Source organism: Leptidea sinapis, chromosome 2, assembly GCF_905404315.1.
Source record: "Leptidea sinapis chromosome 2, ilLepSina1.1, whole genome shotgun sequence".
NCBI classification, from domain to species: Eukaryota; Metazoa; Arthropoda; class Insecta; order Lepidoptera; family Pieridae; genus Leptidea; species Leptidea sinapis.
This window is the reverse complement of record NC_066266.1, coordinates 8,725,452-8,863,267: the sequence shown is the minus strand read 5'-3', so window position 1 is coordinate 8,863,267 and position 137,816 is coordinate 8,725,452. Positions and strand designations below refer to the sequence as shown.

General features: G+C 35.8%; 1 protein-coding gene across 2 annotated transcripts; it reads right to left on the bottom strand.

Annotated features, from left to right (window-relative positions):
• Window positions 1–24,390: 24,390 nt before the first annotated feature.
• On the bottom strand, window positions 24,391–111,762 carry LOC126975936 (facilitated trehalose transporter Tret1-like). Of its 2 annotated transcripts, none has more exons than XM_050824066.1 (8): window positions 111,628–111,762; window positions 71,771–71,905; window positions 46,888–47,023; window positions 39,059–39,287; window positions 34,103–34,259; window positions 30,894–31,286; window positions 29,129–29,415; window positions 24,391–26,360 (listed from the first exon to the last, which is right to left on the bottom strand). In XM_050824066.1, exons 2-8 carry the CDS (start codon window positions 71,831–71,833, stop codon window positions 26,048–26,050), a joined length of 1,578 nt encoding a protein of 525 aa, XP_050680023.1. In that variant the 5' UTR covers window positions 71,834–71,905; window positions 111,628–111,762; the 3' UTR covers window positions 24,391–26,047. The 2 variants fall into 2 exon arrangements, with proteins under 2 accessions (XP_050680023.1, XP_050680014.1); XM_050824057.1 differs by having other exon boundaries at window positions 71,771–72,054; window positions 111,628–111,751.
• Window positions 111,763–137,816: the final 26,054 nt, after the last annotated feature.

Here is a 137,816-nt window from a genome sequence, read left to right as displayed (position 1 = left end):
GCGTCTTTCATTTGTTTACTTCTTTTTCTATTTTATATTTTGACTGAAAACGGGATTAACCAGCTACAATCCATATAACCAAATGGGATTGCTTTAAAAATATTTTTAAAACTTTTAGAACAGCCTTCAATCAAATTGATGCTGACAATTTATTTACGACTAGCTGATATCCCGCGACTTCGCGTACACAGGACTGACACGTAGTAGCGGAATTTCAATTAAAATTTTAAAATAAAAGAAGACCTATGACATTGTAGGTAAATGATGATATTGTGTTAGATGTGATGTACAAAGAGGCAGTAGGTACATTATTTTATTCTATCATCAATAGTTTTCGCAGCGCACGCGATGTAATAAATGTTTTAGGTATTTTTTTACACACTGGGTGACATTATTAGAGTTAAAGTAATTTTCCATAATTTTTAAAAAATATGATATAGCCTATATCGGCCGGGGATTGTGTGGCTTCCCAACAGTGAAAGAATTTTTCAAATCGGTTACTAAACGATCTATTCAATGCAAACAAACAATCAATCAAATCTTTCCTCTTTATAACATTAAGTATTAATTGAAATAATTTGCTTGATTGGTTTATTCGGACCTATAACCTTTCCCGCGTTTATTTACAAGGCATTGGAAAACTTTAGAATAATAATCATTGTATTGATAGTGTTGTCAGCGATATAGTCAACAGTTTATATCTGACCTGTTTGTCTTTACAAACGGGCTTACAAATAAACGGTAGTTATCCCTGTCATGTAATTAAGTGGCATAGGTAAGATCTTTATCTTAGAATCAGATATTTAGAAGTAATTTTAAGCTTGGAGTAACTTTACACTGCGTTTATTAAAAGTCTGCCTCGTCTAAAATCGCATTAATATACACGCTCGCCTCAAAACAAGTATTTTCTAATTAAAATTTATTCGTGGCATAGAGTATTGTAATACTCTTCATGTATGAAGAAAATAATTCTAGGGATTTGCTTGGAAACCCAAACTACGATAGACTATGACAGCTGTGAGCACGTCAAAAAAAATTAATTTAGAGCTAATCTCTATTTAGGTCAATTCGCGCACACTGACACAAAGTGTCATACAAATCGCGAGTGTAAGACGTAGCTTGTTACGCACACTATAAAAATATTCCTGGCCTGTTTTTATCGGTTGTCTAACAGCAAGAGACTCTAGACGTGTAAATTATCTATGAATAAAACTTTGTTAAAACTAAAGATATGGAAGAAGAAAAAAGGGCGTCTTTTAACGGAGATAAGCCTCGAGAATTTGTTTTAGATTAAACAAGTCCGACAACAATAAGCGGTAAAAAAGCGGCCAAGTGCGAGTCGGACTCGCCATTGAAGGGTCCTGTTGCAGCAAATAACATAAGTAATATAAAAGTTATATAGAAATTAAATGATATTAATTTATTTAATTGGAAAAGGCAAAGAATCTTTTCTCAAAATCATACAGAGCAAATGAGCTATCATAATTTATACGTATTAAAAAAAAATCTCGTTCAAACCAATTTTCGGTAGAAGTTTGCATGGTAATTTACAACATATTGTTTTTTTAGTTTTATAATTCTCTTATTTTAGAAGTTACAGGGGGGATAGGAGGGGGTGGGGGCAGACACTAATTTTACCATACTGGAACTGTCTCTCGCGTAACCTGTTCAGTTTAGATGATACGAGAATAAAGTTACAAGGAACTACAAGAAATTTTATATTATGTTACTTGCTGCTACGGAACCCTTCATGGGCGACTCTAACTCGCACTTGACCGCTTTTTTTTTATTGACAGAACATCATCTGATAAGCTAATCTATCTATATATATAAAAATGAATTGCTGTTCGTTAGTCTCGCTAAAACTCGAGAACGGCTGGACCGATTTGGCTAATTTTGGTCTTGACTTATTTGTGGAAGTCCAGGGAAGGTTTAAAAGGTGAATAAATATGAATTAGAATAAACGGAATTAGATAAAACAACAATTTTGTTTTCCTTTGATGTGTCCCCCGTCGTCCGACATTTGTTTTGTATGGACATATTTTCTATGAGAGAATTTATTGACGCACGGTTTGACAGTTCTGCTGTAAAACAATTAAATTGGGGTTCTTGTTGGGCCGCTTAAATTTAAATACAAGCCCATTTTCATCGTCAGGGGAGTTCATGGCATCTTTAATGCAATCGTTTTGATTAATAATTATGGATTTTAAGTCATCGGTAGAAATTTCTGTGCTGATTCCCTTGATGACGAACATGGGTTTTAGTTTTTTGGAAACTTCGGCTGCAACCGGCTGCATATCACGAAATTTCTTCTAAATTGTAACAATGTCTACAACTGCATTATGTTAGATTTATTTATTAACTGGTTGTTTGCTACTAAGTGTAATTAAAATTAATAAGTGTAATTTAAGTGTAAATATTACACTGCAGTAGTTATATTTAAATAATATTAAATGTACTAAGTGAAACTGTTTAAGGAGACATCCTTGTGTCCATATTTCTATTTTTACTGTATCTACTTTATGTTTAAGGATGTATCTGTATTTCTTTCCAAATAAATAAACCACAACGGCGCCTATTTCTGCCGTGAAGCAGTAATGTGTAAGCATTACTGTGTTTCGGTCTGAAGGGCGCCGTAGCTAGTGAAATTACTGGGCAAATGAGGCTTAGCATCTTATGTCTCAAGGTGACGAGTGCAATTGTAGTGCCGCTCAGAATTTTTGGGTTTTTTGAGAATCCTGAGCGGCACTGCATTGTAATGGGCATGGCGTTTCAATTACCATCAGCTGAACGACTTGCTCGTTTCGTCCCTTATTATCATAAAAAAAAACTTATATATATTACATAAGTCGGCTATTTGAAATTATTTCGTAAAAGATCCGATAAATATAATATTTATTCTACAAAATTCGTTTCCTACATCGATAAGTAAGTAATTAAAAACCAACGAGTGACTGCTTTCTTCATAGTGTAAGAATTTACGGCAGCTTGTAAAAAGAATAATAATTGGGGATCAATATATGATGGATCCACTATAATTGATACGGAGGCAATCATCGTTAACTATTATTAATCTATTGTCAACACTATTTAGCGTGGTATAAGGTTGAAAATTGAAAATAATGCTTGTGTTGGTATTTATTTTACGTATTTAATTAAGATCATCCTGAACATACTCATTGAATTTAATAGTTGTTTTTTAGGTCTCACGTAAAACGCAAACTCTTTGAAATGATTATAAAAAATGATGTTATCTCTGAAAAGTTTGAGATATTCGACGCCATAGTTTATTTTGTAAAATTACCTCCAAATTTTCTGTATTATAAAAATACTCAAGTTTTTTTTAGCCAAATGGTAAAAAGTCAGCACCTTTCTACGTTTTTGGTTTAAATTTTTACATTCCGTAACATCATATTCAACTCTCTAAGGAACCAGTTTTTATTTTATTTAGGTAGGTACGATCGCGCCGTAATATTTGGTATGCTCTCTCTCATAAAAGTGACTTTAAATATTGTTCCATGTCATCATGGGTTTTAATATAGTAGAATTTAAAAAAATAACGTAAAATAAATGCTGAAATATAAAAAAAAATCTTTGACAATAGATCTAAGACAATCGTAGATAGAAGATGAACAATAGATGCGACACTAAAATAATAATGTGACAGAGACACAGTAGATACACTATATCTGCAATCCCTTTGATGCGATCTTCCGTTGGGACCCAACTAATCAGGCTCAGCTCCCTACGGCGAAAATTCGGCCTCACTTGGAGTTATTGTTCTCACCTCTGGGCGGGTGCTCCCCAGTACCAGTTTTTTCCATTTGACCGCATACAAGGAATAGCGGCTCGAATTATCGACGATCAAATAATCTCCGGTCGTCTTGAATGTTTGGCGTTGCGTAGACATGTGGGTTCTCTCTGCATCTTCTACCGCATTTATCACGGGTACTGTTCTGAGCAGCTGTTCGAGTTCATTCTAGTGGCCGAATTCCACCACCTGGTCATTACGCCAAATGCTAAATACCACCCGCATCACGTTGACGTCTGGCATTACACAACCGCGCGTTTTACAAGAAATTTCTTGCCTCGCACAGCTACTGACTGGAATCAATTACCGGCTGGTGTTTTCCCGAACCGATACGACTTAGGGACCTTCAAGAAAAGAGCATACGCATTTTGTGCCTTTCATTTACCTTTTAAGGTCGGCAACACATCTCTTGACCTGTTGTTGACGATGACCAAGGGCGGTTACCTCACCATTACCCATGTGCCTCGTGCCCGTGTGCCTCATGCCCGTTTGCCCACTCATGTACAAATAAATACTATTAAATACAATTAACAATACTATTAATATTTATACGAATTTGATTTGGTGTGAATTTCTGAATTTTGTTATTATAAATTGGGACATTGTTGTCTATTTCGTTCTACAATTCGTACGGAAGATAGCCCGCGAAACCAAAATATGAAAACATAACGCACGTCACCGACTATTCCTATCTCATTTACACATACGCTGACAGCGAATATAGTGTCCATCTTCTAACTACGAATACAACCAACTATAGGTAAAACTAAACATGTAACTATACGAACTAAATATTATTAAACAAACAAACGGTACCGAAAAAAAATATATGGGAAAAATGTACACCTAAATTTTATACACTTAGACAAACCTTACGAGCATAAAATATTTCTTCGCATGTTTCTATTTGTTCAGGTGTTCTCCACGTATGTAAAACAATGTGTCATTGAAATATAAACTTATTTTGTCAAATGAGTCAAAGGCTTGACGAATTTCTTTAATATCACACCATATTTATGGTAACTAGTGGTCGTATAGCGCTCGAGATTCAACCATTATGCTCGGTTCACATTATTCCAGTCATTATCATCGCTGGAAGACGTCCACTGCTGGACAAAGGCCTCCCCCAAAGATTTCCACGACGATCGTATCCAGACCAACTGGAATAATGTGAACCTGTACTGGAATGTACCATTCCAATGATCAATCCAGTCCAGTTAAATGGATTGACGGTCTATATATCAGATGGAGCGATCGAGTGAAAGTCCTGTTCTCAACTAAGTTCGGTTGTCAGAGAGACAGTGGACGGAAAAAATTCGCGAAAGAGGTCACTCGTCGAATCCAACTCGGATCTCCGGACTCTCCAAGCCGTAAAACGTCCACTGTTGGACAAACAAAGGCCTCCCCCAAAGATCGCCATGACAATCGGTCCTGCGCTGCCCTCATCCAACGTGACCTTCACCAGATCATCGTGTGGGGGGCCTACCACCACTACGTCTTCCGGTACGTGGTCGTCATTCGAAGACATTACTGCCCCAACGGCCATCTGTCCGTCGAACTTTTTGCCCTGCCCACTGCCACTTCAGTTTCGCAATCATTTGGACTATGTCGATAACTTTGGTTCTCCTACGGATCTCCTCATTTCTGATTCGATTCAGCAGGGAATCTCCGAGCATAGCCCTCTACATTGCCATCTGAGCGGCAACGAGCTTCCTCATAAGGCCTCCCGAACGCTGCCCTATAGATCGATCCTGATATAGGTCTAGACATAGGTCAAGCTAAAATTAAGTTATTAAAAATATGCTGCTTTAAAAGTCCATACTGATAGTTTGGTACATTTGTACAATTCATTGTGTAAACTGAGGACTAAATTCGTAATTCTATGACTTTTAAAATTACTAAATACCTTACCTAGGGGTCACCATTTGGTAATTTGAAAAGTCCTGACATAAAGCCTGACATTTCGATAAAAGTCCAGAATTCTTAATTGATTTCTTTATATTTCGTTTCTGGTACTGATTAAAGACTTCATCATCACCATCATTATCATCAGCCGGAAGACATCTACTGCTGGACAAAGATTTCCGCGACGATCAGTCCTACGCTGCCCTCATCCAACAAAATCTTGACAAAATCGTCGGTCTATCTTGTGGGGGGCCTACTTAAAGGCTTATTTGGTATAAATTAATATGCAGTTTTATTGCTATGTACAAAATCTGGACTAAAGTATAAAAGTTCGAATATATCCGGATTAATCCAAACGAATGGTAACCCTAAATCGCATTTGACCGCATTTTATAGTTCACTAAATTATTGCACGTGCCATAAAACTTCACTTCTACAATGCTGTAAAGAGATTTCGAATACATGCTATATAAAAATCATTCTAACACAAAAAGCGATAAAATGCTTTATCTTTATTGTATATGTTGTAAAATAAAATGTTAGTGAAAAATGGTTGCGTACTTAATGCTAGGTGAGTTTCAGCCTGTATTCATCATTCTTATTTGTAAAGCTAAATGTGTTTATTGAGGCTTTTTATCTGATTTGAACTGGATTACTCAAGTGACACAGATTTGCTGTTTTTATCTTAAGAGATAATTCACAATTCACAGTAACAGAAGTGTTATGATAATGAATAACAAAAGATGAGTAAATGCTTTAGAGTTTAGAAACAAATGATTACTCCAGTCCAGCTTGAGTCCGATTCATATGCTATATCTGTTATATGCAAGGGCATGTTTTATATTATATTTCTCTTTATATAAGAGGGGGCAAACGGGCAAGAGGCTCACGGGATTTGAAGTGAGACAACCGCCCATGGACATCCGCAACAAAAGTTGCCCGGAAACGTTGCCGACATTTAAGGTCACACTAAAAGTTTTGCGTAACTTAAAAAAACAATATGTTATAACCAAAATATTATGTTTATTGCCTTTCAAAATACTCTCCTTTATTTTATTATTTTAAACATTTTTTCATGCGATCGAACCATTTTTAAAACAGGAGGACCACAGTTCTGATGATGATCAGATTGAACGCTATCACTGCCTCTTCGGAATAGGTAAAAGTGAAACCTCTCATCATCTCGGGGCTATGTGCAGGATAGCTGACGAGTTGTACTTTTTCGTAAGCTAAAAATGACTTAGTTTTGTTGGCCGTGTGTGAAGAAGCGTTGTCATGTTGTAGGACAACGCGGCTTTATGGTCGTCTTTAGCGAAATCTTTTTAACACCCTGGGTAACCAAATGGTAGAATACCACTCGGCATTAATACTCTTTTTATCTTTAGGTGGAATTGAGCAGATAGGCCCGTAGCTTAGAAGAAAATGCAATCATCTTTTTACAAACGTTTCTCGCCTGTTTCACTTTTGTTGGCCTGTTCTCATTTTTAAACACCCATTCACAAGATTAGTGTTATTTTATGGGGTTCAAAATCTCTCTCTCTCTCCTGTCTAGAGAGTCTCCTGAGACAATGTCATAAACAGTATTAGAATATCCGTGGTCGTACTGCATAAGCATCTGTGAGCATCATTCCGCGGAGCCCGCTTCTGCTCCGCGGTCAGTTCATGAGGGATCCAACGACAACAAAGTTTCCGAACTTTCAATTCTTAGTGTAAAATTTTCTGAATTTGGTTCATAACAATCTCCAATAGTCCTCTAATTGTCTCATAGGCAATGATATTATATACAATAATTGCTCATAGGTAATCCTCGGGTTTTCTTCAATAAGCCGTTTAACAGTAGCCACACAGTTTTTATGTTGAGAGCAGTTGAAGGCCGCCCCGAATTCACGAAAATTCAGCAAACCATCGCCTAACGGTGCTCAAGCAAGGTGCTTCTCTCCCACAAGCATTTTGAAGACGAACAGCACAGTCTTGCGGAGAGAGAACTTTTAAAATCATAAAAAATCATCGCTCTTAAATCTTTTCGATTTAATTCCATTTTCATTGCGTACGGTAGAACTTTGATATGTGATAAAACACAATTGACAAATGATTTCCCGCCAATTGTTTTTTTTTTATTACTAAAGAAGGTTGCAACGTTTCAAAAAATATAACATTCGAAATTCAAATCGTTCCGATTAGCTATAAGTGCAAAACTTTTAGGGTGCCCCATGTATGCTTTTTTCTTGAAGGTCCAATTACTCTTTTCTATTTTTGATCACCAATAAATAAATTATGACCTGAGCAGCGATGATTCGAGTACGTTACGTACGTTCGTTAGTTCGTCCAAGGACCCAAAATTAAAAGTAGTTCCCGAAAAGGCCTCCACACGATCATGCTCGTGTGTAATCGCCTTTAATCGCCGATCGTGAAGAGGCACCATTACATGTAAATTAAACATTAAATTTATTATTTTTTCAGCGATCCTAATCCCCTGTTCGGAGCAGCACTTAACCTATGTAACTATTAATTTTATTTATTACAAACTTTAGTGTAACTTTGACTATAGACAATAATTTCAAATATATTCCAATAATATTATTAAGCTTAGATAATAATGTATACGTCTAGACAAAGAATCTTTTTGCTAGACAAACGATGACAACAGGCCAGGCTTTTTTGCTACATTAGTGTGCGTGCAATGGTCAAAATAGAAGTTAACTGATAACTACAATTTTTTCCACGTTTTGACAGCTATGACAGTCTATAGTGACATACGTATAAATGATCTTGAGGTTTTTTCGCTTCGCCTTTTAACTTTTTCTTTAAAATCCGGAAGGCGTAACTCTATTCATACACATATAGATTAATCGTTATTGATTTAGGTTTTTTACAAACTTATCCCATATTGGATGTTTTTTATCTATAATGTTAAAAAAATTGTTGTTATTTTTTTATCTGACTGCGCGATGAAGAGAAGGAATCGTTTATCATTCTTATAGGTATGTTCTTATGTTAGTTGCTTAGATTAAGGATTGGGGTCCGCTGCGCTCCAACTAGATACCGCAGACGTAGTCGCAAAGTGCGGCATCTAACGCCTAAGTGGGCGGACTCGAGCCAGTCTCGACCAATGTGATGAACATGACGTTGAAGTGCCACATTTCGAGAAATAAGAAAGCCACTGGGATCACATATCATAAGTAATTATTTTGTACCTTATCAATGTAAAATAACATGAAGCGTATGTTACAAAATTTGAAAGATGCCATTGAGTGTCAAGATGGCACGCACACAAGAATCTAATAGTCGCCGTAATAAAAAAGCTGTTATTCTTTGGTAGTGCGGTATCTAGTTAAAGCGCAGCGGAGACTAGTCCTTAATATCAATTTTGTTCTTAGTTCTTATAAACAAAATGGTTTTCCCGATTTTTCACCCTAATTTTGTTCTTTATCTTCCACCGACTTCAAAAAAGGAAGTTCTCAACTCTATCTATGTTTTTTCGTGTTTCTGTTATCTCGAATCTCCGGCGTTGCTGGAGTGATTAGATTTTTTTGATTGGATTTCCCAGTCTTCAGATTAGGCTCACTGTGGAAAAATAAGATAATATGATAATAGAATCTATGAATGTTTGAGGAAACTCCCGAAAATTTATGTGTATAAAGCATTTGCATACGGAAGGTATCATTTGGTTAAGTTTTAATTCTGTGATGTTGTCATTAGATAATTAAAACTTAACAATAAATAAAAATAATGGTATATTGTTCTATATATATAGAGATTTCCACCGATAATTGCCTCATCACGATATCTCTGGAAACATAAGGCGTAGAGACTTGAAATTTGGGAGGAATATTCCTTTCGCCTTTCATACTTATAGCTCGTTTACTAGCCGCAGTATCTTCTCGATGCGAGTATTACAAACAGCATCTGGGAATACTGTGTAGGCTTGTGTTACTCTTATGCATTAGTGGGCCGCGATCGCAGAGAAGATGAAGAGGCGTGGATAATAGTTACTTAGGAAATGTATGTTCATGCAAATTTCGAATATCAGTTGGGAACTGTTCTGTTACCTATAGGCCACATATATAGGATAGCCAAAGTTACCTACATAGTCCAAATGATTGCGTAACTGAAGTAGCAGTGGGTAGGGCATTTATTTCGATGAACAGATGACCGTTGGGGCAGTAAAGTCCTCCAATGGTGATCACTTACCAGAAGACGCAGTGTTGGTAGGCCCCCACAAGATGGACTGACAGTCTGATCAAGATCGCCGGAATACATTGGGGGAGGCCTTTGTCCAACAGTGTATGTCTTCCGGCTAATATGATGATTAGGATTGTTCATAAAATCCACTTAAAATAAATAACAAATTTAATTTGCTTTCCACAAGGCATTGTCATTCACATAATATAATATGTCAGACATATTATTTGAGACAATATGCCTACTGTATCATAATATCTAACAGAAACATGTTTTACTTATCATGAGTTAGATATCTAACACAAAAACGTCTGTTCTGTCATTATTATCAAAGGTATTTTAGATCGTTATGATACTATACGATTCAATGTGGGTTTGTGTAGATTTAAAATATGAAAAAGTGTGTGCGTGTAATCTTTACGCGCGATTGAAATAAAACATAATAATTAGTATATTTTAAATAAATCTGTTGTTACGAACTAAACATTTAACTGATTATTATTTCATTTAATCTATATATATAAAAATGAATAGCTGTTCGTTAGTCTCGCTAAAACTCGAGAACGGCTGGACCGATTTGGCTAATTTTGGTCTTGAATTATTTATGGAAGTCCAGAGAAGCTTTAAAATGTGAATAAATATAAAAATGTTCGGAATTTAAAAAAAAACACAACAATTTTGTTTTTCCTTTGATGTGTCCCCTGTCGTTCAGAAAACAAATTGAAAGAATAGTTTAAAATGAATAACTAATTAGAATCTTCGTATCTGTCTAACTTTATCAGGAGTTAAAAAAACAAACTTAATTTTAGCTACCTATAGTTCATAGATTAACTACAGTTGATGATGATACTATGATGGCAATCCAACGTTAACTGGGTCAGCTAGTCTTATATATAAAATTCTCGTGTCCCGGTGTTTGTTACCAAACTGCTCCGAAACGGCAAAACCAATTTATTCCAAAATTTGTGTGTATATCGGATAGGTCTGAGAATCGGCCAACACATATTTTTCATGCCCCTAAATAATAAAAGCCTTATTATGATTCAGCATTGAAAAATCATCATTATTATGAATCTATTTTTGTATCGCGATTTTTATATTATTCCATTCCATCCACAAAACCGCTAAAGGGTTGCAAGACTGCAATCGAATACAATGATTGTAGTACGATATATTAAGAAGGTCTGAGAATCGGTAGCAACCACAGAACAGGTAAAAGACATAAACTGCTCTGTGGTTGCAACTATTTTGTATACCCCAAAAATATTAATTATTATATTTCCTTAAATTACTTTATATGGCAATACAACGTTTGCTGGGTCAGCTAGTATTCTATATAAAATTCATTGACATTTTATAATTTTCACTAATAAAATAAAATAATTTAGAAAAACAAGTTAGGGTTAGAGTCGCACATGTCAATATAACGCTGAAGAGTGTCGCAAACGTCAGAATAATTCTGGAAAGTCTCTAATAGCTAAGAGGATGTAAATTCTACGTAATAAGAGGTGGGACTGCCTAAGTAAAAACTGATATTTAGTTTATTATGAAACATGCAGTGATTTGACATAAGTTTGAAATAGTAGTAATTACAGTATGGCGATTGGCGACGAACTAAAATCCGGCTAAGTTTGAAAGCGAACAGTTGCTTGAAACGTAGTGGATTTGTGTGAACGTGGACAGTGAAAGTTAATACACGCCTAAGGAGAAAAGTGTGCTTACATTGTCTTTAAGCACGCTTTTGCCGTTCTGCTATCAGACGGCGAATGATATGTCCATAAATATGTATCGAATTTCATCCATTGCATAAGAAAATCGTATCAATTTTGGTATTGGTAAGAGGCTCCTGTTTCCGCAATTAAACCCCTCGGTTGGATCCATTTTGCGTGCAGTGATGGCCAGTCATTCCAACCAGCCCAGCTCGTTCGAAAAGTTCAGAACACCCCTGGGACTTCCTGGAGCGACCTTGTATTTACTAAAGTTTTTGCCCGTTGGTTGGTCACCTCAGCACATTTCAGGATTACATAAGTCACCGTTTCATCCTCGGCTAGACAGCCCCTGTACCTAGGACTGTCTGTCACGCCGATTGTAAATAGGTGTTTGTTCAGTGATGTGTGACCCGTTAGGTTGCCGACCATGATTCGGATGTCATGTCTATTTAGGCTAATAAGTCGACGCGATTGGGCGATAGTGAAGGAATCGCCTTATAAATTTTGGTATGCGCAGGTGTCAGAAAATATCTATTAATGTTATTTATTTTAAACATGTCACGTTTAGTACATGAGGAGCTCAAATGTCACTACATTATTTTGATATCCATTTCTATTTAAATTAGAGTTCATGTATTTTTATTCCGAAAAGTAATTTAAATAAGATTTAAATTATTTTTTCTTTCCTTTATGGAACATAATAATACAGCCTTAAATTAGACCTAAAATAATTGTACTTTAAGTTAAACTGCTAGATAGATTAAACTAAGAATGTGTCCATTAACACATTTCTTAATGTCTCTATTAAGAGGAGGTCACTTTGTTCATGTGTCTTTTATAGTATCACTATTTTGATATTGTATCACAGTAATTCACCAGCACTACACTAACTCAAAAGGTTTTTTTTCGTTTTAGTCTACTTACTATATCAGTATTGTCAAGGCTGGATTGCCTCGACGTGGTGGTGAAGTCTATGTTGATGAACTTCAGCGTATTTTTGGATAACTTTGTCAATAAACTCAATGTTTATATTTAAAATTAATTGAACGCAAATTATCTACAAATTGATCGAAATATCGAATATGCCTCAGACTTGAGAAGAACGGGCGCAAAGACTCAATGGGTATATTTAAATCCCTATGCACAAATCAGCGATGTCAATTAATAATTAATAATTAATTTTAACCGCATTTAAACGACGCTGATCATGATAAATAATTTTAATAGAAGTCATTATTTTTAATAAAATATCGGATACATTACGATCTCTATAAGTCAGTTGTTGCATATAATGATGATAAGCTAATTAATATTGAAAGAGATGGACTGTAGTTTAATTAAAGAAGTTTGGTCACAAATTATTTTTGTATTTCAATCGAAAGTAATTTTTGTTATATCTTACGTTGGTGGAGACTAATAATTTATCTATATAAATTTATAGAAATCATAGGAAACGTTAATATATATTTAATCAAAACAAATCTTATGACTATATTTACAATAATACGACTACATAAAATTAAAACTATCATTACGTGGAAGCGTACCAAGAATACTGGCAGCATTACTGCGTTGGATAGCAAGGCTGATCCGTTGACCGAAATAGCTGCCAGCGCTTGGGTTTCCAGTAGCCTTATTGAGGCGCGAAGATAGTATTTTGAACATTCTCCGCGCCTCTGGGCCCCACGGGCCAAGTGTCTCGACACCAAACGGCACAAAGATGTATGACTCACTGAGACCAACATATTTGCGACATATATAGAAATTATTATATTCAATATTGTTATAATTAACTACCATTACCTTATAACTCCAGGATAACTGCCGTTAAGGCGCGGTCATGCCTTACTATCAACAAAAATTAGTTTCTTAGGGAGTCGATTCCAACAATGAATATTCCGACGCAAAAAATACAGTGCACAAAGAAGGATTTAATGATAATTTTTAACCAAATAGAATATTTATATATAATTTGAAATATCCAATAAAAAATTTGGAAGTTGCTTCCCAAGAATAAGCTTTGGAATCAAAAATCTCCGAATTTTAACGATAACAATATTCTTTTTTTAAAGAATTGAATAGAATTAGGTCTTTTCTAAAACTTAAACCGAACAATTTTTCAATTTATTATGTAAATTTTGAATAAACTAAAGAAAACCAGTAAAATAAATGCCCATTTGCTTAGCTTAGCCACATGACCAACACAAATAATGTAGGGTTGGTTGTAGCGTTTACAATCCTAGTCAGTCCGCGCCTTAAGCAGTAATTTGCAAGCATTGGTGTTAAATTTTACAATAAAATACCAGACAGTATACAAGGACTCAATGAGCACAAATTCAAGAAATATATTAAAGCTTCTTTGACAAAGAAGGCTTAATATAGTACAGTAGATTATATACGGCCGTTTTCAATAACATATCTATCCTTAGCTTAACTTACTAGAGGTAGACTAATATATCCTTTTACTTGTCATTAAACGGTGACAGCAATGTATCTGTAACTAGAGATACGATATTGGAAACCCATATATTGGTTTCCAATATTCAGTCTTACTTGAGATAAAAATCGTAACTATTGTAGACTTTTCTGTGCCAATTAACTTATCGACGGTAACTCACTGTATCCGTATACGCTGTCTGTCAATGGAACGACGTATAGATTACCAGCGATAGAAGTTTGTATGGAAATTCCAATTCACGCGTCCCAATATAAGGCGATAAGAATGACTTATCGGGTATATTGGGACAGCTTCAGATTATTGACAGCTAATTACTGACAGTAGAAAGTAGTAATTTATCTCTATCTGTAGATAGTATATTGGGAACGGCCGTAAGTCGTTATATGCTTTAAAAGATGGGACTTCGATATGGGGAGAGGAACTGATAAGATCAGTTCTTATGAAGCTCATTAACGAAGTAGTGTTGCTACATGACGTTTGCCAAATGTTATTGCAATATGCTATTTTGTAATATATTATGTTTTACCAATTGGTAAATATATTTCTATTTCATTATTGCGTGTACCGTGTGAAGTAGTGATATAATTGGACTTATGTCTCAAAGCGACGAGCGCGATTTCTATATCTCTTTTTTTTTTATGGAATAGGAGGACAAACGAGCGTACGAACACGGGTCACCTGGTGTTAAGTGATCACCGCCGCCCACATTCTCTTGGAATCACAAGAGCGTTGCCGGCCTTTAAGGAAGGTGTACGCGCTTTTTTTGAAGGTACCCATGTCGTATCGTCCCGGAACCACCGCACAAGGAAGCTCATTCCACAGCTTTGTAGTACGAGAGAGAAAGCTCCTTGAAAACCGCACTGTGGAGGACCGCCACACATCCAGATGGTGGGATGATAACCTAACTTGTGGCGTGTCGTGCGAAGGTGGAATTCGGCGGCAGGAATCAGGTTAAACAGCTCTTCGGAACACTCCCCGTGATAAATGCGGTAGAAGACACACAATGAAGCAACGTCTCTACGCAACGCCAAGAGATCCAGCCGTTCACAGAGCACTGAGTCCCCGACAATTCGAGCTTCTTTACGTTGCACGCGGTCAAATGGATCGAGCAGATACTGAGGTGCGCCAGACCAGAGATGACAGCAATACTCCATGTGTGGTCAGGTCCGACACCTGCGCTTTGAAGAGCGCTAGAATGTGGGCCGGCTTGAAGTATTGCCGTGCTCTATTGATGACGCCCAGCTTCTTCGAAGCCAATTTGGCTTTTCCCTCGAGATAGCCACGGAATTGGCAATCGCTCGAGATTTCGAGGCCCAGTATTCCGATACTAGGCGCGGCTTTAAGAGAAGTGTTCTCGAAGAGCGGTGATACGACAAATGGGGTTTTTTTAGTGGTAAACGCGCAAACTTGAGTCTTCTGGGGGTTAAATTGGACAAGGTTCAATTTCGGCATGACCCCTGCATCTCTCAGAATTTTTAATTTTCTAGAATAATGAGCAGCACTGCATTATAATGGGCAGCTTACTCATAAAAAATAAAAGTAAATTTATAATGCTTCACTTCTTTCAGGCGTCCCTAGATGGCGCTGTTTTTTTTCCATAACCAATTGATTCATGTTTTGTTAGAACCAGCGATCCGAAACAAAAACGCAATCCAACACACATAATGCATAATTAAACGGTTCAGATTACAAGATAATTAGCAAAGTGATCAATTTCGTAAATACACACTTAATTATATTGATAATACGCCTATTTCCTAAGGCCTAATTTAATGGTAATTTATTACTAATATTGTTTAATTATTACGCTCATTATGTCGGGTTTGTTTAGCCAAGTCAGTAAATTTGTGTTAATAATTTCGTAATCGAAATGATTTATGAGCTGGAAACTTACGCGGGCTTAACAGACAAGCAAATAACGAATTAGGAATCATTTTTGAAATCCAAGATGGCCACCGCGTAAATTTCACAGACTTGAGGCCTGTATTCACTTTGATTAGTGCGAGTGCAAGTGATTAGTTATTGAGGATGATTAGTGCAGGTGTATAGTGCAAGTAGTGTCCAAATCTTGTTTAGTGGCTCTGTTTAGTTAATTCAGTTGTTAGGTGTCGATCAGTATGTATGGACGAACATAGAGAAGCACTCTTGCAGTTGCAAGAAGTACTTAAGGAATTATTAAACGCTGGGTGTTGGTATCTGAAACCGAAGAACTTTTGGAAGCTGAACATGCAAGACGACAAAAATGGATTAATAGAAGACCCATTCATGGCGCAAGCTACCAACTCTTTAAAGAATTGGCTGCTGAAGATACGACGGAATATTACTTTGCTCTCGTGTTTATTGGCACGCTGCGAGTGAGAGCGTGGGACATGGCTATTCGCACTTCACTCGCAAAAAAAATAGAACACGCTTCTAATCACGTTACTAAGCAGCCAACTAATCACCTGCACTAATCAGGCGCTGTCCATACTTGTTTTCTCGTAATCACTAATCACCTACACTAATCACCTGCACTAATCACTAATCAAAGTGAATCCAGGCCTTTAGGCTGAGATCTATAGAGCGTACTTAGGTCTATTAGACTTTATTTACGTTAAACTTAACTGAGTGTAAGCTAAGCATAATCTTTGATTTCCTTTTATGTTTATTTGACAGTTGAAATTGTACTGAGTTCTAAGCTATGACAGCTCAATGCAAAAGTGAAGTTTGTGTTTTATCACACATTTTATCAGCTAAGTTTTAATGTTAAGTAAGTAAATTAATGTAAAAATAATCTTATATATAGAATTCTCGTGTCACAATGTTAGTTACCTTACTTCTCCGAAACGGCTTTACTGATTTTTACCAAATTTTATATGCATATTGGATAGGTATGAGAATCGGACAATATCTATTTTTCATCCCCCTAAATGTTAAGGGTGGTCCACGCCAATTTTTTTTGACATTTTTTTTTAATTTCTTTGATTATGAGTCAGCATTAAAAAATACATACAACTTCAAATTTTCACCCATCTACGATCAACAGTTACTTTTGCATCGCGATTTGAATATCGGCAATACAACGTTTGCTGGGTCAGCTAGTCTTATATATAAAATTCTCGTGTCCAAGGTGTGTAAGGGTCCACCCCTAAATTTATTTTTTTGGACGTACAACCATGCGTGCGGGACGGTGTTCTCGATTCATATGCATGCTAACCATGCAAGATCTACAGAAGTCTCTCTGTGTGACAGTAGTCTTGGAAAAGGATCAACTTGTTTGCAGTTGTACGACATTTGTACATAATTCCACCTACGCACGACACGCCACAAATTATTATATCATCGCCACCATCTGGATGTGTGGCGGTCCTCCACAGTGCGGTTTTCAAGGAGCTTTCTTTCTCGTACTACTAAGCTGTGGAATGAGCTACCTTGTGCGGTATTTCCGGGACGATACGACATGGGTACCTTCAAAAAAAGCGCGTACACCTTCCTTTAAGGCCGGCAACGCTCTTGTGATTCCTCTGGTGTTGCAAGAGAATGTGGGCGGCGGTGATCACTTAACACCAAGTGACCCGTACGCTCGTTTGTCATCCTATTCCTAAAAAAAAGACCCTATAAATTCTAAGCAAAGCATAAGAACGCTCGATAGATTCCGATATTGCTTAACTAATTTTGGTTTAACAATGTGTGCGGTAACTAGTTTAATATTCACTAATACTTTTTAGTGTCAGTTAATAATAATAATCATCATTTGGTTGGTGGTTGAATAAATATATATATAATTTTTAGCCCAAAATCTTCAAGTAAGACATCGTAATCTTCTTATTATGGTTGGCATCTGCGTCTCCCTTTCTAGGGCTAGCTTATATTATACTTCTAATATTTATATATACATAGTTACGTTACATCATCATCAGCCGGAATACGTTCATTCCTGGACAAAGGCCTCCCTCAAAAATCTCCACGACGATCGATCCTGCGCTGCCCTCATCCAACGTATTATTGACCAGATCGTCGGTCCATCTTGTGGGGGCCTACCATCACTACGTCTTCCGGTACGTGGTCACCATTTGGGGACTTTACTGTTACGTTACATATAGAAACATTATAGATTACTTAGACCCTTCGGCGTCTTCACTCAATCAATACTCCCGCTAACCAACCAACGATGAAACTGTCTAAAATATTGCTTTGTAAGCTTATTCAATACGCCATTAGTGATCAACTCTTTTTCGTGATAAAATTAATATTATGGTATTTCATATATGCAGCCCATTAACCACTGCAACATGGCAAGCACGTGTATTCACGATAACAGAGAAGTTTGTGCTTCGTCTTCCGATGGTTGCACTCGCCGATCCTTCATCGACCAGTGCGATATGTATGAATACAATTGTGACTTCAACACACGTATGTATATCTTTTTTTACGAGAAAAATTGATAGACGAGCAAGAGTTTCAGCTCATGGTAAGTGATACGCCTTGCCTATTATAATTACGTGCCGATCAGGATTCATGAAAAGCTCACAATTCTAGCGGCATCGCAACGTCGCTCGTTAGTTTGAGACATAAAGGTCGGACCGCATGAGAGCGGCGCTGCGCGGCGAGTCGCTTTACCTCGCTCTACGGTACCTATCGCATTACGACTGCAATTAGCGGCAGCTCGCGTCATTTCTTTACCAGTTCGCGTACGAGCAACGTTATAAGAAAGAATATTTAGATGCTTTGTACCGTGCTGTGCAGTGCTGCGCAGTGCCGTTGTAATGCGTTCCGGCCCTAAGATGTTAAGTCTTATTAGCTCAGTAATTTCAGACACTGCTGAAATCCGGCGAGTCAGACTCGCATAATGGGTTCCGCACCATTATCTATAAAAATATCATCTATATAAAAACACGTTTGTTAAATGGGATTAAATATTAGTTATATAGTATTTGCTGTTGTAGCGGCAACAGAAATACATCATCTGTGAAAATTTCAACTGTCTAAGTATCAGACGGACAGCGGAGTTTTTGTAATAGTACCGTTTTTTCAAATGAATTGTTGACATATACATAATATCATTAGCTAAATGAAATTTATATGGAAATGTGATATGTAGTAAAATTTTCCAGTTTTTGATAAAAATCTAAACATTAATGTAGATCTTGAATTTTAACCAACTATGGGGTTCCATTTTTATAACATTATGGTGCCAAATCTGGCTACAAGTGTTTTGGCTACTAATTAAACTCGCGAAAGTCGGGATTCGAAAAAAACACAAAATTCGAAAAGTATCACAAAATATTATAATATGGCGGGCGGGGCTAAAGAATGGTCTAATTCTATACATCCACTTGATACTTTTTTGGGACAACTGTATATTCACGGTTTTTCTGAGCGTATGACATTTGAAATTTTACACAAACATATCTGGCATCAATACAAAAGTGATGTTAAAACGTCAAGTTGGCATTAAATAGAGTTTCATCTAAAAATTTATACGTAATATATTTAAATCATTTAGAATACCGGTATAATATTATTTATTCATTGTATTATCAAATATATATAATTATATTGGTTTTACACTTCAGAAAATTTTTTGCTAAATTCAGAATATATTCTTCGTTATAAAATATCAAAAGATATTGTTACATTATATTGTTTTCAGAGTACACGACAAATGCCCGCAGCCAATGTACCTCGAGTGTATCAAACTATTCCTGTTAAATATTTCACCAAGTGAAATATAATAAAAAATAATAAAATAAAGTTTTTATTTTAGAATTTGACTTTCATCTTGTGTTTCATCATAAAAGTCATTCAGAAGTTATTTTTAAAAGAAACATGATTAGAAATGATTAAATTATTCTTATACATGACTGGATATCTGAGGTTTGAGAAAAGATTCCTCTTTCAGGGTATCAGGAAACTGATATGGAATGCTGCATAGGCCACACGACGGAGACTACAACTGTACAGGAAAAACCAAACGATTGTGGTAATGTTAATTATATATCTTCAACTTTACATGTACCGACAACTCTAGTTTTAGATCAACCGGAAATAAATGAATGTTGCGATGTAACATTAGAAACATATTCCACTACGATAAAAACCTCGATTGAGACTAGAGAATCTACAACATTGAGTCCAGATATAACTGAAAGTTTTTGTTGTAATAGACCCAAAACTTGGGAGACCACCACTGAATATATCACGATTCTTTCAATTCTGACAGATCAGATGACACCTGAAACTACCGATACTGTAACTTTTATGAATATGACGGATACGGTTATTGAAAAAACAACAGCGGCAACAACTTTTGCTTACAATGTTTCGTCAACGACTAGCGATACAACACAGCATAGAAAAACTACTGAATTTTATATAAATTCCACAGAAAGTGAGGTAGAATCATCGGGTGAATTTCATTCGCCTGTTACATGTGAATTTCCTAAGACATGGGAAACGACAACAGAAAATATCCAAACACGGACAATGTCAAGTAAAGAAGATCAGACACTAACATTGGATCCACCAACTAGAAGTAGTACAGCTAGAACAATTACTGCTAATGTACATACAACTAAACCTGAATTAACCACCGAATACAGTAAATCTTCTAGTAGGATGACTAGATCAACATACACCATGCCTGACAAAGAAACAACAGCTCGAACCACTATATCAACGACACTATCTACAACTGAGACCACAGAAATGACAACTCAGACTATAAAAACGAACACACCTTCTTCATCAGAATCAAACCCATCGTTTGAAGTGATATCTACACCCAGTAAAGTTATATTGACAAAGAAGACACGATCAACCACTTCTGGAATGCGCTGCAAAAATACAAATTGTCAAAGACCAATCACCTGGATTACAACCACACGAAGGAATAGAAATCGTAGAAGGATGTTGAACCTTATCTAATGTGATTCATGTAGGTATTCTTTGATATCATAGAAATGAATAAAACAGCCTGTGCTCGTAAGTAGCAGAGACTACGAGGTTACTATGTAGTCAACAGACTTATTATGGTGACTCTTAAAACAAGCTAGTATAAGGCTACAGTGTCTAAAATAAATTATACTTAAACATACCACATAACGACTAATGATTCTATCAATTATATGGACATTTTTCATCGTTTCCTCTTTATATACGAGGTGGGGTTGGAAGTAAATCAGTGAAAAAGATAATCTCACTCTCATTCTCTCAGTCTCATTCCACTTCAATAGATTTCTTTAAATGTTGTTAAAAGTTTACTTTAGTAAGATATAATCCAACAATCTAAAGTAATCCACTCGCTTCCGCAAAATTCTCTTCTTCAGAAGCTTACCTTAATTCAGCACCTGTAATCCGAAGAACTGTAAGGTTTGAGATCTTTGAAATATTTCAAATAATTTAGCTCTTGATTTTAACTATAACAACTATTGGTTTTCATTCAACAGTGCAGCTAATATCATTTAGCAACTAATTATCATTTAAATTTCTGAGAAAGATTAAGAAATAATTCAAGTATTCCTTTTTTAGATTGCGACGAAGATAAAAGTTCTGAAAATACGTCGGCTGATGAAAAATTATATAGCAAAGTGACATTGAAAAAACCCACAAAATATTATGATTCAAATTGCAATAGACCTAATTCATGGATCACTACAGAAATGGGTGAAACTAGAGATCTCTTTCAAATAATAAATTATTAATTAAAAATATTTTTTATAATATAATATTAATATAGTAATAGTAATTTATAACAAATACACACACACTTTCAATATTAGCTTTGCGATAAGTATTTCTCAATTGAAGATTGAAAATTAAATACATACTTACTAATAACTTGAAGATTTGTTAGATAAACTTCACAACACATACCTAGACTGGTCTGGCATTCATTGTTTATGTCGTAATGCAATCTTAATAACACTTCTTCACTTCAGCTGCAAGACGACCACTACTGGTCAAGGGCCTCCCCGAAAGATTTTCACGACGATCAGTCCTGCGATGCTCTCTTCCATCTTATTCCGGCAATCTTGATCGATCCATATTGTCCTACCAAAACTGCGTCTTCCAATGAAACTTATATGCATTTTTTTATTGATAATAAGGGACGAGACGCCCATTACAATTCAGTGCCGCTTAGAATTATTGAAGAACCTAAATGTTCTGAGCCTCATGATGTTAAGTCTCATTTGCCCAGTAATTTCACTAGCTACGGCGTCCTTCAGACTGAAACACAATAATGCTTACACATTACTGCTTCACGACAGAAAAAGGCGCTGTTGGAAAATTAAAGGTACCCATAATCTAGCTGGCGTCCTGTGCAAAGGAGTCTCCCACTGGTATTGAAATCTCAGAAATAAATAAGGAAGATTTCTACTTTTGGCTTTAATGCAGCCCTTTAATATGTGCCCACAAATCTATGGATTAACACACTATTTCCATGGGAAGTTGACTTCTTTTTCTAGACATTTAAGTATAACGTAAGCGGCCATTCCTCAGCCCTTGTAAAGTTCGGAACTTTGACTTCCAACCATGCTTGAGTAGTTCGTGCCTTGTGACTAGGTCCAGAGACTTGCTGAAAAGTCTAAGATTTTATTTTATTACGGAAAAGGAGAACAAACGAACGTACGGGCCACTTGGTGTTAAGTTATCACCGCCGCCCACATTCTCTTGCAACACCAGAGAAATCACAAGAGCGTTGCCGGCCCTTTAGAAAAATATACGCACTTTTTTGAAGGTACCCATGTCGTATCGTCTCAGAAACACTGCACAAGGAAGCTCATTCCACAGTTTTGTTGTACATTGAAGAAAGCCCCTTGAAAACCGAACTGTGGAAGAACGCGACACATCGAGATGGTGGGGATCAGGTGAAACAGCTCTTCGGAACGCCCCCTGTGATGAATGCGATAGAAGACACTCAATGAATCGACGAGTCTATGCGAGTGATCGAGGCGTTTGTGAACCACAAAAATACAAGTAAGCAGTGCATTGCTGGGAGGTTTCACAACAAGATCAAGAAAGTCTCTTTATTTTAGCTGTGACTCCTTGACACTCCACACAAAACCATGACTGAAGTAGATTGATGACTACGTTGTACTTTTCCGACTTAAAGTCGGAACGCACGTCAAATTATTATTTCCATCTTTTTCTACGGTGCATGTCGCACTGGAGCAGCACTGCACTGCGCGTCGCTGCATAAATGCCTCCGAGAGAAGATTTTGACTATAACTCGTTTTTCTTGAGCACACAATAAAGAAATAATGACCGAATTATAGTCACTATCTCGTTATCTTGTAATGTTGCTCGCACGCAAACTGGTATAGAAATGACGCGAGCTGCCATTTACTGCAGTTGTAATGCGTTAGGTACCGTAGAACTACATGAAGCGCAGCGCCGCTCCAGTGCGGTCCGGCCTTTAATGTAAATTTTTTTGGAGCTATGAGCGTAAACTTTGTAATTTTTCTTGTTGTAATGTAATTTAGTTAGTTTACTTTGTATAATATGTAGTTGTCATGCGCAGGTATATTTTTTGCTCGCCTCTACCTGGCCATATTTTTCTTATTGTGCAACTATTTGTAGCAGCGTCTAAGAGAAGACGATAACCAAGATATATACATTGATAAATTGGTGTTGTCATAATTGACAATTCATAAGATATGAAATAATACAATAATTTAATAAAAATAGTGTAATCTCAGTTAACAATTACTCATGAACACAATTAAATTCGTTACATTATTATCGTTGGTCCTAAATTATCAATTAAGTATTTACCTACTTAAATAAAAAAAAAACTAAAGTGAAGAGAAACAAAAACCATCAAAACACATTATCTGTGTATAACATACTTTTGAAATTTAAAAATTTAATTATAAGATGGCGTAAAGGACATGTGTCTAAAGCCGTAAATTAAAAAAATAATTACAAGGAATTTTGAGGATTGTATTAATACAATTATCTGTTGTCTGTGCCTCGCCGCCAGATTATACTTACGGTGGCTACTTTATTTATTCACAAAACTTTTTAGTTTTGAAGTTACACTTTTTAGGCGCGTTATGAGAAAATTATGAGGGTGAAATTTTAAGATGCGCGCGCAACACTATAACACAAAAGTAAGGTGAAGTTTGCGACATTCGTTGTTTTTGGTTTCTTCGTCCATTATTATGATAGGCAAAGTGTTCAAGCCCGTACAGCCGTATTGTCAAAGCCATCATTGCAAGATTTTTACAATATTGTTGTTTCTACAAATGTAGAGTAGCACGAGGAATAAACAATTTTAAGGATTTTTGCTTTGTTAGGCCAAATAAGTATAACTTCTTGCGGGCATACATAAGTACACACACATTTAATCAGATTGACTGAATTTATAATACATATCTAGACTTCCTATTACCATTAATCACTATAGTATATATGCCTAAATGGAGCATATTATGATATAAAAAGGCTTAATATCTATATTATGTAAAACTTGGCTAATATTCTTTTATATATATTTATATTATGTGTATTTGAGTTGCCAAAACCCGAATATTTATCCAATTTGATATGATGATTTGATGATGACACACGGACGGAATAAAAGACGTAAAAGCCTTTTATCTTTTGTTATTTTTTGTGTTTTATATTGGATTACAAGCCAATGGACGATTTTATCAAATATTTCCTAGCAATCGAGTTGTAAATTTTAAGATTTTGTACAATCGTTTCTAATTTAATGCCCGTTTAATTATTAAACTAAGGTGCAAATTATATAATGCCCAAATGTGCGGATTTTAAAGATCGTAAGTATGACCTATACTTACGATCTTTAAAATCCGGACGACTAAAAAAAGAAGGACTCCGTGTCACCTTACATAACAGTGAGGCACCAAAACAAAACGTGTAAATATATAGCCCCACGCATACACTTACACTAATACAAGCCGATCGGCCGCCATTATGAGATTTGCCATCGTCTGTGACAGATCAGTTAGCGTCGCCGTTGTGCGTTGTGAAAAAGTGTAAAAACAATATTATAAAAGTATTTGTGGATATATGATTATTGAAGGGAGAAAAAATTGTGTATCTGATATACCCCGTAACCGCACACACACTAGTATAACGGTGCCTCACTTGCTAATATCATGGCGCGGAGTCCTTCTTTTTTAATTAGTCCGTGGTATAGGTATATTTGTTGTATAATATCAGATGAATAAAATTATAAACTCAGATAATTTATACGTCTAGATAGAGTCTCTTGCTGTTAGACAACCGATAAAAACAGGCCAGGAATATTAGTTTAGACACTTTGTGTTAGTGTGCGTGAATTGCTCAAAATAGAGGTTAATTCTAAACTTAATTTTTTTCGACGTATTTACAGCTGTCACAGTCTATCTAGACGTATAAATGATGAATGATTAAATCACCAGCTAACACCAACATTGATATTCAAAATTTCTCAAGCTTTACCGGGCTGTCAAGTCGTTTCTACTGTAGTATATTGTAAGTCTATCGCTACTCGTTCATTTAAATCTCTCTTACATTCGCGCCCGAATAGAGATTGGATAGCGATACTACTACCATTCATCTAATATATAAAATTCTAGTGTCATGGTGTTAAACTTTGAACTCCTCCGAAACGGCTTGACCGATTCTCATGAAATTTTGAGTGCATATTGGGTAGGTCTAAGAATCGGACAACATCTATTTTTCATCCCCTTAAATGTTAAGGGTGGTCCACACGAATTTAATTTTTTTAATTTTTTTGACATTTTTTTTTTCAAATTTGAGTATGAACCAGCATTAAAAAATACATACAACTTCAAATTTTCACCCATCTACGATCAACAGTTACTTTTGTATCGCGAGTTTAATATCGGCAATACAACGTTTGCTGGGACAGCTAGTTATGTATATTATCGCATATAAAATTATATTTAAACTATACATTAAGTATACTTAGATACATTAGTACCAAAATTAAAAAAAAACAAGAACATTTTCATAGACATGAGGTAGTTATCTGACTAGCATTGGTTTATCAACATCATTACTGGCACAGCGTTTCTTTCTAAACGCATTTATTAAGAAATCATCAGCAAATATTCTTTGATTACCTTTATAGTATCCTTCTATTTCTATAAGAGTCTTATTTTCTGTTTCTGGCAAGAAAAAGTAGAGGTAAAATGTACCGACTATACCTAAAATACCGTAGAAAGAGAATGTACCGCTTAAATGGAAGTTTGCTTCTAAATTATAATTAGTCTTGGTAGCTATAAAGAATATGACGTAGCCGCCGGCAGCTGCTAGGGACGTAGCCATTCCTCGACTCCTGAAAAAGAAATAAATCATTTTATATTAGAATAAACAATACAAGATTTTTATGTTAGGTTATGTCTACTCTCTTACGGCCGTTCCCAATACTATCTACAGATAGAGATAAATTCTACCTTCTACTGTCAGTGATTAGCTGTCAATAATCTGAAGCTAACCCAATATAGCCGATAAGTCATTCTTTGATTGCCTTACGGTTGTTCCCAATATTCAGTCTATCTCTTACTTGAGATAAAAATCGTAATTATCGTTGACTTTTCTGTCCCAATAAACTTATCGACGGTAACTCACCTTATCCGTACACGCTGTCTGTCAATGGGACGATGTATAGCTTACCAGCGATATAAGTTTGTATGGAAATTGCAATTCACGCGTCCCAATATAAGGTGATAAGAATTACTTATCGGGTATATTGGGACAGCTTCAGATTATTGACAGCTAATTACTGACAGTAGCTAAGGTAGTAATTTATCTCTATCTGTGGATAGTATATTGGGAACGGCCGTTATTGGGACACGTGAATTACAATTTCCATACAAACTTCTATCGCTGGTAAGCTATACGTCGTCCCATTGACATACAGCGTGTACGGATAAGGTGAATTACCGTCGATAAGTTTATTGGGACAGAGAAGTCAACGATAGTTAAGATTTTTATCTCAAGTAAGAGATAGACTGAATATTGGGAGCGGCCGTTAAGGAATGCAGACTTGGTCTATGAAGAGAGCTATGCTCGTAGTTCCCTTCGAGGTCGAATAAGAAATGATGAGAGATTCGCAGGAGAACCAAACCACCGATATACCCCACATGATTGCGAAACCGAAGTGGCAGTGGATAGGGCACATAGTTCGACGGACAGATAGGAGCAATTAATTCCTATAATTCCCACGTACTGGAAGACGCTGTGTGGATAGGCCCCCCACAAGATGGACCGATGATCTGGTCAAGATCGGCGCATTACGTTGGTTGAGGACAGCGAAGGACCGATCATAATGAAGATCTGTAGGGGAGGCCTTCCTTAAGTAGTGGATTTTTTCGGTTGAAGTGAGGTCTACTATCAGTCTTATTAATATGTAAAGTTACTCCATGCTTAAAATTACTTCTCCCTGTCATGTAATTCTGTAGTGACAAAGGTAAGATAAAGACAAACGGACTAACAAATAAACTTGTGTTAAAGTCATACCTGAGAATAAACCAAAAATATGCAAAATGTTGACTATATCGCTGACAACACTGTCAATACAATGATAATTTTGTAATTTTCCGAATGTCAAGCAGCCTTACAAATATACTTGCCGAATTAACCAATAAATATCCGGACGACCGAGCCTTGCTCGGATTTTTAAGAATGTACAAAACTTGAACAAAAAAAAAACTAATAGGACATCTGGATTCGAACCGGGGTCTTCTGCTATCCGGATCACCCAATGTCCCATCTGAGCTATAATAGTCTTGTATATAATGGCGAAATTTACCTTTGTATTCTAATGTTATTGTAGCTGTTTCTCATTCAAACATGGATAAAACTTTTTTTTTTACATTGAAACCTAGCTAGATCGATTTATCACCCCCGAAATCCCTTGCATACTTAATTTTATGAAAATCGTTGGAGCCGTTTCCGAGATTCAGATTATATATATACAAGAATTGCTCGTTTAATGATATAAGATAAGCAAAATGTCTCCCCCAAAGATCTCTACGACCATCGGTCCTGCACTGCCCACATCCAAACTATTCCGGCGATCTTGACTAGATCGTCGGTCCATCTTGTGGGGTGCCTACCAACACTACGTCTTCCGCTACGTGGTAACCATTCCAGTAATTTACTGTTCCAATAGCTATCTATCCGTCGAGCTGTGTGGAAATCTTTAGGGGAAGCCTTTGTCCAGTATTGGACGTCTTACAGCTGATGATGAAGAAAAATGTCTACTTGTAAGCATTTTGTATATTCTTAGTTTATTCTCAAGAATAGCTTTATGCCAATTTTATTTGGAAGGACTAGGATATAGATTTATGCTTTTTTTTTACAAATAAGCGTTATGTTGCTGGACACCAACTTCTATATGAAACATGTGTAGTGTAGATACGTACCCGCTAAAATCATAAGTGTCGACGGAGCTATCTATTAACGTTAACCTAATAACTTTAAGAGATTTGTTTTACAAAATTCCAAAAATCATTATGATCCTGTACATAAACTAAAAGTAAAATAATCTAAGTAAACAAACTAAACAATAATTTTGATAACATAGCTTCATATCTTTCAGTTGTTGAGACTTTGTATTCAGTAAGTGGCTTCTACGTGATAAAGGAACAAAATTCTCCAAAAGATAAAAATACGTACTAGAAATTTTTCCTCAAGGCCATCGGCTCGATCCCCAGACTTAATACTATTTGTCGGTGTGTTTGGTACACTCTAATATCAGAAACGGCTAAGCCGATTAGTGTTTGTTTTATTCCAATGGGATCGCAATATAACACACACCTTCACGGAAGAAATAGCGAGCGCAACTTCATACTTAGATAATTTATATGCATACAACCTCTTGCTGAAAGGCAACACAAAATAACAGGCCATGTTTATTACTTTAGTGAGCTATGTCTTACACTCGTGATACACGTCGAGTGTATGTCATTTTGTTTTAGTGTGCGTTTTGCGTTTGCTGACAATAGAGGCTAACTTTTCAACGCTATTTTTTACAACATATTCACAGCTGTCACGGTATATCTATCTAAGATTTATTAAGAGAATATAATATTCATTCACCTGAATGGGAAAACTTCTGATAGAAGCACCCATGGTATCCCCAAACTACTGAATGATACCATCATTATGAACAGGACTACTGGTAGGATATCTCTCTGGTTCGGGAATGTGCTTGATTCGTAGGAGAACACATCGACGGGAAGACTTGTGTGGGCGTAGACACTAATAGCCAGACTACTGAAGGCAGTAGCCAGTAATGAGACAAGTACTAATTTACGTTTCCCGATTAGTTTGACGATCGCAGCGGAGAGAATATTCATGATGATGAACACTACGCCGACAACAACCTGCAAAAAACAATTAAAGATTATATTTGTCAACAGTGACGACGTGCTCGTCCCTTGCGAGTCTCCTGCCCGTGTATGCAGGCCTGGTTAAGCATATGCAATGGTTCGCGGGGAAAATCATCCTGTGCTTCCTCGGGGTATAAAATGAATAGGGAGTAACGTAAGAGGCGACTAAGGGCATTTAACAGTGGGAGGCTTCTTTGCGCAGAATGCCGGTTAGATTATGGGTACAACCATGGTTGTACCATAAAGCAATAATGTGAGTTTTGGTCCGAAGGGCGCCGTAGCTAGTGAAATTACTGGGCAAATGAGACTTAACATCTTATGTCTCAAGGTGACGAGCGCAATTGTACTGCCGCTCAGAATTTTTGGATTTTTCAAGAATCCAAAGTGACACTGCATTGTAATGGCCACGGCGTATCAATTACCATCAACTGAACATCCTCCTCGTCTCGTCCCTTATTGTCAGTCAGTCCTTATTAAGAAAAAAATAGTTGCTTAAACTAAAATAATGCTGAAATTAGTTCATGTAGTACGCAATGTAAACAAAGCAATTTCTTCAAAATGCCCATTGTATGCACGTTCTAGAGAACAAACCATATTTTGAATGTAACTCTATGGCAAATTTTTTATTAGAAAACTTGCTACTATGCCATAAATGATTTTTTAAACGAGCCCAACCTAAAATGAATAAAAATATGGGTCTCCCTACTACGGTCTGCTGTTCATACCAAATTGCGACACCAAATCTGGGTATCCATAACATACTGCCTTGTATAATAATTATAGTATTAACTCCAAATGTTATGTTTAAGAACTATATTTATGGAATTGCAATAATTTGAAATTGAAATGTTTGAACTTGAATATCTTTTGATCCCCATTACCTAGAAACCCAAACTATAAATGAACGTTGGATGAGAGCACTGCAGGACCGATCGTCATGGAGAGCTTTTGGGGAGTCCTTTGTCCAGAAGCAGCATCGTCAAGCTGAAATTATGGTGATGATTTGCAACACTGCAACTCCCTTAACGGCCTCAACGAGTGAGTGATATTTTGGTCGTGAACGTGTTTCTATGAACTATGCGGTCATACGATATTAATTATTGTCTGAATGCGAGCACACCGTCAGCTAATCGTCGCGCGCCTGTCGCTAACGGGGTGTTCTGTGTTAGCGAAGAATACGACGCGATGCGACGTTGCCAACGAGACGAACGTGACGGCAACAATAGCTGGGCGGAGCACTAGGGTTAGTACATACGAAAAGATTGGCGACGCGGACGGCGCGGCGTAGCTAATGTTTTGTCCTCCCAAGATTGCTTAGCGGCTGTGTAAATCGTGTAGGTAGGTATTGTTCTATTACCGATATTGGGATGCGCCAGACCAAAGATGACAGTACACACCAGATGGCTGGACTTCCACTTAATGGAGCGCTAGAATCTTATATTATATATCTAATTAATATAATTGCAACTTACAGTAATGATTTTAGGGTCGTATTTCATTCCTAGAGCTCGGCAGACATTAACCATATTTGGACGAACTGGAAGCAGTCCACTCATCGTATGGAAAAAGAAATATGCCATCACAAGTGAAAATGGTCTCATAGTTTCCTTTACGAAGAACACATGCCTGAATTTCTGGATGATTCTCTTGAAAATATTGCATTCGTTGTGCTCGCACGGTTCGATATCTGACTTTCCTTCTTTAACACAAATTACGCACTGTTGAATGACGTCATTGTACTGCATTAGTTGGTCGAATTCTTCTTTGACGTCTTCTGGCTGCGCCCATCCCCTTAGACGGCACAGCGAGTGTAGAGCTTCTTTTTGACGGCCTTTTGATAACAGCCAGATTGGCGATTCTGGTACCTGAAAAAAATAAGGATTTTCTTCTAGAGTCTGTAAAATTATCTTCCTGTTTATGCAAAACTATTACCCCCAAATAATTAATATGAGATGCAAACATTTTTTGCTAACAAACGGTACAAAGGAAATTTGTAGTTAATAATTCAATTTTAATTTTCGCCAAGGCGTCATTGCATGGAATTTATTGTGTTTCTGGGACTAAATAAATTGTTTTTTTTTTTTTTAAGTTATAGCCTCACTTCAGGGATTAATTACACAAATAAAATTTGAAAACGAAAAATTTATGAACGATGCGGGACTCGCACCCGCGACCTCTCGCGTTTCGTGCGAGCGCTCTTCCAACTGAGTTCCGTTCGAGTGATGTATCATTGATAGATTTTTGCCTTGTTCAACTCTCAGGTTGTGGCTTCATCTACAGGATCTACTTTACAGTTGAAAGCCTGCTCAACCCCAATATTTGCATATTAGGAAATTAACTTTATATGTCAGTCGTTCAAATCTAAGCAATTTGTTATATTTTGACCGAACCTTCAACAAATAACATCGAGCAACCACCATATTCACCAAATATGGCTCCAGCCAACGTCATTCTTTTTCCTAAACTCAAATTACCACTTCCTGTCACACCCGTTTTAAATCAGTGGGAGACATAAAGGAGATTTCGCAGCGAGAACTGAACTCGATTCCGGAAACAGCGTTTAAAAAATGTTTTGATGATTGGATTATTCGTTGGCGTAATTGTATCGTTTCTGAAGGAACATCCTTTGAAGGTGATAAAATAAATTTGGATGAATAACAAACATCCATCCAATATAAATCTTATAATAAGTTTTATTTATAGAAAAGGAGGACAAACGAGAGTACGGGTAACCTGGTGTTAAGTGATCACATCCGCCCATATTATCTTGTAATACCAGAGGAATCACAAGAGCGTTGCTGGCCTGCAAGGAAGGTGTTCGCGCATTTTTTGAAGGTACCCATGACGGATCAACCCAGAAACACCGCACAAGGAAGATCATTCCACAGCTTTGTAGTAGTGGAGGAAAGCTCCTTGAAAACCGCACTGTGGAGGACCGCTACACATCCAGATGGTGGCGATGTTATCCTAATTTCTGGCGTTTCGTGCGAAGGTTGAATTCGGCGGCAGGAATCAAATTAAACAGCTCTTCGGAACACTCCTCGTGATAAATGCGGTAGAAGACACACAATGAAGCGACGTCTCTACGCAACGCCGATTGATCCAGCTGTTCACAGAGCATTGGCTCTTCGACAATTCGAGCTCTGCGTTGCACGCGGTCAAATGGATCGAGCTGATACTGGGGTGCATCAGATCAGAGATGACAGCAATACTTATAAGTTTATAAAGTATTGCAGTTTACGAAATTTATATTTGTATGTTATTATCGTTTATTGCTGAGATATAAATAGCAGGATCAGTCGGAAATGACAATAGATTACTTTATACGCTTTTTATTAGCTTCACCTGTATGTATGTTTGTTTGTAACCGACTCATTTGGGCGCGATTTTGACCCACTTGTAAAGGCTTCACAAATTTCGTTCAAACTCCGTAGAATTATCGAGGACCGATGACAATACATTAATTTGATAAAATTATTCCATTTTTCAATTTGCTTAAATTTCATTTTTCTTAAGTTATATACGCACTTAATTTTATCATCTATTATATCAACCATCATCTTTTCAACCAAAGCGAGTCTTTAAGTTTTTTCAAACTGTTTTTTAGTAGTATTAACATTTGACAGACAGACAAGTCTGTCCGGGCAGCTAGTTCAATTATTATAAATCTCAATATCTACCTGCCATACTTAAATCATGACGAATGAAAGATCGAGCTTTCAAAACTTCAATTGATTTATTCACTTAAAGACACATAGTAATGTCTTTTGAATATAATAAATTGATTATTCAATAGATTAATTATTATTTTATGTAAATATCCCTTTAATGCCATACAATTTTCAGATAACGATAAACATAATTCTTTTACGGTTATCCGACGCAATCATGTCTATTAATTATGTGATATTTCGAAACATTAACAATGATATCAAGGTGTATTAAAACCTTTTGAAGGTTGACATGTTTCTAAACATTTATTTGTCCTTATCTTTGACCATCGGATAATTAGATACAAATTATTATTGATTATAGACACTATATATATACTAGCCACTGCCTGCGACTTCGCGCGACTATAACGCAGCTGAAAAAACTACCCGCCTTATTCATAATAACACGCTTACGGTATTTTTTATGACAGTAACGGACGAGACGAGCAGGACGTTCAGCTGATGGTAATTGATACTCCGTGCCATTACTGCTTCACGGCAGAAACAGGAGCCGTTGTGGTACCCAAAATCTAGTTTGCATCTTGTGCAAAGGAGCCTCGCGCTGGTCCTCCCACTACTATAACTCATGTCAGGTTTATCGAAGAGATAATGAGCTCTTTCGCTCTAATATGTAAATATGAATACCATTTTTAACGAGCGTCAATTAGCGATGTTTTAAACCTCCGATAAGTCATTATGAATAAGACTGATACCTATATCTAGCGTGATAATATACAGAATGTCCCACGGCAATGCCACGTAGAGGGGAAGTACCTTAAATATTATAGAGGTAACATTTAACTGAAAGAAGACCTTATATTAATTAAAAAAAAAAAAAACAATTTAAACTGTTACAATTACAGTACGTTAGTTATAATATCACGCGTTTTAATCCTTTAAAAGTGTTTTATTTAAATGTGTAACACTCGAGTTAATCAAAGAAAATACTATGTATAATATAAACTTACCAATAAAACAAGAAGCATCGTTGTCAGCGGTATGGTTAAAGAAACAAGCGCGGCTTGTCTCCAGGGTAGCACAGTTCCCAGCAGATAAGCGATGAACATTCCCGTCGAGGTGAAGCAATTGGTCAACGTGGTCAGAATACCTCTCACAGACGGGTCACTGTAATCAGAATGATTCATGATACTCCTCGTTCAAACCTTGTTTATGCCAGAATCCGTAGCCTGCGCTAACTTTGATTGTGACAAGAACGTAAAACCATCGATCAAGAAACATCTAGAATGACTAGGCTAACGAGGTAATCGGCATAATAACCAGTGGGAGGGTCCATTGCACAGGATGCCAGTTAGATTATGGGTACCACAACAGCGCTTATTTCTTCCGTGAAGTAGTAATGCATAAACATTACTGTGTTTCGGTCTGAAGGGCGCCGTAGCTTGTGAAATTACTGGGCAAATGAGACTTAACATCTTATGTCTCAAGGTGACGAGCGCAATCGTAGTGCCGCTCAGAAGTTTTGGGTTTTTCAGTAATCTTGTGCGGCACTCCATTGTAATGGCAGGGCATATCAATAACCATCATCTGCTCAAACCAACCTCCTACTCGACTCGTCCCTTATTTTCATAAAAAAATTATTAGACGTTGACTAAAGAACCTCGATCAATATATCAAGTGGTTCTCGCTAAGCGGTTGGCACAAAGACACATATTTATATAGCTTTATTTGCAGCCCTTACGTACAGTAAACAATATTCAAACCATGTTTATACAGAACTTGTAGCCTGCGCTAGCTTTAACTGGGACAAAAAAGTAAAACAATCGTTTTGGGAACATCTTGAATGGTAGTTCCTACCAAAGTTTGATTGCAAGTGGTACTTCAGTCTTGAAAATATTACAAGAATTAATTACCGTTGTATGTTAACTACAGCAACTATCTAGTCCAAATGTCACGAAGGGCTGTTGAAAACCATAATCGTGTTAGTGTCTTCTGCGAGCACTCACGCAACAATGTATTGAGTCAGCTCCTTTCAGAACAGAATTAGCGCACGGTGCTTTTCCCTTTTTTGTAATTTTTCTGAAAGTGGAGTATGTTGTCAAACTGTTGCATATCGTATTGCTGCCGGCCGCAGAGAAGGGGTGAAGTTGAATCATTAATTTCAACCACTCTTTAAAAGTCTCGGTGGCCGCATAGATTCAGGCGCCAGATATAACCTCACGTGTACGAGAGAGAGCGTGTGATCGAACCCCTACAACCCAACTTAGCATCATTATGACATTATTTTAATTTTTTATTACATTATATAAATTTGTTTTAAAAAACACAATTGTTTTTTTTCTAATTAGTCTTTTTTTGTTTTTCTTGCTTAAAAAGATATTTCTGTTCTGACGATATTGAGCCTATAAAAGTTTGTGCTAATGAGCTCCTATTTAAATCAGTGGAAAAATTCACGAACTGTATCCAATGTACAAGTTGCACATCACGGCCCATACATACATTTGTAAACGATGGATGGTTGCATTATAGGAATTAATTAATCAGAAATTCCTACAACACGGAAATAATACTCGAATAACTTCACATGCAGAAGACGTGGAAAAATACGCGATGTTGTCTAATAACTTGCCAACCGTTATTTGATATTGTCGGTGTCTTTAGAGAGGATACATTGTCCATACTAACGTTCCCGACTCTTGACACACTTTTTATTAGCTTCACCTGTATGTATGTTTGTTTGTAACCGACTCATTAAATTTTAAACGGCCAGATTTCGTTCAAACTTCGGAAATTTATCCGGACCGATGAGAATACATTAATTTGATAAAATTAATCCTTCTTTCAATTTGCAAAATAAGATTTTTGTTAATTCATACAATTTTCATCTATCATCTATAAGGCAATTTTCTATTTCGTAGTTCGATTTTCTATAAAAAGCGTGTTTTTTAGTTTTTTTTTTAACTTCTATTTACTTTCCCATCCGTAAAACTATATTTACAATACTATGCTAGTATTTTAATTAAAACTATCATTACGGGGAAGTGTGCCAAGAATACTGGCACTATTGTCGCATTGAATAGCTAGGCTAATCCGTTGATCGAAATAGGTTTTTTTTATGAAAATAAGGGATGAGACGAGCAGGACGTTCAGTTGATGGTAATCGATACGCCCTGCCCATTACAATGCAGTGCCGCTCAGATTATTTGCGCCGGATTCGCCGCGATTCTTGAAAAACTCACAAATTCAGAGCCGCAATACAATTGCGCGTAACGGTAAAGTAGACGAACCTTGAGCGTAAAGGTGACGAACCTTGAGATATAAGATGTTAAGTCTCCTTTGCCCAGTAATTTAACTAGCCACGGCGCCCTTCAGACGAAAACACAATAATGTTTTCACATTACTGCTTCACGGTAGAAATAGGCGCCGTTGTAGTAAGTACAATCTAGCTGGCATCCTGTGCAAAGGAGCCCCCCAATGGTGCCCATAGTTGCCATTGCTTGGGTACACAGTAGCCGTATTGAAGCGCGTAGATAGTATTTTGTACATTTTCCGTGCCTCCGGACCCAACGAGCCGAATATCTCGACACCAAACGAGACTAGATGTAATGTAAGACTCACTGTTCGGTCAGGCTTCTTACTTTATTGTGTGTGACAAGCTACGTCTTACACTCGCGATACGTATGTCACTTTGTTTAGGTGTGCATACTTTGCTGACAATAGAGTTTAACAGTACACCGCGATTTTTTTTGACGTGCTCACAGCTGTCACAGCCCAGCTAGACGTACGACTTATTATTCATCTAACCACCATGAGAATTTCTTGATCGTGGTGTCGCAGTTTGTAATGAAAAAAGCCGGTATTTGAACAGTAATTTTCTTTATTTAAACCTTTTTAGTAAGGAATATTACTAGGGAGTCATGGAATCTTCGTCGAGCCAAGACACGACTAGGACGAATGATAATGAAATTACGTCATTTAGGAGTTCCTATTCCTATACCTTTTGGCTTATTTTTTATATCAGTTCGATATATTCTATATTCGCGCTATTTATAATCTAGCTCGTTAGGAATCGTTAGGAATTATGAAAGTAGAAAAATAAGACTATATACAAATGATTTGAGTTTTCTTTAGTGTTAATTCCGCCAATATTTGTCTTTAAACAATTCGACACGTGTTTCGGCTCTACACGAGGCATCCTCAGGACGTGTTGTCTCGCCAAAATCTGGCACGAGACTCAAACTACTGTTACTACACTTACTTACACTTACTACTACGACTACAACTACTTTTGGCGAGACAACACGTCCTGAGGATGCCTCGTGTAGAAGCGAAACCCATGTCGAATTGTTTAAAGACAAATATAGGCGGAATTAACACTAAAGAAAACTCAAATCATTTGTATAATTATGGATTTACGCAAAGTAATGCCTACTTCAATAAATTTTCATAAAACTATATATTATATTTTTTTAATGAAGTACATAATTTAATTCGTCGTACATCCTCCTAATAAGGTATTCAAATCCATGTGATTATTACAGTTTGTGTGTTACTGTTTCACGGCTTAAGTAACTAAACAATCTAGACTTAATTTAGTTTTGAACAGTATTTGTAACAGTATGGTTATAGTGAACAGAATCTAAACAATTTGTAACGTTTTTTTTAAAGTGATAACCCTTTTCTTCTGGGATTCATTACACAAACAAAATTTGAGGCTTCGTCTGACTTCATATTCAACCTGAGAGTTGAACAAAGCTTGCAAGATTTATTAACAATACGTCACTCAAATGGTTGGCCCAGTTGAAAGAGCGCTCTGACGAAACGCAAGAGGTCGCGGCTTCGAGTCCCGTACATTCATAAATTTTGTTTTCAAATTTTATTTGTGTAAACGGAACCTAACAGTATGGTTAATGTTACAAATCATAACTATAACCATACCGTTTCACGGCGTAAATAACTAAAGAATTGAGAAGATTTCGAAATATATTTTTGTTCTTACCTAATTCAATGGAATTTACCTAATTCAAGTCAAGTAAATCAGCAGAAATTTCGTAATGTTTAATATGTTTATTGCAACAGTTAGTTATTAATTGTAAATGAAGAAATAATAATATGATAATATAACTATTTTAATATTTATGAAGCAGTTTACAGCCGTGTTTATGTACAGGAAAGCAGAAAATATGATTTGTTTGACTTACGAGCAGGCAGCTTACTAATAATTTATGCTTAACTAGCTGTTGCCTGCGACTTCGTTCGTATTTACCAGTGCCACCATATTATTAGTTATAGGCGCAAATCGCCACCTACCGGAAATAGTTCGCAACTTTTGATATTTATGTTTTAGTTTATCGTTAGAATGAATATTAATTGTTATAGATATATCTGAAATATATAAGAATTAAATACAAATAGCTATTTGTAAACATAATACCGTTAATTATTAAGTTCTGATATTTAATAGACACTGTTTTGACTGTTTGAATGTTTTGAAGATGTTCGATGTTTCATTTATTGTTAAAATACTTAACTTATTAGAATTTATATCATTATTCTGTATCAAACTTTATTATTTTATGCAATAAGTCTTTCTTAATTGTATTTCGAATCTTGCTTGCAGCGCCATCTTCTTACTTACTAATGTTTGTTAAAATTAAATGAACCACATTATATAAATCATTTGAAGTAATATAAATTCACTAAAACATTTATTATAAATGCTAAACTGTATTTAGGAATTATTTTAAAGTAGTTCGTAAGTGTAAGTAGGATGGAAATGGATGTCTTAATCTTCAATAATTGATTAGGAAAGGCCGGCGACGCTCTTGTGATTCCTTTGGTGTTGCAAGAGAATGTGGGCAGCGGTGATCACTTAACATCAAGTGATCCGTACGCTCGTTTCTCCTCCTCTTCCATAAAAAAATGCTCATCCGTTGAAAACTTCTTAAAGAAAATGTCCAACTAACCTTATCTCACCAACATAAGTAACAGACGGTGCCTCCATGATCCCAGTTCCAATCCCAAGCAATGCATTGCCGATGAACAGAGAAGGAACATTCCAGGCAAAATACATGAGCATCCAAGCGATTAGATGCGGTATGTTCACCAGGAATAGAGCCTTTTTTCGACCGAAGTGATCCATCAGGGGCCCAGAGAATATACTCCCCAATGGCTGACAGAGAAACGCCATGCTGCCTGAAATCATATTCATAATGATAATAATAAAGAATATATGCATTCACAAATTAAAAAAAAAATTAAGTGACATAGTGTTTTATTGCTTAGGCACCAATTTAGTACGCAAGTACAAGAAATAGATAATGCGCAAGGGATTCAAATACAAAAACAAAAATTACAACTTTATCACTGCGTAAGATTTTTCAACTTTTTATAATTTATATAAAATATTTTTTTTTTTTTTATGAATTTCAATATTTTTTTACTGCTTAGTACATACAAGTCTCAAGTATATTTTTATACAAAATAGGGTGTGACATTACTTATCGAAAGTCAAAAACTACCCCATTAGACCCATTTCAAAAGGAATGCCTCAGGCTTGAGAAGAATGGGCGCAACAAACTCAGTGGGCTTTTTTTTCATAGATAAAATATATTTACAATGCAATATTGTACAATTAAATTATTATTTAATAGCCTGATGGCGGTCGCTTAATTATATCTTAATGATATCTGCGGTATCATTAAGAACGTCATGTATGTTATAGTAACCTTTACCACACAAACGTTTTTTAACAATTCTTTTGAATAACGCAATACTTTTGTTTTGAACATTTTCTGAGATCTTATTGTAAAAGCTTATACATCGCCCCACAAAAGACTTGATAACTCGACTTAGCCGAGTAGTAGGCATTATAAGTTTATGTCTGTTCCTGGTGTTATTAACATTATGGCTATGACAGTTTCTAGCAAATTCACTTATGTGCCTATGAACATACATTACATTATCAAGAATATATTGAGAAGCAACAGTCGAGATTTTAATTTCTTTGAATTTTGCTCCTAATGATTCTTTAAGACCTAGGTTATAAATAGCGCGAATAGCCCTCTTCTGCAATACAAATATTGTTTTAATATAGGCTACGTTGCCCCATAGCAATATGCCATAGGACATAGTACCATGGAAATAACTGAAGCATACTAGTCGCGCCGTATCTATTTCAGCTAATTGACTAATCTTTTTAACCGTGTATGCTGCAGAACTAAGTCTGCTCGCGAATCCTTCAATATGCCCATTGTAATTAGGAATCCAGAGTAATGCCAGAAAACATAGCAGATTCCACCGGTTTCATCACCTCTCCGTTTAAATTAAAATTCTTACATTCAGTTAAGTTTCTCTTTGGTTTTTAAGTACTCGTAATGGTTTTTAATAATATAAATATTTCCGAGTCAGAACAGACAGATCAAATAATTACAGAGATAATATAGAACGTATACTGTCACACGATTTTTTTTGAATAGCTTTATAATTAAACAATAAACTCAAAAACTACTTCACCGAATGTCATGCTGTTTTCACCAATGGATAGCGTGGTTCTCAAGGAAGGTGTTAGTATATAATTTCTAAACTTTTTGAAATGAAACTTCTTTAGAATCGTTGTGATTTCTAACTCGATGAAACGACAAATTAAGTCCATAGAGACTTGTATCGTGCAGTTTTTTTTTAAATCCAAGATGGGCGCCGCGCAAAATTTGATTGCAACATTATGGATATCGTATCCGAGGTATTTTGAGGGTGCAGAGAACGAATTTGGAATCATTTTTAAAATACAAGATGGCCGCCGCGCAAATTTATGATTTCAAGAATATGGATATCGAATCCGATGTTCTCGAGGGTGCAGAGAACGAATTTGGGATCAATTTTGAAATCCAAGATGGTCGCCCCGCAAATTTTATGATTTCATTTATATATTTTTATACATAATCAATATTTGTTGGAAGTGTCGAAAATATGCCGTGTGCCGTGATATGATATATAACAAAATAATAATATAGAGCTGAGATGTAACAAAATAATGTATGGTGGAATTGTGTATCGTTTATAGGCCTCTCGGATTACATACTATATCCATTTCAAGCGGTAATGTATTAGCTGTTTACATAAATACGATATTAATCCGTATCATTTTATTACAACATATTATATATATATTCGCCGCTTCATCTCTCTCAGAGCGCCATCTGTTTCCGAAGCGGTAGTAGTTGTCAGAAATGACATCAAAAAGAATTCTAAAGGAATAAATTTTGAGAAAATAAATGCCTTTTATGCCTTTTTATAAAATCATTCAGAAATACGTTTTTCGTTTCATTTTTAACTCATTATTGATTTCACATTTCCGATGGCATTAGACCCGAATTTAGGTACATAACTATCTTTTCTATTGACAGAACAGCGTCGCAGCCTAGCGAAACTCTCTGAGAAAAAAGCGATTCACTTGATTGTATGAAACGTGCAGTTATTGATAGATTAACAGACGATGGCTGTATACTTGTAAAAAACGGAAAGCCGGTGGAGCCGGATCCACCGCCTTTAACGGCCGTTTTCAATAACGTGTCTCTAGTTACGGATACATTGCTGTCACCGTGGAATGATAAGATCTTATCTATCTATAGTTATGTCGAATATAGTTATAGTCCAATGCTTTATGTCGATAGGTTATTGAAATGTAAGTAAGCGTAAAAGGATAGATTTGTCTACCTCTCGTAAGTTAAAATAAAGATAGTTAAGCAACTGTTCGCTTTCAAACTAAGCCGGAATATACTTCCTCGCCAATCGCAATACAAATATGTCAAATCACTGTACGTTTCATACTAAACTAAAATTCGATTTTTACTTCGCCAGTCCCGCCACTTATTACGTAGTACTTACAACCTCTTTGGTCTGTCGGGTCAGCTACCAGTGGGAGCCTCCTTTGCACAGGATGCCGGGTAGATTATGGGTACCACAACGGCGCCTATTTCTACCGTGAAGCAGTAATGTGTAAAGATTAATGTGTTTCGGTCTGAAGGGTGCCGTAGCTAGTGAAATTACTGGGGAAATGAGACTTAAGATCTTATGTCTCAAGGTGACGAGCGCAATTGTAGTGCCGCTCAGAATTTTTGGGTTTTTCAAGAATCCTGAGCGGCACTGCATTGTAATGGGTAGGGCGCATCAATTACCATCAGCTGAACGTCCTGCTCGTCTCGTGCCTTATTTTCGTAAAAAAATAGCTAGTATTACAATAAATTTAACAGGCTCGTTAGTATTAATGAAATCATGTATAATGTTTCAATATTTTTAGTTATTATCATATACCGCTGATTTGTACGCAATATGAGTCCTAATTAGGACATATTCAGCGTTATTTAAAAACAGCAGACGTACAAATTTGCAACGCTTGAATGGTTTTGTACGCTTGAATTAATTCCACAGCTACAAACACAGGATATTAACCATTTAATTCATACAATAATTCAGTCATTAAATGATTGATATCTTTTTTTAATTGCTAAATAGCAATTAATTAGTGTTTTAACAAACGCAATAACTTAAACACTTCCAATTGGACGCAATTCCAGAAAAACGTCCCAAACCACAATCATGTTGAAATTGAGTTAAGAAAACAAAACTGGTCACGTGATTCGTACGAGTATTAACGGACTGACAAAAAATGGCAGCCCTACTGCCACTATTTAAATGACATCATGACTTAATAGCCCAACCCACATGTATGGAATACACTAATATTTATGAAAATTTAAACACGGATTCCTTAAAATGTTATGTTTGGGGCTTGGAACGTTTTTGAGAAAGTACGTCTAATTGTAAATCGAGATTTGTTACATTATAATTTACTAGCTGATGCCCGCACGACTTTGTCCGCGTAGATATAGGGTTTTTAAAAATAATAAACAAGTTTAGAATTGAAGATTATCTCATGTCCTATTCGAGTTCCGGTTCCCGTTTTCGCTCCCGTTACGAACATATAATATAAATCTTATTTCGAGGAAGATTGTTATTTCAAACTAGACCTACTATTGGTATACCTATAGCTCATTGAAGTGAATTTCAGTTTTTCATAAATCCCGCGGTAACCAATGGATATCTCCGGGATAAAATATAGCCTATGTCCTTTCCCAAGGTCTAGTCTATCGCTGTACCAAATTTCATCAAAATCGGTTCAGTAACTCGGATGTATAAGCCTAACAAACAAACTGGCACTCACATTTATAGTATTAGTAGGGATTATTGTTTAATTTACCCAACATCTTTAAAATGTGGTTGAAGATTTATATCTTATTTTTCTGAGGTTTTAAATATAGATTTAATGGATTTTTTATTGAAAAAATAACTTCTTATGGGAGGGTAAACCGCTTCGTAACGTTATGAGTAACGGCGCCATTTTGTCTGGCTTCCCTTTCTCTCACGCATACGCAGCGGTAAGCAGGCTCCTCCCCTCTCACTCTAACCAATTGTTACTTTTATGGGATTAATTAATTATGTTTTCACAACAGTCATAGTCTATCAAGACGTATAAATGATCTAATTGTTAGACTATATTAAACAAAACAGTCTGATTATATTAATTATTCGATTTGTTACGATCATCGCCTTGATTTTAATATTTCGACGGTATTTAGGGCCCATTGATAAGTGTATTCAAATTCCGTGACTTAATTACAATAAGTTTTTAATAAAATTTTAACGACTTCATATATTTTAAGTTTCATGTTTTTGATAATAAAACTCTCATTATATATGAGTCTAATTTTGATCGTCCTCGGAATGTTTATGATTAATTTGCATTAATTAATGATTAAAACTTGGTACCTAAAGAAACATAATATTTTGTCATATGATAACTTAATTAAAATAATACAAATAAGTTAGCAAAATATTTACTTAAGCATGAATTAAATACAGTAAAAACCCTTTATTGCATACATATGTTTCGTAAATATGCCGGAAATACAAAAACAGTGAATAATATGGAATGGTTATTTGGGATTCAGATTCATATATTTTTATTTAATCACTTACTGAAAGTGAAAAACTACCACCCAATCCAAAAGCTATGCCTCAGACCTGAGAAGAACGGGCGCAACAAACTCAGCGGGCTTCTTTTTTTTATAAAAATAGGTTACAATGTAAAATCGTACAATAAAATTTATTATATAATAGTCTGTGGGTTTCATAATTGGTCGCTTAGTTCCCAATCTGTGGTATCATTGAGAAAGTCATTTATGTTATAGTAACCTTTACCAATATATAAGATGTGTGGCGGTCCTCCACAGTGCGGTTTACAAGGAGCTTTCTTCTACGTACTACAAAGCTGTGGAATGAACTTCCTTGTGCGGTATTTCCGGGCCGATACGACATGGGTACCTTCAAAAAAAGCGCGTAAAGGCCGGCAACGCTCCTATGGTTCCTCTGGTGTTGCAAGAGATTGTGGGCGGCGGTGATCACTTAACAACAGGTGACCCGTACGCTCGTTTGTCCTCCTATTCCATAAAAAAAACTTTTCCAACAAACGTTTTTTAACAATTCTTTTGAATTTCGTAATACATTTGTTTTGAATTATTTCTTGGGATCTTGTTTTAGACTTACTAACTTGGCTTAGGCTCTTCCTGGTGTTAACATTACGGCCATGACATTTTCTAGCAAATTCACTTATATGCGTTAATACATACATAACATTATCAAGAATATAGTGAGAGGCAACAGTCAATAGTTTTACTTCTTTACATTTTGCTCTCAAATATTCTTTAGGAGCTAGGTTATAAATAGCGCCAATTAAGAGGGGATTTTAGAATTAGAGGGGATAAATTTCAAGTAACAAAAATAATTATAAAAAAAACGATTTTGTAATTTTTTCATGCTTGCAAGTTTTCAAAGCTCCTTTAATTGGTTGTAATAAGGTTTATTTCACTTTTTTATTAGTCCATTTGACGACGCATTTACAAAGAATATTGAGACGGATACCTATTGGAATCCTTTTTATATGTATGTACCCATTAGATCCGCGAATACAGAAATCTTTAGCCACGTATAGATAATGGGTAGCTTTTTTTTGTAATCTCAAAGGCGAATACAGGAAGCGCGCCGCTGTGATTGTATTGATAAAAGGGCTAGTTCAAAATGAGAGTGCATAAATGAAAAACTTGTTTGTAACCACGGACTAGTCAAAAAAGAAGGACTCCGCGCCGTGATATAAGCACCTTTATGCTAGTGTGTGTACGGTTACGGGGTATACCAGTTACACAATTATTTTAACCCTTCATATATCCACAAATACTTTTATAGTATTGTTTTTACATTTTTTCACGGTTTTTTTAGAATATTTTATTGCGACGCAAACTGATCTGTCACAGACGATGGCAAATCTCATGCGGCCGATCGGCTTGTATTAGTGTAAGTGTGTGCGTGGGGCTATGTATTTATACGTTTACCGACTTGTTTTGGTGCCTCACTGTTACGTGAGGTTAGGAGACGGAATCCTTATTTTTTTACTCGTCCGTGTTTGTAACGAGTCAAGATGATTTATTTGATCTGTTGAATATGTAAGGCCGTGTTATATGAATATTTTGGAAGAAAGAGGCAAGGATAATCATCTCATAAGGGAGAAAAGTTGAAGAAGGGTCCAGTTTATGTAGTTAATAACAGTTCAAAAAAATTGAGAGCATTTCTACAAGATTATAGCCGTCATCTGTCAATCTGTCAATGACTGGACGTTTCATACAATGGAGTGAATCGCTTTTTTCTTACGGCCGTTCCCAATATTCAGTCTATCTCTTACTTGAGATAAAAATCGTAGCTTTCGTTGATTTTTCTGTCCTAATTAACTTATCGACGGTAAGTCACCTCATCCGTACACGCTGTCGAACGACGTATAGCTTACCAGCGATAGAAGTTTGTATGGAAATTGCAATTCACGCGTCCCAATATAAGGCGATAAGAATGACTTATCGGGTATATTGGGATAGGTTCAGATTATTGACAGCTAATTACTGACATTAGAAGATAGTAATTTATCTGTATCTGTAGATAGTATATTGGGAACGGCTGTTAGAGAGTTTCGCTAGGCTGCTAATTATCACCACTTTTCTCTGAATTAATGTAAAAAATAGTTCTAAAAAAATTTAATACATATTATAGTGTATAGCAAGCCTAGCGAGTTTCATTACCGTTAGATACATGTCGTGATATTTTCATGCTATCACTGATTTGTTTTTGAAGTTTTCATTGTTACGTTATGACTTTTGTTGTAAATAGTTCTGTAGTTTCTGTTGTTATGTGTCGCTATAATAGTACTGCCAGAAAAATAAACAGTGGAAATGAGTTTCTAGCTACTAAATCTCATTAGTTCAACCCTTTACGAAGTAGCGGTAGATTGAAAGAGAAATAAATATTTTTTTCGACATTCATAAGTGTCATTTTCGTGACCTACATGAATAACGTAATTTTGATCTGATTTGAATACTTTTTTCACTTAACCTTGATTCTTTCGTTGATTTTTCATCATTATAATAATAATAATCGGCATCACAACACAACACCTTTAGATCAATCTACAATATATATAATGTAACCATATTATTTTTATCAATTCTTTCTTACGGTACAAGAATATAAATAACTCGAGACATTTCATGCTAAGAAGTACACCGGAAGGGTTATACGTTTTTCTTCTTTTAGCGGCTTACGACTTATCGAAATTTGAGCTCTAGAGAGAGAGAAAGAGAGCTATTGAATTTAAATTTTCTGGTGTCCCTTTTTCATAAGATCGGAGGTGACTTACCGAACCATGAAGCTTGCATCTTGTTGAGGGATAGGCCTTCTTTGGCATTCAAGACATCAGGCAATACCATAGTGACGAAGCTGATGGACATCCCTAGTCCGATGAGTAGAAAGTCGAGGGCGAGACATGCCAGAACCTGCGATAAATAAATTAATGTTAATAATACTATAAGAAGATTTTATAACCTAAAATAATAACGCATTCAAGTTAGAAATCTATCGCCTACAATTCCGCTTTTTGTTATAGAAAACACCTATCCCCTAAATTATATTAATTGTATGAAGGCTCTTCATGAAGCAATTCAAAATATGTCCTATGAAGATACAGAAAAATAACTAATAGTAAGTATTAAAAAAAACATTATCTATATTTTATTTGTATTAGTTAATAGTCATTATGTTGAAGGCATTATTTACTTATATACTTAACTTGTAGATTAATTTATACCTTTTTACTTTACTAAGTTTCTCTTGTTTGTTTTAATATCAGCTCTTTACGCCTGAAACACAGGATTACCTAGTTCAGGCACAGTGAGTGTTAACTAGCTTTTAAGTAAAGACTTGTATTATTATTCCTATTTTGTAATTTAATAATCTCTTAGTAAATAAATTGAATTGAATGTCATGAATTTAGTAATTATTGTAGTAAAAACCATTCAGATGAGAGTCAGACTCGCTAATGAAGGATTCCGTCCCATCCTACAAACTTGTAAATAATTTCTCATAAAATATTTGAAACTCGGCCATTTTTCGATTTTCTATCTCAGTTTTTATTAATTGTTGATATAGCGGGAACAGTTGCAGACATACAGACTGTTGGACAGCCGATTAGCAAAATAGAATAGAATAATATACTCATTTACCATAGGGCGTGACAATAACATAACATATTGCAACAACACTTGGTAAACAACTTCAACTTACATCAGTTTTTAAAAGGGCTTTGATATGGGGAGAAGAACTGATGAGAAACTCCCAGACCGTCTTTTAAATCATTTAACAACTCAGTCCCCATAGTATGTTCTTTGATTAACGCGAGTGTTACATTTGAATAAAAGTTTAATAAACTAAAACGCTAAATCTAATGTAAAAACACAGTAACACTTACACCCTTCTAATCCTTTTAAATTTGTTTTATTTAAACTTAGTCTAATTAATATTGTATTATACAATTTAAAGAAGCCTGCGAAGAATCAGCGATATTGTTTTATATTTTATATAATTAATTATTATTTATTATTTTTATATAATCTACTGTACTATAGTAAGCCTTATTTGTCAAAGTAGCTTTAATAAATTCAAATTCAAATATTTTTATCCAAAATAGGAATCAAAATCACTCATTGAATGTCAAAAACTACCACCCATTCAAAAGAGACTGCCTCAGACCTGAGAAGAATGGGCGCAAGAAACTCAGCGGGCTTTTTTTTAATATAAAAATATGGATTACAATGTGATATCGTACAATAAACATTTATAATTAAAGAGCCTGAGGGTGTTCGCTTTATTCCCATTCCGTGGTGTCATTATGAAAATCGTTTATGCTATAGTAACCTTTCCCACACAAACGGTTTTTAACATTTTATTTTTTAAATTTCGTAACACATTTGTTTTGTACATTTTCTGGGGTCATGTTGTAGAAGCATATACATCGTCCAACAAAAGACTTACTAACTCAACTCGTATATACTTCTTAAATTTGTGCTCAGTGAATTCTGGTATACTGTCGGATATTTTATGGTAAAATTGAATACTTATGAAGGAGTCCTTAACCCCGACTTGCCTACACAATTAATTCTTTCTTCTTAGTTAGTTTCGTCGTAGTAATATGGTTTTTAGATTTGCTCTTATTTAGCACATACACGTCAAAATACAGTTAAAAAAATTGCAACCTTAATAAGGTGTTAGCTATAAGCGACCATCCACCTGCCTTAAGAGGTAGTCATAATATACAAAAAGAATGTTTATCGTAACCCAACGGTTTGGAACGCTATTTATGGTGAGCGTAAAGTGGAAGAAACCCAAAATATTTCTGACAAACTGTCTAATACTTATTTTTTTTTAAAGTTCATGTTGTTGCCATTGATGATGCGACTCACAGATGTGGTCGCCAACTATGGGCCTGATGGGAAAGATTATGGTCCCGAGAGGGCAATGGAGAGGGCTATGCTCGGAGTTTCCCTGTGAGATCGAATCAGAAATGACGAGATCCGTAGGAGAACCAAAGTCACTGAAATAGCCCAAATGATTGCGAAATTGAAGTGGTAGAGGGCAGGGTACATAGTTCATCGGACAGATGGCCGTTGTGGCAGTAAAGTCCTCGAATGGCGACCACGTACCGGAAGACGCAGTGTTGGTAGGCCCCCCACAAGATGGACCGACGCTCTGGTCAAGATAGCTGGAGAAGGTTGGATGAGAGCAGCGTAGGACTATATTTAACCTTAAGCGCCGGCAAAATATTTTATTTCTTTTTTTTATTTTTTTTTATTATGGAATAGGAGGACAAACGAGCGTACGGGTCACCTGGTGTTAAGTGATCACCGCCGCCCACATTCTCTTGCAATATCATCCAGTAACACCGCACAAGGAAGCTCATTCCACAGCTTAGTAGTACGAGGAAGAAAGCTCCTTCACATAATTTATATAATATATTATATACAAATAACAAAAACCTTATAAGTACTAAGTTTTACGTAAGTAAAGTCTGAGCAAAGTGTAAGTATTCTCTATAGAGGCTGAGTAATATTAGAAGCTACACTTTGCCAGATGTAACGTTTTCTAATTGGTTCCTATCACTTACGTTAACTAATAAAAGTTAATTTGTAATAATTATGGTGGTTGTTTAGACATAACAAAAAACAATAATATCGTTGAATCGACACCTGCGTCAAATGTATACATATAAAGGTCAGGCTTCGTAAACATTTTTTTCGTTACGCGGTGGAATTTAATTCCAATGGTATAATAGTAAAATTAATTCGTCACTTGTTTTAAAGGTTTAAAACAACAGGTGTCTGTGTGTCGGGTGTTTGTTAATTGATTGTTTTATGAGGGTTCCGTACCCAAAGGGTAAAACGCGACCGTATTACTAAGACTCCGCTGTCTGTCCGTCTGTTTTTTTTTTTTATGAAAATAAGGGCCGAGACGAGCATGGCGTTCAGCTGATGGTAATTAACACGCCCTGCCCATTAAAATACAGTGCCGCTCCGGATTCTTGCCCACCCAAAAGTTCAGAGCGGCACTACAATTGCGCTCGTCACCTTGAGACGTAAGATGTTAAGTCTCATTTGCCCAGTAATTTCACTAGCTACGGCGCCCTTCAGACCGAAATATAGTAATGTTTACACATTACTGTCCGTCTGCCTGTCTGTCACCACGCTATATCCCATGAACCGTGATATTTAGACAGTTGAAATTTTCAATTATAATAATAATAATATTGTCACACTTACACAATTAATTATCTTACTCCAAACTAAGCATAGCCACGACATATTTAATACTATATACTTACTTAAACATACATAATTAACATATAAACATCCATGTCTATACTTAATACTTAATATAATAATAATATTATAAAGCTGCAGTGTTTGTTTGTTTGTTTGTTTGTTTGAACGCGCTAATCTCTGGTACTACTGGTCCGATTTGAATGATTCTTTCAGTGTTGGGTAGTCCATTTATCGAGGAAGGCTATAGGCTATGTTTTTTTTTCAAAATTAGGGATCCGTGATAAAATTACTATTTTGTAACACAAGGTGTAAAATCGAAAACCTATTTTTGCGTGCGCTGCAAAAACTATTGACAATAGAACAAAATGATGTACAGGCTATAATATAGGCAATATTTTATTACTTATAAAACTATCGCGTGAATTATACTTTATATGGCAAAACAACGTTTGCCGGGTCAGCTAGTTCATCATATAAATGATTGCACCTACTGGGATCCGAACCCGGGACCTCTAGCTGTCTGTAGTAGTCAGGGTCACTAACCATTCGGCTATATAGGTCGTCATTATGATCATTAATACATTATCTATTATTATATATGATGTATTTCTGATGCCGATATTACAACAAATACTAAAAAACGGATTAGAATAAATCTTTAACGGGCTCACATACTACAAATGTGATTTTATATAGATGATGTTGTTATAGATAATGGTACGGAATACTTCGTGCTCGAGTCCGACTCGCTCTTGGTCGGATTTTTGTAAATTGTATCCTCAAATCGTCACGATACGAACTAGGTATTTTATTATAGGTATTAGGTAATGTTGTTTTGATCTGATTATTGGGTGGAAAATGCTGCTTCCCTCCATAGAGAGGGAAAAACTCATACAAATTACTTCCCACCTAAGGGCCGGAATGAACTTTGAAAATAGAACTGTTGTCAGCTGTGAGGAGTTTCATGTAAAAACAAACTAATTAAATAATAGCGTAAACTTCTTTGAGCGGTATAGCCGCAACAATTACGCGGTGAATTCCATATTTAAAATTTAAAAGTCGACATAAATTGTCCTAATTTAACAACTAATTTTAAATAGGTTCTACTAATCTTTATATATATAATTCTTCTGTGAGTGTGTATGTCACTGAACTCCTCCTAGACGGCTGGACCGATTTGGATGAAATTTTTTGTGTGAGTTCAAGGGGATTCGAGGATGGTTTAGATTCACAATTGAACTACCTCCTAAACGGCTGGACCGATTTTGATGATATTTTTGTGTGTTCCAGTGAATTTGAGATTGGTGTGTGTCTTCAGGTGGATTCGAGAATGGTTTAGATTCATAATTAAACTACCTCCTAAACGGCTAGACCGATTTTGATGATTTTTTTGTTTGCTTCAGTGAATTTGAGATTGGTTTAGATTCTCAATTCCGTCCATATAATATAATTCTCACCGTCCATATAAATAAGAACTCGTCTTAACGGCTGGACAGATTTTGCAAATTTAAGACGTGTGTACAGAACATCGTCTGTTGGGTCCACTAGTTATATATATAAAAATCAATTGCTGTTCGTTAGTCTCCCTAAAACTCGAGAACGGCTGGACCGAAAGGGTAATTTTGGTCTTGAATTATTTATGGAAGTCCAGAGAAGGTTTAAAAGGTAAATAAATAGGAAAATGCTGCTAAATAAAATAAAAACAACAAATTTGTTTTTCCTTTGATGTCCATACATAATTTCTATGAGCGAATTTATTGACGCACGTTTTGACAGTTCTGCTGTGAAACAATTTCATTACGACAGCAGGGTGCATATTTTACGAAGTAATTTTTGATGTTATGATATATTATTGACAAATTCATATAAAAACATTATTTTATTTATTATATACAGAACAACGTCTGTCGGGTCAGCTAGTATTATTATATATTACCAATAAATAGTTTAGATAAACTATAGCCGATAGAGATATAAAATAGGTACCTCGGGAATTGATTCTTTCGACCCCAGGTTAACAATCTACTATGTTGCAACTCTGTGCTTTTACCACTAATATCGCTGAACATATAATATATTATATGCTTGATAATGTTATGTATGTACATAGTAAGACACATAAGTGAATTTGCTAGAAACTGTCATAAGCATTATGTTAACACCAGGAACAAACATAAACTTATAATGCCTATTACTCGGCTAAGTCGAGTTAGTAAGACTTTTTTTGTGGGGCGATACTTTTACAACAAGATCCCAGAAAATGTTCAAAACAAAAGTAATACGTTATTCAAAAAAATTGTTAAAAAACTTTTGTGTGGTAAAGGTTACTATAACATAAATGACTTTCTTAATGATACCACAGATTGGGAATGGAGCGACCGCCCTCAGGGTATTTAATTCATTTCATTCATTTATTCACGCCAAATAGACAATTTTTAACCAAACCTATTTTTTTTTAAATCTATAATTTTTTTTAAATTAATACGTTTTTATTAGCTTCTGCTGTATGTATGTTTGTAACCGACTTGATTTTGCTTAGTACCTGTTCAAAGACAATCGTTCTTGAGCAGTAAACTCCAGTCGTGCGTCGGAGCTGACACACACACTTTTTATATTATTATGTTCCATGCACAGATCCGCAATAGGTTGACAAGACAATAATTGTAGTACGATAAATTTTATGTATCTACGATATCAGTCGAGAACCGGTCGTCATCTATTTTTTATATCTCAAAATTTTCAATGATTGAATTTTTACTTTATATGGCAATGCAACGATTGCTAGATCAGCTAGTATTCATATATATAGTATACTAGTGGACCCGACAGACGTTGTCCTGTAGACACGTCTTAAATTTGTAAAAACGGTCCAGCCGTTAGGAGGAGTTCACTAACATACAGGGGGAGAATTATATTATATGGACGGAATTGAAAATCTAAACCAATCTCAAGTTCAATGGAACACACAAAAAATCATCAAAATCGGTACAGCCGTTTAGGTAGTAGTTCAATTGTGAATCTAAACCATTCTCAAATCCACATGAAGACACACAGAAAGTTTCATTTAAATCGGTCCAGCGGTTTAGGAGGAGTTCAGTTACAAGAGACGCACAAAAGAAATATATATATTAGAACTAGCTGAGCCAGCAAACGTTGTATTGCCGATACTAAAATCGCGTTACAAAAGTAACTGTTGATCGAAGATGGGTGAAAATTTGAAGTTGTATGTATTTTTTAAAGTTGACTCATAATCAAACAAATTTAAAAAAAAATGTCAAAAACATAAATAAATATTTGGCGTGGACCACCCTTAACATTTAGTAGGATGAAAAATAGATGTTGTCCGATTCTCAGGCCTGCCCAATATGCACTCCAAATTTCATGAGAATCAGTCAAGCGGTTTCGAAGGTGTTTAACTACAAACACCGCGACATGAGTATTTTATATATTAGAAGATTGTGACGGATGGGTTAGGATGGATAAACGTAATCCCTACCTATCGTATCCTACTGTTAGACATACGCGTATATATTCTATGTATGAACCGAGCAATTTCCATAACCAATTAGGTCTTATTTACCCACCAAAGCAACAATTAGTTACAACACGAATTATAACAACGAATTGATTGATAGCTTGCATGACTTGTAATAATATTTTACCTGTAATTGCAACTTGCATGTTATAGGCGATTTGAACCGCCTGCGTATAGATTTCACCGAAGCAATCGATTTCATTGGCCAGCAATACTCCCCGTTTCATTCAGTGAACCGATAAGTAATGGCGGATAGAGTTAGTTTTTGCATTATCTTTACTATGAAGTATTACTTAAGTAACTGGAATTTATTGGTGCGTGTGTGAATAACAAAACAAGATCGGTTATAATCTAATAAATATCTTTCATTCTGTAGTCAGATAATATAACAGTACATTTTCAGAATGCTTTTTTTATTAATTTTAACTAACCAGTGTCATTACGGTCACAGTATTAAATTACCAAATAAAATTTTTGTTTTATGAAAATAAGGGACGAGACAAGCAGGACGTTCAGCTGATGCTAATTGATACGCCATGCCCAAAACAATGCAGCGCCGCTGAAGATTATTGAAAAGCCCAAAAATTATGAGCGGCACTACAACTGCGCTCGTCACCTTGAGACATAGGATGTTAAGTCTCATTTGCCCAATAATTTCACTAGCTACGGCGCCCTTCAGACCGAAACACAGGAATGCTTACACATTACTGCTGTACGGCAGAAATAGGCGTCGTTGTAGTACCCAAAATGTAGCCGGCCACCCGTGCAAAGGAGCATCGCACTGGTAAAATCAAAATATTAGGTATTTCATAATATAAATTAACATAAGTTTTTCCACCCGCTAAACTAAGGTTATATGTATACATTCCAATGATTTCCATTGAGGTATCCAGATATTCCCGCTATCGTATTTGGTAGTTAATGTGGTAAGAGTGGTCAATGGAAATATAAGTTTACCAGAGTGACGGAAAAAGAAGCTACACGCGAAAAAAACGAAAGGATAATTTTGAAAGACGTTAATTAGATAGAAAACCAAAAAAAAGGACGTTGTAAAGCAAGTTCTTAAGCTAAAATGTACATGGACAGGATACGTCCAAAGAAGGAGTGACGAGCAATGGACAAAAATAGGCACAAACTGGTACCCGACCTAACAATGCATATGTTAATAACAAAATATGCACAGTTACTATCTAGTAAATCGATTTAATTTAGTATTCAGATAATCGAACTGTCTCGAACAATGTGTGACATTGATGTGCCACATGTTCTGTTAAACTTTACAAATAATTGGAACTAAAATGCCGGCTAGCGTAGTAAGACTTTGTAAAAATAATACTACAATAAATAAGAAAGACTCTGGGATCTAATACCATCAGTAATTATTTCATTAATTTCAATGTAAAATAACACAAAGCGTATGTTGCAAAATTTGAAAGATGCCATTGAGTGTCAAGATGGCACGCACACAAGCATCTAATAGTTGCCGTAATAAAAAATCTATTGTTCTTAGGTAATGCGGTATTTTGTTGGAGCGCAGCGGAGACCAATCCTTAATCTAAGGCATACTAAGACAGCTAAGACGTACATTTTTACTATTAATTGTACCACGAGATAATGTCAAGCTGAAGTTTGTGTTAGCAAAATCTATTGAAGTATGTTTGATAGTTCTTAAAAATATTTGAAATTTTGAATATGTGTCAAGAAATACCGGCCTCTAAGGTAGGAGTATGTATGATCTTTTCTTGAAGGTCCTTAACGGCCGTTCCCAATATACTATCTACAGATATAGATACATTACTACCTTCTACTGTCAGTAATTAGCTGTCAATAATCTGAAGCTGTCCCAATATAACCGATAAGTCATTCTTATCGCCTTATATTGGGACGCGTGAATTGGAATTTCCATACAAAATTCTATCGCTAGTAAGCTATACGTCGTCCCATTGACAGACGGCGTGTACGAATAAGGTGAGCTACCATCGATAAGTTTATTTGGACAGAAAAGTCAACGATAGTTACGATTTCATCTCAAGTAAGAGATAGACTGAATATTGGGAACGGCCGTAAGTCGTATCGGCTTGGGAAAACAGCAGGCAGTTATTGATTCCAGAAAGTAGCTGTGCGAGGCTAGATATTTCTTGCAAAACGTGCGGTTGTGGAATGCCAGACGTCAACGTCATGCGGGAGGTATTTAGCATTTTGACGTAATGTGGTCAATTCAGAACAGCTCCTCTGAGCACTCCCTTGATAATCATCCCAGTGTTATAATCTTCACAATACTCAATAAGCAAACAAAAGAAAAAAACGCATTAGAAATAGTATTTCGTACATCTTTACCGCCATATGAGCTACGGTAATATGGAAACATTTTTAAGTTCGGTAAACTTGTCCCAATGATTTCCATTGCTACTAGAAGTTGGCCTGGCGTAACTCTTTTCTTTGGTGCCGCCATCGTATTTACTTCAATCACTTGCACTATTTTTACTATCAGTATCCAATAGTCTAATTCAGAAATTGCTTTATTATCCCGCTGTGTTTATTTTCTTCTCCCATTTGATAATTCTAACACAATGATTGTTCTTTCGTTATCAAAACCTTTTTTCAGTCATTCTCCAAACTATTTTATAATGTGATGATATTTATAAACGTCATGCCCATTGCCGCTCAGGATTCTTGAAAATTTCTTGAAGTTTCAATTGCCCAGTAAGTTTACTAGCTACAGCGCCCTTCAGACCGAAACACAATAATGCTTACACATTACTGCTTCTATGACAAAGCCGGCATCCTGTGTTAAGAAGAAGCCTCCCACTGATCTGGCCCTAAACTAACGATAGAAAAATCTATTGTTCGAGTTTTATCACACGGTTTATGTTTCACCAAATATTTAATTGCCACCAGGTCGTCATTTACCCAGCATTATGTGCAAAAAAGCCTACCATAAACTACAATTTTTTGTGATAAGTCCGGTTATAGATATAAAAACTGTTGAAGACAATGACCGACCACGATTCATTTACATTTCATAATATATTTTATTATTATGTAATGTTTTACGAATATCTATTTTTACATAAGAGGGTACAAACGGTCACCCATCACTTAAGGCTCTTGGCCTTATGATGGAAAGTGGTAAGCAACTGCCCATGGACATCCGCGACACTAGTGGAGTTGCCGGCTGAGTTGGCAGTATGCTCTTTTCTTGGAAACCCCTCACGCCACGAATAAGGATATTATCTATCCTCTGGATGTATGGCGGTACGCCACAGTGCGGTTTTCAAGGACTTTTCTTCCACGTACTACAAAGCTGTCGAATGAGCTTCCTTGTGCGGTGTTTACGGGATGATACGAAATGGGTAGCTTCAATAAAAGCGCGTACACCCGCCTTGAAAGCCGGCTCCTGTGTTTCCTCTGGTCTTACATGAGAGTATGAACTGCGGTGATTACATACAACAATAGTTAATAATAATATTATTGAAGTTAAAAAAATATTTAAAAATTAAATATATATGGTTAGACACATTTCATATGCGTGAAATCTCGTGAGTTCGCGTCACAGAAATGCTTATAGCAGTATATCTGTAGCTATACAGCTGACGTATTGTGCAACATTAGTGCTGTGTATATCTTATATGTGAAATGAATGAATTTAGTGAAAAGTTCAATGTGTGTATACTGTGCCTTGTTGCAATAATGTTTTTGTTTATTAATATTTTATTGTCAAACACGTCAATAAATCTATATGTATAAAAATGAATTGCTGTTGGTTAGTCTCGCTAAAACTCGAGAACGGCTGGACGGATTTGGCTAATTTTGGTCTTAAATTAATTGTGGGAGACCAGAAGGTTTAAAAGGTGAATAAATAATATGAAAATGCTCGGAATTAAATAAAAACAACGATTTTGATTCTCCTTTGATGTGTCCCCCGTTGTTCAAAAACCAAATTAAAATAATAGTTTAAAACTCTCAGGAGGTAAAAAATAAACTTAATTTTAGGTAACTGTAGTAGATAGATGAACTACAGTTGTTAACTATCTATCAGATTATTTTTATATAGTTTGATAAATCTTAAATTTTGTCACAAATTAAATTTCTGCCGCCCACAATCTCTTGCAACACCAGAGGAATCACAGGGAGGTAATAGCAATAGGCCTGTAGTTTGCAGGATCCGAACTGTCTCCTTTTTTTTGGATCGGATGGACAAGGGCAGACTTCCATGAGTCAGGGACTACGCCTTTAGAATAAGAGTACCGGAATAAACGCGTTAGCACCGGCGTCAACTCAGGGGCACACGTTCTAAGCACGATTGGAGAAATGCCATCCGGCCCGCTCGACTTCCTGACGTCCAACGAAAACAGAGCTCGCCTAACAGTTTTCTGTCTGAACTGTACTTCAGGCATAGAGCTCTGAGACCGCGCGATGGTCGGCGGTGTTTTTCCGTTGTCGTCAAGAGTCGAGTTGGAGGCGAAAAGAGTGCACAAGAGATCGGCTTTCTCTTTTGCCGTATGGGCCAGGGTGTCATTCCTCATGTGCAACGGCGGCATGGACGGCTAGCTGAAGTTACCAAGAGCAGCTTTCGACAACGACCAGAACTTGCGTGTTCCGGTCGGGTAACTGGAAAGCTGCTCGCCGATTTTGACGACGTGTTTTGACTTTGCACGGGCGATTTGCCGCTTAAAAAATCTGGAAGCACGGTTCTATTTCCTCTTAAGAACTGTGCAGTTCGGATACTTTGTGCCCAGCGCCGCAACCCAAGTTCAATACGCCTGTTTTTTGCAGTCAGATGCTGCTTTAACTGACGCATCGAACCATGGCTGTGATCTGCCACCGATGGGTACTACGGAGTTTGGTATAAAAATATCAATACCCTGTAGTATCACATCGGCTACTGCAACGGCGCAGGCACTAGGATCATCTGAAGGGAAACAAACCCTGCCCCAAGGGTAGGATGCAAAAAAGGAACGCATCCTATCCCAATCTGCTGACCTGTAGTGCCAAACGCGGCGGGTTGCTGGTGGTCTGCGACGTTGGCGTCGGATAGGCACTACACTCCTGACCAGGCAATGGTCGGACGTTCCGAGAGGGGCGTCGACAAAGACCTGGTAACCATCGGGATGTGTAGTCAGCAGAAGATCTAATAAGGACGGCATGTGGCTATCCACATCCGGGAGCCGCGTTGGCGACTCAACCAATTGGGACAGACCATACGCCAATGCAAAATTATGCACAGATCGCCCTGCGTAGTCTGTAGTACGTGATCCAAGCCATTCGGCCTTTGCCCGTTGAAATCACTCAAGACTACGATTTCAGCGGAGGGGATCTGTGCAAGTACGTCGTCAGTTGCCGCTTGAACGCAGCCCATGAGATGATCGGTTTCTGCGTTACCACTATGGGACCTGTAGACACACGCATAGATGCGGACGCGGTCCTCTAAATCTAAATAGATTTTTTTAGAGGCAATTTTGAGGGTAGGGACCTCCCTACCCTCAAAATTGCCGAGACGGCGACAGCAGATATCCTCCCTAACGTACACACATACCCCGGCATGAAGCAAAAAATTGTGCTCCATTTTGTAACCGGGGTACGTTAAATATGACGTATCGCTAGGTCGAGATATCTGCGTCTCAGTAAGGAAACACAAGGCCGGCTGCGCCGTCTTAAGGTGGTGGTGGACGGCGCTTAAATTGGAGTGAATTCCCCTGATATTGCAAAAGTCCACGTAAAGTGTGGAGCGGGGTGCCGTGGTGATACTGCCTCGTTTGTCCTTGGTCATGCGCGGTTCTGTGCCCTCCCCAGAATACGAAGGACAGCCCGGGCTAGAGTGCCCGGGGAGGGATTCTCCAACTCTGGTAGAGCCGGTACCCTCCTGGGGTAAAATCTTTTTTAGTACCGCTGTCATACTCGGGTGGAGGGGGGGGGGGGGGAATGGCCTCTTTGCGTGAGACGTCTTATGAAGCACTGAAGCGTAATCAGATATAACAACTCGACCTAAATCAAATTCTTTCTCAGTGTCGCGTTCTTATGATGTAATTTGATACATTCCACACATCAATAAGCAACATAAAATGCTGTTATAATTAATTGTAAGCAGTTTCTACGCTCTCCATGAAATAACCAAAAAACCAGTTATACAACTAAAGCGGTATTTAATTAATTATTTATTTAGGTTATAAAGTTAAAACTATTAAGTACTCATCGTCTACATGAATATTTCTCGAAAGTCTACTTCCAACACGTATGGTATTTATGATTTTTAATGAAAATAAGGGACAAGACGAGCTGGACGTTCAGCTGATGGTAATTGATACGCCCTGCCCTTTACAATGCAGGATTCTTGAAAAACCCACTAACTCTGAGCGGAACTACAAATGCGCTTGTCACCTTGAGACATAAGATGTTAAGTCTTATTTGCCCAGTAATTTCACTAGCTACGGCACCCTTCCGACCGAAACACGATAATGTTTACACATTACTGCTTGATGGTAGAAATAGGCGCCGTTGTGGTACCCATACTACAGCCGACATCCTGTGCAAAGAAGCTTCCCACTGGTATGGCTCTACATTGGCCAACTTGAATGTACCAGTAATTATTGATTTATGTTAGTTTATAATAATTAATATTATAAAACATTACCACTGGTATATTTGCATGTCTGTCAACACGAAACATGTGCCTAATCTTAAATTTATAACAACTTTAGCTCTAAATGTTTCTAGCAAATAAAGAACTTTGACGTGAAGTACTTTTTATATAGAACCCCAGAGAATTAGGAAGAGAAAAACTCCGCGATTTGGATTTGACTCTTGCCTGGTAGTTTTTTAAGGTGTAAGCGCTTTTTTTAAAGTACCCATTCCGCATAGTCCTGGCAACACCACGCATCGAAGCTCGAGAGGTAGTAAGGGACATATTTTAAGTCAAAATTATTGTGCAGATTTTTCTAATACAATTGGATTCACGTTTTCTTATAAAACTCTATTTAAAATAAAATTAAGGGGCTCTCTTTATTTGTATTCTAAGTAAAATAAATAGAAATATATTTATATTTACCATAAGGAGTGACAATAACATAACATATTGCAACAACACTTGGTAAACGTTATGAAGTTACATCAGTTCGTAAAGGACGTGGGGAGAAGAACTGATAAGAAACTCTCCTCCCATCTTTTAAATCATGTAATAACTTAGCCTACTAAATATAATATTATAAAATTTTTGGTGACCTGCGCAGATCCAGACAAGAACCATGTATTACTATCTTCTATATATCAAAGCCTTATTTGTCAAAGAAACATTAATATATTTCTTAAATTTGTGCTCAGTGAGTCGTAGTGTACTGTGTGATCATTTATTGTAAAATTAAATACTTATCCTTAATAAACTTTATTAAAAAGTTCATATTGAATATGAAATAGTAGATTACTAACCGAGGGTTGAAAGAATTAATTCTCGAGGTATTTAGACGGCTATAGTCCGAGTAGGAATTGATTCTTTTACCCGTGTTAAACGCTCTACTTTTCATTTAAAATATGAGGAAAATAAAACTAGTTGTTTCTCTAAGCATGGATTAGTATCCCGCCAAATTATGTCGACTTTTTAAATTTTAAATATGGAACTCACCGCGTAATTGTTGCGGCTTATTCCGCTCAAAGAAGTTTGCGCTAAATTCACACTGGCTGTTTAGAAAGTCACATGGCCACAGCATTTTTTTAATTCAGTTTTTTTTTACATAAAACGCTTCACAGCTGACAGCAGTTATATTTTTAAAGTTCATTCCGGCCCTTAGGTAGGAAATAATTTGTATGAGTTTTTCCCTTTCTATGGAGGGAAGCAGCATTTTCCACCCAATAATCAGATCAAAACAACATTACTTTCCGAGTATGAGAAATGAAAAGTTCTTTTGGCCTATGTTTAAGCTTTATACTGCTGTTGAATGTTATTTTTGTGAATAATAAAAAAAAATAAAGTACCTTAAATATTATCAATCAAAATTTAGTCAGAGCAAATAAATTATATGAGAGATAGAAAGAAAAAGATGAAATTGATTTCTAAAAGCCATGCAATACACTGCAGTGCCGCTCAGGTTTATTGAAAAACCTAAAAATTCTCATCGGCACTACAATTGCGCTCGTCACCTTCAGACATAAGATGTTAAGTCTCATTTGCCCAGTAATTCCACTATCTACGGCCTCCTTCAGACTGGAACACAATAATGCGTTAGCATTATTGCTTCGCGGCAGAAATAGGTGCCGTTGTGGCACCCATAATCTAGCCGGCATACTGTGCAAAGGAGCCTCCCACTGGTTTAGTAAGTGGGTCTATGATAAAGCAGTGCAGAAGATAGAACATTATAAACTTTAAAAGGTGCGCTAGTTCATAGCGCGATAAGTATCAGGGAAAAGCCCGCTGCAATCTCTCAGAATTCGCCACCGTGCTTTTCTGGTGTTGCAAATATTATGGTTAACCTAAAAACTGATGATCGCTTTCTAACTATTCTAAATGAAATGAAATTTATTTATTTGTATGAAACGTGGTAACATAGTACTTGACAATTGGGAGATGCACAGCACAATTCGAATTAGAATTATTATATTTATACATTATTAATCACATTGAATGAATGAAGCCTTTATTGCAAGCAAACTAAAAAGGTACATATATAACTTATGCTACAACTTAATATACTCAATGATTAAAGTTATATTTCACTTAATATATGTTACATCTTATGTTAATCATTGCTCGCTTGTCCGCCAACATAGGCCTCCTCCAGATCTTTCCACATTTTCCTGTCGTAAGATGTTCTTCTCCATGTTGGTCCAGCAATCTTTTCGAAATCATCTTCCCATCGTATCGTTTGTCTCCCTCTATTTCTTTTTTCATATCTTTGATACCATTCTATAGTGTCTGTCACATTACATAGCCACAATTGAATAATCTATACTAATAATAAAACTGTAGAGATCGAATTTCTGTACAAAGAAAAAAAAATGCCCAAAACCGAATCAGAGTGACGTAAGGAGAGAAATACGTCAGGATTCTTGAAAAACCCCAAAAATTCTGATTGTCACTATAACTGCGCTCGTCACCTTGAGACATAAGATATTAAGTCTCATTTGCCCAGTAATTTCACTAGCTACAGCGCCGTTCAGACCGAAACACAGTAATGCTTACTCATTACTGCTTCACTGCAGAAATAGGCGTCGTTGTGGTACCCATAATCAGCACATCCTGTGCAAAGGAGCCTCCCACTGGTGGTATTTCAAAAATTGGTAAATATTACTCAAAAACACGTATTTACTGGATGAAGTTTTATGTAATTTCTCTTCAAGGTTATCGCTTTCTCTTGCTTGTCGTCAACAGGTGGTATGCGTTGGATGAAAGAACATGATTTAAACAGGACCGGGAAGTGCCCTCTTAAGATTAAAAAAACTGGTGTGAAATGAAGGTTTAAAAAGTGAATACTTAATGACAGTTACTCGACTTTCAATGAACCTGTTTGATTAAACGAGATACCACAGTTAAGGTTGAATAATTGGATGAAATATTACATGTCAATTAGTTATATGGAGAAGTGGCACAAGAAATAATCTTATGATGTAGGTGATAATTATCTAACATAGGTACTTAAATATATATACGTTTTTATTACTAAATATATTAATTTCCGTCGTCTTACGGCCGTTCTCAATATACTATATACAGATAGAGATAAATTGCTACATTCTACGAAGTTATTCTTCTCGCCTTATATACGCGTGAATTGCAATTTCCATACAAACTTCTATCGCTGGTAAACGATACGTCGTCCCATTGACAGACAGCATGTACGGATAAGGTGAGTTAGCGTCGATAGTTTAAGATTTTTATCTCAAGTAAGAGATAGACTGAATATTGGGAACGGCCGTTAGTAATAATTAATTGTTTCATTGAATCAATTGATGTGCGCATAAATCGAAATGTTTCCTATAACTATTGTTTATTCATTTATTGTTTGTTCATAAATAGGGAAAAAATAGTCATTTAAAAATTAAAGCGTATCGTTATAAATTAATTTGTTATGAATTAAATTTTTTATATAAAATCAATTATTTTTTCAAACAAAACAAATCTCATAACAATATTTACTACGACTACATAAAATTAAAACTATTATTACGTGGAAGCGTACCAAGAATACCGGCTGCATTTCCGCGTTGGATAGCTAGGCTGATCCGTTGACCAAAATAGCTGCCAGCGAAGATAGTACTTTGTACATTCTCCGCGACTCTGGGTCCCACTGGCCAAGATCAGAACTATATATCATTTAGAATTATTATGGATCATATTAGTAGGTAGGCGCCATCTTCAGGATCTACTTAACAGTTGATACCCAGCTCAACTTCAATAGGTAATTGCATATCAAGAAACTGACTTGAGATGTCGCTCTTTCAAATCTAAGCATTTTTTTAAGTGATAAGCCTGGGATTCTGGGATAATTGTACAAATTAAATTTCGATAACACCCGATCTTGGATCATCTTCATCTACAATAGTCTGTCCAAAGTCACATCTGAATTAAAAAAAAGTATCCAACCAACACTACATTTATCCAATTAAAGAGTTTAATTGCGGGAGTATACCAATTAAAAAAAAATGGTTCTGTCGTAAGTCCTACTACTCCACAGCTGAATATCTAAGTGATCGCACAGCCTGGGATTAGGTTATGATTATTTTATAGCAATAGACAAGACAGTACAAAATTGTATATTTCATTCATATGAGCGCAATAAAATGCTGAGAGAGTTTCTTCCGCCGTTTCTTCTTTCTCAGAGCGCCATTTGTTTCCGAAGCGGTAGTAGTGTCTAGTATATTAGGAATGACATCAAAAATAATTATAAAGGAATGATTTTTGAGAAAATAAATGCCTTTGATAGCATAGGCAAAGACATTAAAATTAATTAATCAAAAAATTCGCATCGATAGATTTCCACGAAGGTGAAACAGAACAGTAAAAACGGTGTCCATATATTGGTAATAAAAAACACTCTCTAACGAAATAGCTGTCAATTTATGCCTCACAAAACTTTACTACGTAATAAATCCACACACCACAGTTAAGTTATAAATTATCGATAATCCGGTTGTGCCTTCAATATAGTTATATTTAACTTAAGCTATGGCCATAACAGCTTTATATTATAGCGGTTTATGATTTAATTATTACTTTTATTCACATATCATCAAATACCTACTGATATACTCAACAGTTCCGGCATTATGAAATATGTAAGGTTAAGGTAACAAGATTCTTCCGTATGGTAGACATTTTTATGTCAAATTGTTGTTTTTGTTAAGGCTGTCTCGTCTCATATTGTGGTAGATATATAATTATTTTTTGGATAAATATAAACTGTATATAAACCGCCCAGAAATGGTTTCAATTTTGCGCTATTTTGGCGATTTCTCGGGATAATGGCCTTAATATACCAGCTGTTTTAGAGCCAAATAGTATTTCCCACAGCGATGGCAAGCGTCCTAATGGAAAGACCCTTTTGGCTTAGGTGGTGTGGGACGCGACTTGGGACCCAAAGACGCGGAGAATGTACAAATCTTCTCGCCTCTAATGATATATGGTCCACTGGCAACCCAAGCTCCGGCAGCTATTTCGGTCGACAGATCAGACTAGATCAGTATTCTTGGTACACTTCCCCGTAATGATAGTTTTAATTTAAATAATCATAGTAAATATAGTTATAAGATTTATTTTGGTTGAATAAATACAATAATAATATTATCATGTGAATGTTCCAGTAAGGTTTCAATGACATTGACTATCGAGGTGTCTTCCAATTATGGGTTAATAGATCTTTATTAGCCATCAATGGCTGTCCACGAAGTATCGGGTCGAGGTTAATATTTAGGCTGGTATATTGAGACACTGCAAAAGGTCTTGTGTTGTTTTATTTAATTTAAGATGTTTTAAAGAAATTCTTCACATTTTTCAAGGAATAAGTAAGGAATAATATTTATTTATTGTAATATAATAGATACCAAAACCGGCACGTCATCTTTACTAATATTATAAATACGAACGTGAGTTTGATTTTTTGTATGTTTGTTTTTTCTTTGTTCGCTTTGTTGCCTTTACTACTCAACAGATCATAATGAAATTTGCACGCACGTTGTCTTTAGCTCGGAAAAGGACATAGACATTTTATCCCGAAATTCTAAAGAGTTCCCGAGGGACCGTGATGCTAGGCTTAAGTCCACATGACGGTGAATTGTGAAAAGTTATATTATGGAAGGAGTGACAATAATTTCAACAATTTGGAAATCGTGTTCAGAGAAAAGTGTTTGCAGAGAAACAATTTGGCAATTTTTGTTTAAATTTAAGATGGCCGCTGCGTAAAATTATTATTTCAACAATATGCATATCGTTTTCAATGTTTTATGAGCAGTAGAGAACAAATTTGGGATCATTTTTTAAATCTGACTTAGCTGCAGTTGAAAATTATTATTAGTAAAGTATAGATACATTTTTTCAGTGTCCAAGATGTTTGAGTAGGGATAAGATAGAATTCAATGTTATTATTTGAACATTTTCCGCAACGATAATTTTTAATGTCATATGCATGCTATACTCATATAGATTCTTCAAGTCATTCTGACGCGCGGCACTGTGTGCGTGTGCTTTTAAATATGCAGCTTGCATCTGTGTCACAGTGACGCTAGACGATAAAAGCTCGGATGACTACTGCCGCGTCGCTGTCACACAGATCAATGCAGCATTTTTACAAGGACACGTACACATAGCGTCGCACGGCAAGATGACTTGAAGTATCTGTACCGGCGATATTAATTTGAAAGTTGATTTATGATACATGACCCATTTTGCTGATAATCCTTTGAAATCATAGAAACAGTTAGGTTTATATTTACACGAATAAGATTTAATGACAATCAGTGCCTCAAAAGTAATAAAAAATCAAATAAAAATTAATAATTAAAAATTGCCTACGCCGCATAAGCTTATCATATTTCACATTTTGTCGTCACTCGTCATGCAGTGATAATAGTAACTTGGGAAATGTGTGTTCAAGCGAATTTCGACCTACTTGTTTATTTTGACTGTAAGAAGGTGACGTTAAGTTTGGTCACGAATCAATTTTGTTGATAGTATCTACTTTTAAAATTTCCGTATGTCCACGTGATAAAATCCGGAACCATTCTTGGATCACTCATGTGTCTGCCTGTCAACGTACATCTTATTCAAGGCCAATCATACAAGTGAACAACTGTTAATTTATAATTTTTAACTTCATATTTTTTATTAGTTTTTGTTTTATATTAATTAGAAATGACGTGACTGCTTTTTTAAAAGACCTTCCCTTGGAGCCGCCTTATTACATGTTAACAAGGATGCAAAGAAACTAAACGGCAAATGAAAGCAAGAGACGGATATATTACATATAATTATTACACTTTTATTGAAGTGAAAATTTCTTTAGCATCGTTGTGATTTGAAAGTCGATGAAACGAAAAAGCGCGACACTAAAAAGAGACAGATACTTAAATTCTATGATTTAATGTGGGAGAAAATGAGATAGGAAACATTATACAGTGTTTTGGTACCAGGCGGTCATAATTGATGAAGAGATTGTCATCTGTATTTTGCGAGTATACGTTAATAAATTCTGACGTCTGATGAATACGAATGACTTAACACTATCACGGACTAGTAAAAAAAGAAGGACTCCGCGCCGTGATATTAGCAAGTGAAGCACCTTTATGCTAGTGTGTGTGCGGTTACGGAGTATACCAGTCACACAATTATTTTTCCCTTAGATAATCATATATCCACTAGTACTTTTATATTATTGTCTTTACACATTTTCACAACGCACGACGGCATTTTTAAAATATTTTATTGCGACGCAAACTGATCTGTCCCAGACGATGGCAAATCTCATAATGGCGGTCGATCGGCTTGTATTAGTGTAAGTGTATGCGTGGGGCTATGTATTTACACGTTTACCGGCTTGTTTTGGTGCCTCACTGTTATGTAAGATGACACAGAGTCCTTATTTTTTTTACTAGTCCGTGAATACTATATATACACTAGGAGAACATAAAATATATGGTAGCGGTGATTGGAATGTCTTTCATAGGGGTTGAAATCAAGTGTCATCCTAGCAATTTGTACCAGGACTTCATATGCTGTTTAAAGGTTCATGCACATTACAGTTTTCACTTCTAACATGTCTACTTTGGAGGCATAATATTGAGGGTTTCCATTTCAGTTTCCGTTCCGGGAAGCTTTTCGCGCGGTATTCCGGTAGTTTTTAAATTGCTTTTTACGTTTTGTCCACACATATAGACAAACGGAAACAGTACTTTATGGATTCGCTGATGAGAAAACAGCAGCCGGTAATTGATTCCACAAAGTCAAACATTCCTCGCAAAAAGCGCGGTTGTAACTTGGTTTAAAAGATGGGCTCGTAGTTTCTTATCAGTTCTTCTCCCCGTATCAAAGCTCCTTTACGAAATGATGTAGCTTTATGACGTTTACCAAGTCCTGTTTCAATACAGCAATTTGTTATGTTATTGTCACTTTTCATTCATCCATTCACTGTGTTGTTTAGCCTTAAAAATAGGAGGTTCTATATCCACGTCTGCCACAGATTGAACATATCTCCTTGGCATATTCTACACGCAAGACTCTCACATATTAATATGCACTTTTACATCGGTATTCCAAAAGACATAACAGTAAGTCACACAGCTATAGACTGGATCATGGCTAAGGAGGACTTCTCGAATACATGCCCTAGATTATTCGTTTGATCAAAAGCCTCTTGTTAGTTTAAGGATATTTAATTTTGACGAGTTTTCTTCCAATTTAATCCTGTTAAATCTATGTTTTTATGAAAGAGGAGGACTTTACCAGTGGGAGGCTCCTTTGCATAGGATGCCGGCTAGATTATGGGTACCACAACGGCGCCTATTTCTGCCGTGAAGCAGTAATGTGTAAGCATTTTTATATTTCGGTCGGGCGCCGTAGCTAGTGATTTCTGGGCAAATGAGACTTAATATATTATATCTCATGGTCACGAGCGCAATTGTAGTGCCGCTCACATGTTTTAGGTTTTTCAAGAATCCTGAGCGGCACTGCATTGTAATTCGCAGGGATGACCATCAGCTGAACGTAATGCTCGTCTCGTCCCATATTATCATAAGAAAAACCGACCATACCTACGGGTCGCGGGTTATGGTATGTAATCACCGCAGTTCGTAATCTCTTGTAAGACCAGAGGAATCACAATAGCGTTGCCAACCTTATAAAGCGACGCATAAACGTACATATGAATCTGAAAAATCGATAACACATTGTACCGACACACTTCACGCGTAAGTGCTTCGTTGATTGCTCATAATCAATGTTCTGAACTTTTTCAAATCGAATTGCTTACAATAAGGCAGTACATCCTAAAACCTTAGATAAATCATTGGTCTCTGCTGCGCTTCAACTAGATACCGCACGACCTAAGAACAATAGCTTTTTTATTACGGCAACTATTAGATGCTTGTGTGTGTGGCATCTTGACACTTAATGGCATCTTTCATATTTTGTAACATACGCTTCGTGTAATTTTTCAGTGAAATTAATAAAATACAAAATACTTACTGATGATATGTTTTTTTTTATTAATAAAATACAAAATACCTACTGATGATATGTTTTTTTTATGGAATAGCAAGACAAACAACCTGGTGTTAAGTGATCACCGCCGCCCACATTCTCTTGCAACACCAGAGGAATCACAAGAGCGTTGCCGGCCTTTAAGGAAGAATCCAGTGTCTTTCTTATTTCTTGTAGTATTATTTTTACAAAGTTTGACTACGCAACCCGGCATCATAGTTTCAATTATTCGCAAAGTTTAACAGTACATATGGCACGACAACGTCACACATTGATCGAGACTGGCTCGAGTACGCCCACTTGGACTTAGTATTAGTTACCACACTTGGCGTCTTCGCTTGTGGTATCTAGTTGTAGCGCAGTGGAGATCAATCCTTAATCTAAGCCTAAAACATATCCTGCATAACATGACTTGTCTATTTTAAAATAAAGATGTTTTATTGACTTGCAACACAAGAATATAAAAAACAACATTCCTTCAAAATATTAGAAATATTTATTTGAATAAAGTTCTCCTCCGATGGAATTTAATAGATGTGATTCATATTATGTTAATGTAATTATTAATATAATCTGATATTTATAATGTGGGTTAAATATTTGAAACAGGTATCTATTTTTTTTTATGAAAATAACGGACGAGACGAGCAGGACGTTCAGCTCAGAAGGTAATTGATATGCCCTACCCATTACCATGCCGCTCTGGATTCTTGAAAAACCCAAAAATTCTGTGCGGTACTACAATTGCACTCGTCACCTTCAGACATAAGATGTTAAGTCTCATTTGCCCAGTAGTTTCACTAGCTACGGCGCTCATTTCGAAACACAGTAATGTTTACACATTACTGCTTCACGGCAGAAATAGACGCCGTTGTGGTACCCATAATCTAGCCGGCTTCCTGTGCAAAGGAGCCTCTTACTAGTATATCTAATGTTGCCTAAAATGTGATCATCACATACCAGTCGATACAATTTTTATATGACACGGTCCCACTGCAACTTCTATGATTTTTTTCTGAAGTGAAACTTCTATAGTCATTCGAAACTCAATGAAACGAAAAAGCGAGACTATATAAAAACCTTACTCGAGAACCCCGCTTTCCTTGGTCTCAACAAAACGAAAATCGGTGCTGTAATTTAGTGAGTCTCTCGCGAATAGACAGACAGACAGACGCAGCGAAGGACCTTGCTTAAAACATGTAGTGTACATATTATGTAGTTAATAATCTTTAGTGTCTCACATGAGTTTCTGGTTCCAGCATTTGACAAGTCAACAAGCTCATAAAGATGCCTTCTATACAGGCAAAACATATTGTGTCGAAGTGATTTTCTGAAATTTGGTGTAATTAACACTAAATAACATCGCTTATAACATTTTAAATAGCAATCGATTTCCGTTAAATAACGCCTTCCACTTAAGCTGATATTAAATTGTGTTTTTTTTTTATACTTTATTTGTATGTTTTTTTTATATAATATAAAAAATATTGTTAGTTTATTGGGCATTATTTTTATATTGTTTAAATTGTTTATTATTATATTTTTATTTATACAATAAGTACAGTAAATTTATTGCATTCACCAATAAATTTACTGTACTTAATTTCTGCACTTGCGATTTACGATGTTTTTTTTTATTAACATGGTTGAAGTCGATTTTTCACGGCTGTTTTCAATAACCTTTCTCTAGTTACGGTTACATTGCTGATACCGTTTAATGACAAGATCTTATCTATCCAAAGTTATGTCGAATATAGTTGTACTCCAATGCTTTATGTCGATATGTTATTGAAATGTAAGTAAGCGTAAAAGGATAGATTTATCTACCTCTAGTAAGTTAAACTAAGGGTAGATAGGTTATTGAAAACGGCCGTTAGCTTAAACTGTCGTATAGTTTTCGGAAAAAATGCGTGAATTAAATTTTGATTTGTCAATGTGTGCATTAGCTAGTAGTATAGTATTCAATATACTTAGAAGCTAATTTCAAGCGTGGCTGATTGTTTACGACTTGTAAATCGAAATCGGTTACAGTAAAAATACATAGTAAATATACGCTTACCTTTTCTATCTTGCTGTATCTCCATTAGAAATATTCTTTTATCTCGCACTCTTCTTTTGTATATACGCTTTGAAGACATTTTTAGTGTATTGTAATGGATACGCACATCTATAAAAGTATAGACTTAATATACTAATAACGAAATATGAAATTTCTTACCTGTGATGCAACATTTCTGGTCCGAGTAATCGATGGTTCATCCACATTCTTCTGAGACGGCATTTTAAAAATAACAGTTTATATAACAGTGTTAAAACAAAGTGTTATTCTTTATAAATTTTATATATCACTTAACTATTGCAAAGTTCAAAATTTAACATAAATATGCATTATAAAATCAAATAAGCAACATCATAAAATTATAAGTAACGCGTTTCTATAAACATATTCTTGACTATAAAGACGATATAAATTATTTCGACAGGCCAATGGCTCCCTGCCAACTATACATTTTAAAAGCGAATGACAAAATAACTTACAGTTAGCGACACTCCGTTTTAATAGATCTACTAATTGTTGTGGAATAATTTAAGATATTCTTCTAACCGGTCCCCTAATTAGATTTAGTACAGAATCTTTTAATTTTTAACATAATATAAAATTTAAATGCTCCGAATCAGAAACTTGAAATAAAAACCGCGCTGTCTCACTTAAAACAAACCTTGAATTTATATTATATTCTGAAAGCGAAATTCTTACTCGTAGATAATATTATTTATAAACGATCAAGCAATTTTGTAATATTATGTAATTTTGTGGTTTATTCTTCTCATTAAGATACGGTTTAAAAGAAATAAATCTCAACGAGTGTTACAAATTAATTGTATGTTATATATATTACGCAATAAAATGGTTAAATTGCAGCCACAGTTAAATTATTTTCAACTTTCATAATTTTTTTCTTAAATTGATTGGTATGGGCCTGATGAGAAAGCTCATGGTCACTTAGAGGGCTATGGAGAGTGCTACCCTCGGAGATTCCCTGCAAGATCAAAACAGAAATGAGGATGAGAAAACAAAGTCGCATATGCCAGAGATGATTGTGAAACTGAAGTGGCAGTGGGCAGGGCACATAGTTCGACGGACAGATGGCCGTTATGGCGGTAAAGTCCTCGAATGGCGACCACGTCACTGAAGACGTAGTTTTGGTAGATGGTCCCCACAAGATGGAGCGATAATCAGTTTATGGAAAAAGTAAGTTACGATCTATAAGGAGAACATATTTGTGATTAATAGGCGAAACAAGTGGGAAGGGGCGTTGCGGTGGGGGCAGAGGGTACTTTCCGGCGATCACTTACTATTAGTTATTAAAAAAATATTTTCAAGCTTGTGAGTGAAATTAATTTTAAACTTTTTAACTTCGTATGGGAGGTGGCAGTGGGCAGGGCATATAGCTCGAAGGACAGATGGCCTTTGTGGCCGTAAAGTTCTCGAATGGCGACAACAGCTGAAGACGAAGTGTTGGTAGGCCTCCCACAAGATGGACCGACGATCTGATCAAGATCGCCGTAATACGTTGGATGAGGGCAGCGCAGGATGGTCGCGGAAATTTTTGGGGGAGGCCTTTGTCCAGCAGTGGACGTTTCCGACTAATGACGATGATGATAGGAGGGTAAACCTCTTAGTAACGTAACGCGCCAGTCCCTTTCTCTCACATATACGGTAGCGGAAGGCAGGCTCCTCCTCTGTCACTCTAACCAATTATTACTTTTAAAGTACTATTAAATAATGATACTACAACGTTCTAATGTACATATTCAAGAATCGTAACGAATAATAATATAATATTACATAATCAATAAAATATTTTATTAATAAATAACCATTCCTAACATTATCATATTAATATACTTCCATAATTAATAACCTAAGCTTTTCTGTTAAACAATTTCAATATTAAATATTTCAACTTAAATTTGTTTAAGTTATCATTTCTGTCGGGCTTCCGGAGACGCACACGTTTTTTGTTTTCTGTTGTGTAGAAAGGTGTTCATGTTAAAGATAAATAAGTTACTGATTTTTGAAGTTATACTACTTTAGGCGCGTTATGAAAAAATGATGAGAGAGAAAATTTAAGATGTGCGCGCATCACTGTAACAGGTTGAAGTTGGTTCCTAAAATTTTCTGACGTTTGCGTCATACGTTATTTTATTTTTTTTTTGGTTTCTTTGTCCATTTCTAGGACAGGCAAAGGGTTCAAGTGAGAGCCCTCATGGGGTTCCTCTCAGGCCACTGCAAGCTGTACGGACACCTAGTCAGAATGGGTCTCAGTGAATCAAACCTGTGCAGATTCTGCTGCGAAGCCGCTGAAAACCCCATTCACATCCTTCAAGAATGCGAGGCCTTTGCCAGAATCAGGCTGGGTGTTTTAAAACACCTTCACTGAAAGCAGAGAACTTGCCCTGCTTGGACCCTCTGAAGATCCTACGCTTCTTAAAATTAATTGGTTTTGAGAATTCAATTTAAATCCCGGCACGTTTCCTAGTCAGTAGCCTCGATTTTTCCACAGCTCATTGTTTTTGTCTTAGACATGGGAAGTCCAGGATAGGTGCGCTAGCACAAGCAGGGGTGCAATAGATCCTAGGATTTAAGTGCATAAAAATCCCCTTCTCATAATAATAATGTTGGTAGATCGGTTAAAGCTGAAATAGACTAATTATTTAAGTACCTGGACTTGGCACTCGAGGTTACTGACATGTGGGATGTTGATTCAACAATAACTGTCCCAATAGTCGTTTCCGTAAACGGTCTTATAGCAAAGAGCCTCGACCATTATTTCAAGAGGCTCTCACTTAATAACTGGATAAAGGGTCAGTTACAGAAAGCAGCTGTTTTGGGAACGGCACGCATCGTGCGGAAGTTCCTCAGTCTGTCGCCCTAACCACCGGCGGAATTATCGTAAACCAACGCCGGCGGGACTCTATTTATGTTATATATATAAATGTAGAAAATAAGATAAAATTATAATAAAGAGAAATAATAATAATAACATAGATATTGAAATGTTCAAGTCAGAACATACAATTATTTAAATTATCATGCCGTGGAAGAAAACATCTCACAGACAAGGATGGCATTACCCGCTATCATTAAGATTCCACTCATAAATAAATACCGAATATATGAATGAATAAAGCGATTATTGAGACAGTGATGACTATATGAAATCATTATCTGTACAGATAAAGGTCTGTTCACTGTTATAGTATTTTATTTAATAAGTTTTATGTTTAAATAAGTTATTGTATTAAAAGATCTCAATAAGTAATGCAGTAGGTGCTAGAAATTTATGAGTCGAATTGTGTCTTATAGTTTTTAAAGATATTTATTTACACGATATTTATTAGCTTCACCTGTATGTATATTCGTTTGAAACCGACTCATTAGGGCGCGATTTTGACCCACTTTAAACACCCTGATTTCGTTCAAACTTTGTGAATTTATTAATTGGATACAATGATTCCATTTTTCAATTTGCAAAATATTTTTTTTTTAATTTATATAAATATCATTAATCATCTTTAAGGCAGGAATTGCTGTTAAATTTCAATTTTTTTAGATCGGTTTCTATAATAAGCGTGTTTTTTTGGTTTATTTTTAACTACTATTTATTTTCAATAAATTCATAATATATAATTTCGCGACTATAGCCCAGAGGTTAGTGACCCTGACTACTGAGCTGAGGTCCCGGATTCGCATCCTGATAGGTTTATTTTGTATGGTGAATATGTTCGTTTCTGAGTCATGGATGTTTATATATTTCTGTTTATTGTCTATAAATAAATCGATGTTTAGCACCCATATTACAAGCACAAAACAAGTAATAGTACAGTAGCGTAACTCAGCAGTCTCCATTATATTTATACCTAGAGCGAGGAGCGCTAGGGTTGGTACATACAAATATATTGACGACGGACGGAGCGGCGCCGTCACATATAATTTAACTGTGACCAGACTCGGCAACGTACGGTGTTCTACTCATAACTCAATAGTATTGTCTCCCTAAGACTGCTTAGCGGCCGTGTAAATCGTGTATATGTGTGCGTGCGTCGAGCCAGGCGTTCTAGTATGATGTTATACTGTTCTTTAACTGTATCGTGGTACAGGCTATGCTTAATATGCCTAATTTGGGCCTTGACAGTATGTGTGAAATGTGTTAATTATTATTATAGCACTAACTGACCCAGCAAACGATAAAATCAATAATTAAAATTTTTGGGTATAAAATATAGATTCAACCGATTCTCAGACCTACCAAATATATCATACCACAATACGAGTAATTATTGTATTCGATTGCCATCTTGCAACCCTATAGCGGTTTTGTGGATGGAACAGAGAAAAATAAAAATCGCGATACAAAAATAGTTGTAGATCGTAGAAGGGCGACAATTTGAAGTTATATGTATTTTTTAACGTTGAATCATACTAACATAAAAATAAAAAAATTGTCAAAAAAAAAATAAAAATTATATTTAGGGCTATGAAAAATAGATGTTGGCCGATTCTCAGACCTACCCGATGCACACAATTTTCATATAAGTCGGTTCAGCCGTTTCGGAGGAGTTTGTCAACAAACACCGCGACATGAGAATTTTATATATATAATAAATATGGGTGAAACTAGGCATAATTTTGTCAGTAGAATATAAAAAAGATATTATTTAAAATAAGTTTGATTTACTTACACAACAATATTGTATCTAATATAATGGTAATATTTTCTATAATGACCTTTATCTGTTCTATAAGGCATCTATTATGTAAAAACTAAGACAGTATGATTCGATAGATCACTGGAATGAATATTATAATAGAGATAAATCACAAATAAAAAACAAAGAACAGGATTTGTTAGTAAATTTTCAATCTTAGATACAATGAAAATTTTATCAAATTTTTGGAATGACTGCCACCGTGTATGTATCAAAGTATTTATATACATGATGAATATGGATGTATGTTTCCGAGTCATGGATGTTTAAATGTATTTGTCCGTCGAACTATGTACCCTGCCCACTGCCACTTTAGTTTCGCTATGAATTTATATTTCACTACATCCAGAATTATTTCGTATAATATACTCCCTGCTGGTATAATGAAATTGTCCCACAGCAGAACTGTCAAACCGCGCGTCAACTGTACCGTTGGTGCAGTAAAGTCCTCGAATGGCGACCACGTACCGGAAGACGCAGTGTTGGTAGGCCCCCCACAAGATAGACCGAAGATCTGGTCAAAATCGCCGGAATACGGTGGATGAGGGCAGCGCAGGACTGATCTTCATGGAAATCTTTGAGAGAGGCCTTTGTCCAGCAGTGGTCATCTTCCGGCTGATGATGATGATGATGATGATTAACTGTAAGAGTTGTGAACACGTTAAAAAAATAGCGGCGAACTGTTAACCTCTATTTTCATCAGTAATAAACCTGGCCTGTTGTCATGCGATGCCCGGCAGCGATTAGCTGTATCTAGACGTATAATTAATGATTTAATAACTTCCTACGACTGTACCTAATGTGCCACATGTCAATGCCTTCAAGCGTAACTTGCGCAACTGCAAATGCAGTAATTGAGCCTTTCCTGTAAGTAAATGGCATGTCAGACCGGTGGATGTAAATAGTACAAAGAATTCTCAGTAAATTAATATTACTTAGTTGGGATAGTTTTATTTAAAGAAAATAAAGGATACGAGCAGGACGTTCAGCTGATGGTAATTGATACGCCATGCCCATTACAATGCAGTGCCGCTCAAGATTCTTGAAAACTGGCACTACAATTAGGCTTGCACCTTGAGACATAAGATGTTAATTCCCATTTGTGCAGTATTGTCACTAGCTAAGGCGCCCTTCAGGCCGTAACACAATAATGCTCACACATTACTGTTTTACGGTAGAAATAGACGCCGTTGTGGACATAATCTAGCTGGCATACTGTGTAAAGGAGCCTCCCACTGGTTTAGTAAGATGGTGTAAAGCCCGCTGCAATCCATCAGAATCAAACTCAGAATTTTCCCCTGTTTGTTGAAGTTACATTGATACATTTTCAATTATAAAAAATGTAACAGTTATTATTAATTGTCTTGAATTTAAAGCACTTTTGAAAAGTTTAATTTAATCACTTCATATTATAAAACACAGTCCTCCGCCTCCGCGTCTGTCTGTACGTCTGTTTGCGATAAACTGAAAACAACTGTACCGATTTTCATGCTGTTTTTATTAATGGATAGCGTGGTTCTCGAGGAAGGCTCTCGTGGTGAGCTTGTGTATACATTTACATTTTACGTATGCATTAACTATATTTGTTGGAGTTGTCAAGATTAGCCATCTGGGAGCATTCAACAAAAACGCTGACTAAACCTTTAGAGATGTAACAAAATAATGTATGGTGGAATTGTGTATCATATATAGTTCTACAAAAAAGTCTGCGAAGGCATATGTCTATCTCTTAAGTATAACATACTATATCCATTTTAATAACTTACAAAATTAGACTACTTTTACTTCAGACTTTTATATGACAGAACAGCATCTGTCGGGTCAGCTAGAAGTTTTTATATAATAACTCTGTTCATTTCCAATATAAAAACTGTCTTCATATTAATTACTAGTCGTTCCCGCCCGCTTTGCTGGGCGAATTTTAAAAGGAAGGAACTTTGGAATTTCCAAAAAGAAGCAGCCATAAACCATCTAGGATAAATTTAGCATCGAATAGTGGTAGTTTCATGTCGATATGATCAGTGATTTAAGCGTGAAAGAGCCTTAAATAAAGACCATTTTAGTTATATATATATATACTAGCTGACGCGACAGACGTTGTTTTGTAGACAATCAAAAAAATACTGTTTTATAGGCATTTGCCAATAATATTTCAAAACATCAAGAATTATTTCGTAAAAAATACTCCCTGTTGTTATAATGCAATTGTTTCACAGTAGAACTGTCAAACCGCGCATTTATATGTCCATACAAAACAAATATTGAAAATAAAAATAATTATGGGTCCCAGGTCGAAATAAAAACTATCCTATCTTTCAAGTTGGACTAAACTGCACTCCATGAAGTAATCCTCATTAAAATCCGTTCATTAGCTTAGGTCAAACAACGTGACACGTAATTTATATATATATTAAGATAGATTCTACACAGTTCGATATTTTATTATGAATAAAAGTGGAGGTATAATCTGGAACGCCTTAAGTTCAAGGATAACTTGCTTTTTAATCTGTTATTTTAACGACTGTCACTTAAACCAACGTTCTTGTAACTTTAACCATGAACAAACATGTTTGGACCTTGTTAGACCCAAAACTAGTTAACCGCGAGGGCATTTACTTTAGTTTTTTATTCAAAAGTTAATTAAAGACTTCACGCGGTGACGCGTCAGGGATAAATAATGAGATAAAAATGTTACAATGCGACATAACAATATTATTATTATATTCTAAGATCATATATACGTATAGATTGACTATGACAGCTGTGAAAACGTCGAAAATAAATTGAGTTTAGAACTAACCTCTATTTTGAGCAGTTCACGCACACTAGCACAGAGTGTCATACAAATCGCGAGTGCAGATGTAGCTCGTCACGCACACTAAACTAATATTCCTGGCATGTTTTTATCGGTTGTCTAACAGCAAGACACTCTATCTAGACGTATATATTAACTACAATTTTTTACGATTTTTTTAGTGACAGTGGGCAGGGCACATAGTTCGGCGAACAGATGGCTGTTGGGGCAATAAACTCCTCGAATCGTGTTCAGGTACCGGGAGACGAAGTGTTGGTAGGCCCTCCACAAAATGCACCGACGATCTGGTCAAGATCGCTGTAATACATTGGACGAGGGCAGCGTAGGACCAATCGTCATAAAATTCTTTGGAGGGCCCTTGTGGGGGGCCTACCGACACTGCGTCTTGCGGTACGTGGTCGCCATTCGAGGACTTTACTGCGACTTTACTTTTACGTGTATATATATACATATATATACCTGTAAGACTAATTTTGCCATTCAATAAGTCGTTATGTAACTTTATAACAAAATTTACTCGTATATATCTCACGTGTTACAGATGTCCTTCTAAAAAAATGTCGAACAATTTTTCGTAGATGTGATTTTTTACGATAATAAGGGACGAGACGGACAGGACGTTCAGCTGATGGTAATTGATACGCGTTGCCCATTACAATGCAGTGCCGCTCAGGATTCTTGAAGAACCCCAAAAATTCTGAATGGGACTACAGCTGCGCTCGTCACCTTGAGACGTAAGAGATGTTAATTCTCATTTGCCCAGTAATTTCACTAGCTACGGCGCCCTTCACACCGAAACACACTAATGTTGTCACATTACTGCATCACGGCAGAAATAGCCGCCGTTGTTGTACCCATAATCTAGCCGGCATCCTGTGCAAAGGAGCCTCCCACTGGTAATATTACGCTCCAAGTACATTGCCACCGTGATATAATTATAATAATTAGCATCAACTAATCGCTCATGGTTCACTGTTCATTGTTGTCTGATTAATAAACCATTTATTAATCATTAAAAAAACTAACTCAAGGCTAAGCATGCAATAGGTTTAAATAAATATAACGCTTAGTTATACAAATACTACAAGAAAATTTAAAAATATTTGAAAATAATTTTAGAGGTACCTAATTCCTTACCAGTGGGAGGCTCCTTTGCACCGGATGCCGGCTAGATGATGGGTACCACAACGGCGCCTATTTCTGCCGTGAAGCAGTTATGTGTAAGCAATACTGTGTTTCGGTCTGAAGAAGCCGTAGCTAGTGAAATAACTGGGCAAATGAGACTTGACGACTTATGTCTCGAGGTGACGAGCGCAGCAGGGCTGCTCAGAAATTTTGGGTTTTTCAAGAATCCTGCACTGCATTGTAATGGACAGGGCGTATCAATTACCATCTCCTGCTCGTCTCATTCCTTATTTTCATAAAAAAAAATCATTATTTCTTAGCATCTTCCCAATGTTATAAATACGAATTAGAGATAGTTTGTCTGTTTACTACACTTTCACGCCTGAACTAGTGAACCGTTCAAGGTGACGAGCGCAGTTGTAGTGCCGCTCAGAATTTTGGGGTTTCAAGATTCTGGATCTTGAGCGGCACTACATTGTAATGGGCAGGGCGTATCAATTACCATCAGCAGAGCGCCATCATTGTTCATCTCGTCCCTTATTATCATTTAAAAAAAATTTACTCGACCGATACTCTCTCTTTGTTTTATTACAAAACGGCTCTGTCGTAAATCCTACTACTCTACAGCTGAATATCTAAGTGATCGGACAGTCTGGGACTAGATACTAGCAATAGCAATGACAGTACAATATTATTGCTATTGCTATAAAATAGAGCGCCATTTGTTTCCGAAGTGGTAGTAGTATCTAGTATTATTACTATTAATTAATAAGTATATAAGAATACATTTTGAGAAAAGAGAATATATATATATATATATATATATATAATCTCTAAATTAAAACCCACAACTACACATACCACAAAAGAAGAGGACACTGTCAGTAAATTTTGTCAAAAACCATCTGTCTATAGAAATACCACCTCCAAGGCAATAAATGGCGCTAAACTTCATAATGACAACTTTGACAAATACTATCTTTGTCTCATTTCATCTGCAGTCCCCCTGAAAACTACAACGCTCATATGCTATTTACAAATAATCCTATCTTATAAGAGATAAATTAAAAAACATGTAAAAGATTTCAAACCTTTTTCGCTCCGATGCTAAAAAATAATAACACGGTTGGAAGACTTAAAATAACTTAAATGGTTGCTTAATTTTAAGATTTCGCAATTTCCTTGAGATCTTCCACAAAAGTAAAAAAAATACTAGCACATAGAAAATAAGCTCAGAAGTCTTAAAACATTAAAAGATATATCTATTTCGCAGCAGCCTAGCGAAACTCTAAGAAAAGCGATTCATTCGATTGTATGAAACGTGCAGTCATTGATAGATTGTCAGATGACGGCTATAGTCTTATTAAAAACGAAGATAGCCGAAATTCACTACGTTTTAAGCAACTGATCGCTTTCAAACTTAGCCAGATTATATTTCGTTGTCCAATTGTAATTTTTATTTCAAACTTATGTCAAATGACTGGACGTTTCATACTAAACAGAATTTCAATCTTTCCTTAGGCAGTTCCGACTCTTATTATATTCTCTTTGTTTCTTTGTTTGTTAGTATTTACATCCTCTTTGTTTCGCAGTATTAGATGTGAGCCAGCAAGCGATATCTCATATATAGAGCGATATAGATACATAATTTAACATAATATACGAATAAAATAAACATTCATAAGTATTACTACTTATATATCTAAATTTATAGGTATGCATATCGTTACTAAACTAAAAAACTACTGCTAAAACAATTTAAAAAAAAAGAATGAATTTTTTACTAATTACATAATTACTAATCTATATTTAAGCCTTTTAATGATAAGTACACCTGTTTTTATAAAAGTTATAATTTCAAAACATATCAATATTATGATCTAAATTAAATATTTTTTATTTATTTTATTTTATTTATTCACGTATAGGTAACAAACAGCATTACGATAATAAATATTAACAGAACTTAAAACTCACACTTTCTCTAGTGAAGTTTCCAAAAAATTTATACTTCACTTTTATTAGTGGAAGGCTCAGTGGGAGGCTCCTTTGCACAGGATGCCGGCTAGATTATGGGTAGCACAACGGCGCCAGTTTCTGCCGTGAAGCAGTAATGTGTAAGCATTATTGTGTTTCGGTCTGAAGGGCGCCGTGATTAGACTTAACATCTTAGGTCTCAAGGTGACGAGCGTAGTTGTAGTGCCATTCAGAATTTTTGGGGTTTTTCAAAAATTCTGAGCAGCACTGCATTGTAATGGGCAACGCGTATCAATTACCATCAGCTGAACGTCCTCCTCGTCTTGTCCATTATTTTCATAAAAAAAAAATAGTTAAAAGGTAACGATAAAAACGACAAATCAAAAGAAATAATCAGTAACCCATATAAGTTAGATTATTATATTATAGTTTACTAGTTGAATGAGATTTGATTTGATTTGTTTAAATAATTCAATTTGATTCGTTGACGATTTTATCGGGCATTTAGTGTTCAAATTATTTAAAACATAACGATAAAGAATCAATATTCAAGTTATATCTTTAGTACACTTCTTTTATATTTATTTATATACACACATATTTGATATTATCACCGTCTGTCAGCATATTAACTATACACAGATTTCATCAGAAGAACAAAAAACGTGTTTTGATATCATTTCGTGGGAAAGGTGCGTAGCCGTTCCCACGAAATGTCCAATGAAACAATTCAACCTAATTTTAAGAGCGGTTAAATAATTTAATTTTTTCGAATTATTCAGGTAATATTTAAGCTTTAGCGTTACATTATATTATATATATTTATATTATGCATTATATTATGCGACATCATCATCATCTGGCGGAAGACGTCCACTGCAGGACAAAGGCCTCCCCCAAATATCTCTACGACGATCGGTTCTACGCTGCCCTCATCCAACCTATTACGCGATCTTGAACAGATCATCGTTCCATATTGTGGGGGGCCTACCAACACTGCGGCCTCCGGAACGTGGTCGCCTTTCGAGGACCTTACTGCGCCAACGGCCATGTCGAGCTATGTGCCCTTTCCACTGCCACTTCAGTTTCGCAATCAGTTCAATTCGGTCGGTAACTTTGGTTCTGCTACGTATCTCCTCATTTCTCATTCGATCTTAGAGGGAAACTCTGAGCATAGCCCTCTCCATTGCCCTCTCGCGACCCTAAACCTTCTCATTAGGCGGTGCAATGAGACATACCATTGAATAATATAGTCCGGTACCAGACCGCGTCCGATGGTTTGTTCGGATCAAATACGACCATGTGTTTGGGCTATTACAGGGAATGGTATGGTATGAGTGACTTATGAATTAAGAATTGATTGTTTTTGATTCATTTGTGGTTAAAGGATACGAAAGGGTTTTCGTCTTATCGAGGTTTTTTTATAAAAGAAAGGGCAAACGTCGGAGGGCTTTCGGCCTCCAAGGCCCCCTTCCGACTTCGCTGTAAAAGCCTTTACGGCTATCAGCACAGATGAGGTTTTTAGTTGGAAGGGGGTGTTTACACCCGAGCCCGACTGATGAATTGTGAATGAATTGTTTTTGATTCATTTGTGGTCAAAAGGATATGATAGAGTTTTCGACCTATCAAAGTTTTTTGTATAAAAGAAAGGGCAAGGGGCTAACGTTACAAGAAATGTAATATAGAGACATTGGCCATACTTGCGATTAAGAGATATTTTGCTGTCCTTTAAGACGGGACTACGCTCTAAACTTAGGTAATTTATTCTTATTCTATAGATAGAGTCTCTTGACGAACAACGAAAACAGACCAGCGCGCCTACCATGAACTCCTATTGCGATTAAATTGACAACCTAAAATGAACTGCCTTGCTATTTCATACCACGACGTGATTAGATCTATCCATTTTAGGTTGACGTCAAATCAAGAAATTTAATCGCTAACTGATTTAGTTCATTCATGGTACGAATTTTAGCGATTCAGTTAAGGGACCTAAACCTAATCGGAATCGCATCGCTAATTAAAAGTTGATGGTAGGCCTACAGGAATATTATTTTAATGTGCATGACAAACTACGTCTTACACTCGCGATTTGTATGACACTTTGTGTTAGTGTGCTTTGTGAATTGCTCAAAATAGAGGTTAGTTCTCAACTCAATTTTATAGACGTTTTCACACCTGTCATAGTCTATCTAGACATGTAAGTGATCTAAGGCTCTAAACATAAATGTGTCTGAGATGTATCGCTTCGGGAGCAGCAGCGAAAGTCAACGTCAAATTGAAATACACTTTATGCAATTAGGCATGAATTTAACGCATTTAAATCGTCACTATAAATATTTGAGTAATTTTAATTACATGAAGCATCAGTGTTCAAATTCAAATGTTTTTATTCAAAATTAGATTTAAAAATCACTTCAAAAACTACCACCCAATCAAAAAAATATGCCTCAGACATAAGAAGAACGGGCGCAAGAAACTGAGTGGGCTTCATTTTTTCTCATAAAAACACAGTTACAATATAATCATACCGTACATTTTTTTTTATTAAATAGTCAAGTAAAATTGGGTCATCCGCAACGGAGTTCAAGAGATGCTTTGCCGATTTTTAAGGTAAGACCAACGCAGAGCTTAAATTATGTAACTGAAATAACTACAGAAAAAACTCATTCCTTGTAAGAGCTGCAAGTAACTATAACAATTTAATTGAATGTCACGACTTTTAAGTTTAACTTGATTGATATTATATTAAACACTAAGCCTAATACTATTAAATCAATGCTTTAATACTGATTTAACTAATTATTAGGTAGTAAATATAATAATTATTATTCTCACAATTATAATCTAATAGTCTTTGGTTGTGTAGATAACCGTGAATTTAGTTTGTTCTTAGTTTAAAAAAATATTTGGTTTAACGATTCTAGAAATATTCTTAAGAAATTAATTTATACTCTACTGCCAGATTACTAATTCTGTTATTAAAACTATTATTGTTATTATAGCTATAATTGAAAACGTCGGGGACCCAGTGTTCTGTGAACGGCTGGATCACTAAGCGTTGCGTAGAGACGTCGCTTCATTGTGTATCTTCTACCGCATTTATCAAGGGGAGTGTTCCGAAGAGCTGTTTCACCTGATTCCTGCCGCCAAATTCCACCTTCGCACGACACGCCTCAAATTAGGATATCATCCCCACCATCTGGATGTGTGGCGGTTCCCCACTGTGCGGTTTTCAATGAACTTTCTTCCGCGTACTACAAAGCTGTGGAATGAGCTTAATTGTGTAGTGTTTCTGGGAAGATACGACAGCGACGAAAAGAAGATGCCTTAAAGGCTGGCAACGCTCCTGTGATTCTTATGGTGTTACAAGATAATGTGGGTGGCGGTGATCACTTAACACCAGGTGACCAGTACGGTCATTTGACCTCCTTTTCCTTAAAAAATTGTATAAAGGCCGGAACGCATTACCACGGCGCTGCGCCGTGCTGCACTGCGCGGCATAAAGCGTCAAAATATTATTTCAATCATTTTGTATGGTGCATGTCGCACTAGAGCGGCGCTGCACTGCGCGTCGCGGCGTCGCGGCATAGTTGTCTCCGAGGGAATATTTTGGCATGCAGTGCAGTGACGCTCAGTGCAACACAGTAAACAGCGAGTCGCTTCAGTATGCAAACTGTTAATTGTTAAGCTTAAAAAATGTTGTCTTAAACATTCTGAAATAAGTATGAAATCATGCAGAGTCATCAAGAAGGCAAGTAAATAAATAGTGATATTCGCCTTCTTGTTAAAATGACCTTAGTATTTCCGCAATAAATCTCTTCGTATTTTTTTTCGCTTCCATAACTCATTTTTCTTCTGTACACAATGAAGACATAATGACCAAATCCTCGTCACTGTCGTTCATCTTGTAATATTGCTCGTACGCAAACTGCTATCGAAATGACGCGAGTTGCCGCTTAAGTATGCCGATAAGTATCGTCAAGCGACGTGAAGCGACGCGCGGCGCCGTTCGAATGCGGTCCGGCCTTAAGTATACTATAAGTTATAATAATATAATATACTGGAATAATGAACAAACAAGTAACTGCATCTTGGTTAGTATTATTAACTGGTTTTTGCTCAGATATTAACTGGATATTATATAAACGGATAACCACATGGATTTCATTTACACATATTTTATTACAGTGTTATATTGCGGTATTTTGCATATAAATATTAAAATGATATGTATGATAAGAGTGTGAACATGTTACCGCAAGGTGGTTTTATTAATGTTATGTTAAAATAAATGGTTATTGCATCATATTAAGTAAATACTTGTATTGAATGTTAAGAGGAAATATTAACTGAGATCGCTTTAAAATTTAATAATTATGAAACAACGTACCGTCGCACTAAAGGTAAAAACACATGATCGGATTTGGTACGGCCAAACATTCGAACGCGGACCGTACCGAGTGCATCGGCGGACCAATTGTTGCGAAGAGCCAAACCAGCCCACCGGACTGTCCGATGGTCCGGCCGTACCAATCCGACCATCTATTCAGGCTATAGTACAAGACAACTGCAGCTCCAACTAAAAATAAACAGTAATTGCCTAAACACATGGTCTGATTTTGTACGGCCGAAAAATCGGTTGCGATCCGGTAGCGGACTATATTCGATGGTATGTCGCATTGTTCATCACACACAATTAATATTATTACCGTTCAGACCGTACTAAATCCGACCATGTGTTGAGACTATAAAAACTTAAAAATCAGGGAAACGTTCTCGGCATAACAAAAGCATGTTTTTTTTGTTTCTTTCTAAATATTATTTATAAGTAATAATATTCCCGATAACTGTGTTTCGGACACCTCACTCAACAAAAAATATCCACATCAAATGATCGGTCTAATTATCGAATTATAAAAACTTACCAACACAAAAAATAGTTTCACTCACGATTGCACAACTGTAGGCAATTATTAAGATATCAACTCTATTGAGATTATTGGTTGAGAATTGATACGCCCTGCCCATTCCAATTCCAATTGCAGTGCCGCTCAGGATTCTTGAAAAACCCAAAATTTCTGAGCGGTACTACAATTGCGCTCGTCACCTTGAGACAAAAGATGTTAAGTCTCATTTGCCTAGTAATTTCACTAGCTACAGCGCCCTTCAGGCCGAAACACAGTAATGCTTGCACATTACTGCTTCACGGCAGAAATAGGTGCCGTTGTGTTACCCATAATCTAGCCGGCATACTGTGCAACTGGTAACTCTTAAACAAAGTATATTTGAACATGTTAAGGATGACTTGGCATTTGTTTCATGTTGTTGCAAAATTAAAATGTAAACATCTTATTTATTCTCTACATGCAAGACAATGGCGGAATTTACCCCGATAAGGGCACCTATAGGTTTCACAGCTGAAAAAAATTGTAGAGCTTGTAAAAAGTAAATTGTGTTATTATCTTCAATTACATTTTTAAATGGTAATAAAGTATAAGTTCAACGTACAACGGTTTTTTCCGTGTAGGTTTTATTGTAGAACTTCTTTTGGTATGCTTTGTAATTCCTAGTATTTGAAACAATCGCTATAATTAATGTTATAAATGTGAATGTATGTTTGTTTGTTACGCTTTTACGTCGGAGCTATTGCAACGATTTTGATGAAATTTGGTACAGCGATAGGCTAGAGCATGGGAAAGGACGTATGCTACATTTTATCCCGCGGGATTTTAGAAAAACTGACATTCACGTAGATGAGCAATAACTATACCAATAGTAGGTTTAATTTGCCATTATAGCAATCTTGCTCGAGATAAGATTCATATAATAAGTTGGGAACGGGAGCGAAAATGGGAGCCGGAACTGGAATAGGACATGAGATAATCTTCAATTCCAAACTTGCTTATTATTTTTAAAAACCCTATATCTACGCGGACGAAGCCGCGGGCATCAGCTAGTTCTTTATATAGTTACAACTTAGAATAAAATATCGTACATAGACATAATTATTGTTCAATATCATAAACGATCGAGCATGTGTTGCGAAATTGTTTTATTTTTGTGTTGACATTTTATTAATCTTAATCATAATATATATAAATTACGTGACACGTTGTTTGTCCGCGATGGACTCCTAAACTAATGAACGGATTTAAATGGGGATTACTTCATGGAGTGCAGTAAAGTCCAACTTGAGAGATAGGATACTTTTTATTACGATCTGGGACCCATAATTATTTTTATTTCCAATATTTGTTTTGTATGGAAATATTTTCTTGTGAGAGAATTTAATGACACATGGTTTGACAGTTCTGCTGTGAAACAATTTCATTATAACAACAAGGAGCACAAGTTACGAAATAACTCTTGATGTTATGAAAAATTATTGACAAATTTCTATAAAACAGTATTTTTTGTTATATACAGAGCAACGTCTATCGGGTGAGCTAATAGTTATATATTATACGACTAAATAGATTATTACAGCTGCAACAGAAACGACTAAAAAAAATGCGTTAAGAACTAATCTCTACGATGTTAAGTCTCATTTGCTCAGTAAATTCACTATCCCTTCAGACCGAAACACAGTAATGCTTGCACATTACTGCTTCACGGCAGAAATAGGCGCCGTTGTGTTACCCATAATCTAGCTGGCAACCTGTGCAAAGGAGCCCCCCACTGAGCTACCACTCAATACCCAGTATAAACATATATACATATTATTATCTAAATGCATTATCCATCACCTTTTTATTTACCATGTGTTCTTTAAATTAATCCAGGATGCCTTTCCCAAACTTTCTTGACTGAAATCATTCGAAATTTAATTATATTGTAACAAATTTGACGTAATACTTCTTTAGGCGTAACTCAGAATATTTTTCTGACGGAAGTAACGTTAGTACTTCCGGAAAAAAGTCAATTGAAACAATTTTTAACCATTATAATTTAGTGGTTTAAAAAATTGTTTCAAATTGCTCAGTAATATTTCCTGAGAATCTCCAAGTGTATTTGTTCATTTATGACTACTTTGTAATAAATAAAAGTTCTCAGTCTGACGTTTGCGACATCCGTTAATTTTTCTTCGTCCATCGGACAGGCAAAAGGTCCGAGCCCATAGAGCCATTTTCGTTAATATTCAATAACAACGTTATATTGATATGTGTGATATTAATAATTTAATTATTTTTATTCAATTATTTATTAATAACACGGCTTTAATTAATGTAAGTATATATTTAATGCTATAAAATAAATCTTCTTGTCTTTCAACTTTTTAAGAACATTTGTTATATACTGGATGTCCTAGAATAAGGTGGGACAAACAAGGGCAAACGAAAATAACACATTTTGTCTATGAGCTTTCAGATAAGCAAAAAAAGTATATATAACATGTATCTGTTAATTATTATTAAAGTTAATTAATTATAATTAAATTTTACTTCATCGAAAAAATCACACGCACACACTTAAACAATATGTTATGTTTTTAAAGTGATAACCCTCACTTCCAGGATTAATACACAAATAAAATTTGAATAACAAAATTTTATGAACGATGCGAGACTCGAACCCACCACCTCCGGCGTTCGTTTCCGTTCCGGCGAAGCCACAACCTGAGAGTTGAACAAAGCAAACAAGATTTTATAACGATACGTTACTCGAACGGATGGCTCAGTTGGTTAGAGCACCGGCACGGAATGCCGGAGGTCGTTGAATTCGAGATCGAGATCGGTCGAGATTGTTTTTCTCAAATGTTAAGAAACCTATAAAAGACTAAATTAGCGAAACATGATATTTATAATATCAAACATAATTTGAGATTGCATAAAGATAAAAGATATACTTTTGCATATAAAGATTTTGTTACAGATTGCACATACATGAAAATAAATATTTATATTAAAAATTATTACCTGTACTCTAATTTACATTTTATCTTTTACCATCGGATCTCGAACGGAACTCAAATTGAATATTAGCCTACCGAAACTCTCTAAGAAAAAAGCGATTTGTATGAAACGTGCATTCATTGATAGATTGACAGATGACTGCTATTAATAATCTTGTAAAAACGGAGATAGCCGAAATCCACAACGTTTCAAACAATTTTTCGCTTTCAAAGTTAGCCGGACTATACTTCGTATCTAATCGCCTTATTGTAATTTTATGGCAAACGTTGTTTTGCCATATAAATTATTTTTAGAGTTAGATCGTTTCTTGGACAATGCAACATGACTTTATTTATCTAAAATAAAAGTTTTTTCCATAAACGTAGCCTGAGTTACTTCTAATTACATCAGCTACCTTCCAATAATAGTCCCGTCCAAATCGGTCCAGCCATTTCAGAGATTAGCCGGAACAAACAGACAGACAAAAATATAAAAAAATGTTATTTTGGTGTATGTACCGTATATATATTCATATACATGTAGTAATAAACGATTATTTCAATATTACAGACAGACACTCCAATTTTATTTATATGTATGTATAGATGACTGCACGTTTCATACTAAACTAAATTTCAACTTTTACTTAGGCCTTCCCGCCTCTTATTACGTAGTATTTACATCCTCTTCGATACGTGTTTGTAAGTTGTGACATATAGTAATTGGTATCATCAATCTTCATACTACCCTCCACTTTGTTCCACTTGTATTTGATACATGGAAAAGCAAGTATCCTATCTTTATTCATTGTAGTATATATATGTATTGTTATCAACCTTAGATAAAGGATTAATCTCCGCTGCGCTCTAACTACATACCGCATTACCTAATAACAATAGCTTTTAATTACGGCAACTGTTATTGTAATATTACTTTAAAAAAAATTAACAAAAAAACAACCGACTTCAAAAACACTATTTCAAAACAATAGATATAATATGCACTAAAAAGTACAAAAATAATTGCGTATTTTTATACAATTTAATTAATTAATGTAATTCTAGTTACGATTATTGTCATTATTGGAATCGGTGTCCCTCCGCCGTGACCCGCTCTCGCCTCTCGTCTCCTCACAACTCAAGCACATCTCACCTATAACTATGTATGTAGTTACAAACTTATCTTTGATGACACCGACGAATCGATCGAATCAATCAATATCGATATCGAAGTATATAATATTGAAGTATATCCTTTCCAATAAAAAAAGAATCATCGAAATCCGTTGGCGCGATATTGAGTTATTCGTAAATTTATCATTCACTTTGCTACACCTTCGCATGTATTGCAAATTTAAGGCTTTTATGTTTTTTGTCATGAATGTCATTGTCAGATTATTTACCATTACAATGGAACCACACTGGAAGCACCAGCTTTCAAATGAAAAAAGAACTATCAAAATCGGTCCACCCAGTCGAAACTTTTGAGGTAACAAACGTAAAAAGAAGAGAATCTCCTCCTTTTTTGAAGTCGGTTAAAAATTGAAATATATAAACATTTATGTGTATTATTAATATAAGCAGAATAACAATTATTGAATCAAAGATCACAACAATTACCATTTATAGAAGCGATGCATCTTGACAAGGTCTATGCATATCATGATTTCCTAGAACTGAACATTAATATAATATTTTATCTTACCAGGAACTAATAAATATTAAAGACAATAGTTGACATTTTAAAAATTAACAAATATACGAGTTTTTGCAATTGATTGACATTTTTATCCGACTTTTAAGAAAATGTGGATTATCTAGTAAAACTTTTTTTTAAGATTTTTCAACTCAGTTTATGTTAAAAATAAATTTCGTTTAAAGGGAGGCCATCCCTTCCCCCCCCCCCTCCCCCTCCCCATCGCAACGCTCTTGTGATTCCTCTGGTGTTGCAAAATGTGGGCGGCGGTGATCACTTAACACCCTACCACACTTCATACTAAGGTACGCTCGTTTGTCCTCCTATTCCATAAAAAAAGGGGTTACACTGGTAGATTGGTAGGATCCATAGACAAATATGAAAACAAACTTTTATGAACGATGCGGGTTCTACTATATGTACTTCCCGACATTATCTCTGGACCCAACGTCGATGACGTCACATCGACGCTTTGATACGGTGCGCAAAACAAGCATCACTAGGATATTATTATTAATAAATTAACAACTATTTATTTTGTGAGTATTATAGATTGATGTAATGGTCTTGTGTTGTGATGCTGATTGAAATTATAATGATCAAAAATCAATGAAAGATACTGGTTTAAGTATGATAAGTATTAATTTTTCTGACAGTACTATTATAGCGACATAGAACAACAGAAACTACAGAACCATTAATAACAAACGTCAAAACGTAAGAATGAAATCTTCAAAGCAGTGATAGCATGAAAATATCACGACATGTATCTAACGGTAATGAAACTGCAAACCGTACCGACGTAACAGGACGAGCGCGACGGGGTGAAAGGGGAGCGAGAGGCTTCACGAGATTAAGAGATAATGTGGCGGTATAGACTGAACAGTTGTATAGCTTGAAGTATTACTGTAATTATTTGACAATTGTCGACCGATTTAAGTTAACTCAACCCCCGAAATATGGTCCAAAGTGATTTCATTGGATTCCATTCTTCTTATCAGGGCCGGATTTAAACGTAATGTCGCCCCTGGGCATCTGGAAAAAATCCGCCCTAATACTGGAATTTTACTTATACTTATAGTTTATATATTTTATTTTTCAAAACTAAAATAACTAATTTATTGCAGAAACTTTATCAAAAAAAAATACTAAAAAAATTTCTTTAATTCCAGAAAATAAAAACATCCATTATTATTTTAAATCTCCAAGGAAGTAATTGATTAAATCGTTTTTATTATTCATTTTTAATAAACGTGCTAAAATTATAATTTACAAATAATGGATAAATTGAATTTCTTGAATTATCAATTAAACCATAAATTAATCTTGATAAGACTAAAAAAAATATTTTTCTCTTTCAAAATTTGCCGGCCTAGGCACTTGCCCCAACTGCCCCTAGTGTAAATCCACCGCTGCTTCTTAGATTTCATGTCCAGTGACTTATTGTCTAAGCACTGAGCTCTTATTATGACTTGGAATAAATACTTTATTTTATGGGGAATTGAACTGCAGTTCTAACGAATTTACCAATTAAAACAGAACTATACCATCGTGCATTGCAAATACTTCGAATAAATTACTTTTTATTGAAAATAATTTGATGCATTTATTCGATAATAGATGGCAATTAAGCCAATAAATACCATTAAAGGTATTAATTAGCTTTGGATATTAATATATGCAAGAATGCACCTTTCATTATTTTACGCAGTCAATAGAAATATTAATGATTGGAGTAACACTTCTTTTGGCGCGGTAGGGAAAAATATCAGGGTAAATTTTACCGATGTAGGCGCACATCATCACGCAAATTTATACGCACTTTATTTTCACATTTAAAATAATAATAAAAAAAAACGATATGCACATAAAATTTCATACAAGTTGGTGCAGCCGTTACGGAAGAATTTGGTAACAAACACCGGGACACGAGAATTTTTATTTATTATATAATCAATATATATCTTATAAATAATTGTAGCCTAGCCGTCTACTATAATATTATTTTTTACCTTATGTTTTGAGTACTATCATTTATTTATTTATGATTTTTTACATAATTATTATATTTAATAATGGAAGCACTTGTGGCTGTAATCGCGACGGCCGCCTTATTGAAGGTAGCTACTGAAAATCAGTGTTACCAGTGATACCCAACTAATATGCTGAGTAGCAAACCTTTTTGGGACATAACACTGCAAACACCACCTTATTATGTTGATATAGAATAAGCCTTACTTTAGTTTTTAAAATATGTTAGTTTTAATTAGATAAGGCATATTATAGTAATTTTTCACATAAGTTTTTTCATATTATTTGTTATTATATTTTGTAAATGTTCACGTGTATTTGTAGTGTTTGTTCCAAATAAAGATATACTTACTTACTTACTTACAAATTCGACACCCTAACGTTAGCTGGTCAACAAGTTACTCCGTTTGGATCATATTTAGCTTCCATAAGCCTCTTGTAACTGACATGTCTACTGAACCACGACCAATGGATGAGAATTAAATAAATTTCAATATGTATATAGTTGTAAAAAAAAATATAATGGTATAAAAATAATTAATGATATTTAAAAAAAACATTATTTCACCAAATCATTTGTTGTTTATTACGATATTGTTATTTCTGCAAACGTATAATAGCACGAGAATTAACTTTTTTTATGGAAAAGGAGGACAAACGAGCGTACGGGTCACCTCGTATTAAGTTATCACCGCCGCCAGCATAGTCTTGCAACACCAGAGGAATCGCAGGAGCATTGCCAGCCATTAATGAAGGTGTACGCGTATTTTTGAAGGTACTCATGTCGTATCGTCCCGGAACCATCGCATATGGAAGCTCATTCCACAACTTTGGAAGAAAGCTCCTTGAAAACCGCACAGTGGAAGATCGCCACACATCCAGATGGTGGGGATGATATCCTAACTTGTGGCGTATCGTGGTGGAATTCGGCGGCAGGAATCAGGTTAAACAGCTCTTCGGAACACTCCCCGTGATAATTGCCTTATCAGGGTGTGTTGAAAAGAGGTTCTTCTGTATATAAAACTCAAAGTACGTTTGTACAAATCCATCAAACTTGAACTATTAAAATAAGTAAGGTTTTTTTGCTTGGAAAGCTGTCAAAATTCAGAATTATAGCATAATTTTGTTGGTATATATACGACGTTAATTCTTCATAAAATATTATTACCAAGAATAAATTTAAATTTTAAAATCCCTAAACGCACAGTTTGTACCAACAATATTTACTTAGACATAATCGTAGCAGTACTAACTTAGCTTATCACTCCTGAATCTATTGTATTTGTCGCCAATTAAATACACTTACTCAAAATAATCAGCAACTCAATTTATATTATTCCACGTCAACCTGCTTTCTTCGTAATGTCATTGACTCCCTGCGTAAGGGAGCTAATTTGTAGAAATTTCTATAATAATTGTAACACTACTTTAAATCATCTGTATGTCTCTAACGGCCGTTTTCAATAACGTATCTCTAGCTACGGATACATCGCTGTCACTGTTTAATGACAAGATCTTATCTATCCTTAGATATTTTATTTTATTTATTAATATTTGGGAGACTTACAGCGAGCTTACAATTATAAGTTATGAAATAATTAAATCTAATGAAGGCTACTTAAAAGTTTCTACATGGAACTATAGATATAATTTAATTATACGCTAATCTTAATACAACAATTTGAACGGGAAGAACCTATTAGTTAAGGTTATTTTTAATTTAGTGCTAGATTTCCTATATAGTTATAGTCCAATGCTATATGTCGATAGGTTATTGAAATTTAAGTAAGCGTAAAAGGATAGATTTGTCTACCTCTAGTAAGTAAAACTAAGGTTAGATAGGTTATTGAAAACGACCGTAAGTCTATTGTACCAGTTATTGATATCTATGCTATATGTCTTTTAGTTTTAAGTCTCCTTGTTGATATTTTTACATTTGTGCATGAATATTGTTGGTTTGTCAAATAAAGTTAAAAAAAAATCAATTTGACATTTATATATATATATATATATATTTATCTTTTATAGGAGCTCTTGGATGATTACATGTCATTCAGTTAAAATTACTTAATTAAGTAGTTTGTACTTCGCATGCTTAGAACATCGTTAGCGAATGCCTTTGTATATTGCCTCTGTGCATATAAATTAACTTATAATTACCCATGGCCGTTCTACAGAATTCTATCTAGATATCTTTTTACAATGATTAATGATTTGCTTTGGCTAGCATTTATACTACACGGCCACATTATCTCTGGCCCTCGCTGGAACATGAAGCTCCTCCCGTTCTTCTCTCCCCTCCTCGCGCTCATCCTGTTGCGTCAGTACGGTTTGCAGTTTCATTACCGTTAGGTACATTAGATATTTTCATGCTATCACTGATTTGTTTTTGAAGTTTTCATTGTTACGTTTTGACTTTTATTGTTAATAGTTCTGTAGTTTCTGTTGTCCTGTGTCGCTAAAATAGTACTGCCAGAAAAATAAATAAGTACTTTTTTTACTTAACCCACTTTCTTTAAATCATCATCATCACAACACAACACCTTTACATCAATATGTAATACTGAAGTAAATCGTTGTTTATTTATTAATAATAATATCCTAGTGATGCTTGTTTTGCACACCGTACCAAAGCGGCGATGTGACGTCATTGACAGCAGTTCCAGAGATAATAATCAGAGATCATAATTATAACCGGGTTGTTATTTGTTATAGTCTATTAGGCTAGCTGTCATTGAACAGAAATTAGTTTATAGTAGCTACTCTGAGTTTCATAATGATGTATCAATATTGACCAGAGGTCATTTACAACAGAAATTATACCTAATGCACAAAATGTACAATATCTACAAGTATTATATGAAGTGTGTATGTATTTCAACACACACTAGCAAGATGTGTGTGTGGTAGTCCTCCTCAGCGCGGTTCTCAAGGAGCTTTCTTCCATGTACTAGGAAGCTGTGCAATGAGCTTCCTTGTGCGGTGTTTACGGGGCCTTCAAAATAAGCGCGTACACCTTCCTTAAAGGACGGCAATGCTCCTGTAATTCCTCTGGTGTCTCTTAACACCAGGTGACCCGTACGCTCGTTTGTCCTCCTATTCCATAAAAAAAAGTGATTCCTCGTGCTATTTAACAGTTGAAGAAATAACAATATTATAATAAAGAACGTATTAAATACAACCAATGAAAATATTATTATATCCCATAATTTAGTTAAATAACTTTTTTTTAAATAATATTGAATTATTTTTTTACAATTAGAAAAAATGTTTATTTTTTGTTTTACAACTTATAAATATTGTTTGTGGTTCTAGTTGATACTTTGTCTCTAACGCGCTATACGAATTTTTTTCTCTTTCACAAAAATCAATTTAAATAATAGCAAAAATGTTTTTAGTAAGCGTACAATTTAAAAAAAAAAAAACACCAGCGGGATGATTCTTTGTTCAGAGGGCTAAGTTGTGATGGATTAATTTATTGCAATTTTTTTTGCTCTTACAATCAATATTGTTGAGTCATTGAGTATCTATGTCAATGATGTTTTATGAACGTGTATACATAAGGGCTATCCCCAGCCCATACTCCAAGTCCAAGTTACGTCAGTTGGTGCTGGGGCTGCTGCTTCGACTGCCGAAGACAGCAAGCGTCGCAAACACATCTTTATGCCGTTTGGTGTCGAGACACTTTCCCCTTGTAACCAGGAACCCGGAGGAACCCAGAGGCGTGAAGAATGTACAAAGTACTACCTTCTCGTCTCAATAGGGCTACTCGCAATCCAAGCACTGGCAGTTATTTCGGTCAACTGATCAGCCTAGCTATCCAACGCGGAAATGCTGCCAGTATTCTTAGTACGTTTCCCCGTAATGATAGTTTTAATTTTACGTAGTCATAGTATTGTAAATATAGTTATAATGTTAAAGGTATATATCCTTAAATGGATATAAATAATTAAAGATTTACTGGGTATTCGAAATATATTAATTGTGCGGTAAATAGTTTATTTAATGCCAGTGTCGAAATCGTTTACGAGATAATTTTTTTCTTTACACAAAGTTTTTTCTTTATTATCCTAGAATATATTGAAAATTGCATTCTGCAAATATTGATTTGGTAGTATTTTAAATAGTAAAGTTTCAATTTTCTCTTTATGTAATGTAATTAGGTGCTACAATGTTGCTACGAATGTAAAATAGGGGAGTCCAGTCAAGCAAAAGATGATTGGCGTAAAAGATATATTGCTTTCTCGCTCTCATAAGGTGAATGTACTCAAATACGTCGTGCTTTAAGCCTTTTATTGGACACTAGCTGATATTCCGTGCCTTCGTCCGCGTGGCACACACACAGGGCTGAGCACGTGGTAGTGATATCAATTAATTTTTACACGCTTTTTATTGGCTTCGCCCTTATGTATGCATTATTGTTTGTAACTGACTCATTTCATTTAAATTTCGTAGATTTATCAAAGACTCATGACAATACGTTATTTTGGTAAAATTATTCCATTTTTCAATTTGCAAAATAAGATTTTTGTTAATTTACATAATTTTCATCTATAGTCTATAAGACAGGAATTGATGTAAATTTTAATTTTCATCCATTATCTTTATCCGATTTATCTAGTATTAGGAAATTTACGAAAACCAAACAGAATTTTTAATTTATCAATGCTTTTTTAAATATTCCAAACTAAAAACGTAGGAAATATTTACTATTTGTTCGTTCGGTTTTGTATAAATCGTGTAATTTAGTTTTTTTTAACTTCTATTTATTTAAAATAAAAATAAAACACTTATAGGAATATGCTATTGACATTTTTTGTAAATAATGTGTTCTGCAAAGTCGTAGTACATTATTTATTTCAATCATCAATACTTTTTGCAGAGCACGCGATGCAACGAATGTAGGAAATTTTCTTACACTTTAGGTTACATTATTTGTAAGTAGTTTTAGTAAAAATCCCTATTTTTTTTTTAAATATAATATAGCCTATATCACTCGGGGATAGTGTAGCTTCCCATGAGTGAAAGTTTTTTTCAAATCGGTCCAGTAGTTTATTATCGCAGCTTATTCAATGCAAACCAAAAAATTTTTCCTCTTTTAATATTAGTATAGATGAATAGGTGTGGAAATCTGTTCATACATTGTCAATTACTTCATCATCATCATCATCAGTCAGAAGACGTCCACTGCTGGACAAAGGCCTTTACCAAAGATCGCCATGATGATCGGCCCTGTGCTGCCCTCATCCAACGTATTCCGGCGATCTTGACTAGATCGTCGGTCCCTCTTGTGGGAGGCCTACCAATACTACGTCTTCCGGTACCGGAACGTGGTCACCTCTCAATGACTTTTCTGCTCCAACGGCCATCTGTCCGTCGAACTATGTGCCCTGCCTATTTCGTTGACTTTGGTTCTCCTACGGATCTCCTCATTTCTGATTCGATTTCGGGAAACTCCTAGGATAGCCCTTTCCATTGCCCTCTTAGAGACCATGAGCTTTCTCATCAGGTCCATAGTATGCTACCACATCTGTGTGCCGTAAGTCATCACTGGCAACACACACTGGTTAAAAACCTTCATCTTCAGACAGTGTGGTATTTGTTTCGAGAATATTTTACGGAGCTTCCCGAACGCTGCCCAACGCTATCAATTACTTTGAATAATGGAAATGACTAAATTATTAAATGAATAATTGAGAAAACTAACATCATTTTACCATCTTATTTTACAACAAAGAGTAATTGCACACAAAGGACTATAGATTTATAAAGTAGTATAGATTGATAGCCGTTAACTTTACAAAAAAAAATCACCTGCTTTATTTGCATCGGATCTAGCGCGCTTCCATATTATACAACATGTGCAATAAATTATGAATATAAATAGCAATTTAGCGTTCGTTATAAATATATAATTTATTTTAGTGTCCTATCAGCTTTGCGCGTTATTTTAAACGATACCAGTTTTTACTTCTGAATGAACGAAGAATAATAATCGAATGCTCGTGCTAATGTTATTTTTATCACATAAAGATGGATATTGCGAATATGTTTATACTATCCCTTAACCATATAGATTTGTGTTTCAATATTGCCACATACATACTTAGTCTGGCCAAATATACTGCTACAATTAAAAATAAACAATATCTTACATTTGAATTTGGAATGTGTCATTTTTATATGATTGTTCATTGAGTTTTCTCAATTTGGAGTCAAAGGTACATTGTACAATATTTTGTGATATTAAAATGGAGTGGGGTGATAAAGAGTATCGAATCGTTGTGACTGCATTACACAAAATAGGTATGGAGCCAAATGAAATTTTTAAAACTCTCCATACGCTTGGTATTAGTAAAATGTTTGTGTACCGGGCTATTAATAGGTACAATGAGACCTCCTCTGTTTGTGACAGAAAAAGATCTGGCCGTCCACGTAGTGTTCGTACGAAAAAGGTGGTCAAAGTAGTAAGGGAAAGAGTTCGAAGATATCCTGTGCCAAAGCAAAAGATTTTATCTTGGGAGAAGAACCATGTGGCGTATTTTAAAAGATGACTTAGGACTTGCATTATAAAACAAAGTCCTCCGCCGCGTCTGTCTGTCTGTCTGTTCGCGATAAACTCAAAAACTACTGCACCGATTTTCATGCTGATTTCATTAATGGATAGCGTGATTCTCGAGAAAGGTTTTTAGTGTATAAAATGTTAAGTTTCTTTTACATTAACGATTTTTGTTGGAGATGACGAAAACAAAGTGTCGTCTAGGAGCTTTCAACGAAGACACTGTCTAAACCTTTTGAGATATAACAAAATATTGTATGATGGAATTGTGTATCTTATATAGGTCTACAGAAAAGTCAGTGATGGCATATGTCTATCTCTTAAGGATAACATGCTATATCGTTTTTAATACTTAAAAAATTGGCAATTATAGAGCGCTAATGTAAAAGCTGTTTACACAAATACGATATTAATCCTTATCATTTTATTACTACATATTATAAAATCGTTAATTTTTAATGGCTTTAGACTACGTTATTTCCGAATACTCATGTATATATTTTTTTTATTGACAGAACATCGACGTCTGTCGGGCCAGCAAGTATAGTATAGATTAAACGTTTGTACAAGAACTTCATATTACGCTGTTGGATATAAATTAACTGCATAGAGGTCTGGATAAACATTAAATTTGAATTAAAATTAATTATTCAAGGATTACTTTAAAAGAAATCATTATATTATCGCCTATCAGTTCTGTCATTGCATTTTTATTAAAACAAATATGCAATGATTTAAATCTTAAATCAATCAATCGAAAAAGTATTCCGGGCAACAATGAGCACATATTTTTGGTGCAAAAAGGACGCTGTGATTAAAACAGTGAGAGAAAAAAACCTGTGTGTGTCATTGTTAAGGCAGCTAGCGAAAGCAGGTCAAAATCGTCCAAGAGGGAATTTTCGGTGTATCCTCTTACACTTTCCGTACCCGGTTTACACTTTTCCTATAAAATAGTCTACCTGCATTTTCTAGCACATTTATCATGGGGTGTGCTCAGAGTTGCGCAGGCGTCAAAATGCGAAATTCCACCTACATCATGTTCCACCAGTGGGAGGCTCCTATGCACAGTATGCCGACTAGATTATGGGTACCACAACGGCGCCTATTTCTGCTGTGAAGCAGTAGTAATGTGTAAGCATTACTGTGTTTCGTTCTGAAAGGTGCCGTAGCTAGTAAAATTACTGGGCAAATGTGACTTAACATATTAGGTGATGAGCGCAGTTGCAGTGCCACTCAGAATTTTTGGGTTTTTCAAGAATCCTTAGCAGCACTGCATTGTAATGGGCAGATCGTTTCAATTACCATCAGCTGAACGTCATTAAAAAATGGGATTCTACAACTGCTCGTTTTGCGAGAAACTTTTGCGCAATTTCGAAACTTTGCCAAACTTTTGAAACTCCGCATAGCGTTTGTGGAATCAACTACCAGCATGTTTTCTGAGAATACTCCCACTTTTAAGGTTGGCAACACACGTCTTGACCTATTGGGGATGTCTATGAGCGATTGCTTCACTAATTCTCATAAAGTGAACCTCTTGTCTGTTTGCCCCTTCTTATAAGAAAAAAATTTCATTAAAACGTTCTTAAAACTGCTCTTTTTTAATTCCAATTTAGCTATTTTATTATTTTAAGCACAAATCTGCCAAAACAGATGAAATGGTCTGATAAAATGTAATATATTTATAACTAATTTATTCATAGCCTAGTAGTTTAGATATGATAATAAAGACAACTTACATCAATTGAACAAACAAACAGAAACGCTGACAAAGACATAAAATAGTATTTCCGTCATTTTCACTCCTAACAATTTTTGTAAACAACTTTTTACAAAACACCCCGTAAAAATATAATTAATTATCAAAGCCAAGAGTTTTGTCAACTCTAGTAAGCTGTCATGTCAGGGAAACAGATTATTAAGCAGAAAAGCGTACGTACATATTTTACTTCATAATTGTCTACTTTTATAGTTTTCTATTTTTCATTTATAAATGTTTGCTACCTCAATACAAGGATGTCATTATACTCAAGTACTGGCTTCAAAAAATGTTAAGTTGGAAAAAATGGTTATGAGACAGTGTATTTCTCCGACTGCACAACGGTTGCCAAAATGGAACAGCGTGTTAGATCGGTTTTCGCACACAAGCCATATCCTGACGAGCGAGGTTGTGTATTGAGCAAGCAAATTTGCTGTATTGCAAGCTGTAAATTTAACGTTTATTATGAAAAATTAAGCGTTTAGGTTGTTTCGTTAGGTTAGCTTTTTTAAAATTTATGTCTTTCCGCGAATTAGGTATTAATTACTCTTTAATTTTACTGAAAATCAGTGAAAATAATAATGTTTTTTTATTTTTTGGGGTATTGAACGGACTCGATATATAATAATATAATAATAATAATAATAATGACACACTCTTAAACAAATTATCTTGTCCCAAACTAGGCATAGCCTGTACCATTCATCATATAAATGATTGCACCTACCGGGATTCGAACCCGGGACTTCTAGCTTCGTAGTCAGGGTCACTAACCATTCGGCTATATCGGTCGATATAAGGCCCCATTTAACCTCCTTTCGGTTTTACAGGTCGTTATGTAATACCCTGTATAACAATCTCTTTCATGCGCTCTCTTATTAGTTGCTTGTCAAATCCAGGTATATACTTTATCGTAAAACTATTGTAGTAATGAGATGCAGCCCGCTGACAGATATTACAGACCTTATCTGCTAACATTACAAACAGATAATTTATTTGTATATAAATGAATATATTATATTAAATATTTTAAATATAATATTGAATGACTATAACAAACCGCGTGTTTTTAATAATATTATTCTAAGATCTTTAGAGCATACGTCTTAGACTTTGCTCAGAGTTATGTAGAGGGTTAAGGTTAGGGACCGAGCCAATGGCCTTGAGGAATCGACCGGAGCTAGGTTATCTTCCACATACAAGATCGCCATAGTTTTATTTCAGAATTAGAAGCACTTTTAATTTACAAACATAATACAAATTTCTTTACAATAATAATAAAGATATATCATGTTACATAGTATTGGTAAACAGATAATAATTTTGCATACCTATCTTATCAAGATTGATTGATTAACATGGCTCCAACTGTAAAAGTTAGGGGTACATTTTTGGTGATGTTTTTTCGCACTGTCTATTAAAGATAGAAATGTAAAGAAAAAATGAATGTTCTTCTCATATTCTGTATACATATAATTATTTTTGGTAAAAGTAAAAGATTTATACAAACAGTTACGAAACGATTTCAAATATGCGCTATTTTGGTGTTTTCTCGGGATTTTTATAAACATCGCTTTGTTGTTCGACTTTTTAAAATTCCCGTGTAATATACGAATCGGTGAAGTTAGGTCGTTGTAATCAGTCTTTGTCATGTAAGTGTTTGTAGCACTGACCTGTATAAATACCACTGCACGGACTGTTTCATATGTTTGACAGCAAATTGTATGTGCCTATTTGAAGCGCCACTCACGAGCGTCCAGATAACTAATTTTGACGTATTAATACAAATGGCTGCGAAGGAACGTACAATACTCGGTAGTATTTTTGCATTTTGAATTAATTTCGTTCGTTTTCCGTGTTATTTATACGTCAAGAATCAACGTAATAAAATGTACCATTTTTTTTTGTAAATAGTTTCCCAACATCTATCAATGTTTGCTGAGGTTGTTATCACTAGTTTTAGTACCGCAGACTCTCGCTAAATGGCCAACAGCGCCAAAATGGCGAATATCAAACAGGCACAAAAGCATTTTGACAGCCGCCAGTCCAGTGGTAACTAGTAAAGGTCAGTGTTTTGTACAATTTTTCTGTCAAATGACTATAAATATGAAAGCAAAGATTGCGCTTAGCTTAAACTCAGCTGAGTGTTACATGAGTAATGTCTGAGCAAAATCTAAGTACGTTCTATAGATCACAGCCTTAATCCAGTCGAGTAGGTTAAAAAAACAGTGACACTCCGGACTCCTATACATACAAAAGGAGTCTTACGGCCGTTTTCAATAACGATTCGCTAGTTACGGATACATTGCTGTTACATCTTATCTATCCATAGTTATTTCTAATATAGTTATACGGCTGTTTCCAATAACCTAGCTATCCTTAGTTTAACTTACTGGAGGTAGACAAATCTATCCTTTTACGCTTACTAACATTTCAATAACCTATTGACAGATAGCATTGGACTATAACTATATTGGACATAACTATGGATAAATAAGATCTTGTCATTAAACGGTGACAGCAATGTATCCGTAAGTTAAAAGTAAGTGTCAAAGGATAGATTTGTCTACCTCTAGTAAGTTAAACTAAGGATAGATAGGTTATTGAAAACGGCCGTTAGACGTTATTCGTTATCTTTGTATTTTATCTTTTTTTATGCATATTTATAAGGATAGTGATCTTTTATTTTTTATTAATTTAGAGCATTGATAACAAGATTTTCAGCTCAAAATAGAAGGAAAAAACAATATTTATATTTTCAAATTCTTCAATATACTCGATTATAGGCTCCGTTAGGTTTATGAACAAACAATTCCTTGATGTAGAGATCTTAGACGGCCATTTTGAATCATAATGACAGTTGATCACAAATTACATACACACCTTCTAGAAAACGGACCTAGCAAAAATTGCCATCTCTAATTGGTTTTTTACTTGATGGCAAGACAAATGATAGGTCTAGCCACAGACTTAAAATATAGAGGTTAGACAGAGTGCGAGAGAGAAGTACATCCCTAACGGAGATACAGCAAGATAGAAAAGAAAAGCGATATATTGTTATGGAACCGATTGACGAGTCTTTTACCAGTGGGAGGCTCCTTTGCACCGGATGCCGGCTAGATGCCGTGAAGCAGTAATATGTAAGCATTACTGCGTTTCGGTCTAAAGGGTGAGGTGGCTAGTGAAATTAGTATTATACTGGGCAAATGAGTCTTAACATCTTATGTCTCAAGGTGACGTAGTGGCGCTCAGAATTTATGGGTTTTCCAATAATCCTGAGTGGCATGCATTGTAATGGGCAGGGCGTATCAAGTACCGTCAGCTGAACGTCCTGCTCGTCTCGTCCCTTGTTAACACACAAATCAAAATTGAACATGTATTATCGGGCTGTCATGTCTACGCATGTATTTTCTAAGTCTATGGATCTAGCTAATGATAGTTCGTTTATTCCCCGCGATATTATTATGTCGTTATTGCGAAGTAATAGGAAAAAAAGTGTGTGAGTACCGAGTACTTATGTACGCACACTAAGTTTACTTCTTTGGCGTAAAAAAACAAAAATTTGCCATTGGGGCTTCTTAGCATAGGATGCCGCCTAAATTATGGATATCATGTTGGTAGTGATCCTAATTCATCTGCGTAGTGACTGTTACTTAAGGCAGGTGCATCAATATGCTGTTAAGGTTGTGGTTTAAGTCAAATTAAACGTTAACAGTAACGCTTACATTAACATAAACTGCGGAATGTGTTGCACCATCGTATTCCTTGGCATAGTTAAAGTAAAAAAGTGTAATATCAAGTCAATATTTATACAATAGTCAAATATTTATTTTATTTTTTTACCAGTGGGAGGCTCCTTTCTGCCGTGAAGCAGTAATGTGTTAACATTATTGTGTTTCAGTCTGAAGGGCGCCGTAGCTAGTGAAATTACTAGGCAAATGAGGCTTAACATATTATGAAGTCTCAAGGTGACGAGCGCAGTTGTAGTGCCGCTCATTTTTTTTGAGTTTTTGAAGAATCCTGAGCGGCACGACCTACTCGTGTTGTCCCTTATTTTCATAAAAAAAAACCTTAAAATAATTTATTCCTCGTGCTATTCTACGTTTGTAGAAAGTACAATAATGTAAAAATCTTACAAAGATGGCTTTCACAGTTAATTCATGAATATTAACGAATACGGCTGTATGGGCTCTAACCTTTTGCTTGTCCTAATAATGGATAAAGAAACAAAAATAACGTCAAAAAGGTGCAAACGTCATTACGTTTAATGAAATTTGTCAGTGATCTGTCAAATGTCAATAATTGTTAAATGTCAATGTTTGAACAACATATTTTAGGAACAAACTTCAACCTAATACTTTTGTGTTAAAGTGATGCGCGCGCATCTAAAAATTTCACTCTCAACATTTTTTCATAACGCGCCTAAAGACAGCTTAGCGAAACTCAGAAACAAGCGATTGTATGAAACGTGCAGTCATTGATAGATTGACAGGTGACGGCTATAATCTTGTAAAAAACGGAGATAGCCGAAATCCACTTATGCTTAAGAAACTATAAAAATTCAGTCTATTTCTTACTTGTGATAAAAATCTTAATTATCGTTGACTTTTCTGTCCTAATAAACTTAACGACGGTAACTCACCTTATCCGTGCACGCTGTATGTCAATGGGACCGCGTATAGCTTACCAGCGATATAAAGTTTGTATGGAAATTACAATTCACGCGTAATATAAGGCGATAAGAAAGACTTATCGGGTATATTGGGACAGTTTCAGATTACTGACAGGTAATTAATTACTGACAGTAGAAGGTAGTAATTTATCTCTATCTGAAGATAGTTAGTCGCCATAATATTGTAAAATACTAATTCAAACATATTATGTAAAATCACTGCACTTTTCATACTAAACTAAATTTCAATTTTTACTTAGACATTCCCGCCTCTTGTGACGTAGTATTTATATTCTCTTTCCCTAAAGAAGTCTAACTTCAAAAGCATGTAAGATTAAAGGCAAGAAGGTATGAAGATAACTGAAATAAGTATGTAACAAGAAAACTTCTTGCAGATTTTCCAGAATAAAATTTTGGAATGAAACGTTCTTATAATGTGTTGTACTTTTGTTTATCTTTATTTTATTTATTTATCAGTACATAGTATAAAACAAAGTCGCTTTCTCTGTCCCTATATCCCTATGTATGCTTAAATCATTAAAACTACGCGTCGGATTTTGATGCGGTTTTTTTAATAGATACAGTGATTGAAGAAGGTTTATATGTATAATAACATCCCTTAAATAGTGGAGAAATACTGTTATTTTTGAGGTTTCTAATGTGATGTCGTAAATAATTAGTTTTTCCGCTTACATTACAAACGCAGGCTACGAGATATATCAAAATAATGTACAAAGTTTTTTTTTTATATTTTTTTCATTGAATGACATAGGCTTTATACTCGTGCGATGCCGGAGCGGACCGCCAGTACTTTAATAAAACGGTGTAAACCAATTACAATATTAAAGTAAATAATTAATTACAAACTAAACACATTACACGAATAAAATTGTTAATAAATACAAAGTTTACTGTAAATAACTAACAATTAATTTACATCCAAATACCGTTCATCCATTTCTCTCACAAAAACGCAAGCACTCTGTTAAAATCGTCTGCCATCCATCCGCAAAAAAATCACAAGCAGGGTTGGCTTCGAGAAGAGCGTTGAGAGCAGAGAGACCTCGGTATAGGTGAGTTGGTGCGAGCCGTAGTACGATGTTTCGGACTCGCGAACAAATGTTTTAAAAGCAGTTCAGGGGTTTCATAAGATCAGCAAGATTGCTATAATTACATGAGTAACTTTATTATGTGCAACGGTGCTTGTATAAAATAACCGAAATTATTAACTATAATTATTGTAAAAACTACTTAAGGTAGCAATGTTATTTACTCTCTATTTATTAAGCTTAGATTAAGGATTGGTCTCCGCTGTGCTCCAGCTAGATACTATACTACCTAAGAGCAATAGCTTTTTTATTACGGCAACTATTAGATCACTTGAGTGCGTGGCATCTTGACACTCAATGGCATCTTTCAAATTTTGTAACGCTTCATGTAATTTTATATTGAAATTAATAAAATACAAAATAATTACTGATGATATGTGATCCCAGTGTCTTTCTTATAATATTATTTTTACAAAGTTTTAATATGCAACCCGGCATTTTAGTTTTAATTATTAGCAAACTTTAACAGAACATGTAGCACGTTAACATCACACATTACGCCCACTTGGGCGTAATATTAGTTGGCGCACTTTGCGACTGCGTCTGCGGTATTTAGTTGGAGCACAGCGGAGACCAATCCTTAATCTAAGTTATTTAGTTTTGCCACTTTTTTTTATGGAATAGGAGGACAAACGAGCGTACGGGTCACCTGTTGTTAAGTGATCACCGCCGCCCACAATCTCTTGCAACACCAGAGGAATCACAGGAGCGTTGCCGGCCTTTAAGGAAGGTGTACGCGCTTTTTTTGAAGGTACCCATGTCGTATCGTCCCGGAAACAAGGAAGCTCATTCCACAGCTTTGTAGTAGAAGAAAGCTCCTTGAAAACCGCACTGTAGACTTTTTGTGATAGTATCCATTTAAATGACTATCTTCAACTTGTTTTGACTAAAACTCATAATATATTCTAGTAATTTATTATAACATATTATAATACATAGGCCCATTAAAGAATTAATAACTTTAGCTATTAAGGATATGCTAATTTAAGATTGTTTTTTGTTTTAAATTAAGTGTTTATCACAACTTTTATATTCTCCGTGAATATAAGCGGCAAAATACACTTGATCACAGTTAACGTACTGAGACCCCTAATAGAATACGTGCGTAACTCTTAGGCCTAATCTATAGAGCAAACTTAGAAATTTCTCAGACTTTACTTACAGTAAACTTTGGTGAGTAAGCTTAGTAGAATCTTTGATTTCGTTTTTATAGTCATTTGACAGCTGAAATTATACTCAGCTTAAGCTAAGATAGCCCAGTGCAAGAATCATGTTCGGGTTTTATCACCCTTTTCTTTAACTTTACGGATGTAAAGTCTAAGTTAAGTTTTTAAGTTTTTTTTAAGTTTGGTCGCTCAGAGGGCAATTAAGAGGGCTATGCTAGAAGTTTACGAGCGGGATCGAATCAGAAATGAGGAGATCCGTAGGGAAAAAAAAGTCACTGAAATAGCCCAAATGATTGCGAAACTGAAGCAGCAGGTACATAGTTCCACGGACATATGGCCGTTGGGACAGTAAAGTCCTCGAATTGCGAACACGTACCGGAAGACGCAGTTGGTAGGCCCCCCACAAGATGGACCGACGATCTGGTCAAGATCGCTGGAATACGTTGGATGAGCGCAGCGCAGGACCGATCGTTGTGGAGATTTTTGGGGGAGGCCTTTGTCCAGCAGTGGACGTCTTCCGGATGATGATGATGGTGATGAAAGCCAAAGAACGCTCTACAATCTAATTAATCCAATAAAGTGGTTGCACATTATTGCATAGAGATAGAAATACGTCCCTGAGATACGCTAGTTTACCAGATACCCAAGTTTCTGTGTAAAGAATGCCACCGTTAATGGATTTATATTGTAGTAGTTCTTAGCAATATACTTGGGATTTGGTTATTCACAAAAAAAATAAGAGAACAGTTACTAACCCTTAAAGAAATCCCGCTAATTCCATACCTAAACGGTTCAGATTGTACTTATGACGATTTTGATCTCAAAAGTCTGGTCAAAGTTTAATAAAACAATATTTTTGAAATTTTCTAACGGCATTTATTTTTGAATGAACGGATTTCCACGCGGTTTTTTGAGCCTCATAAATAATCTTTGAGTTTCAATTGATCGAACTCGGAATTTCGAAGTAATGCCGAAAAACACATTTTTCGGTTTTCTTTCGTCAACGATAACTAACGAACGATTTTAACCTGCGTGGTGGCTATCGACGTACCATTTTGATGTTAAGAGCTGATTAGTTTTTGGAATCGATCAGTAAAGCCGTTTAATAATTATTACAAAAAAACACATGAAAAATACAACGAAGTTTTTTAGAGATTTCTTAAAATCTACGGTTCTGAATCCGTGTATGTAGACCTGGTATTAATGTTAACAAACCACGTTGCTCCAAGTGCCTGTTTAACCTGATTCCTGCCGCCCAATGCCACCTTCGCACGACACGCCACAAATTAGCATATAATCCCCACCATCTGAATGTATGGCGGTGAACTTTCTTCCACGTACTACAAAGTTGTGGAATGAGCTTCCATGTGCGGTGTTTTCGGGACGATATGACATGGGTACTTTAAAAAAAAAAGCGCGTACACCTTCCTGTTAGGCCGGCAAAGTCTTGTGATTCCTCTGGTGTTTCAAGAAAATGTGGGTGGCGGTGATCACTAAATAGCAGGTGATTTTTCTATAAAAACACGTAATATATCTGCTATAAGACATTATTGTGTGAATAATTGTAACTAATTATTATATACTTACTAAGAACTTGGATTATTGTGTTGAGTTGTATGTTTTAAACAGTTTTTTTTTAAAGATTGCGCGTTAATAAAGGCACTTTATCTGTGAACAACCTTCACTTATGGCTGTTTTCAATAAAGTATCTCTAGTTACGGATACATTGCTGTCACTCTTATCTATCCATAGTTATGTCCAATATAGTTATACTCCAATGCTTTATGTCGATAGATTATTGAAATGTATCTAAGTAAACGTAAAACGATAGATTTGTCTACCTCTAGTAAGTTAAACTAAGGATAGACAGGTTATTGAAAACGGCCGTAAATCGATAGAGTGCGTCAATTTGAATGTATCTGTATAGTAAATGAAACTTTTACTTACGAACAATCACGTGGTCAGTTTATTTTTTTATAAAAATAAACACGAAATATATCTGCTATATATATATTCGATGATAAGACATTATTATGTGAATAATTGTAACTTGAGATTGAGATTTAAATTTTATATGGTATCTTACTTAAACGAGCTTGTGGTAACGTATAAAAAGGAGGTTGTTTGCCAGTTTAAGTTTGTATAAAGCTTACTTCTAAAAAATTGCTTGACCGTTGCACGATATTGCATAATAATTCCTGAGTTATATTCACGAGCTTTCTCATTCAGAATGTTTAATTTATCACTATTCTTTCATTAAGTGTTTAAATGCACTTAAATTATTTATTATTCAATAAAAAATAGTGAAATAAACTCCTACTATGTACTAATTAAACAACGTTAATTCAATTAAAAATCACATACTGAATTTCCGATTTAAAATAACAGTTAACACTTTAAGTACCTAAATTAAATCTTGATTAATCGGTAATTTACTAATCAATATTAACACAAATTTAATTAATTATAAGTAAATAATTTTAGGTATAGTAATTAGTTACTTAATCAAACACTATTCCAAGCTTTTGTCTGGCACAACACAATTTAAAAACACATTCACTGTTGGTTCTGGAGTCGATTAGAACCGATTATTTTATTACCGAGTGATCGAATGGATACGATCGTCCTTCGTCAACCGGTGAGTGAAACTGAATCGCCGTTGAGTTAGCCGTTCGTTACTCTGTGAACGACAACTATTCACAGTCCACGGTGTGATTTACTATTAAATTCAATTTGATATATACGTTATTCACCATTTTTCATCTTAATACATAAATCCAGTGTCCTGATGTTTGTTTCCAGTGAACTCCTAAACTAATGAACGGATTTTAATCGGGATAATTACTAGAGAGTGGCTTAGTCCAACTTAAGAGATAGAGATTCGATTTGGGACGATTCGACAGTACTGTTGTGAAACAATTTCATTATAACAACAGGGAGTACATTTTACAGAATAATACTAGATGTTATGAAATATTATTGACAGATTTATAAAAAACAATATTCTTTTTATTATGTTCAGAACAACGTGTGTCGGGTCAGCTAGTTATTATATATACTACGCCCTTTTTTGTTTTTTAACCGTCTTGAATAATAAAAACATTAAATATATCAGAGTGGAAGTAATAAAACATCAGTAAAAACCGCATTCGAAACTATTTAACAGTCCAACAGTTTTTTTTAAACAAAAATTTTTTAAACTTTTTGTAGCCTCGGTTGTTTACCTAAAACGTTTATAGACGGCAGTCTACCGATTTTATTAAATGTACATTTTTTTATGTATATAAGGGACGAGACGAGCAGGACGTTCAGCTGATAGTAATTGATACACCCTGCCCATAACAATGCAGTTCCGCTCAGGATTATTGAAAAACCCAAAAATTCTGAGCGTCACTACAAACGTCACCGTGACACATAAGATGTTAGTCCCATATGCCCAGTAATTACACTAGATACGGCGCCCTTCGGACCGAAACACAGTAATACTTACACATTACTGCTTCACGGCGGAAATAAGTGCCGTTGTGGTACCCATAATGTAGACGGCATCAACGGATGGATGCAAAGGAGCCTCCCACTGGTTATAGCCTTGGTTGTTTTACATATTATAACGTTTAATAGATGGCCCTCTACCGATTATATTATATGTACACATATACATGAACGATAATCTCTAATAAGTATATAAAATTCTCGTGTCATGGTATTAAACATTGAACTACTCCGAAACGGCTTGACCGATTCTCATGAAATTTTTAGTGCATATTGGGTAGGTCTGTGAATCGGACAACATCTATTCTCATCCCCCTAAATGTTAAGGGTGGTCCACACGAATTTTTTTTTTAATTTTTTTTTTAAATTTGTTTGATTATGAGTCTGCATTAGAAAATACATACAACTTCAAATTTTCACCCATCTACGATCAACAGTTACTTTTGTATTGCGATTTTAATATCGGTAATACAACGTTTGCTGGGTCAACTAGTAAATGTATATGATATGATTAAACTAAGGGACATATTCTTATATCAGATTTTATCAATTGAATATACGAGTATTTCCAAATGATTTTTTTAATGTTATCACATCACGGTAGGTGATAAACACAACCATTCCCAACAAATATGTGTTGCTTTTAGTTTTTTAAAAGCTTTTTGAAGTTTTTATATTTTAGCTAACGAAATTACTGAGCAAACGAGACTTTATAATAAACTAGCTGACCCGGCAAAAAATATATATGTAAAACAACCAAGGCTATAACCAGTGGGAGGCTCCTTTGCATCCATCCGTTGATGCCGTCTACATTATGGGTACCACAACGGCACTTATTTCCGCCGTGAAGCAGTAATGTGTAAGTATTACTGTGTTTCGGTCCGAAGGGCGCCGTATCTAGTGTAATTACTGGGCATATGGGACTAACATCTTATGTGTCACGGTGACGTTTGTAGTGACGCTCAGAATTTTTGGGTTTTACATAAATCCTGAGCGGCAGTACATTGTATCAATTACCATTAGCTGAACGTCCTGCTTGTCTCGTCCCTTATTTTCATAAAAAAAAGTTTGTTTTTCAGCTATTTAACATTAACAATAGCTTTAACCGGCAAAGGTTGGATAGTTACGATTAACAGTTAAAGTTATCACGTCATCTAAATAGTATTAAATGGTGAAACTCTTTTTTTCTTAACCGGTACTTTAACAATAGGTATGTTTGTTATTGCTAGAGTTAGTTAGTTGGTGCAACTCTGTGTAAGTTTTAAAGTTGATAATAGGGTAATTAATGTTGCATAATAATTTGCTAAAAAAAAATAAAGAATATCTTTTAAAACATCCTTAAAATATGTCCACAGTCCAACCGATAAATTTGATAATTTTTGTTTCATATATATTTTTGTGTACTTTTTTCGCCTTATGTTCAAATCATTATATTTTGTATTATATTCACTCCTACTTTGTTTATATTTAAGTGGAAACTTTATTGGCTTGTGTAATATAAATTATGTGTAACTTAAGCTGTTTGATTTCCAATAAATAAATAAGATAAAATAAAATGCATACTAAGAAACATGGTTATAATGTGTTATATATAAATGTAATATGTTTTATAATATTAACTGGTGTTATATTCTTATATTTCAAATCGTAAGTAGTAAGTTCATATTATCATTAATAGGGTTGTAAAGATACAAAATTTCGATTTGTGTAGACTCACACCGCGGGACGTAGAGCTCCCCACCATTCAACAATACATAAAAAAAGCTTATCTGAGACTCTTTTCAAGTCCTCATATCTCCAATTCCTTGTTGAAGGAGGCAGCGGATTATAACGCCCCTCCTTAATCCCCTCACAGAGGCCAGAGGCCTAAAATTGCCTTAAGCAATCCCCTAACAAACTTTAAACAGACACATTTAGACACACCCCCCAATTGTGATCATCCATCCGATGCCACTAGTCCCAACATGGCAACACCTTCAGTGTTATATCCCAGCCAATACCTCCAAGGCAGTGCCGCTTACACCTCTCTCTCCCCATGAGAGGTCGCCTTAGGCTTAAAGGCATAAAAAGGCATAAAAGGCATTTATTTTCTCAAAATTGATTCCTTTAGAATTCTTTTTGATGTCATTTCTTATAACTACTAGATACTACTCCCGCTTCGGAAACAAATGGCGCTCTGAGAGAGAAGAAGCGGCGCAAGAAACTCTCCCAGCATTCTTTTTTTGCGCTCTTTTCAATAAAAATATACAATATTGTACAATCATTTCTATCGCTATAAAATAATCACAGTCTAGTCCCAGGCTGTCCGATCATTTAGATATTCAGCAGTGGAGTAATAGGATTTACGACAGAGCCATTTTTTTATAAAACAATTAAAGATTTTTATAGATAATGCCTGAACAGTGGCTGGGACTTTATTATAGAAGTCTATACATTTACCCTTAAAGCTATTATGTATCTTATGAAGCCTACTAGAATTAGTTACAAGCAATCCCTTATTTCTAGTGTTATAATAATGCACTATTAAGAGCAAAAAAGTGACGATTTTTGTGAAAGTATATTAAATTTTCATAAATGTACTGAGAATGAACAGTCACAGGCTTAGCAATCACATGCCCAAAGCCAACCTCAGGTGGTGTTTAGTGGGTAGGCACTTGTGAGTCCCACATATATATCCTACATGCATGAGCATTCACCACCTCCTCCCATCGCTTTCCCTAGAGGGTAGCCCTTCCACTTTTTTCTGAGCGAAAAAAAAACCTTTCGAGTGTACGAACATGGCAAATCCAGTTGATACTATAAGCTAGGCTCCACTCTGTCATTTGTCTATGGATTGGAAAAAAATATTTTCATACTTGAAAGATATTAGTGATTTATTAAACTTATGCTTCTATTGGCGCTTTATGGGAAATTATCAGTGTAAACTTTATCGATGCGCGCGCGCACCGTCACGTAAATTCGACACCCTGACGTTAGTAGACTAGTACCTAAGCATTTGTATCATACTTCAGTTACCATAAGCCTCTTGTAACTCTTATGTCTACTGAAACACCAACCAATGAAGAAGTATTGAATAAATTTCAATAATCAATTTCTTTACTTGTATAAAAATAATTTAATGACATTTAAAATAAACGTTACTTAATTAAACTATGTTGTAATCTTAATCTTAATATATATAAATCTCGTGTCACAATGTTTGTCCTCAATGGACTCCTAAACTAATGAACAGATTTCAATGGGGATTACTTCATAGAGTGCAGTTTAGTCCAACTTAAGAGATAGGATAGTTTTTATTTCGATTTGGGACCCATAATTATTTTTATTTCCAATATTTGTTTTGTTTGGACATATTTTCTGTGAGAGTATTTTTGACGCGCGGTTTGACAGTTCTGCTGTGAAACATATTATTATGTTACAATGAAAAATTATTGACAAATTCATCAAAAACGGTATTTTATTTATTATGTACAGAACAAGGTCTGTCTGGTCAGCTAGTTTTTGATATAAATTACGTGACACGTTGTTTGTCCTCGATGGACTCCTAAACTAATGAACGGATTTTAATGGGGCTTACTTCATGGAGTGCAATTTGGTCCGACTTGAGAGATTGGATAGTTTTTATTTCGATTTGGGACACATAAATATTTTTATTTTTAATATTTGTTTTGTATGGACATAATATCTATGGGATAATTTATAAACGCACGGTTTGACAGTTCCGCTGTGAAACAATTTCATTATAGCAACAGGGAGCATTTTTTACGAAATAATTCTTGATGTTCTGAAATATTATTGGCAAATTCCTATATATATATATATCTTAATTACTATATTGTTCTTTCGACATTAGATAATGATGTAATTCTAGGAATAAATATTTTAAGGTTTAATGTTTTGTTAACTTTAAAAAATATAACTTCTCGCGTGCATACATAAGTATCTACACACTCTTTTTTTTGTACTAAATTTCATGAATTTTTAGTCTTGCTTAAGAATATCTGATAGTTTAGTACGGTCAATCCCAATACATCGGAGTGGATAAAAAGTTGTCCATGTTCTTGCATGAACAACGGTGATCATTTTTCATTTAAGCGACACGTATGCTTACACGATATTAGCCATTATTTAATAAAAAATAAGTAATAAATAGCCTTAGCCTTAAAACCACACGACATAAGTAAAAAATTTACAAACTCACTTCGCCGCTCGAGCCTACTTTAGCCAAACGAGCGTGACGGGTGAGTCTCATTCAATACTCAAAAAATAAAGTGCCTAGCTGGCAAAAAGATGTTTTCACTTCAAAAAGAATTATTTATCTCAGACGACATAATTGCTCTATTTGAGATCAAATTCAAAAGTTGAGCAAGAAGATTTCAATTCTTTTGCATCCCATATTTAATTTATAAAAAGAAAAAATACATAAAGTAAGTAATACAAATATAAAATATAGATGAATAGATCTCATATCATTAGTCTGTCCAAATATTTTTATCATTAAAAGAATCCTCGATTTTGTAGTAGCCTTTGTCAAACGGTAATTTTTTATTTGTGGTTTAAATTTATGCATAAGTAATTAAGAATACTTTGTGGCAATGTATTAAATAGTAATCATCATCAGCCGAAGGACGTCCACTGCTGGATAAAGGCCTCCCCTAAAGATGTACACGACGGTCGGTCCTGCGTTGCCCTCATCCAACGGCGATCCGGCGATCTTGACCAGACCGTCAGTTCATCTTGTGGGGGGCCTACCAACACTACGTCTTCACGGTGGTCACCATTCGATAACTGTACTGCCCCAACGGCCATCTGTCCGTCGAACTATGTGCCCTGCTCAGTGCCACTTCAGTTTCGCTATCATTTGGGCTATGTCGGTAATAGTAGACAATAATTATCATATTTAAACTTCTATAAATCACTTCTGTAATAATATAAAATATAAATTTTAACAAAATATGATGCTTAGTGTCAGATAACATAAAATGAGGTTAAAATTTTGCCTCTTGGCGAAAATGGAGACATACAAAAAGTATGTTGATTCTGAGTGGGCATATTTTATGTAGGTACTAGTAACTAGTGTTAGCGCCGTGAATTTGTTTGTTTTGTACATTATTTAATTAAATAAGGGACGTTTAGCTGATGGTAATTGATACGCCCTGCCCATTACAATGCAGTAGCGCTCAGGATTCTTGAAAAACCCAAAAAGTCTGAGCGGCACTACAATTGCGCTCGTCTCCTTGAGACTTAAGATGTTGAGTCGCGTTTGTCCAATAATTTCACTGAAAAAGCTGCCATTGTTGTACCCATAATCTAGCCGGCATCCTGTGCAAAGGAGCCTCCCACGGTAAACTTCCAGACAAATAAATTAAAATGTTAATTTTTTTTTTGATTAAATATTGCATTTTGACATTGTCTACCATCGGACAAGTGGAGGGGGACAAAGGGGAACGGGAGGGGGCTTTACCTTCCAGCGAGGTTCCGAGATAGTGTGGCCATGAAGTAGTAGCCTAAAGATCACCTGACAGCCCACTGACCTCTACTATATACCACTATACAGGTCAGTGTGACAGCCCAATAATGCGTGATCGTGAGCTGGTGTTATAATATTCAAATACAAAGGAGGTAATCCCAAGCGTTGCCGGCTTTTTACGACGTGTCAATGAACATCGGTTACAGTTGCAATCGATACGATATTCTATCTTGCTATATCTCTGTTACGGATGTTCTTCGCTGTGTCAATTGTCTAACCCTCTCGATAAAAAGCATCTTTGTTTTGCAAGTCTCAAGATCTTTCTTTAGACTTGCAGCTGACAGACCGCTATATTAGCGGTAGCAGAACAGTTGGTGACCATTACTTCGTTTGTCGTCGGTCTGTGAACATCTCACCGAAACTCTGTCCGTTTTCGTATTGATTGTTTGTAGTGAGTAATTATTTAAATTGTGTTGACAGTGACAGGTGGACAGGGTGATGACGTCTATAAAAGGCGACGTCTCCCTAGCGTCGACATTATCTCAGCGGATACTCCATAAGTCCATAGGGACTGCCGCTTGCAGAAACACATCTAGGTAGTCAAGTTAAACAGACAAACAGCAATTTTATTATATACATATTTTTTTGCATATGCTGTATTTGAAAAATATGCCTGTTTAAATTGAGTAACGCTTAGATGTCAAGAAATGGAAAGTTTAGCTTTGAGTGCAACTATTTCAACGAGTAGGTATCCACTCCACTTACATATCAAGATTTTAGATGTAAGAGAGTACGGACCACCTGGCTTTAAGTGATCACCGCCGCTCACGTTCTCATGCATCACCAGAGGAATTACAGAGGCGCTGCCGGACTTTTAGAAAAGCGAATGATTATATTAATACTAGCTGACCCGACAGACGTTGTGCTGTAGATAATAAAAAAAATACTGTTTTATAGGACTTTGCCAATAATATTTCAAAACATCAAGAATTATTTCGTAAAAAATGCTCCCTGTTATTATAATGAAATTGTTTCATAGCGGAACTGTCAAACAGTGCGTCACTAAATTCTCTCATAGAAAATATGTCCATACAAAACAAATATTGAAAATAAAAATAATTTTGGGTCCCAAATCGAAATAAAAACTATCCTATCTCTCAAGTTGGACTAAACTGCACTCCATGAAGTAATCCCCATTAAAATCCGTTCAATAGTTTAGGAGTCCATCGCGGACAAAAAACGTGTCACGTAATTTATATATATTAAGATTTATGGATAATGCGGGATTCGAACCCTTACCTGGATTCACCCCAGCGCATTGACCGCTTAGCCAACCGTTCTAATCGATATTCATTTATTTTAAAAATTTATATTGTTAATTCCAGAAGTAAGAAAATAACTTAAAAATTAGGAATAGCTTAGATTTGAAAGAGCGAAATCTCATGTCAATTTCCTAATATGCAATTATTGGGGTTGAGCAGGTTTTCAACTGTAAAGTAGATCCTATAGATGAAGCCACAACCTGACAGTTGTACAAACAAACTGAGTTTTCCTGGGTAGTGAAATTTGTGATCAGAATTTTGCTCAGAACTGTATTGTCTGGACACATCTTATACGAGAAAAGGAAAAAAAATGTCATCTAAACTACGCAAAATCGTAGATCATACATAGGGGTGATTCGGATACTCATCACCATGAGGCTTTCAAATTTTAGCTTTTGACGTCAACTCCTCGGCCACCCTGTATATAAAATTCTCGTGTCACGGTGTTTGTTATCAAACTCCTCCGAAACGGCTGAACTGATTTTATAAAATTTTGTTTACATATCGGGTAGGTCTGAGAATCGGCCAACATCTATTTTTCATATCCCTAAATGTGTGTGTATGAGAGTTCGGTTCAACGCGTGGTTGAGAGAGTTGAATTTAGGTTATCTTTTGGTTAACGCTGATCGAGAAGTTTGTGAATCTGAATTTAATTGTTAGTGTTGTTTTGGTGGTGGTATAATTATTTTAGGTAGGTATATAGTTTTCTTGTTAATATAAGTGGAAGTGAGTATGGAGGAGCCGCTTGATGATATGGGGGGGGGGGCGTGGATACCCACAGACAAATCAAGAGTTTTGAAAAAGAACGGCAGAGATGCAGATAACTAAACCCGATGGCAAGAAGATTACGACACCGGCAGAGTCAATCCAACCAATTTATTCCAAGCCTGGTTTTGACTCTGATTGTAAAACTGAACCAGACCCCGCGTCGGGATACGCATTTAAAATTCTTAAATTTGCACAATTCCTCTATAAAAATAAGATAACCGGTATAAAAGAGGGAGGAATTAAGAAACTTAGCCGCACTTGGATAGGCTAGAATGTAACAAATATTCTGCGTATATTCAAATATTTCGTAATATACCTACAGTTTGTTCCATCGTAGAACTTATTCAAGGCATAGTGTTACCAATAAATTGTGGAGAGGTAATTCGAGCCAGAAGGCTAAATGTTAAGGTTAGAAATGAAAGGTATATAGAAGTTGGGAAGACAACGCACCCGGTGGTACTGATGTTCACCTGCCAAATATGGATGAGATGTACTCTTTTTGGAAAAATGTTTGGTCGGTGCCCATCACCCACATAGACAATGAAAAGATGAATACCGTTGAGCGCTCGTGTCAACAGTTGCAACCTATGGCGCCTGTTATTATTAGCCCTCTTGATGTCACAAACGCAATTAGTTTAACCCACAACTGGAAAATACCAGGGCAATCCATCTGAGATTACAAAATTTTTGGTTGAAATGGTTGCGGTCTCACACGGGTGCTTAGCTAAGCAATATCAAGAAGCCGTTCCCTCTTTTATGACTACAGGTATCACCTTTCTGCTCCATAAATCACATACAGTACCATGGAACCAAAAAAATGGACGTAATGTTGGGTCCCGTGGTACAAGGGAGCTCCTCCTCATTGAGATGTCTGTTAACCAACAGGTTCGTCGAAATAAGAAGAATGCCGCTTGGATTGATTATAAGAAGGCCTTTTCCTAATGATTCAGTGCCTGATACGTGGTTGCGACGAGTACTGGAACTGTACAAAGTTGATAATGTTCCATGTGCCTCATTTGGGTCATGTATGAGGCAGTGGACCACAGCTCTATGTCTCCATGATGCGGCCGGGAATCTTCACATTTCGGAACCTATAAGGATTGAGCGGGGTATCTATCAGGGTGATAGTCTAAGTCCTTTGTGGTTTTGCCTAGATCTGAATCCCTTAGGTGTTCTACTGAGAAATTTTTGCAGTAGACAATGGACTTACTCCACTCTCTTTATTTGAATTGGTGAAAACCGGTGATACTCAGTACTCAAGATCGCTTGAATGTATGGAGGGGAAAAGAGCTTAATGGATCTATAATCACGGACAGAACTATCATTGCTAACAAGCCTGATATTGTGGTGGTAGATCGGTTAGAGCGTCGGGCACTTATGAAAGCTGAAATAGACAAATTGTCGAAGTACCTAGACCTAGCACACGAGGTTACTGACATGTGGGATGTTGATTCAACAATAATTGTCCCATGTCAACGGTCTTATAGCAAAGAGCCTCGACCATCATCTCAAGAGGCTCTCGCTTAATATCTGGATGAAGGGTCAGTTACAGAAAGCAGCTGTTTTGGGAACTGCACACATCGTGCGGAAGTTCCTGAGTCTGCGCCCTAACCACTGCACCGGCGGAATTGTCGTGAACCAACGCCGGCGGGACTCTATTTTTTATATAATCATAGAATAATAACGCTTAGAACGTGAGTAGGCCAAAGCGAAATGAAGCAGTTACAATTGGTCGTTTATGACCACATACGTTTCCAGCCGCGTCACTGTCATTCTGTCAACTTCCAGGACAATCAGTGCGTGAAATTTAATTGAAAAATTACTAACTGTGAAGTGAAAGAGTGTCGCAAAGCGTCTTATAATAAAAATTATTATAAGAAAATCACATTTCACACCTAACTACTATTTCACAACTTTTAATTTAAGCAAAAACATTCGTCAAAACAGCAAAATATTTTGTAAACAAAACAGACGCCATTAAAAAAATATGTTGCCAGCTATGAAAGCACTATATACCCCGAGTTCCTCCGCTCATCTTGGATTTCAAAGATGACCAAATTCGTTCTCTACACCCTCGAGAACCTCAGATACGATATCCATATTGTTGAAATCATAATTTTGCACGGCGGCCATCTTGGATTTCAAAAATGATCCCAAATTCGTTCTCTGCATCCTCACGAACCTCGGATACATATTGTTATAATCATAATTTTGCACGGCGGCCATCGACCAGTTTCATACCACTTCCAGTTATATTCTTTTCTTTTGTACAATTGTAGATACTGCAAAGTTTTACCAGTGGGAGGCTCCTTTGCACAGGATGCCGGCTAGATTATGGGTACCACAACGGCGCCTATTTCTGCCGTGAAGCAGTAATATGTAAGAATTACTGTATTTCGATCTGAAGGGCGCCGTAGCTAGTGAAATTACTGGGCAAATGAGACTCAACATCTTATGTCTCAAGGTGACGAGCGCAATTGTAGTGCCGCTCAGAATTTTTGAGTTTTTCAAGAATCCTGAGCAGCACTGCATTGTAATGGGCAGGTCGCATCCATTACCATCAACTGAACGTCCTGCTCGTCTCGTCCCTTATTATCATAAAGAAAATGACGATGATCCCTATAGGCATGCGCTATTGAATTAGCAATTTCATTATGTAGCAATGTAGTAGACACATTTTTGGATGTGCCAGAACACTTGAGGTGTTTAGATAACTTTTTCATTTGTTAGAGTCTTTCTGTAAGCCAGAGCATATTTTGTGTCTTTAACTACAGAGCGAAGCTTATTACAGAAGTTACGGTGTGTATGGTTCCTGTATTAATTTTTTTCAACGGCCTGGTTGTCGTATAGTTCATTATTATGGTTACTTTTATAAAATCTAAACTTTATTATAAAATCTAAACTTTATTATAAAATTAAACATACTTCTTAGGTACAGCATTTTTATTTCATTAAACATTCCGCCACACTGTCACTCCTGCCCAGTCGCTGCTTTCACTCCTCGTTTCGGCACCATACCATACCTAATTTATTACATTAAAATTCAAATTGATAAAAATTGATAAAAAGATAACCCATGATAAATAAAACTATATATTTAGGTATATTTCGTACTCTGGGGTTAATAAAGTAATAAAACTGACAACAAAAGCAAATCCTCACATCAGAATGCCCATTGCTCACTCTGTATACATTTTCAACATAAGTTACCGGTATTTTTTTATTTACGAGGGGAGGTCAAAAAGTTCGCGGAATGACTGGGAAAAAAGATGAAATGATACATTATGTTATTTTTCCTTTTCAATATATTCCCCCTTAACACGAATACATTTTTGGGATCTGGCATATAACTTATTAATACCGTCGAAAAAATAGGTTTTGTCTTGGGCGTCAAAATACGCCGAAATCGCCGACTTGACTTCATCATCGTCTCTAAATTTTTTTCCACGCAGCTCTTTTTTCATCTTTGGGAATAAATAAAAATCGCTAGGGGCCAGGTCTGGACTGTAGGGTGGATGGCGTAGTTGTTCAAAACCGCATCGATGAATGGCAGCCGTCGCAACATGACTCGTGTGAACGGGCGCGTTGTCGTGCAAAAGGAGTACACCTTTTGTCAGTTTTCCTCTTCTTTTTTCTTTAATAGCTTCTTTTAATCGGTCCAATAGGGAAGCGTAGTACTCTCCCGTTATAGAAACACCACGTTCTTTATAATCGATCAAAAGAATACCTTCAGTATCCCAAAAAATAGTCGCCATGATCTTTCCGGCCGATTGCGACACTTTAAATTTTTTTGGGGGTGGTGTGCCTTTTTTGTGCCACTGCATCGACTCCTGCTTTGACTCAGGCTCATAGTGGTGAACCCAAGTTTCATCACCGGTTACAATTCGGGCCATAATTTCTTCCCTAACTTCTCCACAGCGGTCCAAATACTCGCGGGAACAGTTGACGCGCTCACGTTTTTGCAGCGGCGTGAGCATTCTCGGGACCCACCTTGAACACACTTTACTCATGCCAAGATGTTGATGAAGAATATTTAAAATTGTGGTTTCTGATACTCCAACTGATGCTGCAAGTTGTTTCTTCTTCAACCTTCCGTCTTCCAATACAAGTTTTTCAACTTTTTCAATGATTTCCGGCGTAGTGGCCTCAATGGGCCGTCCAGGTCGAGGATCATCTTCAATTGACTCCCTTCCTTGCTTGAAAAGGCCGTGCCATTTGTAAATCATGGTTTTACCAGGAGCAGAGTCTCCGTAAACAGCTAACATCTCTTGCAAAATAGTTTGAGGCGTTTTTCCTTGTTTGGTGAGGAACTTTACGACGGCGCGATGTTCAATTTTCTCCATAGTGGCTAGTTTGTTCCCGATTTACTTGTTCACTCGTTTGTAACTCGAAAGCTAATGACCCAATTAGGCTAGAAATTGGCATATATAGTAATTATGAGTTACTCAAGTAGCGGCTACCTGGAGGAGCGACCTCACCCCCGCCAACCCCGCCATTCCGCGAACTTTTTGACCGCCCCTCGTAGGTATTTAAGCATGAAATTCAGTTTAATTTACCTATAAGTTAGTAAATAAACATAAGTTTTATAATAAGAAATAGACATACCCTTCCTTAGCTTTCTGTTTATTACGATCCGAAACCACAGCAAAATATTTACTTTTACAGCGCACAACCTTCAAACGTGTCTGTGTTTGACAGCTGACAGAAATGACAGATAGTCTATGGATGAACAGTGCTGCCAGTCGGTAAAGTAAATTACCAATTAAAGAAAAAAAAAATCTGTGACCGGATGAGAATAAAAGGGGGGTGCCCATGTCTCCCGACTGCCCGTCCCTCCCCTACCTCCCCTACCTCCCCTACCTCCCCTACCTCCCCTACTGAACTATTTGATATATAAGTGGCGTAAACGCTGACAGCACAAGAAACAAAGTTCGCGCGACGTGCGGCTCGCAGGGTCACACCACACACCTCACCTCCTAAAATCTTACTTTAGCGTGCGGTGCCTCGCTTTAATTCAAATTTTAATTTTGACTTATTGTAATTGTAATTGTGACTTTTATTTATGCAATATGGATATGTGTATAAACATTTATTATTATTATTATTCTCTTTAAAAAATCTCTGTCTCGTAAAGAAGTTCTTTAGAATTGTTATTTTTTGAAACTCGATGAAAAGAAAAAGCCAGACGATAGAGGCGCCGTTCCCAGCTATATCCGAGGTTGGCTAGCTAGGGTGCAGAGAACGAATTTGGAATAATTTTTGAAATCCAAGATGGCCGCCGTGCAAAATTATGATTTTAACAATATGGATATCGTATACGAGGTTGTCGAGGGTGCAGAGAACGAATTTGGAATCATTTTTGAAATCCAAGATGGTCGCCTCGCAAAATTATGATTACAACAATATGGATATCGTATCCGAAGTTCTCGAGGATGCAGAGAACGAATTTGGGATCATTTTTGAAATCCAAGATGGCTGCCGTGCAAAATTATGATGCCCAAAACAGCTGCTTTCTGCAACTGGCCCTTTATCCAGTTATTAAGTGAGAGCCTCTTGACATGATGGTCGAGGCTCTTTGCTATAAGACCGTTTACGGAAACGACTATTGGGACAATTATTGTTGAATCAACATCCCGCATTTCAGTAACCTCGTGTGCTAGGTCTAGCTACTTCGACAATTTGTCTATTTCAGCTTTAACAAGGTTATCATCACATGGAACGGTGATATCAACAATAAATGCCCGACGCTCTAACCGATCTACCAACACAATATCAGGCTTATTAGCAATGATTGTTCTGTCCGTGATGATAGATCGGTCCCAGTAGAGCTCCCTACGCCTGTTTTCCAGAACTGGCTCCGGAGTACACTTATAATACGGGACTTCAAAATGCACAAGATTGAATCAAAGAGCAAGTTGCTGATGGATAATCCTGGCCACTTGTTTGTGTCTGTGCAAATACTCTCCATTGGCAACACGAGAACAACGGGAAATAATATGTCTGATAGACTCCAGGATGGACCAGGATGATGTCACGCCTTACATTTGTCTACTGTACCATCCTTCATGATGTATTTCCGGTACTTATTCGTCTTGATAACTTTATCAGCAATTGCACAGGCAAATCCTTCAGTTTCCCCAAAGAGGTCACCAAATCATAGCCAGGTCACAGACGAAACAGGTACATCAGGTCCGTAGAGAGCCCGGTAAAACCATCCATGAAGCTCTTTTCCCCTCCATACATTCGGTTTTCGCCAATTCAAACAAAGAGAGCGGAGTAAGTCCATTGTCTACTGCCACAATTTCTCAGTAGAACACCTAAGGGATTCAGATCTAGGCAAAACCACAAAGGACTTAGACTATCACCCTGATAGATACCCCGCTCAATCCTTATAGGTTCCGAAATGTTAAGATTCCCCACCGCATCATGGAGACATAGAGCTGTGGTCCACTGCCTCATACATGAGCCAAAAAAGGCACATGGAACATTATCAACTTTGTACAGTTCCAGTACTCGTCGCAACCACGTATCAGGCACTGAATCGTTAGGAATAGGGCTTCTTATAATCAATTCCAGCCGGAGAGAGATTCTTCTTATTTCGACGAACCTATTGGTTAACAGCCCTGTCAGTAAGAAGGAGCTCCTTTGCACCACTTGACCCAACCTTACATCCATTTTTTTTTTTGGTTCCATGGTACTGTACGCGATTTATGGAGCAGAAAGTTGATACCTGTAGTCATAAAAGAGGGAATGGCTTCTTGATATTGTTTAGCTAAGCATCCATGTGAGACCGCCACCCTTTCAACCAAAAATTTTGTAATCCCAGGTGGATTGCCCTGGTCTTTTCCAGTTGTGGGTTAAACTATGTAATTGCGTTTGTGACATCAAGAGGGCTAATAATAACAGGCGCCATAGGTTGCAACTGTTGACACGAGCGCTCAACGGTATTCATCTTTTCATTGTCTATGTGGGTGATGGGCACCGACCAAACATTTTTCCAAAAAGAGTACATCTCATCCATATTTGGCAGGTGAACATCAGTACCACCGGGTGCGTTGTCTTCCCAACTTCTATATACCTTTCATTTCTAACCTTAACATTTAGCCTTCTGGCTTGAATTACCTCTCCACAATTTACTGGTAACACTATGCCTTGAATAAGTTTTTCGAGGGACCAATCTGTAGGTATATCGCGGACCACCCCCATAGGAAATATTTGAATATACGCAGAATATTTGTTACATTCTAGCATATCCAAGTCTAAGAATTTATTAGCTTTTTCAGCTGAAATAAAATCAACTGAGATCTTATTGCGGTCAAGTTTCTTAATGCCTCCCTCTTTTATACTGGTTATATTATTTTTATGGAGGAATTGTGCAAATTTAAGAATTTTAAATGCGTATCCCGACGCGGGGTCTGGTTCAGTTTTAGAGACATAGACAGAGAATGGGCCTTTGTCTCCAGAGTACTTAAGCTTACAATCAGAGTCAAAACCAGTTTTGGAATAAATTGATTGGATTGACTCTGCCGGTGTCCTAATTTTCTTGCCATCGGGTTTAGTTATCTCCATCTCTGCCGTTCTTTTCAAAACTCTTGATTTGTCTGGGGGTATCCCCATATAGCTATAAGATAAAAAACTCAATATTTAGGTAGGTGAAGATCTGTACTACATCGAATTTGAATAAGTTGTAATTGTACGATTCATTGCCGCATGCCTTATGGAATGGCTTCTCCAATACTCATTCAAAAGCCAATGATGTTTAATAAGATTTGCGAATGGCAAACATATATGTAGGCAAGTAACAAAATGTATTTCCGGAGAATGACACTCGCTGATATCGGATTTCACGGGATATGACACTGCAACTTTTCGTATTGTGTCAATCGAACGAAAAATAAAATATGATGCTTTAACTTATGATCGATAAAAGCATAGACTGTATAATGATTATTACTGGGCTTAATGATTTCGTAATACCCTATAAAGCCCGGTATCCACCAAAGCGGGGAGGAGAGGACATGAGAGATGATAAGTCGCGAAGCTGTCAGGTCATTTCCACCAAAGCGGAGAGGAAATGTGAGCTTCGGGTGTGCGAGGCGTGGGGAGAAGACAGCGGTTTAATTTCACGCATCTCCGCTGCGCCGTGCTGCTTCTCTCCTCTCCGCTTGATCCATTTCCACCGAACGTGAGCGGAGAGGAGATATGGAAATAACGAACTCTGATTGGTTATCAAAATATATCTCCTCTCCTCTCCACTTTGGTGGATACCCGGCCTTATAGGGTATTTTCTGTTTACATAGAACTATGAAATTTGGCAACATATATATAATTACTAAGTCAATGTATTTCTTGGTTGCGATTACTTACCTATGACAATAATCACAAAGATTACAAGCATCCTTACACAAAAAATGTATCAGCTTTAAAGGTGGACGCATCCTGTTGTCATAAAAAAGTACGATAATTAATGCATGTCGACGCCTGATTTCATATCGTCGACTGTATCAAATTTAATTATATCATTATTTCGAACCATACACCTAAACCCATCAAATAATTTAAATATTACTTCGTTTACCTATTCTGTCAATCAAACTTCATTCATTCACTTCAATTACTTTTATGTCTAATAAGTTTTTATGAAATATGTGATATCTAAAATGCATTTTACTTTTGACAACGATTTTTATATTGGACTTTGGATGCAGCACCTTAGAAACTAAAATGTTATATTAACAATGAAGCTAATGCAAAATTATCATCGATCTCTCTCTTTCCGAACATATAGTACAGGGGTGCTCAAGCTTGAACTGCTGGCGAGCTACCTCAAAATTGTTAGACTACGATCGATCGGCTCTGAGAGGCTTCAAGTATGTGTGATGATGGATTGTCGTCTAGGTAGAGTGTCACGATGACATAGATATTAGTTTTGCGCAAAAAATGCATATCTTTAGTCAAGGTAAGTGTAGGTCTGCTCTTAAATGTCAATGAAAAAACTCATAATTATTATTCAAAATTGCGAGTTTATTGATTCTTAGAAAACAAACGCGTTCTAAAGTTCTAAGCTTAACTAAAGAGTGACTTTGGATGTTGAAGCGTGACACAGCATGTCCTGAGCATACTTTTCATAAGATGGTACGTTATTACCGATTTTAGTTTATTATACCGGATTTTTTTCTCAAGATCGACCTGTCGATCCCGATCGACCGTTTGAGCACCCCTGATATAGTAGATTCAGTTAATAAAGGCTGGAGACCGAGCCAATGGCCTTGAGAAATCGAGCGGACTTGACCTCTCTCGCACAAGATCGCAATAGTTTTGATTCTTAATTAGAAGTATTTTTAATTTATTACAAACAAAATACAATTTTCTTTATTGAAATAGTAGGTATATTTACTTACAATTCAAATTAGTAACTAATAACACATTGAAACAGCATCAATGTCATTAATGTTAAGTTATGTTTTCACCAGTGGGAGGCTCCTTTGCACAGGAAGCCGGCTAGATTATGGGTACCACAACGGCGCCTATTTCTGCCGTAAAGCAGTAATGTGTAAACATTCGGTCTGAAGTTGCCGAAGCTAGTGAAATTACTGGGCAAATAAGACTTAACATCTTATGTCTCAAGGTGACGAGCGCAATCGTAGTGCCACTCATAATTTTAGGGTTTTTCAAGAAATCTGAGTGGCACTGCATTGTAATGGGCAGGGCGCATTAACGTCCCGCTCGACTCGTCCCTTATTTTCATTAAATAAATGAAATAGTGTGTATGTATTTTATGTCCCAATTATAATGAAAAAAAATAAGACTCTCATGTGTAAGTGTTCATATATAATTTAATAATTATCTACCCATATCTTAATAACAAGCTGCAAGTGGCATTAACGGTAAGCCCTTGAAGTGGATAATTACGGATCGCGCCTATATTATTGATGGCTTACGATATATTCTGACACGGTCATTGAGGTTCTATATAATAATAGCTATGCAATAATTACCTCTGTAGATAACTAAACCAAATAAAACCTTTGTCCCAGAGTTTCTAAAGTAAAACTTTTATAAGAGATGCTGAGATGGTTTGGACATGTCGAGAGAATGAATGAAGAACGATTGACGAAGAAAGTGTATAAGGCCAGTGTGAATGAAAGTGTTGGAAGGGGTAGACCTTGGCGGACGTTTCAAGATCAAATCAGGGACGTCTTGAAAAAAGGACAGGTCAAGAGTACCCTTAACCGTAGAGCATGTATGAAAGGAATAATGAAAGTGGACGAAGCGAAAAAAGTATGAAAGAGGCGTGATTTTATGTATGTATGTATGTAACTTTTATAAGATCGCCTCAAATTTTTTCGCTCATCAATCGCATGTCGCATTACAATCGATTGAAGGGGTGAAGTTGTATCATTAATTCAACTACTGCTATCAAGTCAGTTTGGCCGCGCGGTCTGAGGCACCAGATTAAACTATGGTACCCGAGAGGGAGTATAGGTTCGAACCCCACACCCCTAACAATAAATTGAACGCTCATATTAATCACATCACATCGTTCACATGGCCTTTAGGGCGTTAAAGACACCACGTACTAGACGACGCAGTGGTGATCATCGTGGAGATCTTAAGGGGGAGGCCTTTTTCCAGCATTGGAAGAAGCTTTATAGAAGAGAGTTGTAGTGTAAGTAATTACTGAACTTTATGTTATTATATTAAGATTATATTTTCCTTTCCAATAAACCTATTTACGGCGCGAGGTACATTTTGAGTTTGGCTGCTCAAGTGTATTAATTACTATTTAAGTAAAGTTCTCTAAGAACATAATTTCATTACACGCAATGATTTTTTTACGTATTTTAATGGTATGTGTTTCATTGGCTGTAGTTATTACATGAATACTTAATTAATTAATACCGGTTATTAGAATTATAAGACATGTCAATTCCGACATGCCACTGAACACAGAATATGTAAAAGTCGCCAAGAATAGTAATATGGCTTCATTACGTAATTTTACAATGTAGTTTGAGCCTACTTTAAAAACCAGATACTCTGATTAGCTCGCCGAGGATTCCGTTATTTTTTAATGATTTAATTACAATTGTATAAATTTTATATGTTTCCCTTTACTTCTAGTATAAGACGGCATTACTTGCCAAATTTCATAGTCTGTTCTAGGTCAACTAAAAATATATATCTATGAAGTACTTGTCTGTAAGTGGTCTTTTATGCTTTCATCTTTTAAACTTTATAATTGAAATTTTATTAGATTAAGTCCTTCCTTACCTCGAAAACGCCAGTGCTCACAGTAGAATATGGCGGCGATTTATGACGTCATATTATTCCCGAGAATACTGCGGCAGTATACTGGCAGTCCATAACGGAACGAATTTTTCTACAGCACTGTGCAGTGCTCTCAGTGCATATCGGAACATACCCTATAACACTATGAGTTTCATTTTGAAAATATAAATAATTTTAAAGTTTTTATAATAAACTAGCTGACCCGGCAAACGTTGTTTTGCCATATAACGTATAATTCACGCGATAGTTTTATAAGTAATAAAATATTGCATATATTATAGCCTGTACATCATTTTGTTCTATTGTCAATAGTTTTTGCAGCGCACACAAAAATAGGTTTTCGATTTTACACCTTGTGTTACAAAATAGCAATTTTATTACGGATCCCTAATTTTGAAAAACATTCAGCCTTTCTCGATAAATGGACTACCCAACACTGAAAGAATCATTCAAATCGGACCAGTAGTACCAGAGATTAGCGCGTTCAAACAAACAAACAAACACTGCAGCTTAATAATATTATTAGTATAGATTAGTATTGAATTCGTATTTCTTAGGGCAAAAACATTATAAATAATATACTATCATAATATATTATAGATGAAACTGACCTATCACATTTGATATTTAATTAAACAGTTTTATACGATAGGAAGCTAGTTAATATAATAATATTCTATCCCGCTTTCAAAACCAACAATGTAATTATTATTCGGGAATGAGTCCCTAAGATTGTAGAAACCGGTTTAACGACGGTTAAGGATACAACCTTGATCCCAAGAGTTAAACAAAAAACTGTGATAAAATCCATCCAGGCACATTTGCTTCGACTCTCGTCTATAATTTAGATGGTTATAAAATGTATTTCATTTGGTTTGCCGCTTCATACTTTCGTACTATAAATAGCAGTTAAAAAAAACTAAAAAGGCGCATTTTATAGAATTTTTAGTCAGGTTTATGTATAAAAGCGTATATTTTTAGTTTTTTTTTTAAACTTGCTCTTAATTTGTATTGTTGAATTAAAAGTTCTCTTTGGTATTCGAAACTTTCCTAATAATTTGATAAATCGGTTAAAAATAATAAATAGTTGAAATTTAAAATTAACATCAACTCCTGCACTACATACGATACATAAATATATATATATATATAAATTAACAAATATCTGATTTTGCAAATTGAAAAATGGAATAATTTGATCAAATTAATGTACTGTCATCGGTCCTCGATAGCTCTACGAAGTTTGAACGAAATCTGGTCGTTTAACATATTACATTATACATAAGCACATTGAGGAATTTGCCAGAAACAGTGACAATCATAATGTTAACACGAGGAACAAACATGAACTACTCGGCTAAATCGAGTTAGTACGTCTTTTGTGGGGCGTATATGCTTTTACACAAAGATCCCAGAAAATGTTCAAAACAAAAGTATTACGTTATTCAAAAGACTTGTTACACAAAAAACGTTAGTGTGATGTGACGAAGGTTACTATAACATAAATGACTTCATTAATGATTCCACAGATTGGGAATGGAACGGCCGTCCTCAGGCTATAAAATAAAAAGTTTAATTGTACAATATTACTTTGTAAATAAATTTTTGATGAAAAGAAAAGCCCACAAAGTTTTTTGCTCCCATTCTTCTCAGGTCTGGCATTCTTTTTGGAATGGGTGGTAGTTTTTGACTTTCAATAAGTGATGTCATATCATATTTTGAATAAAAATATTTGAATTTGAACGTGGGCCAAAATCGCGCTCAAATGTGTTGGTTACAAACAAACAAATATATACAAGTGAAGCTAATAAAAAGCGTGTAAGAAAAGCGTGTTTACATGGTGCGATTTTAGGTCCGTATGGCGAGTCAATACGTAATTCGTGATCAAGGGCATTGTTGTCGTTGTCTGTGGATAATATAACAACATTAAGGATCGTGTATTACGTATTGAGACGCTTTCTCAAACGTATTACTTATTCAATAAATGTATGTTTATTGGGGCAGTAAAATCCTCGAATGGCGACCACGTACCGGAAGACGCAGTGTTGGTAGGCCCCGCACAAAATGGACCGACGATCCGGTCCAGATCGCCGGAATGATGGATGAGGGCAGCACAGGACTGATCGTCGTGGAAATCTTTGGAGAAGGCCTTTGTCCAGCAGTGGATGTCTTCCGGCTGATGATGATATGTTTATTGTTGTTCATCAAATAGAAAGACATAGTTCAGACACCTCTCAATCTTAGATCTCAGAGATTGCAGAGCGTGTAGATTCTGTAATAGTGCAGATGAAACCCCGCTACACATTCTCTCTGAATGTGGTCCTTTAATGTGTAAACGTAGCATCTCTCTGGGAAGTCCAATTCTTCAACCATTTGAGATACGTCAGCTCACTGCAAAATAATAAGATTCATGAAAAGAATCAATGTTAGCAGTGATCTATAGTTAACAGTGGCTAGCACAATAGATCACATTGGTCGCAGAGTAACAGGGCTGAACTGAACTGGATTAAAGCCACTTTAAGTTAAACTTTAATAGTCCAATTAGCCATATTTATAATTTGACAAAGCTGTCATACCAAGATATTACGTCGGCGTCCGCTTATACTACAAATTTCAAAAAGATGCTCTGGAAAAGATTTCTATGTCTGAAGACAAAATTTAACAAATTAACTTTATTTCAGGGAACTTAAGATTTTAAAAACTTGTATCCCGAAATATTTTATATAGATAAAAATATTATATTTGAGTATTTGTCTCTCTCATTATAAGTAACCTGGACTTATTAGATCCAAATACATTTAAAGTAAAAAATATACGCACAAACTCATAAATAAACATACAATCTTTCGGCTTTTGTAAGATGAATGTGGATTTTGATTAAAAACATAAAAAACCTGCGACTGAACAGATCTTAGAGAAAATAGGGAAAGACTGACAAACATAAAACTTATAGCAACCCTCTTTTTCGTATGGGCTTAAAAAATACCTAACTGCTACTCCACTGATGTCAATGTCCAAATCGGGTTCTAAATTCAAAATACGTAGCTTAAGCTGAATAAGTTTTTACATTGCTGCCTATTGACCAATAATATTTTAAACAACTGGAGTAAACGCAGAAATGTATATGATATGGCAGTTGAAGCTGATTATGGTGTCATACTTCGGCTTTGATTTTGAATGGCGTGAATTGTCTATTTGTATAGATTGTCATTGTGGATATAGTGTGTTATCCTTAAGAGATAGACATATGCCACCTCGGACTTTTCTATAGACCAAATACCTATGTACCTATAGATACACAATTCCACCATACATTATTTCATACATTTTCAGCGTTTTCATTGACGTCGTTCTCCCAAACGGATAATTTTTTTCTAAAACATCAAATGAATATCGTTAATGTGTACAAAGACAAACTATATACTAAAATCTTCCTGGCAAACCACGCTATCCATTGGTGAAAACAGATTGAGAAGAGATTGAAATCGGTGCAGAAGTTTTTGAGTTCATTGCGAACAGACAGACAGACTGACGCGGCAGTGGACTTTGTTTTATAATATGTAGTGATGTATATATAATCAAATCGTTGCATGTTATAAATATGACTTAAGTGTCAATATTAATATTCGATGATTGGCCCCTAATTTAAACAATAAATTGAGAGAGTGGCCATCAATCGACACTCACTTATTGTGTGAAAGAGGGCAAGCATCTATATTTTAGAATGTTCTAGATATATAGATGTGTTTATGTTAAAAAACCTTGTCATATTTACGTCTGCGTGACGTCACTAAGATGGCGCATTGTCCCATTATCAACGCGCGAGTATTATAATAAAACTCCTAGCGAGAATTTATTATTTATAGGATTTCTACGAATTCATACTTTAAGGCTGGGGACCGAGCCAATGTCCTTGAGGGCAGGAGCAGAGCTAGACTACATCTCTCGCACAAGATTGCAATTGTTTTAATTCCGAATTAGAAGCATTTATAATTTATTACAAACACAATACAATTTTCTTTACAAAACTAACAGAACTATGTCTTGTTGAATAGTATAGGTGTACATTTAATAAATTTTCGTACAATTTTTATCTAGATTGAATGATAAGCATGGCTTCGAAATCTTCTCCTCCCAAATACCACAGTGTCTGAAGACGAAGGCTTGTGAAACCAGTATGTGTTGCCAGTGGTGACTTACGGCACGTAGACGTGGTCGCTGATAGCCCTCTTCTGCAGTCGTTCCCAACTTCACACCACAGCAGGTTATCTCACCACTTCCCATAACGTGACTCTCATGCCCGTTAGCCCTCCTCTTAAATTAAAAAAAACCGAACACGATGGCTCTCCATTGAATCTTTTGCCTGTAGAAGACTGAGACTAGTGGTTATCACTTAACATCAGGTGTAAGATCTTTTTAGGGTTCCGTAGACAAATGGCAAAAAACGGAACCCTCATAGATTCATCATGTCTGTCTGTCCGTGTATGTCACAGCCACTTTATTCCAAAAGTATAAGAACTATACTGTTGAAACTTGGTAATTAGATGTATTCTGTGAACCGTATTAAGATTTTCACACAAAATAGAAAAATAACAATAAATTTTGAGGGATAGTTTGCGCGAGAGACACTTCCAAAGTGATAAAATGTGCCGGACCCCAGTGTAAAAATTGGTTTAAACGAGATCTAATAAGTAGTTTTTGTTAATACGTATAAATGATGAGAACTCATCTGCACTATATGATTTTGAGCAAAGATTTAATATCATTTTAATTTCTGTATAACTTTTATATTATTTTACGGAACCCTTCATGGGCGAGGCCGACTCGCACTTGGCCGCTTTTTTCTTTTCCATAAAAAAAGCAAGTTAATAGAAATACCACCTCGATCTGCAACACGGATGTATTTATATAATAACATAATTTGCAACCTTGGACAACCAACCTTAATTGCAAAAGAACCTTCAATAATTGATCTATGAAATAATAAAATAATAATTAAGTTCCAATTTCTGCCACTATAAGAACAAATAATTATAACTATGGTCATGAAATTTTCTACCAAGTTATATTTGAACAGCATTCTGGTACGGTTGCGCGTTGTTATAATTTAAGCGGAGTATTCACTGTCCGGGTATACTCGCACGATTACTCGGACGGTAATAAAAAAAATGAAAAATATATTTATTTACATTACTTAAATCCAACACTAACATAACCTCCGGGAAGCAAATGATGCCTGTTTTAAAGGGCACCGCCCTTGATACATTTCGTGTGTGTGGTGTTGAGTAGAAGTAAATGCACGTGGGCTTGAGTGTAAGTGTGTGTGAGTGTTTGTGTTTTGTGAATATATGTACAATTGTCGTATCTTTATATAATATATACATTACAAGCTGACCCAGCAAACATTGTTTTGCCTTTTAAGGTAAAAAAAATCACTATTTATTTATTTTTGGGTATAAAAAATAGACGACGACCGATCCTCAGATCTACCAAATACATCGTATTGCGGATCTGTGGATGGAACAGAATAATATAAAAATCGTTATTAAAAACAGGGGTTGATCGTAGAAAGGTGAAAATTTGAAGTTGTATGAATTTTTAATGCTGAATCATAATAAAATAAAAATAAAAAAAATGTCAAAATAAAATATTTACAGGTGAGTCGGTGATCATTTAGGGGTTTGAAAAACAGATGTTGACCGATTCTCAGACCTACTAGATATACACACAAATTTTCAAACAAATTGGTTTAGCTGCTTCGGAGGAGTTTGGTAACAAACACCGTGACACAAGAATATTATATATAATATTAAATTACTATTTCTTTATTATTTCTTCAGTTCTTATGTATTCAATCGGTTTTAGATATGCCTCTTTAACAGCTGTCCTAGAGTGAAATATTGTAGAGGTGTTTGTGTTATTTAATTTGTAGATTTTGTTGTACATTAATCCTGCACTATATCTGAATTGTCTTCTAGTGGTTTCAATTCTACATTTTATCGGTATCATAATATTGATTGAATAAACTGCTAATTCGTATAGTGTTATCACGTGATCCGAGAGCAATCGAAAACGCATACGAATTCATTTGGATCATCTCTTAAAAACAAAACATACATCTACGTTAAGTTCATTAACTTAGAAGTGTGGTAACAATTATTTCTTCTTTAAATGAGTTCCTGCTTTCTGTGTTTTAGATTGTACTTTGTTTTTTTTATGAAAATAAAGGTCGAGACGAGCAGGACGTTCAGCTGATGGTAATTGATACACCCTGCCCATTCCAACTCAGTGTATCTCAGGATTTATGAAATACCCAAAAATACTGAGCAGCACTACAATTTCGCTC

What these genes read in the sequence shown, in the direction of transcription:
- LOC126975936 (XM_050824066.1), bottom strand. Translation starts at nt 71,833, where the DNA reads ATGCCGTCTCAGAAGAATGTGGATGAACCATCGATTACTCGGACCAGA. An exon ending in ACTTATGTTGGTGAGATAAG is followed by an intron (nt 34,260 to 39,058) that starts GTTAGTTGGACA and finishes TTCTGATTACAG; the next exon opens with TGACCCGTCTGTGAGAGGTA. An exon ending in TCAGAAGTTTTCCCATTCAG is followed by an intron (nt 26,361 to 29,128) that starts GTGAATGAATAT and finishes TTTCTTTTTCAG; the next exon opens with GAGTCGAGGAATGGCTACGT.